This window comes from Stenella coeruleoalba (genome assembly GCF_951394435.1).
Source record: "Stenella coeruleoalba genome assembly, chromosome: 12".
NCBI classification, from domain to species: Eukaryota; Metazoa; Chordata; class Mammalia; order Artiodactyla; family Delphinidae; genus Stenella; species Stenella coeruleoalba.
This window is the reverse complement of record NC_137158.1, coordinates 54085779-54229957: the sequence shown is the minus strand read 5'-3', so window position 1 is coordinate 54229957 and position 144179 is coordinate 54085779. Positions and strand designations below refer to the sequence as shown.

The window sequence follows — 144179 nt, the reverse complement described above, 5'->3', positions numbered from 1 at the left end:
GGTGGAGGTGGTGGTGGAGGTGGTGGAGGTGGAGGTGGTGGTGGAGGTGGTGGAGGTGGTGGAGGTGGAGGTGATGCAGGTGGAGGTGGTGGAGGTGGAGGTGGAGGTGGTGGAGGTGGTGGAGGTGGAGGTGGAGGTGGTGCAGGTGGAGGTGGTAGAAGTGGAGGTAGTGGAGGTGGAGGTGGAGGTGGTGCAGGTGGAGGTGATGGAGGTGGTGGTGGAGGTGGAGGTGGAGGTGGAGATGGTGGAGGTGGTGCAGGTGGAAGTGATGGAGGTGGTGGTGGAGGTGGAGGTTGAGATGGTGCAGGTGGAGGTGGTGAAGGTGGAGGTGGAGGTGGTGGAGAGTGAGGTGGTGGAGGAGGTGGTCGTTGTGGAAGCAGCGGTGGTGTTGGTGTTAGAAAGTTTGGCGTCATGCCAGCTATTCACAAGGACAATCGGGAGAAGTGCAGACAAGTTTTGATATTAGTCTTATTGTTAATTTGTGGCCAGATTTGGAAATGCCTTGAATGCCATGCAGAAGTGGGGGTCTTTATCCTTTAATCAGTGGCAGGTATTGATCATTTTTCAGCAAGCAATTTATAAGCTGAAAGTCATATTTAAAAAATGATAATAATAAACTGGGCTGGAAAGTTGATGAAAGAACTAAATGAAGGCAGAAAATCTATTTGCAGACTTTGGGGGAGGGAGGAATACCTGAATTTAAAAGAGATGACTTTGAGCCAGGAGCCAGAATCCTCAAATACTTTTATTTTTTTACTTTTTGGCCACGCCCTGAGGCATGTGGGATCTTAATTCCCCAACCAGGAACCGAACCTGCAGCCCCTGTATTGGAAGCGCAGAGTCTTAACCACTCGACCGCCAAGGAAATTCCTCAAATACTATTCTTGACCACAATGCTGAGCAGTTCCTGAGGGAAACTGTGTACAGAGGACCAGGCCCAGCAAAAGCATTTCTTTAATACTACGGAGTCTTGACTCCTAACGAATGACATCTCTTGCTTGAAGCCAGATGGACGGATTGTGTGGAGAACTCTGTCTAATTGGAGGCAGGACTAGAACGTAGACCAAAAGATGCCAAGAAGTCTCAGAATTCTTAAGCCTCCTCAGCCTACCCTTGTCATGATGAGTGCAATGAGAGGAGTCTAAGAGGGGCAGCTCAGAGAGGTTAGAGCAAGCATCTGCAAGTGCAAGAGGGCCCAGAGTATCTCTTGAAACAGGCTTAACACATGCCCTCCTGCTACAATTTCATCCCTGGCAACCAGGTCATGCTACCCATTATGGACAGAAGTTAGGGAGAGAAGGGCTTCCAGCCGCACCTGCAATAGTCAAAGCATAGGTGATCTAAATGCTGATTATGGTGGTGGATATGGGAGCAGAAAAGGACTTGATAAGAGATCACACTGACTGAAAGAATGGAACCATCAAAAATAACAGTTTTGAGCCAAAATAATGTGCCAAGAGAACTATGGGGACCAGAAAGAGATGCTTGCTCTGAGTAGACAATTATTCCTCCCTTTTTTTTATGCATCACAGTATAGCAAAGCTCACCAAACTTAAATGAAATTTCAAATTCCTGCTGCACCATCTTGAAGTCTTCAACAAAGGCTAGTAATTCAATATGCAAGTTTCTCTACAGGTTTATGTCTTTTTTAATTTGGAGAGATTTTTTAAAGGGAGTGTACATATAAGATACTCATACTTCTTATTATGAGGTAGGACAGAAAATGATTTCTTAATAAAAAATAATAGTTTCTATTTCTTGAGTACTGATTTTGTTCCAAGCATTATGCTAAGTGCTTTATACACACTAGGGCAATAATGCTCACAATAGCACTGCAAAGGCTATTGTTCTCATTTTGCTGATGAGGAAATTTAGGCACTGAGAAGTTAAAAATGTTAAGAAATTCGTCCCAAGACACGTGGCTAGGAAATGGCCAATTCATGCTGCAAACCTGGATCTGACTTCAACATGTCTTATCTAGAGTTACAAAATGGTGTTCACATTGCCTCTGATTTCATTTTTCTAGTATCTATCAAACCTACAAGTTTTGCCTAGGTGGTCACTACAAAATTAAAAGGTGTTCTTTTAACTAGCTCGCAACTCACTGGTTATTTAACTAAATTACTAATCAGTCAGTTTAGTCAATACTCTTAATTCTTTATTTATTAAAGCATGAAATCGACCATGTGCCAAGCTTATCAATCTGCTGGAGAAACTGAAAATAGAGACTTTCCTTCCATGTCCTCTGTTTATCATTCATGGAGAGACACACTTTGAGAAATAAGGTACAGCATTCCAGAACGATGCAGAACATCACTACACAGCATACCAATTAGACCCTTATTATAGTATAGAATTCTAGTCTGGAGTCACCAATTTGAGTCCAGTTTGGAGAAAGGCTACGCCTAGTATGCAAAATGACAGCAATGATTGGGATGATAATCTAATGTAAACCCTACCACTAATTCTTGCGAAGAGACTAAGGCAGTAACTTTTTTTCTCATCTATATTTAAAATTTGTTTCTTTTTACCTTTTGACCCCCTTCATCCATTTCTCTCATCCTCCACCCCCCAACCTCTTGACAACCACCAATCCGTTTTTTGTATCTATGAGTAATAACTTTTTTAAAAAATTAAAACTATAGTAAGTCAACAATACTTCAATTAAAAAAATAAATAAACGTTTTAAAGGATGAGTAAAAGAATACATGTAACAAATTAAACTTCAATTGATACAAACCAAAGACAATAACTGAAATAATTTTTCAGAATCAACCCAACAGAATAGCTATTTTTCATTGCATTATTCAGGTACTTCCTTTCCCAAATAGTTATTTGGTCCTGAAAAACCCAAGTAATTAATTATCTCCTTTGCTTTAGCAGCAAAGATCTAGAATGATAAAAATATTTCAGACTGAAATTTTAGAAAGTAAAGTTAGAAGGGAAAAGTCACACACCTGAGTTACCTCAGCCTGCACGGGAACATTAATTCAGTAAATCCTCAAGTACAGGAGAGGTTGCTGACCGCCTTCTCCACTGACGCGAGCACAGAGGGGCAAGGCAGCACCGTGCCTGGCATTGTAGCAGCTGCACAAACAATTCATAACAACAAGGTCCCTTCCAAACAGGAACAATGCAGGAAAAGGTAACCCTCTTGGTAAGAGTTGTCTCTTGCACAAAGTCGTTAAAAACCAAGTATAGTTTAGATCTAGGGATGACATTTCTTGGAATATTCCTCAAAGGGAGCCGGTTGTGCTCCCAGACACGCTTTGGGCCCAAAGCTACTATTTCCTCATGAAAATTTGCCACTTTTATCTGGTCGCTGCCACCCACGCCATGCTCTATGATCTCAAGAAATGAAACTCACTTCCCTAAATCAATCACCAAAAGGGATTTTAGACCTAAGTGATGCTAAACTTAGAGAAAGGGAGAGAAAAAGGATAGTGACTTCTTAACAACCTTCAATATTTTTCTCTCCAGTTTTATCTTAAAATCACATCTTTTCGATATTGGAGATGAATGTAGAACCCTTGGTAAGCCGTTTCATGAACGCTCAGGCTTCTGGCATTGAAAACAGAGTTAAAGTGATGAGGTAAAGGCCTTGCTTGGGAATGCAATGACTTAGAGGTAAGCTCAACAGCTCACATCTGCTGAATCTCAACCCAAATAATACTTTAAAATTTTGTCTCATCTTAAGTCACCAGGAGAATGTTTCCTGTGATATTGCTCCATTTAATAGGGGATCTATCATTATTCAGAAGCATCAGGGACTTAAGCTCACATCTCACTGTAGTAAGTTCCAATGCAGCCCTCAAATTAGTCACACAGAGAAATACACTGTGTATTGAAATACAACCATTTTCTGCATGTTCAGTAGAACACAGAAGCTATTTTGTTTCACAAGTATAACATGATGATTTTTATGGGGGAAGTGAAGAATAATTTATCCAGTGGGGGAGGAATGTAATTAGTTTGAATAGAGAGTATTGGAATTGGGCCAGAACAATAGCCAAGTTACTGAAAAAAGTATCCCAGTTTGGACACCAAAAATTAAACCGGTGTCCCCCTGTAGAAGCTTGCATTCTCATGGTTATATTATCTCTCTCTCAAAGTAGAAAATACGTAATAAGGTACTAAAGGACTACATCAGAAATAACATTTGCAGGGGATCCACTGCACGCTAGACACGGTGCTAAACGTTCTTAGTCTTCATGATTCCCCTGTGCCAGTCTGCACAGGCAAGCTCCCTCCACCCCCAAAAATGCCTGTCCCTTGGCCCCCTCTTCAGCCTACAAGTGACCCCCAGTGGCCCAATGCTCTTTCAGAAAAACAGACCTGGAAAGAAAGAGGCCTGAGCAGATTGGAAATAGGCTGCAGCTGTGAAGCTGGAAATTCCAAGGTCCCTGGCACCCGGATGATGGCTTAATAGGCAGCATGGGTGCATAGAACACAAGCTCCAGGTGCCCCTTGAACTGCACACTCCGCAATGTGATGCCCAGAAGCAAGAACAGGGATTTCCAAAATGTGGAACCTGGTGCGGATCCCCACGTCCCTTTCCACCTCCTGCCTTGGTCTAAGGCTAGTGCTACCAACCTGGGTCTAACTCAAAGCTTATGCTCTGAACCACTAGGCAAACAGTTTCATAGAACACAACTGGGTTCAAAAATGGCTACGTGAAGGAGTGATTGCATGAGACCGGGGACCTGTCCTCTTGAAGTTTAGTAGAAAAAGACTTGTATTTTATCTATGGAACAAAATTGAAAAGATGTTGGGCTAAAGGAGCAAAAGAGCTCTGATCATCACCAGTTTTCATTCCTGTGACATTTGGTTAGACTTGCCTTGAGGTGCCCCGATGGCTTAGCTGTCAGGAAAGTCACTGGTTTCCCAGAGCATGGGCTCCAGCCTGGGGCCTCGCCACCACAGCTCAGGACTCAACGTTCTACCCGTCTCAAACAGCCCAGAGGCAGTACTGGGTTATGTTGCTTAACCTGTTGTCTACTTTTCGGGGTGGATCAAGAAGAAAATAAAGGAACTGAAAGTCTGTCTAATCAGCATCAAAAACTATCTCAGCAGGGCCTCCTGGTAACAGGTTAAGGTGTTGTTCATTTGTATTGTGTTCAAATAAAATAACCCCTAAGTGTAAGGGAAGTAGAAATTTAGATTCTTTATTAGCCTTTCTACAACACAAGAAAAGGGATTTTTTCTTTTTTTGTTGAAGTATAGTTGATGTACAATGTTGTATTAGTTTCAGGTGTACAGCAAAGTGATTCAAATATATACATATATATATGTATGTGTGTATATATATATATATATATATATATATATATATATATATGTATGTATTCTTTTTCAGATTCCTTTCCCATACAGGTTATTACAAAATATTGAGGACAGTTCCCTGTGCCATACAGTAGGTCCCTGTTGTTTACCTATTTTATATATAGTAGTGTGTATATGTTACTCCCAAATTCCTAATTTATCCCTCCCCCACACTGAAAAAAGAATTTTAAAAAAATAATGTTTTCTTTTATGATTACAAAAAAATGACATGCTCTTGGGGAATAGTTTTTAAAAATGTGGAAATGTACAATGAAAAGTCAATCATAATCCCACCAACCAAGACAATGACCATTAGTATTTTATTGCACTTTCACATTCTAAAATCATTACCAGTTACTTAATTACAGCTTATCTTTTCATCTAACATTTAAATAAGCATTCTCCCATATTACTACGAGTCTTTGGATACATTAGTTTATTAGCTATGTTGTATCTCATTGTGTAGATTTACTGAGGGTTAACAGTTTACTTAATTAACTCATTGTTCCCATGTTGTTTTAGGGCTTTGTTTTTCCTGTTGTTTGTTTTTGCTCTTATTTTCATTTTGATGAATAATATTGTATTTATTTCCTTATTTTGCCTTTAATATAATATTATGTGTGAATCTATAGAATATATAAATACATAAAATATATTTGAGGAAGTAGAATAACTGGGTCAAAGGGGCAGACTATTATTAAGGTTCTGCTAAATTGCTTTCTAAAACCAGGGATCCAGTTTAAACACCAGATTCTTATTCCACCTCTCCCATCAGCATGGAGCACAACAATTTCTTTGAATATCTGACGACTGATAAGTAAGCATGGCATCTCATTATTGTAATCTGTATTTATAAGGAAAACAATTTAAATGAATGGAATTATGCCACTCTTACCATTAAAATGTATTAAAAGATCATTTTATCTGATTGTCAAAAATATTTCCTGACTTCCAATCAATGATAAAGTCATGAAAAATATCTCTGAATTTACTTTGTTCTTAAACATTTTATTTTATTTATTGCTATTCTTAAAATCAGAGTTGTAAATGTCCTTGGCCTGGTCTACAGAAAGGGCAGACTTTGGGGTGCATGTCTAAAAACTTAAATGAGTTAATATTTCATTTTATTCCTGAAAACTCTAGTCTATTCCCCCCAAATTCAACTTCTTAAGAATCATAGTGGCCTCTAGCACTAGCTGGAATTATTGCTTCTTATCTTTGAAGCTTATTATGAACTTGCATTTTTATTATACTTCCCATTCTCCAAAGTACTGCATGCCATGTGATTATTTTTCAAAACTCAAACATAAGTTTTTGGTGGCGTCGATGAGGATTATGCCTTACCATTCAAGCTAACTGTATTTAAAAACAAGCACACAAAAAAGCACAAGGAAACAGGTATGAGGATTACCAGCTTGAAGGGAGACTCACTTGCTAGAAAAGCATCCACACACTAACTTCAGCAGGATGTGGGACTTTTGCCACTGACTTTTTTCTATTCATGGTCTCACTTGTGAAGAGCAGAAGCGAACGGAGCTGGTTGGTGGTCTGCACTTGTCCAGTCAATGCTGGGAAACTGTCAGGATTACAATGCTCCTTTGTTGGCTGGCTTGGCAGCGATGCCAAGAGCTGAATGGGCCACAGAGACTGAACTAGTTATGACGACTGCTGGGTCCTCCCAAATGACCAGAGGGCCTCCCCACCTCATTGCCCAGCCACCCTGGGATGACCGCATGGACGCGGAGATGCCCCAATTCCTCCTACCAATATGCTGCACCAAGTTGGCCAGTGGAGAATGCTGACTTCCTGATGACCAATCTAATTCGGTAGGGGTACCAAGCTCACTGGAAACTCGCAAAAAGAACGCAGATAAACGAGATAGAAAGTAAATCCTGAAACTGCTATGCTGTACTGATGTGCTAATCTCTCCCACTGAAATTCACAGGGATTTTTGGAGATGAAGAGTAAAGGATTAAAAAATAAACTCAGAAGAAAACAGAAAAAGAAGCTCCCCTATGATGATATTCATGGGAAAAATCTGATCTGACCAATTTAGGTCATAAGGATTTTTATGTTTGTTTTTGACAAATCACATGTCCCAGAGCCCCAGTTTTCAGATTTAGATGCAGCCCCCAATAACAGAGAGAAGGAAACTGAAGATTATGAAGCAGGTAGGACAAAAAGATTACTAAACAAAAGATGAGTTGTTTTCTAACAGCTTTCTGCTAACCCAGACCCCCTGGTTTTGTTTAAGAAGTCCACTGCCTTTGAAAATACACAGGGTCTTTTCAATAGCAAAAGATCAAATGATGGGGGCTTCCCTGGTGGCACAGTGGTTGAGAGTCCGCCTGCCGATGCAGGGGACATGGGTTCGTGCCCCGGTCCGGCAAGATTCCACATGCCACAGAGCGGCTGGGCCTGTGAGCCATGGCCGCTGAGCCTGCGCGTCCGGAGCCTGTGCTCTGCAATGGGAGAGGCCACAACAGTGAGAGGCCCGCGTACCGCAAAAAAAAAAAAAAGATCAAAAGATGTTAATCAGGCAGTGAGTCCTAACCCTTTAAGGCAGCTGTTGTCTCTTTACATTATAAACATCCCGGCTATACAAGCTGGAACAATTTTTATCTTAGCCTGTCTTTTCTTCTTCTTCCTCTCTCTTTAAATTTTAGGTTTCGCCAATCTTTCTTCTATCTCCTTTCTAACCCCCATTAAGGAACAATCTGTTGTGCCTTAGGGCGAAGGAAGACAAGACGATGGGGCAGTGAGTACACCCATCTCCCCGTTTTCAACTCCATGTCCTCCACACGTCTGAGCTGGTCATTGTAGACTACGTTCTAGTAGAAAAGCCACATCCACAGGGCACTGCATATAGCTCAGGGTTCTCCCTGCTCAACATCTCTGCTTCTGTTCAGCTATTGGTTTGGCCTGATGGGTTCACTTCCACTTACCACAGTTATGGATACATTTACAGATATGATCAGCAGCTTTTTTTTTTTTTGGATACAATCTTTGCTTCAGAAAGATAATAATCATATTTTGAATTCTGTAGCATGTTTAGCTGAAAGAAGAATTGATTGGGGTAGAGAGAAGGATGTATGACAGTTGTCTTCAGATATTTGACCTACCACCCTGTTGACATAGGATTGGACTTCTTTAGGAATACAGAACCATCACAGCAGTGATTCTTCAGGGGGAGTGGTGGTGGTGAGTAGAGACAGTTAAGGTCGTCTTCAGTTTACATCTCTGCTGAGATGCTAATGCGTCTGCAGTAGAATGCCATTGTTATCCTGAGAGTTGGACCTATTTCTTAGGAGGGTTAGGATGGAAAAAATTGAGATGGATCAACCTGGACTACAAATTTTGCCAAATCAGTTGAACTATACGTAATTCTCTTATCTTTTTACTCCTAAAGCCCAACAGGGCCTGACATGTGGCAGATGCTCAAAAATGCTTTTCAAAGTATTATTTTGTGGATGAATTAAAACAAAACTTCAGGGAAGCAAATTTCACCTTAATATAAGTGGAATGATCTAATAAGAAGCACTGTCCAAGGTGGGCTATGACAGACAGTGAGCTCTCCATCTTTGGAGGAGTTCAAACATAAACTGTGGATACTGTTATGTAAGCTGGGGGGTTGACCCGGTTTATGAGGCGAAAACAGTGGCAGCCCATTAGCCCCTGGCCAAGGAAAAGCTCCAACACTTTCTACTTCATGACCATGAACAGATTCATTTTTGGAAGGGTATTAAAAGATGCATCCTGTAATATCATCAGTTTAAGCCAGGAACCAAATCCTTGTGCTCTGCTTTCTGGGAGTTTTGTTCAGTTTGAGCCACAGTTTATTAAACCCTAGGTTTTTAATTTCTATTCATGATACTAAAGTTTTTTTTTTTTTTACTAAGAATAATACTTGTACCTTTGAAACTCTCCGTGGACATGGTCTTCTCCACTAGAGCACCATTTGAATGCTGATACATATTAGTCTAGAGCTGTGGTTGATAGGTCCTAAAAACCCAGTTCCTTCTTCCTACAGAACCAAAGGCTTCTAAACCCATCTCTTTGTCACACTAATTTGGAACCCAAATTTCCAAATTAACTTAAGAATGGCCCACAAGAGAATTTCAACGCTTCTTGAAACATTGGAAGTCTTTTAAGATTTTCCCTTCCCTTCTCCTATTCTTCCTTTTCCTCCTCCTTCCTCTTCTTTTTCTTCTCCTCCTTCTTCTTTTAATTCTGAATGAAGTTTATCATCTCAGGAAATGTGGTACCTTGATAATCGCTTTGATATCCATGCATCCCACATTGATTTACACTGAACAACTGTGGTCCATTAAAAAGACTTAATAAAGTGGAAGCCTCGTGCCCAACCATAAGATTTGCTGTGATGATCTTTTGGTGAAGAGCGCCACCTCTCAAGAGCAAACCAAGGTGGCCTTTCTGTGGGCCAGAGTCGGAGGAACCGTCCGCCAGAAGAGTGAATCAGGGATCGCTCGCATTTTCTCCTTGCACAGCATTCAATTACCTTTTGGACCAACAATGGTAAAGTACCTGAGATTGTACCTCATGACTGTTTTAGCGAGAGTGTCTCTGGGCTCTAAAATTATTATTCACCGTCTATGAATTCACTTTTAAAAGACAGTAATTCTTAATCTATTTCTCAGTCTGCACCATTCTTTAAAATCTTGGATTTTCTACTGAATAAAACAAGTCTCCAGACTTTATCCAGATTAAGAATTCTTTCTTAGCATTTTAGGTATCTCACAGGTCTTCTAGCCTCCTCTTGTTACAGGTGCAGAAGGTGAGGTCTGGAGTAGACCAGTGATGGCATACACCTCCCCTGTTGACCCCGCACCTGTTGACTACTACCCTCAGGCCCTCCCCTTTGGGCCACATTCCCCTGTCTTGGGTTCCCAGAATTTTGCAGTTTAGAGGGTAACTGGAAAGACTGGGACTGTATCGAAACTAATTGTGATATCTTAGGTCATATGCATTTTATCTTTATAACTTTATCATGTTCTGTTTGTGCTGATAAAGTACAAATCTCTCTATTCACAACACATAAAAAACCACAGATGTTGATTCTAAATTGAATTATATTAATCACTGCCTATGCCTCTAAAATCATTCATGTAAAATTTTTGAAAAAAGCATTTTAGGTTCTTCTTCCTTTCTCAGGAGTTTTAAGGGATTTAAAATATATACCTGCATGTATTATTTGATGTTAATACAGCTTTTCCTAAATAGCATGCTTGACGTTTAACAGAGATTTGGAGCTAGCGTATTCTGAGTGCCAATGGAGGGAAATTTACCTTATAATATATGATTTACTATAAAGGGGTGTTGCTACTGCAGAAGAAAGGCAAGGAGCAAAGGATGAGAACTTTGGTTTCAAGTCCAGTGTCTGACACTTAGCAGCTCTGTGAATTAACCCCAAAAAAACTCTCCTGGTGGAGGCATGTGTGTTGCTCGCAGGGACAGGGGGGTGGAGGGGAAGGAGTGGTAAGAAAATCTATGCTGCCTTTCTCATTGAATTGTTGTTAGCATCAAGGTCAATAATATAGTTGAACGTTCTTTGAAACTTATAAATCAAAGTTAAGTTAGGGGCTTCCCTGGTGGCGCAGTGGTTGAGAGTCTGCCTGCCGACGCAGGGGACACGGGTTCGTGCCCCGGTCCGGGAAGATCCCACATGCCGCGGAGCGGCTGGGCCCGTGAGCCATGGCCGCTGAGCCTGCGCGTCCGGAGCCTGTGCTCCGCAACGGGAGAGGCCACAACAGTGAGAGTCCCGCGTACCGCAAAAAAAAAAAAAAAAAAAAAGTTAAGTTAGTACTATAACGGCCAGAGCATTTGCTTGCTGCCATGTAGCATGTGAAGTGGAAGTCATATGTTTAAAGGTTAAAATCTGGGCTCTTTGATCTGCCAATTTGGATGGAACCCTAACTTCACTACTTCCTAGCTGTGTGCCCTCTGGTGAGTTACTAAACCTGCCTAAGCCCGACATCCTGAGGGAATGTAAATTGGTGCTGCCACTATGGAGAACAGTATGGAGGTTCCTTAAAAAACTAAACATAGAGCTACCATGTGATCCTGCAATCCCACTCCTAGGCATATTATCTGGAGAAAATTTTAATTCGAAAAGGTAGGGAATTCCCCCGCAGTCCCGTGGTTAGGACCAGGCACTTTCACTGCGGAGGGCCCAGGTTCAATCCCTGAAAAGATACATGCACCTTAATGTTCATAGCAGCACTACTTACAACAGCCAAGACATTGAAGCAACCTAGATGTCCATGGACAGAGGAATGGATAAAGAAGATGCGAGATATATATATAATGGAATATTACTCAGCCATAAAAAAGAACGAAATAATGCCATTTGCAGCAACATGGATGGACCTAGAGATTACCATACTAAGTGAAGTAAGTCAGAAAGAGAAAGACAAATATTATATGATATCATTTATATGTGAAATATAAAATATGACACAAAGGAACTTATTTACAAAACAGAAACAGACTCAGACATAGAAAACAAACTTATGGTTACCAAAGGGGAAAGGGGGTGGGGGAGGGATAAGTTAGGAGTTTGGGATTAGCAGATACACACACTATATATAAAATAGATAAACAACAAGGTCCTACTGTATAGCACAGGGAACTACATTCAATATCCTGTAATAAACCATAATGGAAAAGAATATGAAAAAGAATATATATATATGTATATATATATATATATATATATATATATATATATATATATATATATATAACTGAATCACTTGCTGTACGCCTGAAACTAACACAACACTGTATTGTAAATCAACTACACTTCAATAAAAAATAAATAAAAGATAGAGTACAGTGATGCGTGCGAGGCACCACGTGGGATGTCCAGCCCACAGCAAATAAACGTTAGTTTGTTTTAGCACTATGAGATTCCTGGCTTTTTCTGTTCATACAGTTCTGTGGGATAAATAATCTGGGAGAGTTGAGCCTTTTAGCCCTTGAAATATTTTACTTAGGTCTCCCTCCCCTATGACTAGAGCTCTAGCTGAGACATCGCCTCAAAGGACACAGAGCAAATGAAAGTGTCATGAAACAAAATTATGAACAGAAGGATTCATGAGTTTGAGGGATAAATCCAAGAATATCTGCTTTTTATCCTGCCCCCCCTACTCTCGTCTTCAGAACTATGTCCCTTACAAAAAATTTCAACTCCAAGAGAAGAGTCGATTTCAGTATGTCTTCTTGACTCTGTTCCTAGTAAGCATCCCCAGTAATCTTAGACCCTTTATAAACCTTATGAACTTATAAATAAGTCATTATTTTTAAAAATTATGTTATAAATAACTTGGTTCATTTACCCTATTTCTTCTTTTAGGTTATGAACTTCGTGAAGCCTAGCCTCTTCCTGTTTTTCTCACTGTACCCGATGTTTAAGTTCCATGAATGGTCCAAAGATCATTAGTGCCTTAACGTTACAAGCACTTGGACTCACGTTGTGCTTCTATCACCTGCTTGTTGGGTATCCTTGGGAAAGTTGCTTTAATTCTCTGAACCTTGGTTTCTTTGCTCATAAAATGAAGGCAACCTTGCAGAGTCCTCATGAATCTTGGTAGTAATAGCTGGAAAGCCCTTAACACATAATAAGACTTCAATAAAAGGTCACAATCAGTGTTTCTCTCCTTTAAGTTGTCTAATATGATTATTATCACCATGGTGGCCACCATTTCTATGCCTATCATTGGCCCAGATTCCCAAGAACTAAAGGAAAACAGAAGAAAGGATATAGAAAAAGCCAGAGAAGCATGATGAGAGCAGAAAGAGTTTGCTAAAACCAAATCAGCAAACACAGGGCAATAAATGTATTCCACCATCCAAAGGTGACGGTGGCTTCATCATGCTGATAAAAGAGAACACTGGTGAGACAGTGCCACTTAGTGGTGGTCTCTTAATATTACATGCAGCGACTTCGTAAGCGGTGGGGAAATATTAATAATTGCCAAAGGGGCCTCCCGTTTATTCCTCTTGTCTCTTTTGAGAAGGTGGGGATGTACCGCTTGTGCATTCCTCTTTCTCACCCGTCCTGAGTTGGGCTGTGCACAGCGCTGTGCTCACAGACCTGCTCAGCAGCACTTTGTTGTTCGCTTGTTACTTCTCCATTAATAGTTAGAGCCTCTCTGGGCTTATAAATTAGCTCATTAGCAACAAGTCAACATATTAATCAATCGCAAAGGAACAAAGGATGATGAGATTCTTGACATTTGCAAGTTAAGCTGTGGTCTTGATCACCATTTCCCCATCTGCAAGGAAGGAAGAAAATACTTTTTTTTAAATAAGTTTATCAAAATTAAGTTCATAAAATTATGAACGTTTAAGGAAGAATGTTTTCTCTATCATGATAGTGCGTCCTGCAGTTACTTACTCAAAATTATAATCTTTTAAACACAATGATGTTAAGTGAGGAGTTTTACAGTGCTCTACAGACATTCAGTCCCGAGTCCCTGGGAAAGAGAAAATAAGCAGATTCGATTAACTTTATATTATTTATTCACTTGTTCATAGTAGGATCTATGAAGACAAACTAACTCCACCGATAAAAGAAAAATCCAATAGCCCTAGTATAAAGCAGCATACCCTTAAACTGTAAGGAAATCTTTTTTAAAGTTTAGAATTTTAGAATTAGAAGGCACTTTAAAAATTAGAAGGTTCAGCTCCTTCTTTTACAGATGACTCTGTTTATCTAACTCACATATTTTGTGATTTTGTCTTTTACCCTTGACTGCTGTGTTAGGATTTGTCACAGAGCAGTCTGGTTCTATTAACAAGTCAGGCTGTAAAACACCTTCTACAATGTGTCATTTATTTGGAGAGAGCGGGCCTGGGAGAGAATTAGAAACAGCTGAAGGCATATACACGCCCATTGCTGCTCCGGTTTTAAAGGCAGTTTAAAAGCTCAGATGAAGAGAGAATAGGCAGAAACAGAAAGTTAGAGCAGGACAGATGTTGCTGCTGCTGTCTCTCTGGCCCTAGACGGGCCCTGGCCTCAGAGACAGGAAGGACCATCCCGGCAGTTTGATATGCCTCCTCCCCCAACACCCTGCCGCCCAGCCTCACGTGGGCATGGAAGAAGAGGGGAACACATGTGTCCCAATCCTGAATGCCCTTGCTTTATAGAAATGCCATGGCTTTTGGACCAATGGCATCTCTTCTGGTAGAAGTTGGAAGACATCTCCCAGATAGACTGATTTTGTTCATTAAATTAACATTTTTGAGCTCCTGACTTGGGCTATTCTACAAATCTCACAACGATTTTCAGGGCTTCGGGCAAGGTGATTCCATCCCTGAAGGGCATCTCCTTTTTACACCTCCACCACCACCATCACCATCTTCTTGTCACCACATCTAGGGGAATGTCACGCTAGGTTCTGAGGATAAAAGATGGATCAGACAGAGTGTCTACCCCCAGGAGCCTTTCTGTCTAGTCTCACCATCATGACAAAACTGCCTGGGAAATATTCCCTGAGCTCAGAAATGTACTTCCAAAAAGTTAAAGCATTCTTCTGTGGCTTCATGGTTTGCCATTTGATTTTCGCACCTTCTGAGGTCAAGTCCTACTTCGAAATGGCAGGGGCAACCACCAGAAAAGAAACCTGACCTAATTTGTAAGCTCAAAAATTACCATTTCAATTAAGTTGAACCAAAGACACATGGAGAACCTGATTTGTCCCTAGAGAAAGCTTGAGATGCACTTTACCTAGAAGAACCTTTCTGTTCCGTATCCCCTTCCAAGCTCTGAAATACGATTCCTTGGCAATATAGCCACTTCAGTATTTACATAATGATGGCATATTCTGACACGGCCTCTCTCTCTGTGTGTGAAATGATCTCCCCACACAGGAGAACTCAATGGCTGCCAGGATTCCCACACTGCCATTCTAGAAAGTCCTAGGAGGCGGTATGGATACTAGAAAATACATGAGCCGTGGTGCTATAAAGTTTTAGTCCTGACACAGCAACTTAATAGGTGTACGATCTTGGGCAAATTATTTAACCTTTCTGAGCCTGTTTCCTCACCTACAGAAAGCAGATAACGATACTCTGAAGGATGGTACAAATTTGAATAATACGGCAGAACTCCTAGTGAAGTGTCTGGCACAAATGAGGTGCTCTTTAAAGAAAGGTATTACCACTGCCATCCAAATACTCCTTGTACTCACTTCCTGATACCCTCTCACAACGCCATGCAACACCACCTGACTGTCCTGTGCTGTTAGTGAGGCCAAACCCTTCAGTTTTAGTATCTGTCCTTGTATCTAATTGCTTTCCTAGAGTCAATGTTCGTTGCCACCACTTGTAATATTCGCCACTTGCTGCCTTTGTTGTTTGCTGTCCCCTCGCTTGTTTTCTTCCCTCTTCCATCAGACTTCCTCTCTACTTCCTGGCCTGAGTGTTGCTGTGGTTTGCCTTTTATGACTCTTAAAAGGCACTGAAGTATCTCTATTCTTTCTGAACATTAAACCAAGAGACCATTAAGTGCCATCCTGGACCCAAGCCAATCAGGTTTCGCTTCAGTGGCTTAAAGCTGGACGCCCTGGTTGTTTTTCTTCTTTTTCCCGTTAGACACACTTTAAAAATTCCCCGCGCCCCCCCTTTAATCCTCTGGGTTCCATGCCACTCCAGATGTATAAGATTACTAGAATTTTGGCTTCTGGGATAACTGAGGTGTTGCTACAAAACATATAGGTTTACTCTTTAACAGTTAGGAATGTGCTAGAACAATAGCATTTCTTTTAGTTAGAAGTTAAAAAAAAATTTCCAAATTGTTGAAAGCTGCATATTATCAGAATTGCTTTTCTGGCTTTCTTTTAATATAATTTATTCTCTATATTACTTAACTTGGCTGCTGTTTTATAGGAGTAACTATTTTTCTTTATTTAACAGGAAAATGCTACTGCTGAGTACGTACGATAGTATCATTTCTTTTTCTGTGTGCGGAGAAGGATTCTGCTACCTGGTCTAAGACACCTGAAAGGTCACCGTGTAACAGCTCCCAAAACAGTGGCTGGCATCAGGGACCGCTGTGAAATTCACCTGGAACCCTGCCCTATTCCTGATGACGCATGCTGATGGACAGGGGCAAACTGTAACTTCAGTCACTCTAGAGGGATAATAGTTCCAGTCTGTTCCATCTGATAAGGATGGAGTGATAGAGCAGCTGAATATTCTTGTACAATTATGAAAACACTTTAGTCACTGAAGGTGCGCATCAGTGGAGAAGAGTTGGGAGCTTGCCAGAAAACTGGTGTAAGGGATTATTAACTCAGATAATAATTTAAAACAAAACAGTAATGTTGTCTTTCTACATGCAGAACGCCTCCACTCTGTAATCCAGATGTGTCCAGGGGTGACTCTAACACACCCATTAGTGGCAATTATCTTGGCGCCAAACCGTTCTTGCTCAGCTTAAGGTTAACTGTTAAGAAGGCACATCTTTCTCGGCAATGTCCCTGCCACCACCCTCAGCCACCACAGACAGGGTGCACTCTACAGCGGCTCATCTGAGCAGAAAGCCCTCCCTTACCTCTGTCGTTCATGGCTGGTTTTATAGGGGACTGGTGCCCACTCTGACTTTTTTGCTGCACTGCAATACTGCACCACCGGCAAGAAAAGTGGCAAAAGAGAACAAAACCTAATCTCTTTCCCTTGAGCAAATATTCCTTTTGTAATATTCCCCCACTCCTAGACTTACTATCCTACATTTTTCTTCAGGGAGCTGAATTGCTCTGCTTAACCTAGTAACATAACCGATCAAAGCCTTCCTCGAATTCCCCTCATCTTTCCAGAGTCTCTGTGGCCAACCTCCAGAGCCTTTCTACACTACTTTAAAAAGGGGTTACATGTGAAAATTGTGTTTATTTTATTTCCTCACTCATTTTAATATAAATGTAACATCCATTTTCACCAATTATAATTCATCAACAATACGAGGAGTTTAATTTTAAGCATTTTCATTTTGGACCTATAGACTACAGCTTCTTAACTGCAACATTAGTGACATTTGTGCCGGATGATTCTTTGTTGTGGCAGGTTGTTGTGTGCTTTGTGGGAATTTTATTAGCAGCCCTGACATCTGCCTTTTAGATGCACACTCCCCTGCTTTGTGACAACCAGACATGTCTCCAAACATTGCCACATGTTCCTCTGGGGCAAAGTCACCCCGAGATTGAGAGTCGCTGATATAAACCAACTATTAACCTTTTTGTCAATGAAGATATAGCAGGCAGAAGCATCATTTCTTCCTTGGGTGTCTAAAGGAAAAAAAGAAAAGAAAGTAGGTTTTGGTCAGACATGGTCTCTGTTCTTTCATCAGTTCCTAAAAGCATTTTTATAAATGTTTTCTGGGCAAATTTTCTCAGATCAATCCATTGCTATCTGTTCTCTTGCCCAATGCTTCACCTAAATGACAGTATACGAAATCTATTTTATACACAGGATCTCATTTAATTTCCACAGTGATAAGATGTGGTACTCACAGCCAGTTAGCTGGGAAGCAGCAGGGTGTCATGGAAAGGAAGATTTGGAGGAAGACAGGCCAGAGCTTCAATTCTGGCGGCCCTGTTCACTGGCTATGAAAACTTAGAATAGATACATGAATTATGTGTAACTGAATCACTTTGCTGTACACCTGAAACTATCACAACATTGTTAATCAACTATACTCCAATATAAAATAAAAAGTTAAAAAAAAAGAAAGAAAGAAAAGTCAGGCCAGTTCTTCAGCTTCTGTGCCACTCAGTTTTCTCTTGGAAATGTCCGATTACTATCTTGGAGAAATGTTGGGTGAATTAAAATGAGGAGAGATGTGTGACAATATATCTCACTTAGTGGAGGCTTAAGCAGTGATGGCTTTTTGTATTAGAACACCAAGACCAGAGCTTTGTGGACTACCCCACAGCTGCATACTGAAGCAGCTTTCTCAATAGCAGCAGATTTTGCCCCCATTCTGGTCACAGGCCTCTTTAGGGATCTGATAAATAGAAAAGCCCTCAAATGCAACACAATTTCAGGAGATTTCCATATTCCCCAGAAGTGTATATTAAACCCAAGGGATGAATCCCTCTAATGAGAGCCTTCTGATTTCACCTTTTCTTCTAGTTGACTCAGTAAGTGATACAAATTGTTTTCCTTGCCCATTGCTTTAAACTGGCACCCCCTTCTAGGGAAACAAATGGGTTCCAAGTCCCCTGATGTTAGTGGTTGGCCAACAAGGCTTTGAAATAAGCCATTGGTCTGGTAGAGTGCAAACAGGCTTGCTAATTTCCCAGCAATAGACATTTAGCATCAGAGAGAAGTAAACTTTGACGTGTTAAACCCCTCCGATACAGAGGTTGCGTATTACTACAACATAACCCAGTCTAGACTTCACTTCCTATTTCAGTGAGAAAATAGAGGCAGTCAGAAGAGAGCTCCACAATCTCCCACGACCACAACTGCCGTTAATTAGTCACCATATATTCTCCCTTCCTCATGTTTTATGGATGAATGCTCCATATTCCTAAGACCAATCTTTCATCTTGTACCCTAGATTGTATCCTCTTCTATCTACTCAAGGCCGTCATTCCAGTATTTCTCTCCTTTGTCTCCTACAGTACATCATTAATTTTCCCTCTCTACTAGATCACCTCCATCAGTAAACAAAAATACTGTAACATCTCCTGTCTTAAAAAGAAATCTTTCCTCCAGTAGCCCCACTCATTTTAAATGAGTTGCATTTCTCACTCCTGTTCTCTCTGGAACCATCTCCAGGTAGGGTTCTGCTTGCCCCAGCAGACCAAAGCTGCTCTTGTCAAGGTCAGTAGTGACAATGAATTTGCTAAATCCAGTAGTCAAATCTGTCTTTATCTGATATAATGTTGACTTAATTGATCACATTCCTTCCTTCTTGAAGTATTTTCTTCATCTGGCCTCCAGGACACAACCACCTCTTAATCCTCTACTGGCCACTTCTTTCTGGTCTCCCAAACTCTAAACTTTGGTTTGCGTGAGACCTGAGGCTTCAGACATCTTTTCTTCATCCACACTTTTCCACCAGGTGGTCTCATCCAGTTGCTTGGTTTTACAAACCATCTTATGTGCTGATGACACAAAGTTGTCACCTTTCCCCTGACCTCCCGATTTATCTCTCTACTAGGATCTCTAATAGGTATCTCAACATGTCCTAAACTAAACTTCTGATTCCTACCCTTCCCCACAACCTACTCTTCTTGCAGTTTTCTCTGGCTCAATACATAGCAACTCCATTCTTTCAGTTGGTCAGGCCAAGATTCGTGGAGTCATCCTTGACTCCTCTCTTTCTCTCATACCCCATGTCCAATCTGTCACAAATCCTGTTAGTCCTACCTTTAAATTGTACCCCAAATTTAACATCTCACCACCTCCACTACTCGAATCCTGGATTAAACCAAAATCATCTCCCCAAAGAATTACTTCAATAGACTCCTAACTGGTCTTCCAACTTCCTTCCTCCCTATACAGTCTATTCTCCATGTTACCCTCTCTCATTGAGTCCTTCAGTACGCATGTCACTAAGTGCCTTTAAAAACCGGTACCATCGGTTTTTGATAGAATTAGGACAGATAGTTGAGACAGGCCCTGACCAACTTTTGGGGGTTCTTCAGCACTTGAGGTGTCAGGGGGTTGTGATTTCAACATGGAATTGTATTCACTCCCTAGCCATTTATACTAACCTCTAAAGTTCTCTAGCTATGGCTAGCCTCCAATCCTTCCAGTACTTTTGTCACTCCTAACTAATGTCTCCCTTCCAAAGCATCTTCCTTGTGCCTCTGTTAAAATGTTTATAGACTGCTCGCCTTGAAGTAGAGTTCCTTATCTCTCCCTCTAGTCAGAGGTTGAATTGCTAAAAGGCAAGATTTTGGTGCATTAAGGCATAACCTTCCTCCACCTCCACGGCACCCCAACCCCTCTGTCCCTCCCCAAGGAACTGCAATCCCTTTAAAAGTTTGATGGAGTTCAGCTGAGCGGAGTTTAGCAAACAAGTAATGCATACCTAGATGCTCCAAGTACAGTGCCTCTGCCTTGGATGGTGCAATGCCCAACTGCAGCCACTACGGCCAGGAAGGTGGAAGACTGGACAGAACAGTCGGAGAAAACCGGGGTGGGGAAATGGAGGAGGAGTAAGGAGAGGAGGAGAGGGAAGGAGGGGTAGGGAGGAAGAATGGGAGGAGCTTCAGTGGGAGGGGCTTCGGGGGGAGGAGCTTCGAGCGGCGGTCGCGCTGCTGGCTCAGACGTGTCGCGATCGGTGGCCGCATGGCTGCGCCCATCTCGGGCCGCGGGGCCCGGGACCTGCTGCAGTTCCTGCGGCTGGTGGGGCAGCTCAAGGTGAGCGGGCGCCGGGAGGGCCGCCTGGGGCCCGGGTCGCGGCTGCGCGGGGAGAGGCCGGGGCCGGCCGCGGGGCGACGAGGCTCCTGCTCCCCACCTGGCCCGAGGCCAGCCCCCTTCCTCAGTTCTCCCGGCCTCTTGGGGTCGACAGAGGAAACCCCTCCGGATGGATGCGGTCGTGCGTCCGGACCGTGGTCGGAGGAAGCAAGTGGCGGAGACTGCGTGGCCGGGCTGCTAGGGCCGACCCCAGGCCGAGAGGAGTCCGAGACGCGCTGTTTCCTGTGTCGGCCTGGCGCTCCGATGGGGCCGGCCCAGGCGGCCTTTCGAGAGGTTTCTGGAGGGGATCCGGCGCGGTGATGTGCTGGTCCCTCTGCCCGCGTCTGCCCCGAGTACTTTTGAGGCTCACGACCCCACAACCGGCCAAGTGGGAAGATCAGAACCCATTGGTCCTGCAGGGTTTAAGTGGAGTGCTTAAAATTTGTCTCACAATTACTTATAGAAATAACAAGACTTTTTTTTTTTTTTAACGGAGGATTTTATGTAGCACACACTGGAGTTACATCCCAGGGGTCCTCCTCCTGCCGGTCCACCCCTGGCCACACGTTTTGCAGAATTTCTCCAAGTTCAAAGCAGATTATCTGTTTCATGCCATTGTTTCTACAGTTCATAAAATTCTTTAGAAATGTGAACTCCCGAGTCTCACAGGATCACATCATGATCTGAGTGAAAGGAAGAGTCATGACTGGTGGGTAGCATGAAGCAGTTAGAAATGCCTTATCCTTTCTGCTTCAGAATTTGGAAGTCTGTTGCTTGTTCACGACGCTTTCACCACAGTGTTTTCTACTTGTGTCTAATGAGTTGTTTGAAGTAAAACTTAACAACTGTTATAGTTAGGAAAGATAAGATACTTTACAGTTTTGTTCTTATGTTTTAAGGACTTGTACATGATCTGTACATCAGTAAATCGGTAACACGGAGTAACTTGGGTTTTGGACTTATGTATACTTGTGAATTATTCCTCCCTCCCTCTCTCTTTCTCATTCTCTGCCCTCACTGGTTTATTTGATTCCAGCAGTTGATCATTTAGGTTAGTTAAGCGTTTTTTAATATGTACTGAAACCATGACCCAGCTTCTGTGCCCTATTCCCTGGACTTCTCTTGAAGAGCACCGTAGATAGTTAAAATACTTATTTTTATCAATTGTTTTCTGTTCATTTTTATCAGAGAGTCCCACGTACTGGCTGGGTATACAGAAATGTCCAGAAGCCAGAGAGCGTATCAGATCACATGTATAGGATGGCAGTTATGGCTCTGGTGACCAAAGATGAACATCTTAACAAAGACCGGTAAGCTGTGAACTTTGGTGCCGGTTAGGGTCTGTGGGTATGCATGACTCTTCATGACTGAGGCCTGTGTCAGATTCTTGTAGCTTAGTGTATATGTCAAGAAAAATTACTTGAGGCAAACCATACAGATTCAGGATGTGGGAAGGGGCACTATATGCTGATCACTTCAGTTGTTGTAAACTGTACTCTGGGTTTTCTCCTGGCAAGTGAAAGAGCCTACCTTGGTCTCAAGGAAACTTAAGTGTGATGTGAGGGTTTCCAGGGCCTTGAAGGTAAAGTGTCTTTTGTCTAAAATTGTATCCATACACTGTGTGTACCTTTATTTCACCCCTTTTCTGAATAGTAGCACTTATTTGTGAAGTGACTTTTTGAAATTGTATGTGCAGGAAAGAGCTGAGAAAGATATCCTCTCTCCCTTCAGTCAACCAACAAGTGTTTAAAATGCTTTTTGAGGGACTTCCCTGGTAGTCCAGTGGGTAAGACTCCACGCCCAATGCAAGGGCCCTGAGTTTGATCCCTGGGTGGGGAACTAGATCCGTCTTGAATGCCGCAACTAAGATCTGGCTCAGCCAAAATAAATAAATAAAATAAAAAATAAAATGCTTTTTGAGCACAGGACAAACTTTCCTAGCAATACAGTATAAGATAGTAAATAAAACCCAGATGAATTACACAGGCCCAGAGTGGCTTCCATACAGAGCACAAAATAAATTAAGTTAGAAAATTTAACCGAAGAGATCACCTGTTCTTGGGCGGTGTTAATGGAGGAGACAGAATCGGAGTTGACCTCTATGGTGCTGATTAGGTGGAGAAGTAGAAGACAGCACATAAAGAGAGGGCAGAGAAACCAAATCTCTGATGGTAGGAAAGTAAAGATATATTTTGGAATTGATAAGTAAATCAAATTGATTGAAACAAAGGTCCATTAGGGAGTCTCCGGAGGCCTGTTACTCTGTAGATGGCGTAGAATTTAGGAGGTTTTTGGCAGATGGTACGAGATGAGCACGGTGTCAGATGGAGAGGCTCGTAAGGACAGTCTGAGATTTGAACTAGATGAGAGAGCAGCTGCAGGCAGGGACACCTGTGAGGAGGCTGGGAGGCCTTCTTCTGCCTCGGTGATGGTGGGAACATAAAACAGACTGGCCCTCTGGGGCATTTATCTCATAAACTGCCTTTATTATTTTGATGCTGATTATCCTAATCACTCATCATTATCACTTATATCATTATCATTATAATAATTATAATAATTATAATCATTTGTTGAATAATCAACATGTTTCAGGAACATAAATTATCAAATTTAGTTTTCATACCAAAGTTAGGAAGTATTATTACCCCTTTTTACGGATGTTAAAAATGAAGGCTGCAAAACTCAGCATTTAAAGAAATTAAGTACCTTGGCAAAGGCCACACAGCTATTAGATGTTGATTGCCAGATGCAAACTCAGATCTGTCCAACTCTACCCATTTCTCTAGAAAGGGCATCATTTTGACATCTGACTAGTACATTGGGGAAATGATAGTTTTTGAATTTTGTATCAGTAAGTAAATGCTCTAACTAGATCACCTCCTGGCTTTTTAATCTAAAGTTATCAACCTTTTAAAGTGACATTTGAGAAACCAGCTATTTTTTTTTAATTCATGCTAACAATTTCCCCTGTATTCTCATGTATTGTGCTGAATATTAACTAGCAGTTTTGATTCAGAACTGTTGCAGGCTGGCAGAATATAATTACTTTAGAAAATACTGCATTAAAATAAAATACTCTGTGAGGCTGGAGAAAGAAAACTATATTATGTAACTTCAAAGTAGTACAGAGAAGGAATCTGTAGTGAATATAATTCTGTGTAATTATTCACCATTTCTTGCCTGGTCAGATGTGTACGCCTAGCCCTGGTTCATGACATGGCAGAATGCATCGTTGGGGACATAGCACCAGCAGATAACATCCCCAAAGAAGAAAAACATAGGCGAGAAGAGGTCAGTGTTGACTGTTGACTCCACAAAAGACCCCCAGAAAAACCCACTGCTGAAACAAAGCTAAGTTTATTAGACCTATTGCAGTAAGGGAGAGTACCCCTTGATGGAGTTTTAGTAGTGTCTCAGAAAGGAGGGTGAAGGGAGGGTATTTATAGAGTTTTAGGGCCTGGGCTGGAGGATGTTTGGATGCATCTTACAAGAGGAGCTACTATCTTACAAGATGGGATTGCATAGAGTTTAGGACATAATAACTTTGGGGTGGTAGGGCTGGTGAGCCAAGGTCTTAACAAGCGTCTTGAAGGGCAAGCTGTTAGTGCTTACTCTATTTTGGGTGGTTTACAATCTTACCTTCCAGAAGTAAGGATTTCTTGGAATAAGCAGTGAATTGGTTTTGCTTATTCTAAGCCTTGTTTAACACAGAGACAGGACATTTTGTTGGTTTCAGTTCTCATGGAGGGGCATAGAGGGGACCTGAACACAGAGTACAGATAGTACGGCTTTCATTAGAACAATGGAAATAGCTGGAACTTGAAGGAATTCTCCATGCTAGTTTAAGCTCTTTGGAGAGAAGTTCTATAAAGCCCAAGAATAATCATTATTATAATTAGTATTTAGTAAATTTTAAATTAGTCCTTTGATTTAGTGGTTAAAAGTACAGAAAAAAATTTTGTATTAGTAAAAAATGAATAACATCAATAAAACATTGTCTGCTGATTTGGACTCTAAAGCAGAGTCCAGGGACAAAGAGGAAGACACATTTGACACAGAGACTGGAAAATCCAGGAAGGTTTTTTTTAAAAATGCTGAATGGCTGGTTCCCAATTCAGGGATTATTGCAAGCTGCTTTTATTGTAGGCCAGAGAGATTGATCCTAAATGTCTAAGTCAACAGATCCTTCATCAAGGTGGTTTAACAGGGAAGGTGGGCTTAAATAGCTGTTCTCGGAGCTGGCGGAGGCTAGAGCTCAGTAGCCAACAGCATTTTTGCCCCTCTAGAGGCAAGAAGATCTATAAGGAATCTCAGTTTAGGAGTTCCAACACACCCTAAATTATGGTAGTAAGGGGAATAGTGTAAGGAATGTGTTCTTAGTGTAAATACAGGTCCAGAACACATGATCATCGTGACAGTCTGTGAAAAGGGAGGAGCTAAGGAAATGTTTCTCTGTAGGAGTCTAGACTGTCCTGAATAAAGAACTCCTAGGTTGACTGGCAGGATTAACACAAAAAGAAAACAATTAGCTCAAGATGCTGAGTTGCGGAGAAGAGTTAGCCCCAAACCAGAGGATGCTGGGTATTGACATATGACATAGAGAAAAAGGAGGAGGAAAAGACTCCTCAATTATATAGCACGTTTCAGGATGTACGATGGTTTCATTCAAGGGTAAATGTATACCTTGTGGAGGAGAAATCACATACTGAAGTACCAGAGGGTGACCAGAGACCTTAAAGTGACGCAAAGGAAGAAGAGAGTGTTCCCGTATCGGCACACAAGGAATGTGAGGTTCATTCCACAGAGGAGCGAGTCAGAACCTTCTGAAGAAAAAACATTCAGTAGGAAGGATCTCCAACCACTGGAGACAGAGAAAACCTACCTGTGTCCTGACAGAAGCTGAGTCCTGGCTAGTGACACCCCCCGGAGCGGGGCATAGAGGGGACTTGACACTCAGTGCTGCTTCTTCCTGGACGCCGTATGCAGGCAATGATGAAAAGCCTGCCCAGCCTCATTAAACCTCCTGGCTGCTGCCCACTGCATCTGATTTACAGGAGAATAAATATCATCAGAAGGGACAGGGGAAACATCTTAAAGAACCCCGAGTTCTTGGACAGGAAACCAAAGGCTTGGGGAGTGCTGATACTCCATTGCCTCTTCCTCTGCTAGTTAGGATTTGGGACAGAGAAAAAGATCTGGGAGGTGAACAGTTCTTTATGCAGATGGTGTTTATGAATAAGATGTGGATGTCTGAGCCATAACTTAAGATAATTAAATGAGGGTTTCTTGGCTCCTTGAGGTGGAATGCACATACTGAAAACCAGGAAGTATCATTTGCCCAGAGGCTAGCCAACGGCATCAGAAAGGCTTTAAACCAAAGTAGGAATGGGAGGAAAAATACCTGATAAAATTGGAAGGCTGATTGCCTTGGAGGAGAGTAGGTATTAAGATGAAAGGGAGAATGAAGGTGTAGAAGAGAAAATTCAGGGGGGCCAAAAGTAATACTTGTAGTCTGACTCCCCTCCTAAACAGGATAAAATAAACTTTGTATTATAACCCTAGTTGGTAAATGATGCCTGGTAGGGAACATTAAGAAGTAGTGGGATGAAGCTTGACTCTGGAATATAGCAATAGCAGGTTATATTCCTTGGCAAAGGGAAAACTTATTAAAACAGAAGGCAGAGTTATGATATATATGTACCTGAGAGTTAAAGTTGCTGAAGAACTAGAGGTTAAAAGGGGAAGAACCAAACTTTATTATGGGAGTAAACATGGCAAGATGGAGAAAGTGAAAAATACAGTGAACATTTTACAGAGTGCTTTTCCTGTGCCAGATAATGAGCACTTTATATATATATATTAACTATTTAATCCTCACAGCAATCCTTTCAGGTAGGTACCACTATTAACCCCATTTTACAGATGAGAAACCTGAAGGACAAAGAAGTAACTTGCGCAGGGTTCCACAGCTAGTAAATGGCAAGCAGGCTTTCAAACCCCATCTGAATCTACAGATTGTCATTAACTGGTGCACTCTTCAGCCTCACCAAAGGTGTGTGAGTGATGAATACTGCTTTCTGGGTGCTTGTCACAAAACTGACAGACATTTGCTGAAAGCTTCACTCAGCTCAGAACTGTAGGCAGATTCTTTTTTTTTTTTTTTTTTTTTTTTTTTTTTTGTGGTACACGGGCTTCTCACTGTTGTGGCCTCTCCCGTTGCGGAGCACAGGTTCCGGACGCGCAGGCTCAGCGGCCATGGCTCACGGGCCCAGCCGCTCCGCGGCATGTGGGATCTTCCCGGACCGGGGCATGAACCCGTGTCCCCTGCATCGTCAGGCAGACTCTCAACCACTGCGCCACCAGGGAAGCCCTGTAGGCAGATTCTTGACATGCTTTGCTAACAGGAAGAAGCTAGGGAGATTATCACTCTAAATCTGTGTGAACAAGACAAAACTCAGTTTAGAAGTGGGAGTGGCAGGGCTCACCATCAGGCAGGGCAAGTCTGACATCTGCAGCCATTTGTCCTGGACTTCAATGAAGTCGATTTCAGTGGCTCATTTGAAAAGGTAGGCATGATTCTGTGGCATATGAGGCTAAACAAGGAATAACAACTAAGAGGTCTCAAAATGCAATTCTGATTGTATAATAACAAATGATATCAATGAGTTTAGGTCCAGAAAATCATTGCTTAATTTCAGGAAGAGAACAAAAACGTATCTGTTTGCTATGGTTTGTTTTTTAAAAGACATGGTGATTTTAGTCACCAGGAAGCTTATTAATAAGTCAGTAATCATATGTGATTTCCAAAAAGCCAACTCAGCCTTGGGCTGCATTTATAGAAATAGAGCATTTGGCACGATGGAAGCTTTGGTTCCATTGTGTTTCGGGGTCAGACCACATATCAATCACTGTATTCAGTGCTGGGTGCATCGCTCTGAAGGAAATAAAGTCATCCCTTGTCACAGCAGGACTTCTGTGTTTATATTCTAAAAGTTTAATTTTGATATGTCTCTATTCCTATATGTTATTCAGTTCATTCTTTTCAAACAAAAGCAATGGGCAAACTTATGTTTCTAGAATAGTGTAGAGAAAAGTGATCTATTTATAAAGACACTATTAATTTTTGAAAGTGCAAAGTATTTTCTCAAGTATTTTGCTGAGGTTTATGAAAAAGAAACAAGGGAGAATGCAGGTGCAAAATACCCTAAATTCATACCACTAAGGCTGCTATAATGGTGCAAACCATTCAAGATGGTGATGTTAGTTACAAGAGCAGATCGTTGACACTGGCCAATATGGTTTGCTCTGGAAGTGGTTGTATTCTATAACATTTTTTTCTCCCGATAATAAATAATTATATATACAAATATTCATTTTTATTTTTATTGCTTTTTCCCATCTCACCATTTGATTTTATGTGAGACCTTTGCCACTTTTATATACCCACTTTGCCAAAAGTGGTTCTTACAACCATATTCTTTTCAAAGAGCCTAAGCTCTAGTTAGAAGAACTGGACCAGATTAAGAGGCATAGGATGAGGATAGTGAAGGAATTGGAAGCCATTTGAGAGTAGATTGCAGACCTCATGCCCCCAAAATGTGATATTTTAGAATTTTGGAGCAACATAGAAATGAAGGAAGAGATGGGAACGAGAGGGGCTCCTGGAACTTGGAGACTAAATATACATACTGAACACCCTCCATGCTCTCACTCTCTCATCTCTGCTTTTCTGTGGGTTTTGGCTCTCCAGGCTCTACTCGGGGCTTCTGTCTCCCAGCCTCTGCTGGACAACTCATACAGATGGTCCCTGAGTGGCTGGTTTGAGTTACATGGCCATCCCTTGGACCAATCACTGGTCGCAGAGATTCTGGCCCAGCTGGGCCACTGCCCACCTGTTTGACATTGTGTTTTTATGAGGGAGGAAGGCAGAAGAGCTGGGGCTATAGGCATAGTGGAAGGACTACAGGGACAATTTTCAGCTTGATGTAAGAAAGTACTTTCTACCAATGCTGCCTAAAGCCCATTTGGGTAACCTCTTGAGGTGCTAGGTTCCCACCACTGGACATGTTTGTGGAGGGAGGATAAGAAGTGCCCAGTGATGCTGCTGGATGGTTGGGCTCATTACCCTTTAACATCTCTTTTCAGTCTGTGAGTCTGTGAGCCTACGAAATGCTGCTTGTAATTTCCTTTATGTTAATAACAATATCTGCCCATTTGTGTAGTGCTTTACATTTTGCAATAAAAACATTTTAACGATAAAAAATGAACATAATGGTATACAAAAAATTTCTTTGAGGTTTGTAATTCACTGATACTTTCCTATTCTCCCCACACTCAGGTTTGTTTTGAACTCTAGTGTGCTTATGGGTGAAATTCATGCGGGCATCTTGCAGTTCATCCACAAGATGTAAAATCCATAAAACTCTTAGAGGAAAACATAGGCAGGACACTCTATGAAATAAATCACAGCAAGATCCTTTTTGACCCACCTCCTAGAGTAATGGAAATAAAAACAAAAATAAGCAAATGGGACCTAATGAAACTTAAAAGCTTTTGCACAGCAAAGGAAACCATAAACAAGACAAAAAGACAACCCTCCGAATGGGAGAAACTGTTTGCAAATGAAGCAACTGACAAAGGATTAATCTCCAAAATATACAAGCGGCTCATGCAGCTCCATATCAAAAAAAAAAAAACAACCCAATCCAAAAATGGGCATAAGACCTAAATAGACATTTCTCCAAAGAAGACATACAGATTGCCAACAGACACATGAAAGAATGCTCAACATCATTAATCATTAGAGAAATGCAAATCAAAACTACAATGAGATATCATCTCACACCAGTCAGAATGGCCATCATCAAAAAATCTACAAACAATAAATGCTGGAGAGATTGTGGAGAAAAGGGAACCCTCTTGCACTGTTGATGGGAATGTAAATTGATACAGCCACTAGGGAGAACAGTATGGAGATTCCTTAAAAAACTAAAAACAGAACTACCATATGACCCAGCAATCCCACTACTGGGCATATACCATGAGAAAACCATAATTCAAAAGGAGTCATGTATCACAATGTTCATTACAGCACTATTTACAATAGCCAGGACATGGAAGCAACCTAAGTGTCCATCGACAGATAAATGGATAAAGAAGACGTGGTACATATATACAATGGAATATTACTCAGCCATAAAAAGAAACGAATTTGAGTTATTTGTAGTAAGGTGGATGGACCTAGAGTCTGTCATACAGAGTAAAGTAAGTCAGAAAGAGAAAAACAAATACCATATGGTAACACATATATATGGAATCTAAAAAACAAAAAAAGGTTCTGATGAACTTAGGAGCAGGACAGGAATAAAGATGCAGATGTAGAGAATGGACTTGAGGACACAGGGAGGGGGAAGGGTAAGCTGGGACGAAGTGAGAGAGTGGCATGGACATATATACACTACCAAATGTAAAATAGATAGCTAGTGGGAAGCAGCCGCATAGCACAGGGAGATCAGCTCGGTGCTTTGTGACCACCTAGAGAGGTGGGATAGGGAGGGTGGGAGGGAGATGCCAGAGGGAGGGTATATGGGGATATATGTATGCGTATAGCTGATTCACTTTGTTATACAGCAGAAACTAACACAACATTGTAAAGCAATTATACTCCAATAAAGATGTAAAAAAAAAAAAGATATAAACTCCTTGGCCTCGCTTCTGATACTTCTGTAATCATTTCACACCTTCCTCATTGTCCTTATTTGTGTCTGGTGTGCTGTAGGCCACAAAATAAGTGCTCGTGAATAAATACATATGAACAAGTACATTTATTTAATGTACACAGCTGCCCTCCTTGTAAGCCTAAATATTGTCCAATATTCTGCTGCCCCTTTGGGAGTTATTTGTAAGAGTTTGAGTCCATTATTTGGCATTTGTAGATGAGTTGTTAAATGAATGTGAATATGATTAAAGTAATGATTTGATATTTCAGGAAGCTATGAAGCAGCTAACCCAGCTCCTCCCAGAGGATCTCAGAAAAGAGCTCTATGAACTTTGGGAAGTAAGTATATCTGATGGGTTGCTTTTTATTGTAACTGAATTTATATGGCTCATCAGTGTTTTATTTGACTTAGACTATCTCAGTAAGCTGTCTCCAACTTGTTGCTTTTTTGGTCGTGTCACTTTCTCACCTCCCAGCTGCTGCAGGAACTTCTCAGGACTAACAGTAATTTTTCTTCTCATTTCCCTTGTCACCATAAAGCCTGGTACGATACTGACTCACAGCCCCTGGATTTCCTGATGCATGGCTCTCATCCTCCACCCTGTCAACCTCACATTCCCCCACCCCCGTCTCTGGTCCTTGAAAGGAATGTAGGCTTTGGGGTAGTTCAGAACTGGGTTCCCACCTCACTCACCACTTCCTGGCTCAGTGACCTTGGGCTCCTTCCCCTCCCTGAGTCAGTTGTCCATCTCTGAAACCATTAAGGGGTGCTAGGACTGAGTGAGGTCAAGGCCAGCTGCTGCCATGGAGCCCAGCGCAGAACGTGGGCTCTGTGGGTGCTCAGTCCCTCCCTGGTGCTGTTTTCCAGCAGTGAAGAGAAAACGACAAACAAACCCTGCCTACTGCAGTTTCTCACTCCCCTCCAGCCCCACTGACCCTCCCTTGCCTGAGCCTCTAGCCCCACCCCTTACGCTTGGGTAGCCCTGCCTCTCACTCTCACTTTTCACGTTTCCTTCAAAGCCCTGCTCCCTCCTCCTGTCTTCTGAACCTGACCTTCCACCTTTTCTTTCACCCCCTAAAACTTATATGTACCTCCAAATAAGACCTTATTTGGAACTAGGATTCTTACAGAGGTAATCAAGTTAAAATGAGGTCATTTGTGTGGGGTGCTTTTCCAATATGACTGGTGTCCTTATAAAAAGGGGAGTTTGGATGTAGAGACACACATATTGGAAGAATACCATGTGAGCATGAAGAAGGCCATCTGTAAGCCAAGGACAGAGGCCTGGAGCAGTTCCTTCCCTCACAGCCCTCAGAAGGAACCAACCCTGCAAATACCTTGATTTCCAATTCCCAGCCTCCAGAACTGGGAGATAATAAATTTCTGTTGCTTAAGCCACCCGGTTTGTGGTACTTTTTACAGCAGCCTTAGAAAACTAATTTTCTCTCTCTTTCTTCCTCTTTCCCTGATTCTGTGCAGTGGCTACTTTATTATATTCTTCGTTATTTTTTAATTATCTCTATATTCTCTCTGTTTGGCTCTTTACTGTATCTGTTAGAGTTTTGTACAGTTATAGCTGAAAGAAAGCCTGTTTCCAGCTCCCTTATTTTATAGATAAGAAGACTGGAGACTAAAGAGTTTTGCCTTCCCCAAGGTCTCTTAGCCAGCTGGTGACAAAGCAAGGCCACAAGCCTGCCTCCTAACTCAGCGTTTTCTTTATGTCGTTACGCTGTATGTTAATTAATTGAACAAGCATTTATAGTTCTTATGTATTCATGATACTATGTCAGTTACTTACTATTAATTGTAAGAGACCCTGGGTTTCCAGGGGCTGCTGTAACAAATTACCACGAACTCGGATGGCTTAAAACAACAATGTATTGTCTCACAGTTTTGGAGGCCAGAAGTCCAAATCAAGGTGCTGGCAGGGCCATGCTCCCTGAAGGCTCTGGGAGAGGATCCTTCCTTCCCTCTCCCTAGCTTCCTGTGAATGCGTCTTCCAGCTTTGACATCCTTGCCTTCTGAATACATTGTTCAAGTCTCTGCCTCCTTAGTCAGGTGATGTTCTTCCTGTGTCTGTATCTGTGCCCAGATTTCCCTCTCGTAAGGATGTCGGTCATTGGGTTGAGGTCCATGCTAATCCATTATGACTTTATCTTAATTTGATTACATCTGCAAAGACTCTATTTCCAAATAAGGTTACATTCGCGCATTACAGGTAGACATGATTTTGTGGGAACGCCATTCAACAGAGAACACAGACTCTCATATTAACTTATGCATGTTTTAGATTCATGTACATTGGCTTCAATACCAGATTTCCAAGGTTCAAATTACTGGCTCCTCTGTTTACTAGCTATGTGATCTTGGGCGACTTACTGAACCTCTCTGTCTCAATTTCCTCATCTATAAAATGCTACTAATAGTAGTATACCTATTTTATAGGGTTGCGTGGCAATCAAATGAATATATGTAAAGCAGTTAGAATATTGCCTGACACATAGTACACTCTGTTTTTCTGTCTCCAGTCCATATGTTCTGATTTTGATTTAAGAAAATAGGGTCACTCTGTACGCAGGGAACTGAGTACTGGTTACATAGAAAATGGCAGTTGATCGATTTCTGAAACGTTAATCACTGCTATTCACAACTGTAAATAGCTGTCAGCCCACAGGGTCACATCTAGTTAAAGCAATTAGATATCCTCGATTATAATTTATCTTTTACCATAGAAGTGTGAAGTCAAATTTTAGTAAGTCAAGGGAAAACATTTTCATTTTTTTCCTCGAAGTATCACAGAAAGATATCCGCCCTACCACCTGCATTTTGCTTTAAAGAAATAACCCTTGGAATCCCGAGGCAAAGCAAGAGGTGCTCCCTGCCATATGCTGAATGCCTGGCACACTCACCTGCCCTTGGATTGTTTCCCAACATACAGCTGAAGATACTGTTGGGTTAACAAGTACCCCTTAAAAAAGCCTCTCTCTGTTCTATCCTTTGAAGCACAAGTGCAGTATTTTGGTGGGGAGTTTGATATACAGCAACATGAGGGTCCTGGGTCCCAGAGGGAGAGTCACTAGGAGGTAGGAAAGTGGAACACATAAAAGACAACTTTATATAGTCAATACTTCATGTAGGGCCAATCTTTCCCCAAGGGAGAGGGAGGTAACCTTTGATCTTCCTCTCCTTTCCTCTCTTTCTCTTTCCTTTGGTCCTCCATGTTGAGAACCTGGAACTTGTATCTCTTTCCTGCTTGAAATCCTCATCCTTCTGTTGTTCTGAAAACCCCAGTCAGAGCTGCATCTAATAAAAACCAAGAAATCTTCAGTGATTCACATCACATCACCCTGCTGAGAAAGCATGACAGGTTCATTATCTGAACACATCTAGGGTGGAATTACAAATGAGAACTTGGCAGGGAAATCAGTTGGGAATACTTTGGTCTTAATAGAAGAATGGTTCTGTATAGTATTAATTGGGACTGGTGGTTTTGTGACATGTGTCATGCACTATGAAGCAGACTGCCTCTTATTTCTGGTCTGCACTGAGGAGGGAGGGAACAAAGGGAAGAGGAAAGGTAAAAAAGCCACACCCCGTCCACTACCTTCACCGCCTCCCTGCCACCAACACATGCACATACCCATGGCATGAAGAGTTCTCAGACCCTGGCTGTATCCTCAAGAGTCATAACCCGGAGGGACTTGATTAACTCCTCCCTATTTGGAAAGCAGGGACAGAGATTTTCATTGTAGAGTGGTAACCGAAATTAAATGAGAAAGCTAGAAATTCACTTCAAAAGGAAAAGGAAACGCGACATTAAATGGAGAGGGAAATAATTTGAGAAGCATACGATGAAATATTAGCTTGAAGTTGAAAAGACCTGCTCTACTCAGGTGGATTAAAGAATAATGATCTTGAAGATAAGTTACTAAACAGGAAGGAAAATGCTTGGAAGTGTCCATGTGAACACATGAGGCCTCGCAGGCATCGGGTGGAATAGATGGAGCTGTGAGCACCGCCTTCCCACATACAGCGCCGCCGTTAAGCTGTGGAGTTGCAGGTGACTAGTCTCTGTGATGGGTTTGTATGCAGTGGAGAAATGTGGCCAGTGCAGAATGTGCTTTTAGCTGTGACTCTGATTTCAGGTACCAGAATGAGAGTTTTCCTGGAATAACCTATCATGCAGCCCTAATCATGTGGCTTTAATTGTCCCTTTACTTAGGAATATGAGACCCAATCTAGTGCAGAAGCTAAATTTGTGAAGCAGCTGGACCAATGTGAAATGATTCTTCAGGCATCTGAATATGAAGACCTTGAGAACAAACCTGGGAGACTGCAGGACTTCTACAATTCCACAGCAGGTACGCAATGCTGCTTTCAATAAGCATCACTTTAGTTTGGCTTAATTTACTCCTAGTGTATAAATGGTAGTCATAACATTATATTATATGTCCACTGTTGTTACCCTCCTCTGACACTTTCGTATGGAGCATCTAAGAAGCAAATGGTGGGGTTTATGGTATGAGGTGACCTAGTGCACAAGAGCATTGCCGCCCTGGAGTCTGAGCACCAGGTTCACATCACACATACTAGCTGTGTGCTTCCAGGCAGTCTCCTGACCTCTCTGAAAAATGGAAATCATAATACCCTACTTAAGACATAGGCTGGTTTTGAAATTCAAGAGAGATAATGTATGTCAAATGCATTATAATATGTAAGTGCTTTATAGATGTCAGGTCATGTTAAGGTGGAGGTAGAAATAGAGACTCAAAAAGAGAAAACTCCAAACAGCTGAAGTCACCGTCGTCATTATAGCTCTTCAGAGCACAGGCCTAAAGTCAGACTGCATGGGTTTGAATCCTGGTTCTGCCACATACAATTTACGTAACTTCCAGTAAATTAATACTTAACCTAGCTCTGGGCCTTCGTTTCCTTATTTTTAACTTGAGGATAATTACAAAATCTACTTTATAGGGTTATTTGAGGATATATATGTGAAGTGCTTAGAATAATGGCTGGCAATAAGCCTTAGCTATCTTCTTTTTTTTTTTTTTTTTTTGCGGTACGCAGGCCTCTCACTGTTGTGGCCTCTCCCGTTGCGGAGCACAGGCTCTGGATGCACAGGCTCAGCGGCCATGGCTCACGGGCCCAGCCGCTCCGCGGCATGTGTAGATCTTCCCGGGCCGGGGCACGAACCTGCGTCCCCTGCGTTGGCAGGCGGACTCCCAACCACTGCGCCACCAGGGAAGCCCGCTATCTTCATTTTGATTCAGCTTCTAGAGTGAGGCACCAGGTGCACTGACCGCCGGTGTTCATGTTGCTCCCTGGAGTAGAACTCCATCTCTCTTCCCTGGGAGTTCTTCAGGCTCAGCTCAGCCTCCATCTCCCCTGAGAATACTGTTAGCGATGATTTTGGGGGGACCTCTCTGGACCCTTTTGTGACCTCATCAAGTAGAGGAAAGTCCCAGCTCCAAAATATGCTCCAAACTATGATTTGCATTGTAATGAAGTTGATGTGATTTTCCTTCTTTCTTTTCCAGCCCCACTACCTCTGCCCTAGACAAGGCCCTCATTATTTCTGTATTGAACTGTTGTTATAACCACCTAATTTAATCTGCGAGGCTCATGAGTTCATCCTGCATGTCTCAGTGCTTTCCTCCTTTGTAGATATAGGTATCATCACCTCTTGTTTTTTAAACGTTTGCGGCTTTCCTCTTCCTTAAAAATAAAATCTTGACAATTTTTAAGTCATCTGAACAGCTCTGCAGGCTAAGGCCACTCAGCTGTCTGGTTTCCTCTCCTAATCTTCCCTGTCACAGCTGAGCGTTCCCTTCTTTTTGCTCAATCTGCCTTCGGTCTGCAGCTTGCCTTAGCGTTGTCACAGTCTGACTTGCATTCTCCGTAATGATGTTCCTCGTTGGGTTTCTTTCCAAAACGCCACTTGCCCACCCCACCCTATCGTAAGCTGTTTGAGGGCTGAGACCAACCAGCTTTGTCTTATCTGTCCTCGATATAGGTGATGCTCAAAATGTTTGACTTTGGTTCAGTGGAATAATGTTGTAAACCAGGGGTCAGCCAACTATAGCCCGTGGGCCTAACTGGCTGCTGCTTGTTTCTATCAATAAAGCTTTACTGAAACAGCCATGCTCTTTCTTTCTCTGTTGTCTATACTGTTTTCATGCTACAGCAGCAGAGCTCAGTAGTTGGCAGCAAAGACCAAATAGTTCACAAAACCTAAAATATTTACTATCTGACTCTTCACACGAAAAAAGGTTTGACCAATGATTGGGTTACTAGATAGCATATTTCCCCAATGAGGTAATAAAGTATGTCATGTTTATGTTGTTCTTTGCATTTTAATACTATTATCTTCTATTTTGGTACATTTCACAATGAAAAACAGAAAATGAAACATGAGAATACTAGTACAATCAAAAACTATGGGAGCTGGAAGGTCATCTGGTTTAAACTCCACATTTTATTGCGGAAGAAACTTGAGCCTGGAAAGAGGGTGATGTGCGCACAGCTGATGAGATTAAAATTCACTGCACTTTCCACTGTGGTGCACTATTTCTAGTAAAAAATTAGTAAACTTAAACAGTGTAAATGATGTAAGAAATGGTTTCTTCCTATTTCTTGCCCTGGTTTGGACCAGGGTAGTAATGGTAGAAAAAGTAAGAAGTCAGATTCTGGATATATTTTGAGTATAGAGTCGACAGGATTTGTGTATGGGGTGTTTATAAGAGGAGTCTGAGGATTTTGGACTTTCCACTAGACAGGAAAGATGGGGGGAAGAATAGGTTTGGAGGAAGAAAATCAGGGGTCCCAGAAGCCAAGGGAAGAAAGTGTTTCAAGAGGGCAGGAGTAGCTGTCGGATTTAGCAACATGGAGCTGATCGGTGTCCTTGGTAAAAGCAGTTTTGGTGGAATGACGTTAAGTCTGACAGCACGACTCTTACACCGTGGGGCAGAGGATGGCCTGGAAGCAACGAGGAGTGTGGAGGACAAGCCCTGGCCTGGTGGTAGGAGCTGCATGAGACAGAAGACAGCCACGGGTGGAGGGGCTGCAGAGAAAGCTGTATCCTCAGGACGAGTAGGTGTCAGTTAGGGCAAGAAAGTGAAGGGGACGTTCAGAGAAGAGATTGAGCACAGCGAATCAATGGAATAGAGTTAACTGTGGAATGAAGCGCAAGCAACAAAAGACACTGGCAAGAGAAGACAGTCAGGGAAGAAGGGACGGTGGGTTTAACCATCCCCCGCCCACCACGTGCTAGCCACCACCCACCTAAGATAGCTCGGAGCTTGGTTGCTGCCCAGGGCAGAAGCCCAGAGGGGCCAAGGAGCCAGGAAGACAGCACAGACTAGCTGGTTTCATTGTAGATGTTTGCACTCTTGTTTGCATCCTGGGACAGCCCAGACCCCCTGGTCTTCCTATCAGTCTTTTTATATGTAGGTGCATTGTTCCCCACAACTAACTGCAGATTCAGAATGGACAGCGATTGTTCTCAGTTCTCTGGACTCCATCCTCCCTGAGTTTCCCTGGAGTTCCTGGTAGGAGTACTCAGAGGCTGCCTGGTGAGGTTTTCCCCAGGTCTGCCTGAGCTGTAGTTCTTTGCCTGATTCTCATGCTTACGCTTGATAGCATCTGGGGTGACTAGCGTAAGCTCCGAGTGGTTGCGTTTGGCCTCTCTCCAGGACCTGGAATCTTACTCTGCGTTGGAGTGAAGTATGGGTCAGATCACAGAATCGGGCTCCTGACAAGCCCTAGGATCCAGCTGGAGAAACTGATGTATTCACTTGTCATTATCTTTTTCCCTATCTTCTTGCATTGCAGGAAAATTCAGTCACCCTGAGATAGCCCAGCTTGTTTCTGAACTTGAGGCACAAAGAAACGCTAACATAGCTGCCGCCGCCAGTGAGCCACACTCGTGAGATGCACTCCTGTAACAAACATTTTATTTTTCTGTTTCATGGTATTGTGTTTTGCCACTGTTGGTCTGTTGATTCCCCAGATGCGAGTCTGTTTATTTTCAATTGCCTGGACTCCAGCAAGAAACGTGATAAAATTTGGACAGTAAAAGAAGGTACAGAACAGGGTGTGGTCCTGAAAAGGCCATGGATGAAGACTTGGAGGGTGGGGGGCTTTTTATGAACTGAGTAAATAAATTTTTAAAACCTTAAACTTTGGAATATTTATTACTGATTTTAAGTCATCTTATTCTGAGGTAATAACCTACCTCCCTGAAGGCCAGATTCGTTGAACAAGAGAAAATTTAATTATGATTGCTCTTAAGAAGATTCTTCAGCTGGCTTAGTGATAAGGATCCAGGAAAGACAAAAGTATCATAATGCATTCTCCCATCAGATGAGATGCTGCTTTATTCAGATGCTGCAGCCAGATTTTTAATTCACTATGATCTGCTTTAGGCCCCTGATCATAGACTTGTAAACCTGGTAACTGGTTCTGCCCCTGCCCCCGTCAGTCCTTTCTGTCATTTGGGGATATAAATCTGGGCATGCGATCTCAAATGGCATTTCTCCTCCTCTGTTTTCTCCTGGCTGATTTATATTCTTCAGACCGACCTTGATTATAAGATATTTATCACCAGAGAAATATATGCGTTATTACTGGGTCACGGGACCTTATGGAGAGGACACATCAGACCCGACTTCTTCCCCTCATCTCCCTAGCATAGGGTAAGTAATCTGCCCGCTTGCCTTTACATGTTGCACAGCCACTGAATGGTGAGGAAGGGAAGGCTATCCATGCAGACCTGCTCAGTAGTTTGGTGGGAGCATGATGCCTGTCCCTTTAATTCAAATGTCAGTTTCCATTTGAAGAAGGCCTAAAAAGGCTGGCATGGTGAGAATCCTAGGCACCGTTTCTTTGGAAACTTTGCAGTATCCATGGATACCCAATCTGCCGGAAGCAAGGTGCATGATCTCTTTAGGAGCAACACAAACGTGTACATAGAGCTGATCTGCATTGAAAAGAGCAGTGCTGCTCTGCACTGAGATGCTGTTGCGTCACAGCAACAGTATGTAAAAAGCAGTAAATAGTTGAAAGTCAGCAAAGTCTGGTTATTCACTGGAGATACGGTTTAGAAGAAACCAACTATATCTATCAGTGTTTTGGAGTTTTTTCTCCTGGCATGAAAACATACACACAAAATAACCCTTGATAAAGTTCAAATATTTGTAACCAGAAGATCTCTGTGGCCCTGGAGTTTTATTTGGGTTGTTTGCCTGTTGTAATTTTCATAAATCCACACAGAGACTCTCGAAGTCTTTACTGGGTCAGACTTAATACTGGTCACAATCATTATCTCAGTTTTCCATTTACCTACCAAATGAGGGTTCACACTTAGTCCTAAACCTTCCTTATTGGGCTAATATATTTAAAAACAGAAAATGTAATGGTGTTATAAATAAAATATCCTTTAATAAGGACAAAATGAAGATCAGTAAAAGAAGATAGCTATTGCATTCACCAGCCGATGTCTACAAATAGTTAAGCATTATCAATCTAATGTTTTTTTCTTCTTAGATACCTGTGCTACTTGTCTGGAATTGGTCTTCTGAATAACAAACCCTAGAACTATGTTGCCGAGTAAATAATTATTCTTGGGTTGAACTGTTGGTTCGCAGACCGGCTCCCCTACGCGGAGGGCAAGGCGAGACTGCAGAAGAGGCAGCCACTCCAGCTTAGTAGGTGGCCAGTTCATAAGCAAGGCAACTTACATATGCAGCTTGTCAGGGGCGGCCTCAAGACAAGATCTCTGCACTCGTCTGTCAGACTCTTGAGTTTATATAGAAGCTTTAACTGGCTTCAGTCAGTCATGTGTACCGTCCAGATGGTCTCAACCATTGCCGTCACAAGGCAGCTTCCTGAAACAGCTCCTAGTGTGGGAATGGTAGGTGGAACACACATTACACGCACAGCGATGGGGGTGAGTAGCCTCCAATTGCCTGGGCCCGGCTCTCTGGTCAGCTGGTGGTCACATCCTCCTGATGACCTCCAACATGAACTCAACAAAAACAATTCCTTGTTACCTCTTGGTAATGAGGAAGAGACTACCCCGCACTCAAAAAGAGGAGCAGCTGGAAGGGTTGGTCTGCAGGGGGCACCTCAGGCTAGTTCTCCCTGCCTGGTCCCTGGGGCTGATCCGGGTCGGGTGGAGGTGGGGGTGGTTCTATCTCCAAAACAGTTCCTTCTTTTCCCATTGTCTGTGGGCTACCATTTCCCTAGCTCTTACGTAATTCTCAATGCCCTTATATCTGACAAATACTAATTCTAACAGAATGGCCAACCTGTTCGTCTTAAAATCTTGTAACGTATGCTCTGGGATAAATGACTAACGAAGTGCCTTGGGAAGAGCATCCTCTGTACCCAGCATTTTTATTTAAGTAACTTGCCAGTCTTTATTAGACAAAGTGAGATTGGGGATGATTTCTATGGGAGACTTAGGATTATGTTACTTGTGGTTTGCCTTGATATATATATTCTTTATGGTAGAAACTGAAAGTCAAGTAGAAATGCAGAATAAAGAATTTTACCATTCTTAAATAAAGATTATCAAAAGTAACCGTAAGACTTTGCCAAATATAGTTTGAAATTATATTTGAACGCCAGGTTTGAAGAAGTTGCTTTACATGTCATATTTAAATCACTTTTTAACCTTATCACCACCTTCCTTTATTGTACCCATCCACACTCCAATTTAATAAAAAGGGAGAGGAGAGGCTTGGGGTTAAAGTTCACAACCTTATGCACCATTTTACAGTGAAGTTCAACAACTTTCAAGCTGATGGGTAAGTTTGGAACAATGCACTGTGGCAGAAGAGCCGCTTAGATTCCCAGAGTTCTCTTCACGTTGACCACTGTACGTGGCATGGCTTATCAGGACAGTTTGTTCTGTTGTCTATGGTTCAAGAGCAGATTTATAAGAAAATGTGTAATTTAGGGAAAGATACAGATTGCTTTGCTGACATGACCTACCAATAGTCATAGTCTATGAGATTTGAGTTTAAGATAAATTTGCAGTGTAAATTTCTGAATATTTTCCATCAAAGCAACAGGATTTTAAAAGTAATGAATGGTTAAATTACAGAATGGCTTACTTAAAAACAGTTTATTTTGTAATCACAATTCACATTGGAGTTTTCAATTATTGAGATGCATTTTTGGTATCATACATGTTGTGGCATTTCGTATACTTGGCTGGCCTGACCTGAAGTCGTTTTGATTTGTTAGAAAAAGGCTATGTTCATTGCGTGCAAATACTGTTCAGTACTTGTGGAACACTTTAAACTACTGCATGTGAACTAAGCCCAGCTGGACAAAATAGGGCAACTCAGCGGCCAGTCAAGTTGGGACATACTTGCCTATGCAAAGTCAGGGAGACACGAGCAGCTCCTGAGTGAGTAAGCAGTGAGAAGATGAGACCTACCAACCAAAAACTGATTTAATTATTCTACTCACACATCCGATGACAAAATGAAAAAAGAGATGTCATGGCCATTATGTCGCTCCCAGATGAGAGGGAATAATTTTAATTAAAAACAAACTTTTCAATTAATAGAGGTGATGTGAATATAGTTTCTAAAAAACTGATGAAATTAGACTTTTTGAAGAATGGTTTAAAATAAACAGCTAGGGACTTTCCTGGTGGTCTAGTGGTTAAGACTCCATGCTCCCAATGCAGGGGACCCGGGTTCGATCCCTGGTCAGGGAACTAGATTCTGCATGCTGCAACTAAGACATGGTGCAGTCAAAAAAATTAAATAAATAAAACAAACAGATAAAATTTATTTTATTTTATTTTAGCTTTGAGGCATTAACACTAATTTTCTTGATTATTTTTCTACCTAATTTTAATACTGTGTTTTCAGATTGTAGGGTTGAGACTATCGTGTGCAGAAATGGGTTGGTGAATGAAAATACGTTTATAGCAACATACCTGCATTTTCTAATACAATGCAGGGTGCTGAATGCAATCAGAACAATGGCAGTGAGTTTACAAAAGGTGACCAGGCAACTGCAGATTGGTCACAGAGAGACCGAGGCCACGCTGTAGCAGGGGGTGAGCAACACAGTCACAAGCCAGTTTGGCTTCAACCAGCAGGCTGGAAGGATAAATTAGGGAGAATGCCAACGCTCCTACTGGCAGGGCTCCTTTGTCCACTCTGCTTCAAGCTTATAGCCCCACACCTATTGCACCTGAGATTTCAGGCCTCAGAGATTACGTGGCCCTGAACCAGTTCGATTTTCAGTTAGGTGTATGGATTGTCCTGCTGCATTAACTTCAATGGAAGTTTTTAGGTTGGTCTTACTTCACTATTTACATATATCCACTTCTATTTAATAATAAGTTAAAAAATGAACAATGGGGCTTCCCTGGTGGCGCAGTGGTTGAGAGTCCGCCTGCCGATGCAGGGGACGCGGGTTCGTGCCCCGGTCCAGGAAGATCTCACGTGCCGCGGAGCGGCTGGGCCCGTGAGCCACGGCCGCTGAGCCTGCGCATCCGGAGCCTGTGCTCCACAACGGGAGAGGCCACAGTAGTGAGAGGCCCGCGCACCGCAAAACAAAACAAAAAACAATGAACATACTATCTCTCTATATCATGTATATTATATGTATTATATATTATTTATATATAATAGTTATATATATTGCTTATTTAAATTGTGAATTTTTAGTTGGTAGGTCTATTCTACATTCTACAGTGTACATTTAAAAAATGTAGCTATAGGAAGCTACTAACAACAAATGCTACCTAGTAACAAATGTATGTTCCCATTTAGAAGAAAAAAGCAGCATATGATGTGGAAGGTAAACAGTACTGCAGAAATCTGATTGTACTGATTGATGCTTTTTTCATTCTTGTGAGCAATTTGCAAACTGGAAACCGTTGCAGAGCCCTGCTTCTCCCATTTTCTAGCAGTTCCCTTTTCAGCTATCTCTTGCCTACTTAACTCAGTAGTCACCAAGTTAACTACTACTCTAGGTAGATTAGAGAGAATTTTAGAATTGTAGATTGTTTCAGCATCCTAAGGTAGTTGAGGTTATAATTACTTACATATCCTCTCTCATATTTTCCAAATTAGCAGAAGTTGGTTTAAAATAGCATCTGCAGAATTATACCTACCACCTTTCAAGGTCATCAGCAGAACTGAAACGTAAAGAAATTAAGAATTCAAAGTCATTAAAATCAATTATTTTAATTGCTTAAATAAACATAAGGAATTAAAGTAGGCGAGGGAGATCGGAAGCAGTTTGATGAAATTCTCAGTGTCATCCCATTCACTGCTAGAGACGGTCAGAAAGAGCCCCATCCTGTGGACAGAACTGAAAGGGGGCACTGAGCCTTCAAAGACATGCACTTCGTACAGGAGTCCAAGCAAAAATCGAAGCAAATAATTAATAGCTACATGTTTGGAAAATATGTTGAATTACACAAAAAACAAGGGTCGTGACCAACTGTGTACCTGCTGGAGCCGACATTTTAAAAGATGACAATCTATGAATACTAAAGTGTGATGGTCACGTGGTCCATCATCAACACAAATTCAAGTGGAAATCATTTAATTAAACTTTCAGGAGAAGCCATTTGAAGAACAAGGTCAAGGCCTGGGTCTTCCAGTGGGATTCTGGTCTTCATATCCGGATGCGCGCGGGCAGGGCAGGGTCCCTGGAGGCGGCTGCGGGCGTGGGCGGGGCCCTAGCACTGCAGCTCCTCCCCCTCGGCCCGCCGGGGGCCACCGGCGGAGCTCTGCGCGCTGGCTTGGGCCGTGGAGCTCAGCACCTCCTCGAAGCTGCCTCCGCCTTGGTTCGTCCCGCCTACTTTCGTCTGAAACGGATTGAGACGCACACATGCAGTTATTTCGTTATTTCTGTAATTTTAAAAATAAGATTGATTGCTTTCAAGTTCACAAATATACTTGTCTTCTTGAAAGGGGATGCAAAGGATGTAGAGAAGTTAGTTTCCTTTAGCAGGGGGCTAGGATATCATTCATATTTGGGTTCTGCGACTGGACTCGAAACTTTAATTTGTACAGATTTAGTGACTCTCTGTCTCTTCTACATCAAAATTCTCAGTCCCTTCAGGGGCATATGCAGATCTGTGGATTTGCACCATCTACTCACTCACCCAGAGAACCGATTTAATCAAATGGAATGGGATATTAGATAAATTCCCCCAATTTCACAAATGTGTGAATGCCTTTTAGTGACTCCAGCTTGAGTTTTCCATTTGGGATTTAGCAAGGCAATCTGGATTTCCGAAAAATGTCTCTTGAAAAGCAGAGTGGCTCAATGGAACATGATTTCTGGTTTCTAATACTTTGAGAGTTGGAGATGAATCATGGCTTAAGCACTGCTCCTCTCACATCTTTCCAGGCAGTTGTCTTTATAGGAGGAATATACCTTAAAATGCAAAGTTATGTTTTACGAAGCTCTCTTTTTGTGTACTTGTTATTGGCTAATAAGAATATAGTCAGGGGCTTCCCTGGTGGCGCAGTGGTTGAGAATCTGCCTGCCAATGCAGGGGACACGGGTTCGAGCCCTGGTCTGGGAAGATCCCACATGCCGCGGAGCAACTGGGCCCGTGAGCCACAGTTATTGAGCCTGCGCGTCTGGAGCCTGTGCTCCGCAGAGAACAAGAGAGGCAGCGATAGTGAGAGGCCCACGCACCGCGATGAAGAGTGGCCCCCGCTTGCCACAACTAGAGAAAGCCCTCGCACAGAAACGAAGACCCAACACAGCCATAAATAAATAAATAAATTTTAAAAAAATTAAAAAAAAAAAAAAAGAATACAGTCAGGAAGAAATCAATTTATAATTAAGAAATATGGTTAAGTATTTTGAAAAATTCCGTATTATAAGTTCTCTCAAAAGAATATTTAATGGTCCAAAATGCTTAATGCAAGTCTTGTTAATGGCCACATCGGCCTTCCTTTAACCGTTAACAATATGGAAAAATATTTTGAGGAAAAGAAAGGTATAGAAGATGTTGCTCTTCCCAAAATGCTGTCTACACCTCACTGTCACCTATGATCACTCACAAGGACATAAACCACACTGGGCAATGTACCTGCCAATTGCCTGGCCTGCCCTTTTAAAACCTTAACCAGGATTTAAAAGCAGTTCAGTCATCGCAAATCACACACGAACTTTTCTCCCATTGTCACTAAAATCCCTCTCTGCCTCTGTAAATTCAGTTACTAAGTTGAATTTTTCCACTCTGCTTGGGATTGGAAAACTCATTCTGGAAAGTGACAGATTATAAATATTTTAGGCTTAGGAACCACATCATCTCTGTCACAAATACTCAAATCAGCCATTGTAGAAAGCAGCCAAGACAATACATAAGTGAATGAGCATGGCTGTGTTCCATACAGGCTGTATGAATGGACAGTGAAATGTGAATTTCATGTAATTTAATTTTCAAATCACAAAATATTGTTCTTCCTTTGATTTTTTTTAACCATTAAAAAAAAGTGAAAACCATTCTTAGCACACAGACCGCTCAAAAATAGGCAACCAGCTGAATCTGGCCCATAAACCTTAGTTTGCAGACCTCAGGGACAGAGCACTGATTCCTCCTCCACTCTGTGCTATCTTAGCACTGGAAAGAAGCAGGGGGTTGGTTTCAACTATCTGATTGTTCACTATGGTTATTTCTTTTCCGAGAGAGGCAAGGTTAATTCAATGTAATTAACTCTATTAATAGTTCCCATCTTCCTCTTTAGTCGCATTCTCTTTAGCAATAGAAGTCACACACACTGTTGAAATCAGGTGAATACCAATTACTGATGTTTTCTTCTGGGCTTTGTTTTGTTCTTCTCTTCTAGTTCCTGATTTCTCAAATCAAAATAGAAAAATAAAGAGGGAGGAAACCACTTGGAAATAAAGCAGTTTGGCCAAGAAAGGAGTGGACTAAAGGGGTTTCCTAACCATGCGGGTTTAATAACTACACACGACAATACTTTAGCCAAGGACCTCCTTAAGCAGAGATGTGAACAATAAGCTTCTCCCGGACCCTTCCCTTCAAAATGGTTTTTCATCCAAGAAGTTGTCACTGTGTCCCCAACACTATAACTGCTCTTTGCAAAAAAATGTTATTTGAATTACTGAACTGGGCTTCCTGATCTTTCTTAATAAAAGTATCCGGTTGAAAGGACACAAAGAAACAGTAAGTATATCTTACCTTTTTTTATGGTTTTAATTCAGGCCATACAATGTGCTCACCAAAAAGTAGGGGCACTAAAAATATGTTCTGCTTGACATGGGTGCAGAACGGTCAGAGGGGATGTAGTTGCTCATGATTCACTGGAACATAGTAAAACATTCCAAATATGGTTTCACAGGAGCTGATTCTGTTTTCTGTTTGCTTGTTTTAGATGAAATAGAAATTGTGCTTATTGAGTGTACAGGTGACACCAGCCAAGATGTCAAGTAATACACTGATGTATTACAAGGATGTAGGCAGAAAGGACTAAATTTTATATGATTTTGATGAACTGGCAAGTTTTTCATGGGAAATCAAACTATCTACACAATTGGGTATAAAATAAGAACTATCCATTGGGTGCAAATGCCAGATGGTGTGACAGATTGTGTGCAAAGATGGCAGGAACGGACCTCGCTTCACAGCAGAACATTACTTCTAATAGAACGCAAATATGAACACGATTCCCTCTAAGTGGTGTTTGAAAAATCAAGCTTAAAGCAGGATGTGTGAGTGGAAATACAGCATATAGACCTGCAAGGAATTTCACTCATCTGTACTGATTCATGAGTCATTCCCTCAGCAGGAAATAACCTCAGGATTGAAAAGTTACAGAAGTTTTGGAGAAGATTCAGAACACAAAAGAAAACTATGCAGAAAATAAACTATACACAGAAGGGTTAAATATCTATTGTTTAGTCTGGAGGGAAAAAAAGGAATGAGAAGTTTGTAATTATTGAGGAAGTGGGAGGTCTGACACACAGCATGACTATTAGCTATTCTCTTGTTGCCTGTGTGGGCAGAGAAAGAGAAACTAGGTGGTGGGTGGGCTGTGAGTCTTGTTAAACCCATGGACAATCATGCAGACATAGAATCTGCTTTCAGGAGGTCTTGACACAGGCTAGTATCCAGTTGGCTGAGTTAGTTTTGTGCATGTCTGAGGAAGGAGGCAGGCTCTGTACCTTCCATCCAGATGCGGTGAGAAAAGTGAGAGGCTGACAGTGTGGACCAGACACTTATCTCATATATGAACTGTGAGCTAACCAGAGTTTCCTAAAAGCAAATGAAAACAGGTTGTTCTTTATTCCTCTTTTGCTTCTTCATACCTCCTTCTTCTAAAGAAAACCTAAAAAGCACAACTTCTCCTATGTCAGAAATTGACAAGAGAATCCATCCTTCTTGGATTGTCTTAAGGCTGAGAACCAAATGTTGAGAAATTAACTCCTGGGGTTTTTGGAATCTTTTGTTTTGAAACTAGATATTCTGGCATGAGAAACGTCTGTGACACTGCAGGTCTCTACCCATAAAAAGTTTTTCCTACAAACAGCGGCAATTTAATGGCTCCTCTGGGTCCCTAAATAAATGATAATGTTGACAGGCAGAGCAGTAAAACTGCACAACTAGAGACTGCTGGTAAATGAAATCAATGAAAGCACGGTAAATGTTGAGTAATAATTTCATTCTTGAGCCTTAAACACCTAATCACAGGTCTGGAAAAGAGAAGACTACGTGAAAGCCTCTTCTAAGGGGAAAGACCCTCCAGGTCAAAATCAATAAGAGCATCTAAGACCTCGACTAAGGAATAACTTATACCCTCACAGACTCTCATCAGGCAGCACATGTGAGGGTCATATGATTCAGAAGCAGCTGGGTAATCAGCACGAGCCTATATGTGCTTTTGATCTGATTAAAGATCACACATATTCTTAATTTTCCTAGTAATAGGGAAATATAGAAATGGATTGTATGTAAAATAGTGATAATGATATCAAGATGTAATTAAGTTTAGGTGGTATCTTTAAAAAATCTTAGTAGTATCAATGACTTTTCATGTTTTAAACGTTCTATACAGTTAGGACTAGACTGATTTTACTTTTGCTCTTTTATCCTCTGTACATTAACTTATCTATGCTCAAACAATAAATTCAATGATTTTTTTTTTTTTTAGCACCTACTATAGAACAGGCATACTTTCAGTTTATACCCAGGGAACAAACGCACTATTACAAAATAATGCATTTTGTGATTCAGCTTTATTTTCCCTCCATGATAACCACGCTGTGCTGTGCTCAGTACGTGAGTGGAGTAGGCGAGTGGTGTTGATGGGCGGTGGATGGCAGGACAGCGCACGGAACCAAGTTCATTTCTACTGGTCCGTGTCCAAACCAGAGGAGCTCTGAGCTGTTACTGAACTTTCACTTACACTCTGATTTCAGAGTTCACAGATCCTTTGTCCTATCCACAGTCATCTATCACATATCTGCTTCTTGGGGGATAGCATTAAGAGTTCTAACCAGTGAACAGATCAACACAAATCCCAATTCGCTTTCATGAACAGTTCACTTCTGAATGATTTATTTATATAAACAACTTGGTATGGCTACAGTAACACTATTCAATATTGGTTTTCTTTATAGATTTATATGTGAAGAAAAGTGACTCTGTGCAGTGCTGCCTTCAAATGCTGGTAGCCCCGCCTTTGAAGCCAATGGCAGCAACGCCTAAGCTGTCCTGATTCAACGAACCCAGCGACACAAAATTCACTTCATCTGTACCTTAAGGCTTGTGACAGTTGTCTCAACCCTCTCCTCAAATGATTTGAAAGTAGGAGAATTCCTAAAATAACAAAAAAAGAGAGGTCAGCTCCGAAGACCTAGCTGTCTTAGCAGTCGTGCTGTGCTGCCTGTTTTCTGCTCTTACTTGCAAACATCACCTCTGCACCAGCGTTAGTTGCTGACTTGCCACCTACACCAACCATGTTTTCAAATTTATTTCACTTCTGCTAGGTTAGATCCAGAAACCATAACCCGACATGGAATTTTTCTAAGTAAAATAGATAACTATAGAATAAATAATATAGCATTTGGCAAGGATACAACTGTAATAATTCCATGGTGCACCGTACATCATTTCCAACGAGTCAAAGGAGTGATAGCTTAATTTTTCATTTACTAATTAATTGTTTCTATCGTAACACTCCTTTTCCCAGCTCAGTTATTTTATAACCAATAGAAAGTCTATCTGAAGAACGTCACATTCGAGTTTTCCCACTTGGAATTTTAAAAGTCATTTATTTTAGTGAATGTGACACAAGACAGAAATAGCTAAAGGAAAAAAAAGGTTCAGATGTTTTCAAACTTTAAAGTTTTAAAACTAAGCATTTTCTCAACATCCAGGAAGCAGTGTTTCTGAAAGTCAGTGCGCCCATTATTTTAGGTTGAAATATACTCACTACTCGTTTAATGCTTGATCAAAATGGTGCTATTGGCACGTGTTATATTTCCTCCCAAAGAAGATACACTTACTTGTTCTTACCAGACAGAACCTTTGCTGTCTATCGACAATTTATTTGTGACTCATTCACTGTGTTAAATAATCTACATACCGTCTTGTAACTTTAAGATTTAGATCTTTATCTGGTGCTTTTTGGTTTCCTATACGGGATTTGGCCACATGACATTATGAGTTAATGACATCATCACCATTAAAAATGATATCACCAAGTCCAACTAAGGAAACAGGAACTGAATTAAAAATGTGTCCTAAATCTTGTGTTCATGTTGGCTTTCAGCAACGACTGCCATCATTTTCAGGTCAAAAAATTCAACTGAACGTTACTATACTTGATAAGCCACTTGCTATTCTCTCGAGTGCAGAAGAAATAAAATAAGAGGAATGGCCTAAAGAAACTTCATAAGGGCGGATGGTTATAAAATACGGGCTTCACTGTATGGTGTGGGCTGTAGCATGGCTCTAATACTATCAAGAGGAAACTAATGTAGAGGATATGTTTTTGAATGAATTTGGCTTCATTAGGGATTGTCTCCCAAGACTCTGATGCTCCGGATGGTCACAAATGCATTTGCATCCAGGCTGTATGAAGTAACAGTGGTGAGTGCAGAGGGCCCCAGCATGGCATCACACCTTGTATATGACTCAAACATGAGTCGAATTCCTGTGAGGAATCCTCCACCGTACCTGTCTCATGATGAAATATTAGTGAAAAGAATGATTCAGAAGTGTACACTTATTAGCACTTTACTTCCACTACATGTTTTATTTGGCCAAGCTGGTCACATGACTAACTACCTGTCATCCATCAGTTGCACAGGACCACAGTGGGCAGACAGTTCAGCCTAATGGTTCAGGGTTTATGTTAGTTGAGCAAAACCTTTTTTTTTTTTAAAGTTAATTTCAGGCAAGCTCACAAGGAATACATTTGACCCATAAGTCACTAGATGGATTCCTGGTTCACAGAGGAAAACCATATTTTTTTTTCAAGGCTTTTTTGGACACCCAGACTTAAAATTTAACAAGTAAAGAAGCTCAGAGCTGCAGGCTGCACTGCTCAATTCTGGTGCTCTTATTCTAGGGGCAGCAAGTCATTCAAATATGAACTAAGCCATCTTGAATCTATGCTCTCTACTTACCACCAAATTAGGGAAATCAAATGCTGTGGTTAAACTTCCAAAGTAACCACATAACCCCAGTGTAGAAGAGACATCATCAGATATATAAAACAGACATTCCTCTAATCAAATTACACTAGAGTGCATGCTGGGGAATACGGAGAAACTATTTATTCAGATTTAATCATGTCATATACAACTACAAACTTGTAGCACTGCAAATGACCCTGGAAAGAATTTGGCTTCAGTGGGCTCAAACCATTTAGAGTAACTGAACTCCCTCTAGAATGTATTCACACCACAGTATATGATATAAAGCAGGAAGAAGAGGCACAGTTCTGACTGAAGTGAGGGAGGGTCCCAGAGACTAGATCCCCTCCCATGGAGCCCCAACCAGGGCAGCCCAAGGAAGCACTAGGGCTCCTGGGAGCACCAAGGGAAGAGCAGTAAAGCTGGTTCTAGCCTCTTATTTTTAAACATGATGAAAATGCTGTCACTGAGGTGACCTTCCCAAGGCTGCCAAGTTCACCCCTCAGGTCACACCAATCAAGAGTGGCTGGACTTAACCCAGTGCGTCTGGTCAATAGCCCAAGCCCATGACACCTACAATACTTATACAGGGTTGTCAGCCTTTCTTCCTGAGGGCCCTCAGAAAAGAGCATAAGATAGGTCATGGCATTTCCCTTTACATAAAGAAGGAAAAAACCCACAAAGTATCAATAAAGTTAACACTTCATGCACATTATACACTGATATTATGTAAAATAATTTACACAGATTACCTCATAGCAGGCATACTTATGGAATGGCGAATGGAGTAGCTTCAGGGCAAAAGCAGATTAAAGGGAAAAAAAAAAAGAAAGAAAAAAAGATAGCACAATATAAGTACATGAGAAACTCCCTATTCACAGTTTCAAAACAGCAATTTCAACTATCTGAAGTGTTCCCTGCACACCCCACCAAGATGAGATTTGTTTTTGTTGGGTAGGATGGGCCACAGTCACTTCCAAAGGAATAAGGAGACCAGGTGGTCCATGGCTGCATATTATTTCACTTCCTGTAGGTTCCCTGTAGGCCAGGGAGGAGAGGAGGAGACTGTCTGGTTTGCCCTAGGTCAGCCCAACAGCTGGTGGACATGCTCACCTGGTCCAGCTCCCTTCTCCTGTTCAGGAAGACAGTAAGGGGCAAGGGGCAGTGCCTAGCACATACAGCCAGGCAGCTGAAAGCTCATCATTCCATTGCAGAGAAGCACTCCAGAGGACTGTGTGTAGTTAACATGAGTCAATCAAGGAAACACATGCCAGGTAAACTCAATTCACACAGTCCAACATGGTGGCAGGGCTTCTGCATCCATCCCGGGACATCCGGTACAAAGAGCAACTTTTCTGAGAACTCTTAAGATCATCAGCCTTCTCACCCTGTTGATCCTACAGCGGCTAACTCGCCTTCCCTCTGATCGACTGCCCGTTATTTCTACGTGAGTTCCACTCGGAAATCAGGCTGCAGGAAGGGAGCAAGCAAAATGGGGTCCATTTTCCTAGGCTAGCATGTCCTCATCCAATTTCCACCACAGTCCCGGCCTTCTCTTCTTCCAGGAAGCTAACAGGTAGGGGATCAGACTCATCACCTTCCCCAACAATATCCACTGAGGTCATCAGTAGGGGCGGCACTTTACTAGAACTCAGAAAGAAAAGGACAAAGAAGTGCAGGGGATACTTACGGTCTTACCCTAGACACTCCATTTAGAAATCATAGGCAAATATTTCCTCATAAGTTACATTAAAAAAAGAATTACTAAAAGAACTTCATCAGCATTATAAATTATTCATCTCTTTAAATACAGGTAGTTTTCTTAATAAAAAAAATTTTTTTAAGGCATGTAATAAGATTCTACCTAAAAGGAGGCTTAATTCAGAGACCTGGGACTGACAGTTGCACACTTGCTAACATTTGAGCTCTTCCGGTGGCCTTTCTCCTCTTCAACTTCAGAAGGTACAGAGAGTTGAAGGTAAATCATCTGCCTAAGTAACAGTTACTAGGAATTCAGAAAAACACAACAATCCAGAGGAAAAAACTCCTGTTTCTCGACTTCACTTTCTGAAAGTTTCGTAAACATACGCAACTCGCAATTGCCACTTTCCTCTTCTTTGAATCTAAGGACCTTTGCCAGTGTAAGAAGGCATGATGCAGAAGGAGATTCCTGAGGGATGGCTCAGCAAGTGAAAGTCGTGTAAATGATTCAGAAGTGAGATACACAGGGGCTGAAATAGATTCAAATGCATTAGGTGCCCTATACTCTGTAACTCTCCCTGGTTGTGAACACTCTCAGCAACAGAGACCTGGTCTTTGGCTGAAGCGCACCCACAGTGGGGCTCCGGGGAGGAAGGGAGCTGCTAGGGAGCTGGCAGGGCCCTGGGGGCAGCGCTTACCCGATGGAGTGAGACCTGCAGCCGGAGCAGCACAGGAGAGAAGAGCAGGAGCAGGGTTAGCACATCAGGATGCAAGGAACCGGCCTCACTGCCCACTGTCCCCTCTTTGAAGAGCCCCAAGGAAAAGACGAGGGGACCCCATTTGTTACTCTTTTTGAGTACACTGACTTTTTAATGTCTTCACAATTACTTTACCAACCTACCGTATGTGTGCTTCTCACTATTTTTCTCATGGACATATAGAGGTGGCTGGATTCTCTAATAAAGTCACACGCCTCCTCCAAAGATTTCCTCTCCACTAGATCACACGCAGTTTGAACAAATTCACTGAGAAGTCCCAAGAAGATGGCAACATTATTAATATAAAAGTGATTCTAATAGCTTGCATTTCTTCAGAGTACTTTCATAAATGTGACCTTATTTTAACTTCAGAGAAAACAGTCTAGTTAGGTAGCTATTAACCACGTTACCTGACAGGTGGAGAAGAAGTCAGAGCAATTCCGTGACCAGGCTCAGGGGCCTTCACTTAGTGGCCGTCAGGAGAAAATGAGAACCTTAGCTCAGGAAATCTTATTTATTTTTATAAAACATCTAAATTAAATCCTAACATAGTGCTTTTCATCCAGTTATTAAAAGGCCCAAATTCTAGGTTTTCAAAACCTGTAAGCATTAACTTTTAATTATTTTAAAGAAAAACTGAGAGGGGATTCCCTGGAGGTCCAGTGGTTAGGACTCTGAGCTCTTACTGCCAAGGGCCAGAGTTCGATCCCTGTTCGGGGAACTAGGATCCCGTAAGCCTCGCGGTGCAGCCAACAACAACAACAACAACAACAACCAAAAAAAAAACCCCACAAAACTGAGAGGTACTGTTTTTCTTCTCAGGTATCTGAATTTTTCTGTCAATCTTTTTGAAGAAGTTCAGAAATTTGTTCCCAGAATTCACAAAAGAATTTTATGGTATAACCAAAAAAATATAAAATAATATGATACTTTCAAACTGAAAAGGGGTTCAAAGTAAAATGCCTGTGATAAAATTTTAAAATTTCCCCACTATCATTTTATAAATTGGCAAATTAATTTGAACGAAAAATTTAAAACTTACTAATTGTTCTCTTTTGAGAATCATTATTATATTAAACTTAACTACTTTTCAAATATGACTTTTACATATATTACTTGTTCTAGTATAAAAGTAACAATTCTTTGTAAAACTTTTTGCTTTCACAGAGAGTTATCCTCATTTATTTCAAATGTTAAATATTATAGTTTGAGAAAAATATAGGCCTGAAAATATAGGTCTACAAACTATTACAGGCCCATATTTGAATGTGGACTACATTTCCCAATATTTTTAGCCACAGTTTGTAATGGAAGTTTTGTATCCTCTACACAGAGCAATAATTAATGAAAAGTTTGGAACTCCTGGGAAACAGGTTATCCATTGTGCTAAAACAAAGCCACATTGAAACAGGAGGAAAGGCAGTCAACACAACCTTGATATCATGCCCAGCTCTTGTAGGAACATGAGTATGTCAACATGCTGCACGTGTGAAACACAGTCCTCGTTCTCTACAACTTATGAAACACACTGCACTCCTGTTCACGGACTCTCCCAATTTCAGTCCTGTGGGGTCACCTTGTAACTGAGACAGTCACTTAGTAAAGGTAAAAACTGGCATTTATTGAGTGCTTAATACATAGCAGGCTCTCTTTTGCTACTTGTATAATAAACTGAAGACGTTGTTACTTTTATCCCCATTTATAACTGAGAACAGCCACAGATTCCCAGACGCCACCCAAGACCTACTGAGGTGCAACCTTGGAGAGAGAGGTGGAATCTGGGAATATGCATTTGTCAAGCTTCAGAGGTGTTCCTAAGGTCTGCTACCGTTAGAGAAACACTATTCTAGTCGGCAGTATTATGCCACTGAATCCCAGTGTTCAAGTGAAAGGTTTCAACTAAGTATGTGGAGAACAAACTTTATAAACGTGACAAAATATATTTTCTTGGATATAACTGGTGATAAGGTCTTTCCTGTTTTAAGGAGTTATTTAATTAGTTTAGATAAATGTTTTAATGCCACTGAAATGACTGCAAATTTTTATATAATAAAGTTAGGGTTAATTCATAATCCAGAATATCTACGTTCATCACACACTGCCTCTGAAGAATTTTAACTGCTTTTTGTTATTGCTTTATTAGCAGAAATGAAGAGAAAGCAATGTACTCAGATTCATGCACATGTACTTACTTAACTCTAGCCTCATGAATGCCAAGTTGTTAAGATGATGCATGAATTTGGGGCACAATCCAGTAATTTTTGACGTCAAAAAATAACTTAAACACAAAGATATAAATATTTGCCTCTAGGTATCAAAGCTGCAGGGTAACAAAGAAAGCAATAGTTTAAGAATCCAGTAAAATAATACACACATATTTTTAAAAAAGAAGAAATATAAAATGTACTTGAGAAGTTTTTAAAAAGTGAATTTGATTTCTAGAGAGAAAAATGATATTGATTTATACGAAAAATCTCCTAAACATATCAGCCAAATTCAAAATAAACTATGAGAGGTATTTAAACAAGCAAAAAAATGAGAGTAACAACTCTATGTAAGAGAACTTCCTAGTACATAATATGAAAAATAAAAATGGTCAATACTACATTGTTTTCCTGGTGCCTATAGTGAGGTCATTTGGTTCCCAGTTCAATATCTTGATATTCACCCTAATTTTATATAACAAATACTGAAAATAACCAAAATGAACGAAGGGACTGGTTTAAACATTTTGCTACAGCTATGCACTGGAAGATAATACAGCCATTAAAAATGAAGATGTAAGGACTTCCCTGGTGGTACACTGGTTTGGAGTCCACCTGCCAATGCAGGAGACAAGCAGGGTTCGATCCCTGCTCCGGGAGGATCCCATGTGCCGTGGAGCAACTGGGCCCATGAGCCACAACTACTGAGCCTTTGAGCCTCGAGCCCGTGCTCTGCAGCGGGAGAGGCCACCGCAATGAGAAGCCTGCACACCGCAACGAGAAGTGGCCCCTGCTCTCCGCAACTAGAGAAGGCCTGTGTGCAGTAACAAAGACCCGATGCAGACAAAAATAAGTAAATAATTTTTTTAAAAATGAAGATGCAATAAACATTTATTAACATATTCACAATATATTGCTAAAGTAAAGAAAGAATACTACCAGGAGCATACACTATATGGTACCTTTTTAGAATAAAAGAATAAACTATGCATTTAGCATAGAAAAAATACATGTACTAGTTGGATATATACAAAAATGTAACCAAGAATAGTTTATCAGAGAATATTCCCTGAAGGCATATTTTAACTTATTGTTTAAATTACAGTGATTAAAATTCAGTGTGTGCTGCATTCTTTTGAAATCTCTCCTTATTACTGGTGATTAAAGGCACCCTCTATCTTCTATTTCTACTAGGTCGGGTCCTAGTGGAAAGGGCATCTCTGGGACCAGGCCCACTAAGCTGACCTTCAGGCAGAAAATGTCCCAATATAAAAATGTATCTCAGTCACCAATACTATCAGCCACATAAAATTTTAATCCAACTTAAAAAAAAAAGGATGTGTTAGGAAGACCAGTTGATATATATATATATATATATATATATATATATATATATATATAAAATGCTCCCCTTCTCTCAGAAAGCCAAAGGCTTAGCCCCATTCCCGTGGTTCTTTCCCACAGTACCTCATGTCTCCAAACTTCTTGCTGATGGCCGTCCCAACGTTGCTGAAAGCTGCAGTTGCCTTCTGCCCTGCGTGACTCAGAGTTTCATGTGTTTTCTTGTAGCTAGAAATAAAACAAAAAATAAAACAGAGAAAGATAATATCATGATTTCCCATAAAACATTCATCGTACTTCTCTCTCCTGACTTTGAAAACTCCCTTTCCAAGCCAGATTTAGGAAGATGATCCACAGAAGTAATTGTTTCTATTCATTGTTTGGGGAGGATGGGTTGGTGGCCGCTCATCAGAGGGAAACTCAGACCATTAAATCTGAATTCAGGAAAAATATACAAATATAAGTCCAGATCTGAATGTGCAGATCTTTAATCACAAACAGTGGAACTGCTCTGAGAGTAGAGAGTTATTCTTAAAGAGATGTATTAACTCTATGAAGTGACGATGAAAGCTCTAGCCATCAGTGGTAACACGAGTTAGAAAATGTATATTTCAAAGGGAAATTTAAGCTTTTACTGCTTATGTGGGTAAAAGTAACCATAAAATGGCAAAATAGAACTAGTTACTTAATTTTCAAATACTTAGAGCTGGGAATAAGAAGGGTGCATAATCTTAATATAGTTACTTTTTTTAAAACAGTTTTAGGAATATAGTACTGCAATGATCTGTTCACAAACCTATGTCCCCACAAGGCTGACTCCCTGAGGGCAAGGAAGACATTCATCTTTGTGTCCCCAGTATGTGGCAGAGGGATACAGGGGAAACTTAATAAATATTAGAGGAATGAATCAATGATCAAAGAGGAAGCTCCTCTGTAGCTCTGAACTAGGAGTCACGACAGTAAGAACAATGCAGTGTGATGGATTATAGAGAGAGAATGGACGGACTTGACAGGAGGTTATAAGTGACAAATGGAACAAGACGAATAAATTGGTTTAAGGTTTTGAGCATGGTGACAGGAAAGGCGGTGGTGTATCCACTGGGCTAGGAAATTTTTAAGTGTTAACTAATAAAGTAGAAAACAAAAGGCACCTAACCTGAGGGAATAAAAAGAAATCAGCCGAAAGTTTTGTACACCATTTCACAGTATATGTAAGTCAAGTCATTATGCTATACAGCTTAAACTTATGCAGTGTTGTATGTATTATATTTAATTTAATATACCTCAATAAAACTGAAACAAACCAAACCAAAAAGTGTTCAACTGATTTTTAAAAAATAAACGAATTCTTTTTTTTTAACATCTTTATTGGAGTATAATTGCTTTACAATGGTTTCTGCTTTATAACAAAGAGAATCAGCTCTACACATACATATATCCCCATATCTCCTCCCTCTTGTGTCTCCTTCCCACCATCCCTATCCCACCCCTCTAGGTGGTCACAAAGCACCGAGCTGATCTCCCTGTGCTATGCGGCTGCTATGTGGCTGCTTCCCACTATAAACTAATTCTTATAATGCACATACCATCTTCTTCCCAGGTAAGTTCCCCAAAGCTCCTTGCTTAGCCTAGAACACTTGCATGCATATGGTACATCTAAGAAGTCTATGCCCTGTGACATTCATTGTGTAGGAACTTCCGTTATCCCTCCCACCCTTCCACTTCCCACAAATCATCCGGCCCTAATTATACTATCAGACTCTACACAAATGCTTTAAAACATGCTCCTTGGTCTTCCTTGGGACTGAAATCACTTTATTAACATGGTATTCTATTATTCTTTTTTTGTTAGCAGGAAGGAATGAGTCTGATATTATCAGCACCGTATGTTATTTATTTACACAATGCCTGTTTTTCAGGAAGTGTAAAAATCAAGTATTATCTAGATGATAAAACCAAACCAAATATTCATTTACTAAACAGACATTTTCTAGGGAATAGGGAAAGACTGACAGGAAAAAGGGTCAAAGCAGAATTTGGTGAACGGGAGGTAATTTGTCTCTGGGGAGAGGTATGTGATTAGGGGAGGTGGACCCCAGACGGCTCTGGGTCAAGCAGCAAATGAGAAGTGGGAAGATGAAAGAAAGGAACAGCTTTTAGAATGTTTGCTTAATTTTGTTCGCTGCCAAGTTACAAAAATATCAGTTATTCAAATTACAACTTCCTTTTTACATTTCACTATAGGATGTTAGGTTTTAATTATGGCGGGAGAATATTTCTGATCATGTGAAATCATGGAATTGCAGGCAGATTACACATAAAATAAAATATTAATCTCTAACTTCTTATTAGTGATAAGGCAGTTAATATAGCACTAAATGTGGACCAGAAATAGAAACCTCCATCATTATTACAAGAATTCAGGAGATGTGATCTTGAAATGGCACACGCTGAGAATCCTTCAGAAGAAACATGCTACTAAACAGGTTCCCAAAGCAGTGTCCTGATGCTTGGATTAACTAGGCATAGAGATAGCCTTTAAAACAAAGATTTAAAGGTAGTAGTTTTAGCCTTAAAAACAAAAGGATTTATTTACAAATAAACAAAGAAAAATGTGGAATTGCTATTCCAGTTATATTTTTAGGATGCTGACAAAGTTTACACAAAGCAGTAACCCGGCCATGAAATCAGATCTGTAGAGGGAACCCCCTGGCGGTCCAGTGGCTACGATTCTGTGCTTTCACTGCCGAGGGCGTGGGTTCGATCCCTGGTTGGGGAACTAAGATCCCACAAGCTGCACAGCATGGCCCAAAAAACCCCCAAAAATCAGATCTATGGAAAATGGGCTGTAAAACATGAAATCCATACATGATGGAAGTGCGGAAGACACTATATTATACACAGATGAAACATGGTCTTGCACTATGGACTGGAATTTAGAATTAGGCTCAGTTCTAATTAGCAAGGAAAACGTTTCCCTATGCAAAAGTTTCTCAGGCATATTGGTGAGGAAATAATCCATTAAATAACCCAAAGAGGAGACTTTGTATCTTCTCTTCCCTTCTATTCCTTTCACACTCCATAGCCAACCCGTCAAGAGACCCTGCTAGTTCAGCCCTCCAAACAGATCTCGAATCTGTCTACTGTCTCACCACCTCTACTGGTCTCTGCCTTAGCTCAATTCACCATCATCACTCACCTGGGGTCTTGGCCAAGTGAGTGTCAGAGGAACAGAGTTGGGTTCTGGGGGGAAATGGGCACAGAAGAGGGAATCAAGGAAGGCCAAGGGAAGACAGTCAATCGGGTATCCACTCAGTACTGCATCTGTAAGGCCTGAAAGGTGACTCAAGGGAAAAGTAAAAAATTACTCTGTCACACTGTGGTCTTTGCATGAGGTTGGGACTGGGTACCAGTTAGAGAATTCCTTCTTGTGTTGGTCCTGCATTTCTTTCAGGAATTTCTTGCAATTAAAGCAAATATTTAATTTACCTGTAAACTTTCCACGTAGTTTAACTTTTATATATTTGAGAATGCTTTGAATTTTGAGGTAAGAAGTGGCTTTTGAACACTTTGTGTGTGTGTGTGTGTGTGTGTGTGTGTGTGTGAGAGACATTCTAAATTTAATGGCTTCATTTAAAAATAGCTAGTCAGGGAGAAGTACAGTTAGCCCGCCGCGTCTGTGGGTTCTGCATCTGTGCATTCAACCAACCACAGATGGAAAACATTCAGGAAAAAAATTCCAGGAAGTTCTAAAAAGCAAAACTTGAATTTGCCATCAGTGGGTAACTATTTCCATAGCATTTACACTGTATTTAGAACTATTTACACTGCATTAGGTATTACAAGTAATCTAGAGATGATTTCATGTGTATGGGAGGATGCATATAGGTCATGCAAATACTACACCATTTTATATAAGGGACTCGAGCATCCACAGATTTTGGTATCTGCATGGGTCCTGGGACAAAACCCCCGCAGATACCTAGGGGTGACTCTACATATAGTAAGCAATAAGTGTTAGCACACTATGTTTTAAACACGCTTCTGTATCAAAATGTGAGACAGGTGTTTACAGGCATCTGACTACTTTAGTGAGGTATTAGGGACATTTAAGTCCTCACCATGAAAAATGCATCTCTATATCTATGTGAAATTTCAAAGTTAAAATTCAAACGTATGGAGAGCTCAATGGAGTGTTAAAGATTTTAGGGACTGGTAACTCTTTATTTCTGGGAATTATAAAATGTTAAATCTGAAAGGCACTAGAGCCCGATCCCTTAAGACTACAGATGATGAAACTGAGGCCCAGAAGAGCTGAGTGACACTTTAATGACAGAGGTAGGGTTAGAGTAGGCAGTGTGCCTGCCTTCCACCAGAGGGTCTTGTTGCCTAGGAGATGACAAGGGTGAATTAGATCAACTCCAGTGTTTGTGGAGAGAAATAATACTACTATATTTCGAGAAATTTTAAGATGCACATTTTCTACCCACACTTTTAGGCCTCTTCCCCTAGGCTAACCACTACATTTCTTGAAAACAATTAGTAGTCCTTATATACATTACTTAGAGACCAATCATTGAGGACAAGAGATTTCTAGGGGTTAGGCAATGAGAGAGGGTTATACATGGGGAAGTGAGCTCCACGAACAAAATAACTAGGGAATCCATGAGAAATAGGTCAGCAGGCTCAGAGCATTTAAAAGCTCCAAGGAGTACCACACACATTACAGCCTAAGTGAATGGTCCCTCTGGAGTTGTGCACTGCACAGACCCTGTACCTTATGGTGCATCCTAACTGGGCTTGATCTTAAAACTGAATAAGTAATATACATCCTCATCCAGAGGCTAGGAGCCTGTGTCTTGAAACAATGCTCTTCTGTCAGGCCACAGATAACCCCCAAGGAAGTCGGTGTGTTTGCATTTTACTCTCTTTATTGTGCCATGAAATTCTGTACATAGTTTGTACTACTAATACTGAAAACTGTTTTTTCAACTCTATCACATAAAATTATGTTCAACAATATTCAAATAATGAAAAACAATTTAAATACTAACATTCTGATTGACTTGACAACCTTATAATTTAAATGGAAGTGGTATTTAGCATTTTACATTACTAGCATCTCTTATTTTAAGCTAAAGATAAATTATACCATTGCTGAGTTCCATAATTGATAGAGCGGACAACTAACACATTTTCCTTAAATAAAAATCAAGTGTTAAGATATCCTCAGGGACTTCCCTGGTGGCACAGTGGTTAAGAATCTGCCTGACAATGCAGGGGACACGGGCTCGAGCCCTGGTCTGGGAAGATCCCACACGCCGCAGAGCAACTAAGCACATGTGCCACAACTACTGGGCCTGCGCCCTAGAGCCTGCAAGCCACAACTACTGAGCCTGTGTGCCACAACTACTGAAGCCCGTGCTCCGCAGCAAGAGAAGTCACTGCAATGAGAAGCCCATGCACCGCAACGAAGAGTAGACCCCACTCGCCACAACTATAGAAAGCCTGCGTGCAACGATGGAGACCCAACGCAGCCATAAATAAATACATAAATAAATAAATAAATAAATTTATTGAAAAGAAAAAAGATATCCTCAGGTTGCTGTCAATTGTGCACTGGGAGGCAAGAAAATTGGGAGTATTTGCTTCAAGGAGTCTGTGTTGGGTGCCTCTCCTCAGGGTTCCCATAATCCCCTCTGCACAGCTCTTTGCAAACATCCTCCCAATGTGCTGCAATTACGGTTTTTAAACCTCTCTCTGGGACTCGCCCGAACTTCCTGAGGGCAGAACCACGTCTTTTTCATCATCACTGTATCCCCAGTGCCTGAATCAACTACAGCAAGAGTCACGTGAGTTTCCTCTGGATTCTGGAGGCTGGGATGCCCCAGCTTCAGCTACAGGTGCAGAGTCAGGGCTTGGCAGTGCGAAGTTTCTAACTCTGGAGAAGAGCCACGGCGACCTTAAGGTGAGTGAGGGCAATTCTGCCTTGCGTGCTCTAAAGCAATCCAGCTAACAGTAGCTTTGGAGGAACCTGCACTTCCCAACAAGGCTCGAATATGGTCCAGTGTTGAACCTTTCTTTGGCAAAAGTTTAACTGTGATAAGCAAATGGCAGCTCACATTTATTAAGCACTTTGTATGCGTTAACCTATCGAAGATGCATTTTGTTTGCTTGTTTGGAGTACAAGTAATCTTCCTCTTTTCCAATGAAAGTCAACAGAAAAATAGGCTTTACTTTTCAGAGATTCAGTTTGGCTGGAATGGATAGCTTCCCCCTTCCCAGCTTTACTGAGGTATAACTGACGAAACAAAATTGTGAGATATTGGATTTGATATACATATACACTGTGAAAGGACTCTTTTCCATCTAGTAAATTAACATATCCATCACCTCACATACATATGTGTGTGTGTGTGTGTGTGTGTGTGTGTAGATGAGAACATTTAAGTTCTACTCTCTTAGCAATTTCAATTATACAATACAGTGTTACCAACTATAGTCATGATATTATACATTAGATCCTCAGACCTTATTCATCTTATAACTGAAAGTGTGTATTCTTACCAACCTCTCCCTATTTCACCCATACGCCCACCTCTAGCAACCACCCTTGAACTCTGTTTCCAAGAGTTTGATGTTTTTTTAGATTCCACATATAAGTAATATCATGCAGTAACTGTCCTTCTCTGACTTACTTCACTTAGCATAATGCCCTCAAGGTCCATCCATGTTGTCGCAAACAGCAGGATTTCTTTCTTTCTCATGGCTGAATAATATTCCATTGCACTCGTGTGTGTGTGTGTGTGTGTGTGTGTGTGTGTGTGTGTGTGTGTGTGTGCGTGCGCGCACCTTTAAGGAATGGGTAGCATTTAACTGCTACAACAGGTGAGCTGTTTGGCCAGCACATCAACAAGGGTGCTCTTCAGTAGTGTGGGGTAAGGTTCTCTGCAAGCCAAATAAAAGGCATTCTGTTGACTTTTCATGCAGATTCCTCTTCATGTCTTACAGATTTGAAAGTCAGTGTTAATAGTCAAAGGAGAAAGCGTGTCATCTTCTAACATGTTCTGACTTAAAGCATTTTTCTACATACGGATCGAAGAAAAAAATTTAAATTCAATAGTCTTTTTACAAGAAGATATCTTATAGCCCAAATCTGTTTTCTATTACGGAATTTAAAAGAGAGCATTACTTGAACGGTTGCATATGCAGCATTTCACCAAAGACACAAAAACTATTTAGGCTTCTTTTCTTCCAAAGCTTCCCTAAACACACTATCAAAACATAGATTTACCACTTGAATCTAGAAAAGCAGAACCTACTTCCTGCCTTGTGTGATAAGATGAAAGCCGAAAGGTAAGAAGAATGAACGACCATGTGAGAGATGCGCTACGTGGTCTTTTAAAATTAGGTCTTTAATCTTCACTGGCACTTCTGAACCCAATGGTGCCACAACAGGCTCCTCATAAAAAGAGATAATAATCTTTACTGACCATAATAAGCTGGAAGTCTTAGAAGCACAAAGCAAAGAGTAAATAAATCATAAATTGAACTTCAATTTTCAAGCACTGTGTTTTTTTTTTTAATGCTGAATGTTAAGAGTTTTACTCCTCTGTATATAGGATGAAGTTATTAAGTTTTCTGAAAAGATGGAATGGTTTAAATTCCATTCCACAACCTTCTCCCCTTTGTAGACCTGCCATTTGTTCTATGATACAACTCAGTGTTTATTGCTGGGCAATTTCACCGGTTAGCAAAGGCTGAACACTCACTAAAATGAAGCATATCAGTTTTAACAACCCCCCACGACATCAAGCTCACAAATTCCTTTTCCTTCTATTTCCAGAAGAGATTTAATTTCTCCTCCAGTGGTCTCCCCACCTCTTCACCCCAAAGCCGCCCACCTCCCCCATGCTTCCTTGAAGCCTAAAAACATTAAAAAGCTTCAAAGGATGAGGGTGGGGGGAATTTTTTGTGAGTGTTCTTAGATTCTCCAAAATCAAGGCAAATAAAAAACTATGACAAAAACAACAGCAACGACAAACCCAGGGACACAGATGGCCTCTCGACCTACTACTGTATGGTTATCTTTCTATAAAGGAGATACTTTTAGTCTGCGGTGTAGTTATTCCTACTCATCTGGTCCTATTCCAATTTGAATCCTACCACAGACTAAAATATGCCAAGATCTTTCATTAACATATCACAGATTTTCTTTTCATTATAAATCAAACTAAATAGGTCATGATTGCTTAATCAGTATGCAAAGTATTGCCTCTGGGATACCTGCAATACTCTGACAGCTGAAATTCTTTTTGGTGCTTTGAAATCTAATTCTATCCAATCTAACCTTACCCCAGTTCATCATTCCCCCACATCAAAATTTCATTGTATGAGGTACAGATATTGTTCTAGAATGGGTATCATGGACACTAATAGCAGGGATCTAAATATTCAGGGGAAAAATAGATTCTGCTTTTCTGTCCGCCCCCCCCCCCCCCAACATATGATTAAGACTTTTCCCTTTCCCTCAGCAGCCAAGAAAAAATGGTGGGAGAAAGATGCTCTCCTGAAATTATGTTGCTGATAGACTCATGCCTCCCTCTTAAGAAAGAGATTTATTCTTCTTTACAAAGGAAAGTTCGCATCATTCCTAAAGGTTAGTGAGTCCATGATCATCTGTATTTATTAACTAATCTCTGAGCAAATCTCATCTAGGTCTGCAGCTTTCAATGCATCAATATGTCGATGACTCTCAAATGTCCATTTCCATCCCTGACTTCTCCTCCGAGTTGCCCTCTCAATATATAAACTCGTTTATCTACTGGACATCTCAGACTGCGCACAGCCAAAGCAGAATTCTTGGGTGTCCTCACCAGGCCTGTTTCCTAGAAGAGTAAACAGGCCGACAAAGTATCAGACACTGTTCTGCGCTCATTGAATCCTCACTACCTACGATAGGCACTAATACGATCTCATCTCATGGAGGCAGGGGACCTAGATTTCAAACCAGGCAATTGGTTGGAGTCCACAGCCCACCAGCTTAACCACAATGCTAAATCCCCACTGCTGTAACCAGTCTCAGTATTCACCCAGTAGCCCAAGTCAGAGACCTAATGTCACATTTGATCCCTCTATTTCCCTCAACCCCCCACATCCAAACCACTGGGAAGTCCCACTGGGTCGACCTCCAGATCCTGTCCTCTCTCTGCTCATGACTCTCCATCACGACAACCTGGGCCACTGCAACAGTCTTATAAATGATTTTCTGGTTTCCATTCCTGCCTCTTCACAATCAATATTACACAAACCAACCAGAACGTTCTTTTTAAAAGGTGAATTAGAACAAGTCACTTCCTGCTGCAAATTCTCCAACGGCATCCAAAGCTCTTGGAATAAAATCCTCACTCCTCCCCTTGGCCTGGGAGGCCCCAGAGGCTCTGACCTCAAGCTCCTCTCACTACACTCCAGACACAGCCCTTTCCTCTGCTTCCTGAAACCTGTAAAGCTAGGTCTTGCCTCAGTGTCCTTGTGGCAATATTTTCCTCAGCCTAAAAGCTCTTCCCCAGATCCTCACAAGATCATATCTTTCTGTCATTCAGGTCTCAGCTCAAAGAAACCTCCCAGGACAGGATTTCCCCGTCAGGGACCCATCAAGGCAGCTTCCACCCTCTCCGGCAGGCAGGTCACTCTCTAGTACCTCAACCTATGCTGTCTTCATCATAGCGTCCCGACGGATCCTCATTTGTTTGCTGCTTGTTTCATGCCCTTTTCCCTTGCAACATTCATAGAGATTAGGAACTTTGTCCATCTTGTTGAATCCTGTATCCTGAGGGCTTAGATTAGCCCCTGGGTAATAATGCCTAATAGCAGACACTCACTAACACTTGTTGGGTTAACAAACTGTCAGGACCCCCCCTAACAGCTTTCTATTGCCTGTGGATAAAGAATAACTCTGTTATAAACAGATGCCACAAGCCCCGGCCCCTTCTCCCCACCATCTCAACAAGCCTAAGTAATTGGATGGATTTTCCTTAGGAGAAGGAGCCTTCTCTGCCAGCCTCAACCAGGCTGTGCCTGTGCGTCCCCCAGGACGTCCCTCCTGCCCCCCGTGGCCGGATTAAACTCCAAATCATCCTCCAGAGTTCTGCTTAAACATCTTACTCAAAAAAGCTTCCCTGAGACCCCAGGCAAGGTTCCATCCCGTTTTACATCCCCTACAATACCCTGGATTTGCCGTTACAACCCTGTCACACTTAGCTTTTAACCGGTTACTTGTAAAAACTTGTAAAATAAACAAAAACAAAACTCTGTTTTCCTGACCACGACTTTAAACTCGATAACCCCAGGGAATAACTCTGTTCTATTCATTCAACAAAAAGCTTGATACTAAGTGTACTGCCTGACTATAAAACCAATTGGTTTTTTCAAACATGGGAAAACCAGAAACTATATATTCTCCAGTGTGCAGAGGCTACAAGCCTTCCTTGAACTTGCCTGCTTTAATTCCATGTCTCAGGAGACCATGACCCATGCCCCTCACTCCCCGCCACTGCCTGCCCTGGAAGACCCAGAACAAACTGGCCACATCCTCTGCTCAGATATTCGCTGCTCCCTCCCTCCTCTCAGCAGCAGAAGAGCCAGATTGCCCTCCCTCCATTGCGTTCTCTTATCCTTGCAGTGTGGTCAGGGAGGCCAAGCAGAAAGATCCTGCCTGGTTCTGACACCCCAGAAGGAAGTTCAGATCAAGTGACAAGAAAGCCCTGGATTAAATACAGAGGCCACCAGACCCAGGGAATTAGAGATGGCTCGGCCTCACCCTATCAGGGCCATTAATTGGTGTAGGCCACCAAAGTGCAAAGACAAAAAGCAAAACTACTGACAGATAAGCTCATTTAATTTAGTGCCTAAAATCCAGCTATCCTGAATTTTCAAGAGATTGTTCATATGGTGTTGGCGATATATATATATATATATATATATAAAAATTTTTTTTTTTTTTCTTTTGTGGTACATGGGCCTCTCACTGCTGTGGTCTCTCCTGTTGTGGAGCACAGGCTCCGGACGCGCAGGCCCAGTGGCCATGGCTCACGGGCCCAGCTGCTCCGCGGCATGTGGGATCTTCCCGGACCGGGGCACGAACCCGTGTCCCCTGCATCGGCAGGCGGACTCTCAACCACTGCGCCACCAGGGAAGCCCGATATATATTTTTTAAATTGATAAACATCAGTGTGTAGTTTCTTATCTTCGTCCATAATCATCAGGTTGGGGAAGGTTGGTTAACCTCTGGAGAGACACTGATGGGCTCCCTGGCTCCACCCTGCCCTACTCTGGACTGTGTCCTTACCCTTTCTGGATGAGCCCACGGGGTGCACATGCACAGATGCAGATAGAATTGCTAGGCTCTTAGAGCTGGAGAGAATATTCCCCTTTACATGGACACTAAGGGAACCACAGTGTGGAGACGTCAGGCTCCTCTTAGATCTAACTCCTCATGCAAAGGGTATCTTCACTAAGATCTTAGATCTTAGTTCTCAGTAACCAGCAGGCAAAGTTGGCCCCCAGCCAAACTGAAATAATTGCTGTCTATCATGGGTACCTTTTCTTACTACCAGGCCCCTCTACGCCTGGGAGAAAAGTACCAGCAAAGAGAAAAGTTGTTTCCCACTTAGATACTAGCAATGTAATATCTTTACCTTCCAAGGAGGAATACTAGGGAAGAAAATGCATAACACAAAGACAAAAATTTCTTGATGGTGGAATCTGGGGTCAAGGGATAGGAAGCCTCTGTGGTTTCTCCATCGGCCCCCAGCTCCCAACACACAAAAGGAAGCACAATCGCATTATGACGCGGGCACCTTCTTCGCTTTGGCACAAGACCCCCTGGCAAGCAAAACATTTTAAATCATAAGAGAAGTACCACAATAGTTAAATATTTCACATAATTTAAAAAGTAACCCCATGAAAGCATGATTGTAGAATGCCCAAACCTATTCTGTACCTTGCCTAACATCAGACAGGAAGATAATGGCAAAGCTGAAAAACATTTCTGTTGGTCTAAGTAAGAAAAACTTGCTTCTCCTGTGTTTCTCCTTTACTCTCACATTACTAGCAGACTCACAATACTTCTGACATCAGCTATGGGGGCGTTTCCACACACCAGCTGGGCATCCTACAATTTAACTCAATTCTGACACTATCTACCTGGAGATCGAGTCAGATCCCACAGGTTAAGGGCTCAGCCCCACAAGACTGCCCCCCACTCACCTCACTCCAGATGCCAATCGCAAGTCCAGATTACCACCAGTGCTTCTGACCAGTGGGCTATAAATCAGAGGTTCCCACAACCTCCTCCTTGAGTTCAGTTAATTTGCTAGAGTGCCTCACAGAACTCAGGAAAACAGGTTTCTTACGGGGTTACCGATTTATTGTAAAAATGATATGATAAAAGATACAGATGTACAACCAGATGGAAGAGGCATGTGGGGATGGGTACCGAGCTTCCATTCTCTCTCCTGGCACGCCACCCTCCCGGCACCTCCATGTGTTCAGCAACCCTAAAGCTCTCCAAACCCCATATTTTTGAGATTTCTATGGAGGCTTCATCATGTAGGCATGATAGATCACTTCCAGCTCCTTTTCCCTCTCCAGAGAACGGGGGTGTGGGACTGACAGTTCCAAGCTTCTAATCATGGCTTGGTCTTTCTGGTGACCAGCCCTCATCCAGGAGCCCACCAAGAGTCACCTCATTAGAACCCAGGATACTGCTATCACCCAGGAAATTCCCAGGGATCTAGGAACTCTGTGTCAGGAACCAGGGTCAAAATGCAAATGCTAGAACAAAAGATGCTCCTGGTGTAGGAAATTATAAGGATTTTGGGAGCTCTGTGCCAGAAACCGGGGGCAGAAACCAATATATTCTATTATTTCATGTGGCCTTAACCCAGTTCTAACATTCCCTAGAGTAGTGGGGATAAAAGCACACCCCTAAACATGAGAGGTACAAGTTTTCTTTTCATGTAAATGGACAAAAAGTCTGTACAGTTTTTAAAGCTGTCAACCATTTTTGATAGTAACTCAAAATATGCAGTGAATGCCAAGTATTCTGAAGATTTAGAATTTTATGAGAAAACATAAGGAAAAAGTATATATTTAACAAATGTTAAAATATATATATACAATGAAGAGAAAGAACTTTAAACTGTACAACTCCATAAAAGTAGTCTAAGTGAAAACAGAGTGTTGGTGAACAAAGTTTCATTTCATGAAGCTACTTTATAGAGTCTGCATCATATTAATAATTATTCGTATTTCCTTATTTTACTTCTGGAGAAAATATTTTTCCCTAGCCACCAGTATGAAATCAGCCTCATGGGAAAAAGACCTGAAGAGGCAAGACAGCAGGCTGAGTGATTTTTTTTTAAGAAAAACGTATACTCACGCAGTAGTAGTCTGCACGTCATGCCAGCTTCTGCTGAAGTTCTGTTTTAATTCATTCATCAAGTTCATGCCGAGTTTTTGTTTTATCTCAACCAGACGCCTTTCTTTCGCTGATAAAACTTGTCGTAATGTTGTAATTTCGTCTTCTAGCTACAGGTAGGAGGGAAAATGGTGGGGAAAGAGGTCAGACCAGCTGAAACACACACGGGTGCCCTCGGTGCTCCAAAGCAGCCTCTGCGCCCTCTTGTTTACATAGCCCAGTGCATGGCCTTAGCAAACACATCCTGTAGAGAAGACCGTCTAATATTTAAAAATGAAAGTAGATTTTTTTAGCTTTAATAATTCTAAAAGAAATCACTACTCCTTGTAAAAAATTCACTCATACAGGGGCTTCCCTGGTGGCGCAGTGGTTTAGAGTCCGCCTGCCGATGCAGGGGACACGGGTTCGTGCCCCGGTCCGGGAAGATCCCACAAGCCACGGGGCGGTTGGGCCCGTGAGCCATGGCCACTGGGCCTGTGCGTCCAGAGCCTGTGCTCTGCAACAGGAGAGGCCACAACAGTGAGAAGCCCACGTACAGCAAAAAAAAAAAAATTCACTCATACAGCAAAATGTAAAGAAAATAAAAAGCCTGTGTAATCTACTAGGAAACAGCCACTGCTTAATTTTTTTGGTTTCTAATCATCCAAACGTTTTTCTAAAATTATACATAGATATAATTTTTGAACAAAAGACTGTTTTTGTAGTCTATGCCTAACAAGTTCTTTTAAGTGTTATTAGTCAGTGTTGTTTATTTTTTGCCAACCACACCTAGCATATGTTGTGGTTTGCCAAGGTGGTGCCTCAGGAGAGAATGAACAAGGGAGGAGAGGATGTATGCAAGGGAGTGATTTGTGTTATTTTTTCTTTTTAACAATCTTAACTGACATGTAATTAACATACAATAAACTGTACACACATAAAGTGTCCAATCTGTAAGTTTTGATATATGTATACTCCTTTGAAGTCATCGCCTTAATCAACATAGTAAAGAAATCATCTCCTCCAAAAGTTTTCTAGTTCTTCTTTGTAATTCCTCCCTCCCTTTTCTCTTCCCTCACCCAGGCAGTCACTGATCTTTCACTGGAGTTTAGTTTGTATTTTCTGGAATTTAATATAAATTGAACTACACAGTATAAACTCATTCTTGCCTGACTTTGTTCACTCAATATAATAATTTGAAATCATTTGATTCATCCATGTTGCTGCATCATCAATGGCTTTTCCTTTTTTCTGCAGAGTAGTACTCATTGTATGGATATACCACAGTTTGTTTTCTATTCAACTACTGAAGGATATTTGGGTTTGGCTAATGCAACTAAAGCTACTATTAACATTCATGTAGAAGTCTTTGTACTGATGTATCTCCTGTTTCCCCTGTGTTAGCAGAACAGTAAATCTCTCCAGCATCATAAAATTGCTCTTGTACACTATGGAAAACATTATGGAGATTCTTTGAAAAATTAAAAATAGAATTCTCATATGATCCAGCAATTCCACTTCTGAGGATTTATCCAAAGAAAATAAAAACACTAGCTCAGAAAAGATACATGTACCCCCCCCCCCAACATGTTCATTGCAGCATTATTAACAATAGCTAAGATATGGAAATAACCTAAGTGTCCACTGATAGATAAATGGATAAAGAAGATATTTTACATACACACACACACACACACACACACACACACATACAGAAATATTATTCAGCCATTTTAAAACAAAGGAAATCTTGCCATTTAAAACATGGATGGACCTTGAGGGCAATATGCTAAGTAAAAGAAGTCAGACAGAGAAAGACAAATACCATATGACTGTATGATCTTATATGTGGAATCTCAAAAAAACCACCAACCCCACAGATAAAGAGAATAGATTGGTGGTTGCCAGTGGCAAGGGAGGGGGGTGGATGAAATGGGTGAAGGGGATCAAAAGGTATAAACTTCCTGTTATAAAATAAATAAGTCATGAAAAAACTGCTCTTGCAAATCTAATTTCTAATAAAGGAGTTCTGTAAAATACCCAGATTTTAGAGAGCATTGCTATATTTTGTGAAAATAATTTTGAACCTCCTCAAAGTCTCTGATTCCAGGTATCATACTTTATTCCATTGTCACACTCTAACATATTGCCCTGGTAATATTGCTTAAATTTACATCTTTGTTTTCTGAAAAGTATAAATATTTGTGACTTTCTTTGTGAAGCCAGAAGAGAATCAATAGTACTCCCTTAGTATCCCACACGCACAGAGGTAAAAAAAAAAAAGTGCCTGACACTTTATGAGATTATTATTTTTTTTAATGGACATCTGGGTCTCATTTACATTCTAAGTGTCACTCTACTTCTGACCACAAGGAGCATCACTAACCCTGTCAGTCATCTTGCAAATGTGTTCCTTGGGTCACCAGAGACGTAGCTGCTAAAAAACACATCTCAACAATGACAGTTACCTTTGCAAAAATTAGTCCTTTTTATTAGAGCAAGGAAGATTTTACCGCAATGGTGAACAGACAAAAATAGCATTGTAAACCTTCGTATTCACAAAAAATCACTTAAGCAAAACAGGCAGAAATACTGAATCAAGCATCTTAAATAATCTAGTAGAAAAGAACAATATCTTGGAGCTTTTAATATCAGCAAAATGTCCTAGTAATCTAACATTATCCATTTTTTTTATGGTTATGGAACATTTCTTTTATGTTCATGGAAATCTTTCTGAAATGAATTTCACCTTCCATAAACATGTTATAATCAATAGCACCCTGTCTTTTCTTGATGAGCAAGAGTCTTCAGTATGCAGACATATGCTCATTACTGCATAAGGAGTGTACCTAGGGACCAGCAAAGGGGATCATGTTTTTAGTCTTTCCATTAAATGAGAACACACTGTCATTTATTTTATTTATTTTTGGCAGTACGCGGGCCTCTCACTGTTGTGGCCTCTCCCGTTGCGGAGCACAGGCTCCGGACGCGCAGGTCCAGCGGCCATGGCTCACGGGCCCAGCCGCTCCGCGGCATGTGGGATCTTCCCGGACCGGGACATGAACCCGTGTCCCCTGCATCGGCAGGTGGACTCTCAACCACTGCGCCACCAGGGAAGCCCAGACACTGTCATTTTAAAGTCAAACCCTTCTATCCTTTTGCTCTCATGTTATATTCCACTTTTTCATCTTTGTCAATGTGTTCTTCTGCATTTAGTTTGCTGCCTAAGATTTCTCAAGGTTGTATCTCTCTCTCTCTTACCATAGAAAATACGTGGGCTTCATTTCAGCCTTTTATTCTGTATTAGAAAGACCTTTTTGGCTTTCTTTCAGTTTGGGTGACTGAAATGACTAGGAATCTGGTTTTGTACATATATAAGGTATTACTGTAGTTTCCAACTTGTAACAAAATTAATGGGAAGTTTTTTAACTTGCAAAAAGAAATTAAAGATGTAGAGAAGAAGAAAGAGGTTTAAACATCTTGGTATTCTCAACCTTATATCTATGGAACCCCAGAAATTTATTCAAAACTATGGGGGACAGTAAGATATTCATTAGTTATTTGGGGGTGGGAGGAGTGGGTAAAGTATTCACAATTTTCTAATGAAATCCACGATCCCCAAAAGTGCTAGAAACATTGAAGTGACCAATTTACCAAACAACATCCTAAAGAAAGATAAAATTCCACACCTAATAATTTAAAAATCGAAGCATACGTTAAAAGGCATTTGTAGAGAAAAAACTTCTAATGATGGAAACATGAACTCAGTTACTCTGTTGGGTCTATTGTCAGGTTCTATAATGAAAGTCTCACCATTTCAATAAAATGTAAGGCTCACACTTCTTAAAGCTTTCATTTATTTATCAGTGATCTAAATATATGCCAAAATATCTATGAAGCAAAACCCAGAAGGTGAAAAAACAGATAATCTTAAATTACATTAACATGCCAGCCTGGAAATGGCCAATCTCATCTCTGTCAGCAGAGCAGAGAGTCCTGACACAGCAGAAGGGCCTTTAATCACAAATGGTTTAAATGACAATCCTGGTAAGATTCATTCACTTATTTGACTAATGAGAATTTTTGGCCTAGTTACACCAGTGGTTCTCAATTTCAGTTTATATAAAAGTCACTCAGAGAGCACATTTAAAATGCACATTCCAGAAGTAGGCCCCTTTTAATGCCCTAAGATTCTGATATCTCAAATTTGGTGAGGCCAGCCTACATATATTTTTTAACAAGCACCCCCAGATATTCTGATGCAGGTAGTATGCAAATTCTACATTGTAAGTACCTCTGCAGCCATATCAAATTCGTTTTGGAATGAGCTGGAGAGCAGGTAAATCATCAATTAAAGTATTTAAGATATCCTTTCCTCTTTAATTTTAAATTAATCATATCTTCACTAGAAACTGATAGTCTGGTTCTTTGGTTTCTTGACCCCTTAGAAGATCCTCTTTTTTTTTTTTTTTTTGTGGTACGCAGGCCTCTCACCGTTGTGGCCTCTCCCATTGCAGAGCACAGGCTCCGGACGCGCAGGCTCAGCGGCCATGGCTCACGGGCCCAGCCGCTCCGCGGCATGTGGGATCTTCCCGGACCAGGGCACGAACCCGCGTCCCCTGCATCGGCAGGCGGACTTCCAACCACCGCGCCACCAGGGAAGCCCAGAAGATCTTCTTATAGGATAAATATTTATGCACAAGGTTAGATATTTCAACTTGATTACTCAGATATGAATGAATAGGAATGAAAGTGTTGGTGAGGATGTGGAGAAATTGAAACCCTTGTTCATTGCTGGTGGGAATGAAAAATGGTTCAGCCACTGTGGAAAACAGTCTCTCAGTTTCTCAAAAAGTTAAACATGGAGTTACCATATGACACAGCATTCCTGCTCCTAGGCATATTCTCCAAAGAATTGAGAATAGGTACTCAAATAAATACACGTATATGCATGCTCAAAACAGCACTACTCACAATAGCCAAAAGATGAAAACAACCCAAATATTCATCAAAGGACGAATGGATAAACAAATTGCAGTATATACATAAAATGGAATATTATTCAGTGGTAAAAATGAATGAAGTACTGATATAAGCTACAACACAGGTGAACCTCAAAAACACTAGGCTAAGTGAAATAAAGCCAGCCTCAAAAGGTCACATATTGTATGATTCCATTTACATGAAATACCTAGCTAAATCCACAGAGACAGAATGCAGGCTGATGGCTGCAGAGAAGAAAGAGAAATGGGAAGCAACTGCTTACTGGGTATGGGGTTCCCTTTTGGGACGATTAAAATGTTTTGGGGCTGGACAGAGATGGTAGTTACACAACACTGTAAGTTTCTAAATGTCATTGAATGGTTCAATTTAAAATAGTTAATTTTATGTTATGCCAATTTATTTCAATGAAAAAAATTATAAATTTAGTAATGAGTTAGCTTCAATATGAAATTTATATTAGAAGATTGAAAACTTACTTTTCTACTTAATCTGCTATATTACAAAAAATATCTAACTTAAATCCAGAAAAAGAAATACTTTTATAAACTATTAAGTATCAGTATGATGTTTAGGAGTAAGAGCATGTGGTCTCTTGTACACACTGCTTCAAGTCCTGCCACTTCTCCTGGTTACTCCTGCCTTGGCTAAAAATATGGAAGAATTAAAATTAAAACGCAAATAGTATCTGGGAGGGTGTGACAGGCCATGGGGTGCCCAGACATTTGGTCAAACATTATTCTGGGTGTGTCTGTGAGGGTCAGTCTGCATGAGATTAACATTTGAATTGGCAGACTGAGTAAAGCAGATTGCTCTCCCAAAGTGGGTGGGCCTCATCTAATCAGTTGAAGACCTAGATAGAACAAAAAGGCTGATCCTCCCTTGAGTAAAAGGGAACTCTATCTGCCTGTCTGCTTTTGAGATGGGCCACTGTTTTGTCTTGTTGTTGTTGTTGTTTGTTTTTTCCTGCCTTCAGATTCAAACTGTAACATTGGCTCTTCCTAGGCCTTCAGACTGGAGCTACACAATCAGCTAAGTCCTTATAATAAGTCTATTTCTATACACATATATATATCCTATTGGTTCTGCTTCTCTGCAGAACCCTGATTAACACAGAGGGGTGTTACAATAAGACAGTATTGGTTGTGAAGATTTAGTTGTTCACTAGCTCAGTCCAGAAAAAATGAAAGTCTTGAAGGAAAAAAACTGAGAGAGGAAGGAAGAGCTTAGGGCACTTCTTTGGAAAGGCTAAGAGACGGGTGGCTTGAGGGCACTGTGTGCTTTTCTTGGGGAATGACACACTGAGCAACAGCCATTGTCTACTTGATGATGCTGTCTGGTATTTTTCCTACTATTAATGCCCATTTTTCTTGAGTCATTTTATCTAGGGGACATTGGCAGTACTTGATTGTTATATAATCATAAATTTATGGTTCTAATGCTAACACTTCATCCTTTTCAAAAGGCAAGCCACATTATAGAATACTGAGCATCAAATGCAGCTTAGCGAAATGAAAGTGGGAGTGGGATGTCAGTAGCACAGAAATATTGAGCAAGTTTATCTAAAAAGGGAGAATGGAAAAAACAACCCACAGAATAGATGCATAAAAACCTCAGGAAAGATGTTAGGAGCAGCTGGTAATAAGACTAATGAGAACAAATATCTGAAACAAAATAATATTTCTTTATATATTGACAAGATTTGTAAAAAAAAATATATTCTTCTTCCAGTATTCACAAATATAAATGTTTGTTGGTGCTATGATTCAAGTTATTTATAAATCTTAATTGCACACCTTCTGTGCACAAACTACTGCACCAGATCAGAAGTGATATTGGCCCCGCACTGAAGGAACTTTTAAAAACACACATATTGCGTGAACATAATAACAAACTCGAGACTGAACTGTGTTAACGACAGATTACTCTTTTAAGATGCAGACCTCAGCTAAGATGTAGCCCCTTGGACAATACTGGCTTATTTTATGTCTCTCCCCACAAGGACAGGTCTTCCTTCTGCCAGCACTTGGTAAGCACAGCAACGTGCTGGCTGTGTGGCTGAATGGGGTTACAGGCTCGCTTGAAGTCTAAGGGCGCCCTCATGAGAATACAGACCACAAAACAGTGCAGGGTAAAGCAGTGGGGCGGGGATCCAGCACAGTCAGCAAACAGTAGGAGAATCTGAGGACACAAGGGAGAGGAGTGTACAGAAGAGGAGAGCGGGTGCCTGGAACACCCCAAGACCCCTCTAAGCAAAGCAATCAGACGTAAGAAGTCCTCCTACACGAAGCTCTTGCTTTGGATCACGGCCACAACTGACTGCCTGAATCAAAAGCAGTCTAATAGGCTGACCTGTGAGGTGTCCTGTTACCCAAGTGGCTAACAGACCCAGTAGGATCTTCCCTCAAACAGAGAGGGGTTGCTTATGACCAGGGGCCCCAGAGGAATATCTGTGGAGAATTGAGGCGGAGAAGCTGAGCTGTCTGCACGATGTCTCAGTTCTTCATAGGGCCAGCCGTGGGACTGCTGAGATGTCCTTGATGCAATTAAACCCTAGCATTTACGGTAATCTGAATGCATGTGTGATCTGAAAGAACCTAATTTGTGGTGTGTGTGTGTGTGTGCGCGCGCGCACGTACGGTGTGAAAGGGCAGAGAAAGTGGATTTAAGAGAAGAATGAGCAGAAAGCAGAGGTGGCCTAGATGGAGGGAGAAGAAATGGAAATGTGAAGAGGAAAAATAGCAAAGATCCCCTCCTTTGCTTTTTGCTGGGCCTGAGGCAAACAGCTGTGCCCAGTGCCCCTGGAGGTTACACTGCTACCTTTGGCAAGACATGGCGCTTCTCCACCCCTGAGGAATCCAGAAGTAAGAGACAGGAAGCATGGAGGCTAATGCATCCTAAAGGATGAAAACATTAATCCTGGTAACGTGAAAAAGTAACAAGGAGTCTGGTGTTATTTTCAGAAGTCAGGCTCAAAAAGTCTTAGGAATGAGACACACTGGAGGGTCATTAATGTGGCCAAATGAGACAAGAATGTGTGAAAACACTGGGTTTTTATATTCATGGGGGCATCCATTGAGAACCAAGGCTTACTGTTTCTTGATTATAAACATAATACTTGCTCACTGTTGAAAGTTTAGAAAATACAGCATGCAGGCACACAAAAAACACAGATGTATGTACGTGTGTGTGTGTGTATATATATATATCCCAGTAATCCCAGAACTGAGAAAAATCAAGTCATTTTATAAAAGTTGGTCTGTTACAGAGGTTGTGTATGAACTTAAACTTGGACGATAACAGTGAAGGAGTTAAATTTCAGCTTAGAATCAGTTAGCTGATGACAGTCTGCAGAATATAACTTTAGTCAACACAATTGACAGGAACAAGTCATAATCCAGGATTCCAGGCCCTAAGAAAACGTGGAGCTCAGATATTCTCTGTTTAGGTTGACTTTGGTCCATGCACTCTGGCAGGTGTGGCCAATCTGAAATAAACGAGGTGGCTCTGGATCAGGGCCACAGACAGGTCCAGCTAAAGAACCAGGCTATTTGATCTGAGGCACTGTCCTTACTAACAAAATTTCTGCTGTACTAGAAGAACAAGCTTCTCCTTCATTTTATCATGAGGTTATTCTAGGGTGCGTCTTACGAAAGCACCTGAAATGTCTTTAGTATTATTATGAGCTGTCATAAACACACACTATCAGAACCTTAGAGCTTGGAGAGTCTGGGGTGGACACGGTGGGGTGAAGCTTAATTTAAAGCTGTGTCTCCAGCCTGTAGAAGAGGCCAGAGGAAGAAGACAAGCCTTGATTCCAGCTGGACCAGGAGCTTCCTACCCTCTGGGCCAGGGATTCAGATGGGGAGGAATGCTGACCCCTTCCCCTCTTGCTCTACTGCTTCTTCTACTTGAGAAGCTCCCTTCTCCTGCCCTTTCCTCCTACAATGTAAATGCTCCCTAGCAAAGTATTTAAGAGGTAGCAAAGTGTATGTAGTGGGTGCTACAAACAAATGGCTTGAACAAAGAGATGTCTTCACGACAAGCCAGGCACCCTCCTCATCTCTAGGTCCAGATGCCCACGGCAACTACACAAGCTCTAATGAAGCCTAAAGTCCTCATAGCTTCCCTCTCTACCGCCGGAGCTTTATTCTTCTGAAAAAGAGCACATCAACTTAACAAATTCAGTTGCTTCTATGAATGAAGTTTTCATTATAAACATAAATCCTTTCACAGTATTTGTTGAGCTAAGCTGCTGACCTAAAACAACAACTGCTCTTCAAAGGCAGCTTGCGACTGTACCAAGGTCTTGAAGGAATTCCATAAGGTTTGTAAGTGATTTATTGTCCCCATAGCATTGTGATACTAAGAAGAGTAAGAGGTGCATATTTACAACTAATTATTGTTGCTTAAGCAGCATAACCGTTTGTTTTCCTATGGCCACCAATGGATAATGGACAATTAGCATTACAAAAATACCTCAGAAAAATGAATCATCTTACAATATATCACTTATTAAATCTTATTAAATGAAAGACGACATAATTGTAATATGCAACTTATATCAACTAACAATAATTCTCAGGATTTGGAGATAGACATAGCAACAATAAGAAGATTACTAAACATACCTGAACTAGTTCTGCCTTTAATTCTTCTTTTTCCTCCTCAGAGAGCATGCTAGGGAAGTCAGCACTGGCTCCTGTGTCTTCATCTCTTCCTTGCAGTGGTTCAGTCTCCAACAAACCTTTAGGCAAGATTGGCAAAACATAACGCAAGTTAAAAAATGAATTTAGGGCTTCCCTGGTGGCGCAGTGGTTGAGAGTCCGCCTGCCGATGCAGGGGACGCGGGTTCGTGCCCCGGTCCGGGAAGATCCCACATGCTGCAGAGTGGCTGGGCCCGTGAGCCGTGGCTGCTGAGCCTGTGCGTCTGGAGCCTGTGCTCCGCAATGGAAGAGGCCACAACAGTTGAGAGGCCCGCGTACCGCAAAAAAAATAAAAATAAAAAAATAAGAATTTAGCCAAATTCTACTTCCATGGTCTGAAGAACTAGATACTCTGACTGACCCTCCCACTGAAAAATAACTAAAAATTCCAGAAGAAAAAAATCCTTCTAAATGTGTCCTGAGCTGTCAAGAAAGTAAAGAATACTAAGAATCCCCAAAACTAAGTGAAAGTGGGAAGTGGAGATGTAAACAAAACAAGTCTTCATTAATTCTACATTTACCACCCAGATGAATCCCAGCCTCAGTCTTTACTGTCCCATGGGATGCAGGGGGCAGAGGACAAAGCCCAGGGCCACGGAGGGAGAGAAGGTTATGGTGAGACCCTCCTGCCCACAGGGCTACACCCTGAGAGTAAGGTGACCTGGAAGTAAATACCTTCACTCCCCACAGGCATCTGCAAGGCAAATTGCCTGCCTTGCCACTCAGCATGAAATGGACAGGGCAAAAGGGCTTCCCCTGAGAATTCACAACCTCCCAGGTGGTCCAAGAGAACCTCGAGATAAGAGAGCATTAAAACTTTTTTCCACTTCGATGTGGAAATATGCAGATATGGAACCTGGAGCAGCTGCAGCCGTGAGGAAGTACTGTGGCCACACTGACTCTGTCAGAGGGAGGTGGGAAGTGCCTGGACATCGCAAATGTCCTCTGTAAACAGGCGCACATACATACGGAAGCTTTATTTATGACACGAATTATGACAGAGCTGGCATTCATACATCTCTGGAAAAAGGGAGGTCTTTTAATAAATTGTCCTGGAACAAATAGTTTTCCATATAGTAAAAATAAAACTGGACACCTTCACACCATTAACAGAGATTAAATTATAAATATTTTAGAAGACAATATGGGACTTCATATTTATGAACCTCTGGGTAGGAAGGGATTTCTTGAGACACACAAAAAGGGTAAATCATGAAAGAAAGGATGGATAAGATTGATTTATCACTTCACACCTGTCAGAATGGTTATTGTCAAAAAGACCACAAATAACAAATGCTGGTGAGGAGAAAAGGGAACACTTCTGCACTCTTGGTGGGAATGCAAATTGGTGCAGCCGTTATGGAAATAGTAAGGAGGTTCCTCAAAAAACCAAAAATAGAACTACTATATGATCCATTAATTTCATCTCTGGGTGTTTACCCAAAGAAAACAAAAACACTGACTTGAAAGATATATATACCCCAATGTTCATAGAAGCATAATTTACAATAACAAAGATCTGGAAGCAACCTAAGTGTCCATCAACAGATGAATGGATAAAGAAGACACGGCATATATATATATATATATATATATATATATACACACACACACACACACACACACACACACACACACACACACGCAATGGAACATTAGTCATATAAAAGAATGAAATTCTGCTATCTGCAAAAATGTGAAGGGACCTAGAGGGTATTATGTTTAGTGAAATAATTCAGACAGAGAAAGACAAATACTGTTTGTTATAACTTATATGTGGAACATAAAAAAATAAAACAAATAAAACAGAAACAGCTCACAGATATAGAGAACAAACTAGTCATTACCAGTGGGAACAAAGATGGAGGAGGGAAAAGATAGGGGTAGAGGATTAAAAGAGACAAACTACTATATAAAATAAATGAGATACAAGGATATATTGTACAGCACAGGGGATATAGGCAATATTTTTAGAATAACTTTAAATGCAATATAATCTATCAAAATACTGAATCACTATATCGTACATTTGAAACTAATATAATATTGTAAATCAATTCTTAATCAAAAAATAAGAATGGGTATTCCCTGGTGGTGCAGTGGTTGAGAGTCCGCCTGCCAATGCAGGGCACGTGGGTTCGTGCCCCGGTCTGGGAAGATCCCACATGCCACGGAGTGGCTGGGCCCGTGAGCCATGGCTGCTGAGCCTGCGCGTCCGGAGCCTGTGCTCCGCAACGGGAGAGGCCACAACAGTGAGAGGCCCGTGTACCACAAAAAAAAAAAAAAAAAAAAAAGGAATGTTTCTTCATCAAAAACACTAACTGTATGGAAAATAAAAAGACAAGCCACTAATGGAAGAAGATATCTCCCAGATGTAGAACTAGCAAAATTAGTTCCCAGAATAAACAGAATTCCTACCAACCCACATAAACAATGGAAATAACCCAATAGAAACATGGGCCAAAAAACCCAAACAGATTCATTACAGGGAGAAATCACAAGTGGTTAATAAATCCCGAATAACATGCTCAACCTCACTGATATTCCGGGAAATACAAATTAAAACATTTCATACCCACTGGATTAGCAAAAAGTTAAAAGTTTGATGATATTAATAAAAGTTGATGACTATGTAGAGGATGGAAACTCTGATACACTGCTTACAAAAATATAAATAGATACAAATAACTTGAAAAAAATGTATCATTATCTAGTAAAGTTGAACATTCACACACCCTACAATCCAGCATTCCACACCTATGGATATACTCAAGACACTCATACATCAGTACCTGAGGTCATTAATAAGAACTTTCATGATAGCAAAAAACTGTAAATCAGCAAAAGTCTATCAACAGGAGAACATATAAGCACACCGTGGTCATTTACACCAAGACAGCTCGACCCTAGTGAAATGAGTCAACTACAGCCATGCACGCCACATGGGTGAAACTCAGAAACAAGATGCTGAGTGAAAAACACAAGTTGCAGAAGAATAATAAAGTATAACTGCACTTATATGAAGTCTCCAAACACACAAACTAAATAAAGTACTGTTTAGGAATAAAAGTAAAAAGACAAGCAAGGCTATGGTAAAAAATTCAGGACCATGGTTTTCTCTGAGGAGTGGGGGAGACCAATTTCAATGCTAAGTATTTCTTTTTCATGAGTAATACCTGTTCGTTGTAAAAGATAATAAAATAAAATGACCCATTAGTCATTAAAATTACTATTAATCACACTACCCAGGAATAATGATCATCTTGTCCATCCTTTCTGGTCTTTCTTCTATGCATTTGTTTACATTTTCTTGTATATATTTACATGCATTTACTGTTGTGAATTTAATTTACTTTTTCAATAGGATAACATGATATCCTTCATGTCTCAAAACACATATCTACCTTTATTTATTTTTATGGTTGTACAGTATTTTGTCTCATGTATGACTGATAATCTATCCTGTTTATTGGGGAGCTGCAGTGAACATCTCCTTGCCAAGTCATTAGGCAAAATCTTGATGATTTCCTAGACACTGGGTTACAGAGGCAAAGGCCACGGACATTTTTAAACCTTCTGCCTGGTTATCCCCCAGAAAGGTGGTGCCAATTTTATGCAAACATCAGCAACCTAGGAGAGTATCTCTAGATTCTCCGTACAAGAATGTTAAGTAGGTCATTTAAAAGGTTTTAAACACTGTCATTTATTTTTGCTGGTAAATATTTATGTTTACATGTGGCCAATATATTTTTAGTCAGTGTTCTAGGATAACTGTCTAAATCAGGAATCAGCAGTAATTCCAAGCACAGTTTTAAGAGATGCGCCCAGAAGGTAAGCTGCCCACCTGCACTGGGGGCTGGGGAAGAGCCATAGGAGGAACCTGTAAGACACTCTGGTCTTCTCCCCAACTCAGCCTGGCCCAGGAACTTAGCAGATACTGCTCAAACTTAGCCAGAACCTAAATTCTCCATCTTCTCCTTTCTTGACAGTATGAGAGGACATGTACCAGGGAACAGACAACAGTTCCAGGCACTTAGACTTTTCAAGACATCAAACGTCTTTAGTATCTTCCTATATTCTAGGAAGATTCGAAATCCATTTAAATTGCTCATATGTGAATTGGGAAACTTCTAGCAAATTTAGGGAAGGACAGACCTCCCCTTATCCAGCAGGTAGCTTCTACTTTTCAGGGGGAAGGTATATACATCTCATAAAGTGAGATATTTCCTGCACTGGCTTCAGCTCTGATCTGTCACACATGCCACTCCTCAGAGACATCATGAATCTCAAAGTTTCTCTCCCAGAAAGCAGCCATTCAGGAAATCTGCCTGGAGCCCAGAAGCTGCTATTTAGGTCAGGTCTAATTAGACCAGCTACCTTCTTTACTCTTGTCTTTGAAATAAATGTCAGTTCCCTATCATTTTTTTGACTCACTGCGTTAGGGAAGCAGCAATCACTCATGAGGTCAAAGGATAATTCCAGAATCAAGGAGTAGGGGGAAAAAGGAGTTCGATTTTAAAAAGTGATTAAACAGTGAAAGGGTCAAAATCAGAAAGAAAAAAAAAGCAAATAGGAAGAGATACCAAATGACAGATGATAATGTGAGAAGGGCAGTAAAATGAGAATAAAATAACCTAGTTACTATGGAAGAAGATATTAGAGAAGATTAAAAACATATTTTTAATAAAAGCAATAATTAGTGGGCAAAACTGTTCAAGAAGCACAATTTTTAGCGGGTACCAATACATTATGAATTTTGTTCTCTTTTCCAAATGTGCAGACTACGCCGCCTTTATCTGGCATAGAAGAAAGAGCACTACAACAGGAGTTGGGACACTTGGAATTCTGCCTACCTGTGGGCTTGCCACTAACCAGCAGAGGACACTTGACCTCAATTATCTCATCTGTAAAATGGGTACCTTACAGGATTGTTGTTAAGATTAAATGATGTTAAATCAGATAAGATATGTGAAAATGTTTAAATTTCCATACAGACCTCAGCGACATATTGGTGAAATGTGGGGGTGACAGTTTTTAAAAGTATTAATGTGCTATGTTCTCTTTTGTGTTTTAGCCTCCCCAAGATATAGTATTTTCCTAGCTGGTCTAAGGCATCCATCTGTCTGAGGTAGAGAAAGGAACAAAAGAAACACAAAGATTAATATTTAGATTTTTGGCATCTGAAATTGGATTTGCCAGGAAGACAACAGTTTTGCAAAATAGGCAATATTCTTAGGAGGGGATGTTCTCCACATCTTTATTTCCCTCTTTGTACATCTGAAGCCAAGGCCAGGACATCCAGGCCAGGAAGTTCCCCTTAGGTACACAGTGCATGAGGATTTACCAAGGATGTACGTACCTCCTGCTCTGTGCCCCGGAGCAGGCGGGAAGAGGGAAGGGAGAAAGAAGGAGAGGAGCTGTGAGGTGTGTATGTCCAATCTTTCCCTTTGGGTTTTGGCCCAGAAAGATTTATAGAGGAACCTGCTGGAGGTTCTGTTTGCTTCTCCAGACCCACCCTCTATCCTCTTCCACTCTGCTCTGTGCCTGGGAGACTGGCCTAAGGATTACATCAACATGGTTCCCTCACCCTTCTGCTTCCTTTCTGCATTGGCCATCAGAGCCCCAGCGGGACCCTGTGGGACAGAAAGGGGCAGGGACTGCCTCTCTCCCTGCCAGGCTGCACTGTGCAGTTTTATTCTTCCACCACCAAAGACCACAGCTTCTGTTCAGTAGTTTTCTTCTACAGCTCAGCTCTTGTCAAGTTCCTAGAACCCTGCCCTGTCCTCCAGCCTAGGGATTGTACTGACTTCCTGCTGCTATTGCTCTGAGGAGCTTCAACATGCCCTGTTGGTTTCCCTTAATTCTTCCTATATTTCTAATAGTCCCTTCATTAAACTCTTGAATCAGGCACCCCTTTTGAGCATGTCATCCATTTACTTCTTTCCTGGTCCCTGACTGATATAGGAAGCCTGCCCCACTCTGATTTGGAGGGCAGTGGTCGCTCCAGAGAAAACTATCTTTCAGGCTGTGCTGCACCAACCTGGAGCACAGCCATATCCCTATCAACAGGTGCTGGGTGGTTGGGCATCTTGGCCCTTGGTGTTTAGTTCCCCAATTCACTCTTCTGCAGTCAGTTAACCACGCATGGGATCCAGAACTCCCCTTAGCACTTAGAGAGAAACTTGCTGCCTTGGCAAAGGGTTGGCCCCTGCAGCAGGAGCGGAGGTTACTGGCCCTGGCCAGAGGTCTGGGTGGAGCTGGTGGAGAAATCAGCCATCAAGAGCCAAAGTGAAGCTGAATCCGCTTGGAAAGGTTACTGGGCCCAGACTCAGGTAAGGAAGACAGGATCATAAGTAATATCTGCAGAAAACATCAGCGTCGGAAGACTTCATGGTCCCAGTGGCCCAGAGAGCCAGAGAAGAAGCCAAGGCACTACGTGGGCCCTTCCTGCTTCCATATACCAGACATCCCCTTAGCTGGGACACGGAAAAGGGGAGCTGAAAAAGGAGAATTCTGAGCTAGAGGGTAATTTTACTAAGGAAGTACTATTTAAAGGGGCTTTAAAAATGATTGTTTTGGAATGGACTAAAGCTATTTTTTCTTCCCCACTATCCAAAGCGCAAGGGTAGTAGAGGTACAGGTATAGGTCAGGTACGGAGCACAAGTATGTGCAGCAAGGTGTGGTGTGAATAAATCTTGCAAACCTGCTGTGGGGTATTTTGCACTTCAAGATGCCCATTTTACTTTCATTAGTACATGCAACAAAATATACAGACCTGTCTTAATAAAAGTAACAGATATTCACAGGAATGACTCTACCGCAGGAATTGTGCTTCTGCATTAGCCAGGTGACATCCTGGTCTATAAATACTCGTCAGATGCTACCGTCCGCCTGCTTTCACTATACCTACAATGACCCAGTGATGACTCATTTAAGTCCCACATATGGGACTGAATGACACAACAAACTGAACCAGATCCAACTGAGAAGTCACTGTGGGCCAGTCTCAGCCTTTGCTAATGGGGACCTTCACTCATGGGACCTGGGTTCAGAGTCTGGCTCAGCTACAAGTTGCTGTGTTCTCACTTAGGTTAGTCTGAGTCCTAAGCCTATGCCTTTACCTGGCTTACAACCATCTGAAGAATAGTAAACAAAATGCTGCTGAGTACAAGTCAAGAATGAACTTTGGATGAAAGTGCCTCCCCTCCAACCTTGAGATGAAATCACCTGTTGGCATCAACGTACTTGAATGCATCCGGCCAAGCGCTCCCCTGGGTTAGGCTGTGGCTTCATGCACATACTGAAACAGCACAGATAGCTATGAGGTAAAATGATTATGAACTGTGACTTCAGACGAGTGACCATACCCTGAACTGTTGGCAAATATATAAAAGTTCCAGAATTTCTTTTAAATAACAAAAGAATCTTGCATGTTTGTGTGCATACACCATATTCAGGAATTAAGAAATAAATCCAGCGAAGGAAGTGCATATTTTCAAAAAGAATACAAAGTTATCCTAGGACTTAATTAAAAAAAAAGATAGACCTGGATAGACCTAGAGTCTGTCATACAGAGTGAAGTAAGTCAGAAAGAGAAAGACAAATACCGTATGCTAACACACATGTATGGAATTTAAGAAAAAAAATGTCATGAAGAACCTAGGGGTAAGACAGGAATAAAGACACAGATCTACTAGAGAATGGACTTGAGGATATGGGGAGGGGGAAGGGTAAGCTGTGACAAAGCGAGAGAGAGGCATGGACATATATACACTACCAAACATAAGGTAGATAGCTAGTGGGAAGCAGCCGCATAGCACAGGAAGATCAGCTAGGTGCTTTGTGACCACCTGGAGGGGTGGGATAGGGAGGGTGGGAGGGAGGGAGACGCAAGAGGGAAGAGATATGGGAACGTATGTATATATATAACTGATTCATTTTGTTGTAAAGCAGAAACTAACACACCACTGTAAAGCAATTATACTCTAATAAAGATGTTAAAAAAATTTTAAAAAAGAATGCAATAAAATAGCATAAATGAAAATTCACCATGCTTTAAATAATAAATCTACAACTGTAATATTTATTACTTAATTATATTTTCTTCATGATGTTTGATAAAAATAGCTTCAGGCATTCTTTTAACATAAAACTTCAAAATATCTCCATTTATTCCCTAAGGGAAAAGCTATTGAGCTAATCTCACTATTGTTGGATTTATGATTATCTCTGAGTACACACACAAAAAGCTAATACATGATAATTTGAGGAGGGTAGAAATTAAAGCTATAAGACAAACTTGTTTATTAGAATCCCTTCTGCACATTTACTAAATCTTCCACACAAAAAACCAAAATATTATTTCTTATGCACCTCCCTTCTTGAACTGCTGTTCATTCATTTACCAGAAACTCGTATCTAGCCTATTGCTGAATCACATGTAGAGCAGATAGGGCTTCGAATGCTTCTCCTTGTTTTGCCCTGTAGTTTTGGCAGAGGGCTCAAATGCTAAGAACAATATAATGAGAGCTTTACACTCCCACATCCTAAAAGCAAGGCTGGAACCCTAACGTAGGACACGCCAGTGGGATAACCTATCTCCAGCCTTTGAGACAGGGGGTGACACAGAAACCCCAGCTGCCACCTGTGGCAGTCTGTAGCTTTAATATATGCAGGGTCTCCCACTGCTGAGCACCGGGAAGAGTCCACGGTGGGCTTTCATCTCCCAAACCCTCTCATATAGGAGTTGCTCAACTAATATTTGTTGAGTTAATCCCCTAGAATAGAAAATCAAGCTATCAACTCTTCTTTTTTTTTGCGGTACGCAGGCCTCTCACTGTTGTGGCCTCTCCCGTTGCGGAGCACAGGCTCCGGACGCGCAGGCTCAGCGGCCATGGCTCACGGGCCCAGCCGCTCCGCGGCATGTGGGATCTTCTCGGACCGGGACACGAAGCTGTGTCCCCTGCATCGGCAGGCGGACTCCCAACCACTGCGCCACCAGGGAAGCCCCAACTCTTCTTTTTTTTAAAAACACTGAAGTATTGTTGATTAACAATGTTGTGTAAAGTGATTCATTATACATATATATGTCTATATATTCTTTTTCATATTCTTTTCCATTATGGTTTATTATAGGATATTGAATATAGTTCCCTGTGCAATACAGTAGGATCTTGTGGTTTACCTATTTTATATATAGTAGCTTGTATCTGCTAATCTCAAACTCCTAATTTATCCCGCCCCCAATCCCTTTCCCCTTTGGTAACCACAGGCTTGTTTTCTACGTCTTACCAAGTCTTCCTGATGCCCTTTGTGTATCTTTTCATCATCTATCATATCTGTCTATCCTGAATTTTCATTGCTATGACACAGTACTGCTTGCTGTGTATACTGCTTGCTGTGATTTAGGGTTTTTGTCACTACACACTCAAAATTATTTAAATCTTAGCTAAATTTTATCTCCTTGCTTATAGTCTCTTTCTCCACCACCCAATCTACACAACACTCAAATTAATATTTTGAACACATAACCTTCATCATGTTAAAACCCAGTTGCAAAAACATTACATGGATGGAATGGAATTGCTTCTAGCCTAAATTTGAAAATTCTTACACTAGCATTCAAAACCTTCCACGGCTGGCTACAAGTGGTGATTCCAACTAGCCTGCCTATGATTCTCCCGCCAAGGCCTCAAAACCCACCAGGCTGTCATATGCAGTGCTCCTCACTCGTGTTCTATTCATTCTTATGTTTTTATGCCACTCCATCTCTCTCGAAAGCCTCTCTTCCCTTCCTCTTCAGTTTCTCTTCTAAGAATCCTACCAAGTTGCCAACAACACTAGAATAACAAGTTAACATGTCGTGTGCCTTAAATTGATCTAAAATGGCTCTTTTGCTTTCTCTGTGTATTACGACGCACATTACTCTCTATATTATGATATACATTATTCTATATATTACTACTAAATATTATATAGGGTAAAAGCTACATTACGACTTGCATTTTATAAATTGCATTAATACACATAATACTATATATTACTATAATGATAGTTAAACAAGTTTATGGGGAAAATATTTCAGGCACTGTCCTGTAAAATTTTATTATCCTTCTTAAAATATGAAGAACACATGAGTCACCACTACTAATAGCATTATTTTCTAAAGCTTTGGTGTCATTTAATAATGTAGCTAAAAAAGATCATCTCTGTAATGCTCAGCCTGAGAGTGTACTAATCAGTTGAATACGGACTTTATGCTTTTTACTAAGTATTTTATCTAAAGATGCTTCTGAGGTTGTAGACGACTAAATTAAATTCTTATACTCCATCTTTCCCCTTTTTTAAAAATATGCCGTTTAGGTAATAATCCACATAGTCATATGCTGGTTAAAATAGACTCTACTCTCTAAAGAAAAATTTGTGACTGACCAAAACCTAATGTTGGCTAAAGATGGAAGTGACATGCTATTACAGATAGAGATAAACAAATACATGGAAATATTTCCTTCCATTTCTCATTTACCCATATGTACAAGGTAACTGTCTTCTGACTGTAAGAGGAAACATACCCTTGATATAAAATTTTTAGGTGCATTGTGTATTGATGAGGTTACCAAAATTCAATAGGATACTAAAGTTAGCAGAAAGTATATGGCACGCAAGAGTTAAATAAGTACTGCACAGCCCGGAAGGGCAGGCCATCTTCAAGGAGCTCAAATCAATCAGGGATGCACATAAACTTAAATTATCATTTCTGTGACTAAGGTCTGATTAGGACTCCTACCTACTGTCAGGGATAAGAATCCCAGACAGTCTGAACTGGCCCCATTTACCCAAGGCTTCCCTGGGCTCATGCCCAACCCATGCCTTTAGGGTGCTTCTGAAGGTACTGAGAGCTGTGGAAATTTGAGGGATGGAGAGGCCCTGCTCCCCTTTGGCTACAGTGGTGCTGCCCAGGCCCATGGGAGTGGCTTGATTTGTGGTATCATTTAACTGGGCTAACTACAGAAAATGTCCTTGCATTAAGACACGGCTTCAATTATTGTGAAAGACCAGCTGGCCATTCAGGCTGGGATCCCCAGGTTGGCTGCATCTTTGAGAGATGTCATATCCTGTAGTCTGTTAAGTCCAGATATTTTATTTCACTACTTCACATTGTGGTAATCAGCCTCTTAGATGACAGTTTCCACTAACAAATCTTCTGGGAGATTGATTTGCCAAGAAGACCAAATTTCTTTCGGGAAATTCTGTGCTCTCTACTTTCTCAGAACAAAATCTACTAGAGAAACCAAATGAACAGCAAAAGATTATCTGGTAAGCATTGGGAAGAATAAAGAGTTTGATGACTTCAAGATATTTATCACTTATGCTATATTTTAACCGCACAATTCATTGTCTTTCTCCTCCTTCAGATTATGAGGTACTTTATACACTCTTAATACAAGGTTCTCCATAAATATCAATATTTGTGGACTAATTTAATTAGCTCTCATGACCTTACATATATACTATTCAAATGTCTATAAATTAAATCTGATATTCAGTCAGGGGAGCCTCTGTCTTTTTGCAGTGTTGAAGACAAAATGATCAAGACTTACAACCATTAAACTCTTAGAGGAAAACATAGGCAGAACACTCTATGACATAAATCACAGCAAGATCCTTTTTGACCCACCTCCTAGAGAAATGGAAATAAAAACAAAAATAAACAAATGGGACGTAATGAAACTTCAAAGCTTTTGCACAGCAAAGGAAACCATAAACAAGACCAAAAGACAACCCTCAGAATGGGAGAAAATATTTGCAAATGAAGCAACTGACAAAGGATTAATCTCCAAAATTTATAAGCAGTTCATGGAGCTCAATAACAAAAAAACAAATAACCCAATCCAAAGCTTGGCAGAAGACCTAAACAGACATTTCTCTAAAGAAGATATACAGACTGCCAACAAACACATGAAAGAATGCTCAACATCATTAATCATTTGAGAAATGCAAATGAAAACTACAATGAGATATCATCTCACACCAGTCAGAATGGCCATCATCAAAAAATCTAGAAACAATAAATGCTGGAGAGGGTGTGGAGAAAAGGGAACACTCTTGCACTGTTGGTGGGAATGTAAATTGATACAGCCACTGTGGAGAACAGTATGGAGTTTCCTTAAAAAACTACAAATAGAACTACCATATGACCCAGCAATCCCACTACTGGGCATATACCCTGAGAAAACCATAATTCAAAAAGAGTCATGTACCAAAATGTTCATTGCAGCACTATTTACAATAGCCCGGAGATGGAAACAACCTAAGTGTCCATCATCAGATGAATGGATAAAGATGTGGCACATATATACAATGGAATATTACTCAGCCATAAAAAGAAATGAAATTGAGCTATTTGTAATGAGGTGGATAGACCTAGAGTCTGTCATACAGAGTGAAGTAAGTCAGAAAGAGAAAGACAAATACCGTATGCTAACACATATGTATGGAATTTAAGAAAAAAATGTCATGAAGAACCTAGGGGTAAGACAGGAATAAAGACACAGACCTACTAGAGAATGGACTTGAGGATATGGGGAGGGGGGAGGGTAAGCTGTGACAAAGCGAGAGAGAGGCATGGACATATATACACTACCAAACGTAAGGTAGGTAGCTAGTGGGAAGCAGCCGCATAGCACAAGGAGATCAGCTCGGTGCTTTGTGACCGCCTGGAGGGGTGGGATAGGGAGGGTGGGAGGGAGGGAGACGCAAGAGGGAAGAGATATGGGAACATATGTATATGTATAACTGATTCACTTTGTTATAAAGCAGAAACTAACACACCATTGTAAAGCAATTATACTCCAATAAAGATGTAAGAAAAAAAAAGACTTACAACCAACGCAGTGGCCATTGACAGAAGTATTAAATAACGCAGCAGAGAAGTAACAATCAGCACACATCAATGTATCAGCTGTCCTGGCACCATCACTACATTCTTGTTACTGCATCTAGTCCCTTCAAGAACTACATTAAGCCAGAGGCTAGCTTTCATTCTATCAACGTTCTGCTTTAGTTTATACCTTTATATTCCCCAATAAAACAATTCTGTTTCTACTTCCTTGAAAAAGATACAAGTAATTAAAGGGAGAAAGTTTAAGAGGAACTAGGATCCTCAAGACATGATGGGTGTCCCTAGAATATTAACCCCATTTGGTAACAGAAAACACCTACAGCAGGATCTTACCCAACATCCCGACAAGTTGAAAATTGACATATACCTGGGACTATCTGTGGTAGAAAGGTGTCCCTTCATGTCACCCAGGACATGGTTGTGTTACACTGTCCAACTTCTGTGTTAATTTAGGTTGTTTAGAAAATATCAATAAAAGAAAACTTTAGTTAACTGTGAATACTGTAGAAAAAAATTTCTTTAAATGTTTAAAAGTGGGTCAAGGGAACAAGTATAGAAAACACTGGGTTTTCTTTAATGAAAGCCAGAAACAGAGAAGCTTAAGTTCCTTACAGTTGATGTGGTAGATGTGTTCCTCCGGGGGCTGCTTCTGAAATTCACTCATGTGAGGCCAATGTGAATCACAACCAAAGAGTGAGCCACTCAGACCTGAGTTTTTATTCCTCACCTGAGGTCACATGGCCTTATCCACACCAATGGCTTCTGTTGGTTACAAGCATTTCAAGTGACCAAACTCAAAGCCATGGGAAAAAACCACGAAGTCAATTTTCAATTAAAAGATGTGACACGAGGCAGGCCTGGATGGGGAGGCTGCAGGACGGGGAGAGGGGACAGAGCCTGGAGCCGTGCCCCATGCTCCCGGCTGGGACATCAAGGCTGTCCACGGGGCCCGGTCTGCCGTGCAGGCTGTGCAGCGGGTCCGCAGTAGGCTGCCCAGGTGGGTGCGAGGGACAGGAAAGCAACCCTGGCAGGTTTGTAGCAGCCCACCCGGACGGACCCCTTTTGAGGACAGCAGCTTAGCTTGCACTGAGGACTGTGAAAGCATTTCATTGAGTGCTTGCTATGTGCCGAGCCTGGTTCTTGGCACCAAACGGACTGTGCCAGCCATGCAGCAAGGGGAGCGGGGGAGGAAATGGACGGTTTCCTGAGCGACAGGGACCTTGATGACGGCCGCTACCTGCCCAGGCCCAGGCCGTCCGCAGGTGGAGATGGCTATCCCTTGTCCGGCAACCCACAAGGCAACAGGATAGCAAAATTCCTGTCTCCTATCGTGTGCGGGTGGTGACCCTGGTGGGGTAAACGGCCAGCTATTTCCAGTACAACAGGAGGAGGAATTGTTTCAGGACAAATGAACCAGAAAACATCTGAGGCCTTGAAGATCCACCCATTGCTTTGAGAAAAGCTCCACCCAGCAGCTGCCCTGAAGGATTTTCTCTTCTGTCTGCAATAAACGTGCTACCTAACCAAGAATTCCTAATTCCTCAGACACCTCAGTCATGATAAGGTAGACAGCGGGACCTTGGGTTGTAAAAAGATTGCTTGATCTGTTGGTTCCATCGTGAATCCGGACAGATTCCAGCTCTGGAATGAGCTCCAAAACTACCTCCTGGTGTGACCTCAGGCCATGGCCATGGTCACAAAACACAGGGGCAGCAGAATGACACTGGGGTCTTGGGCGGGAATGCCATCGGCTTCTAAAAGATGGAGACAGACTGCTGTTTGGGTTTCCAAGAAGCTGGTAAGAAGCTCGACTGATGCTGCAAGTTCCTTAGTTACGTCAGGAATCCAGACCCGCTCATCACCGCCCATGAATCGGGAATGAGTGATTTCTGACACTAACGGCAGAATTTGAACATTATTTCAGCTCACAAAAGTACTGTCATCTGCAGAGGATGAGGCTGGATTTGGGAAATTTAAGTGCAAGATTGCTGATGTGGAAACCGTCTCGGGGAAGTGATCATGGGGTGCTTTTTCCTGCGACATAGTACAGTTTCTACATTTTTTTGTAGAACGTGGGGTAGAAATAGAGATTTGCAGATGTTGAGGCTTTTCGTATTATTTTTGGTCTTTGATCCTCTGTGGGTACCAGTTCTTAAGGTGACGGCAATGCTTTCCTTGGTTTATACTTTTCTTTTTACTGGACTAGATTATCTTCTATCTTCAAACATCTAAAAAGTATACTATATTTTAGTAATACTCTAGGGGAGAGGAAAAAGGATGGTTTGGGCAGATGAGTATAGTTTGATTCAACTGAGATTAATGCTGATAGAATTTGAGAGTTTAAATATTAGAACCAAAGAGGAAACCAGTCACCAGAATCTGGATCTCATAAAGAGGACACATTAAAATCCCAAATATGCATGCTTTGTGCTCACCCTTAAGGATCGAGAGCTAGGTCTCCAAAGAGAAGTTGAAAGCAGAAAGCGTTTGAAAGAGCTTCCCCAAAATGGAAAAGAACTTAAAACTAAAGATCCTGATTAGATGTGTCAGAATTGCATGACTTCCGTCCTGGATTTACAAAGATTTGAGCCATTTGAAGACAGCCTGCATTTCCTATTTTAATATGAATGTCCTAGGCCTCTTCCCAAATCTTGTTGAGCTTCCCCAGAAGTGAGGATGCCCGCTACACATTTCCCATATATGATTTTTAGTGGAGAGTTTAACTCTTGTTAAAAAGTGCGTGTATGTACACACACAGATGTACATAAATGGAACTTAAGCATTTTTAAGGTAACTCCATCCATTTTCTGTAACTGTCATGGGCAACTTTTCGTCATTTAAAATACATGTAAGAGAATAAATAAATAAATAAATAAAATACGTGACATATTTATCATGAATCTTCTTGGCTTCTCCAATTGCCTACGTTTCAAGTATAAGATTAAGGCACTTGGAATATTCTTCCCATTCCGAACCATCATTTGCTATTCTAGAAAGGCACAGTTTGACACACACAAAACAGATGCACAGTGGATAAATCTGCAACTCAGACCAAAACAATCCAAAAGCAGAGTGATAAAAACGCAGCAGCCACAAAGTTGTGAATAAAAAACCAAACAAACAGTTATGGAAAAACAAAAAATAACTAATCTTCCTGATGGACAGACTCTAGGAACTTCCTTCTCTGAATAAACTCCTACATTGATGTGGAAAAATAAAACTATTGCAAGAATGTGCATAGACAAACCAAAAATAGGTAGATCATTTAACTTTTAAATAATCCTTTTTTTGTATCCCCATCCTCATTTCACAACCCCCAGCCCTATATATACATATTCAACTTTACCTCTCATGAAACTTGGAAAAGGAAACCAAACCTGACAAAAGATAAATCCGCGGAATTTAACACCCAGCCTTAGATTTTTGCCTTGAACAAGAAGGAAGACAGTCTCACTTATATTACAAGAAAAGCCCAAGGTAATAAACTATCCTGTTTTCAAACTCATCAACAAAAATTAACACTCATTTAAAAAAAAGAAAGAATCCCTTCTCCTTTTCTCTCTACTTCTCCCCTTTCTTCTTACACCATCAGAAATAGACTCGAGAATTAGATTTTCCATTTATTTATTTGGTGAGTCATCTTGAGATAACTGAGCTACAGTCAAGGGACCTGGGACCAGTTTCTCATTTCCTCCAACCCCTGAGGGAGTGAGACAGACACAAGCTTGCCTATGGTCAGCTTCACTGGACAGGCTACACTCCCATCCTCACTCATTCCTTGAATGCTCATGGGTCTTTGTAAAGGTCTGGGTCATTCTTCAGGGCAAGTTCAAGCAAAAAAAGTAAAACCATTACCTTTACAATAGAAGACATCTTCTAGGGACTCAAGCAGAACAAAATATAACTTCCCCCCACACCGCATATTTACAGAAAGGGGTAAATAGTAAGAAAGACCTCCATAGGACCAAGGTTCTTTTTTTTTTTAATAAGCTTTTAAAAGTTCTTTAGTCCTTATACAACATTATGGCTATGGTGAGAGCTAAAGAATAATGCCAAGATGCAGCCTATTGGTACCACAGGCAGACTTGAAGGCCTGATCATTTAAAAAGCATTGGCCAGAATTATAGGCAGCCTTCCCTTTACTGTTAACAATCAGTTCGGTAGCATTCACATTTCCCCAGTTTTGCTTATCAAATCTTTAGCATTTCAAATAGCTGCTACTGACAATGTCCAAGAGAAAATCTTTTTCTCCTGAAATCTCAGTAGGAAAATAAATGCTAAAAGAGATGGAAAGATGTGTTTCTGCATCATGAAATGTTTAGCAGAAATAAAGTATGCAAGAACTAGGAAAGTTTAAGGCAAGTCATATACAAGAAAATACAATGGCTAAATAATATATGAAAAGACAACCTTACTAGTAGAAGGAAAATGCAAATTAAAATTGCAGAGTGGTATGATTTTTCGTCTAAGAGATTAGCAAAAATTCGAGCGCTGGAGGACAGCCTGTGTTGGCAAGGTTGTAGAGAAACCGGTCCTCCACCACATCACTGGCTTCCAGACTCTGACAGCTGATTGGGAGAGCCTCTGACCCTGCCATCCCACTCTTGAGAATCAATCTTACAGAAAAAAACGAGAAGGTGTAAGAAAATAGGTATAAGTATTTACTGCAGCATTGTTGGTAGCGGCAGAAAACTAAAAAAACCTGGCTACCCGTCAGTAGGGGAACACCTGAAGGAAGTACAGGATTCCCATACTGCGTACTATTTTTCAGTTATTAAAAATAATGAACTGGATTGACATTCATGGACCAGGAGGAATGTTCACTGTATGTTGTTAAATGTGTAAAGCAACCTGCTACATCATGTTCACCCATGACCCATTTGGGGACAGCAATGAAAACTGTTGGGGAAGGCAGTCTCAAGCATGCAGTCTTTGGACCCCCATTTGGCTGAACGAGAAATGGGCCTTGTGCCTGGAACACTTCCTTACTAAGAGAGAAAGAGCCCACATAGCCTGTGCTGGGCTTATCACCTCGTGAGGGAACCTCTTTCCCTATCTCAGGCTCAGTGGTGCTCTTTTGCTCTGCTTAAGCATGTGTGTCCATGGCCTTCAAGTGCACCCCAGCTTTCAGTATTTCAGACTCCACAGGGGTGCAGTTGGGATCATTCCTCTCTATTGCTGATGGTGGTAGAAAGGAGAGGGATGAGTAAGGTCAACTGCCCCAGTCAGCTGCCGGGGGAGGGAGGGGACCTGCTAGCCATGAAGGACCTAGGCACAATACTGAAGCTGACCTTGCTTTCTCTTCTATACAAGCAAAGCATTGTTCCATCTAGAGCCTGACCACGTTGTTGTATTTTCCTTGGCAACTCCAATATCAAGATACAATGGACAGGAATGTTTAGAGTCCTCTCCTAGCATTGGTGCACAGTGCTCTGCTCCTGTGGGATTAATAACCAGCACACAGTACTCTGCCCAACAAAAATACCTTTTATATGTGGACATGAATGTCTGTGTGTTTGTAAGAACACTGAGGAAGGTGAGAAAAGATACAACCAAATCATTAATGCTGTTCACTTCAAAAGGGTGAGATTGGATACGGAAAAGATTAACTCTGTTTTACATAGCTCTGTATTACCTGGCTGGTTACAGTAACTGAATGTTTGTGGTCCCCAAATTCACATGTTGAAATCATAATACCCAATGTTATGATATTAGGAGGTGGGGGGTCTTTGAGAAGTGATTAGGTCATGAGGGTTGAGCCCTCATGAATGGGATTAGTGCCCAGAGAGATCTCTCCCCACTTCCACCATGTGAGGACATAGCAAAAGATGGCCATGTATGAACCAGGAAGTGGGCTCCCACCAGACACAGAATCTGCTGGCACCCTGATCTTGGACTTCCTAGCCTCCAGAACTGTGATAAATAAATTTCTATTGTTTAAGCCACCCAGTCTATGGTATTTTTGTTATGGCATCCCGAATGGACCAACATAGCATGTAATTGTTAAAATTTTTCAAAATTTGTAATTTCAAATTTCAAATTTATGTATAAGTAAAACTTAAAAGGATTACAAAAGTATAAATATAGATATAAGATACTACCTATCCTAGTTAATTCAGGTAAGAAAGATAATACTTAAATCTTGGCTATTAATTTTTAAAATATCCAGAAAATGGGTTCAGGAGTCCCATGGTTGCAAATATGTCTCACAATTGTTATAGTAAGGAAGTCCTTTCTAATGTCTAACTCAAATTATTCTCACTACCATCAAAGCAAATGCCTGATTTCCATTCAGGTCAACCAACATTTATTTATTTACTATTTATTATCTTTTGTCAGTGGAATTAGTGAAAAAATACACAATATCACTGATGTGGTACTTTTAACAATATTAACTGGTATGCTCAGCAAACTATCTTAAAGACAAATATCGAAGACTAACAACAAAAAGGGTGAAATATGTTAAATGCCAAAAACTGGAGGACTATTTATACACTCTGGCAAATCCATAAAAAGGAACATTTTGCATCATAAAAAAATCATTTTCCAGAAAAACAATTAATAATAACATTAAAAGTTAAAAATATCATGTTAATTTTAAAACATATAAAACCATAGTTTCAAATTTTATATCAAATATTAAAGTGCATAGGGCTTCCCTGGTGGCGCAGTGGTTGAGAGTCCGCCTGCCGATGTAGGGGACACGGGTTCGTGCCCCGGTCCGGGAAGATCCCACATGCCGCGGAGCGGCTGGGCCTGTGAGCCATGGCCGCTGAGCCTGTGCATCCAGAGCCTATGCTCCGCAACGGGAGAGGCCACAACAGTGAGAGGCCCGCGCACCGCCAAAAAAAAAAAAAAAAAAGTGCATATATTTTCTATGCATAGAAAAAGACTATATGAAGGAAATCCACAAAAATCTTAAAAATGAATATTACTGGGAAGTGGATTTACAGGTGATTTTTTTTCATTTACTTCCACTTTCCTGTATTCTTCAAATTTTCTAAAATAAATATATATTAAGAAGAAAGTACAGATCTTTCTAGTTGGGTTCCTCAGGGTCCCTACATCATTCCTATCCTGGTCTGTAACATCACAGTAGAGCCTTTGATGTCTCTTTACTGGATTCAGAATAAAATATAACCCTCGAAGCAGAGCATCGAGACTGAGTAGAGCCCCTCTATGCTGGGCCCTTCAGCCTTTCTCCATCAGGCAGCCTACTCTCCAGCTGTACCAGTTCACCAGTCATTCTCGGAGCCCTGGGCAATCTCTGCTCCCATTCCTCTACTCATGCTACTCTTTGGCAAGTCATGCCCTTCCCTACCATCTTCATGTGTCCAACACTGCTTCGTCCTCTAAGCCCAGGTCAAATGGTGCCTACACTGTGAAAGCTTTTCTCTGAATTAACTGCTTCCTCATGTATGTGTCTTATCTGTTCTCACTGGTTCCATTCCGGCACTCATCACATTGAATTTAGGGCTTATTAGTCCTTACCCATGAACTCTTCAAGAATAGAGACACTGTCATAATCATGTCTGAATCTCCAGCACTTAGCATCGTTGTGGCATATAACAGGAGAATTATTGGAACCTCCAGCCAAAAATCACCAGGAAAATAGAAAAAACAAGAAGGATCACTGGATCAAGGCGACCTTTCTGAGCAAGAGAGTCAGAGTCTTACAAATTGCAATCAAAAATCAAAATCAAGGACGATTTTTAAAAAGCCATACGTGGGAAGATAGATTTTTTACGTATGTAAGAACGAATATGTAGAACGAATAGATGAGTCTTTTCAATTGTGTCAATGTTATCATCAAAGAACAGTATATATACAGTATATGTATAAACCATTAAATAACTCATTCACTTTACAGTTTTGGTATCAGTGGGAGACAATGCACACTTCTAAATCATGAATGGTGGTTTTCATTTCAAATACAGAGTGGGCGAAGGAACATGCATGAAGAAATCCTAACTTACACAAACTGAGCGAAATGGACCCAGGCAAAGGGGGTCTGGCTTTTCGAAGGTGGCTGAGGAGACAGTGCCTTTGGAGACAGCCAGGGAGGTACAGGGAGAGCATACAGTTCCAGAGTTCCCGCCCTCCCTGTCTCTCAGACAGTGTTCACATGCCCACCGCAATCAGAAGTCTTCAGAAGCTGGTCGACTGTCCCACACTCGCAGACACACAAGCCTTTGCTCACTCTGGGGATAAATGACTATTGAGGAACATTTAAAAATTAGCTCACACTGAATTATTGAGAAACTGTGTATATCATTTGTCTCTATTTTGTGAAAACATTTCTGATATTTTCAATGCACATTTTTTCAAAGAAAATACGTATTTAAATCTGTGGCTAGTACAATTTTGTACACATGTCGTCAATTTTCAACACATTTTTAACAGATGACTAAATCTAGAACTATTTTTTTTAAAAAGATCAAAGCATTTATTAATGGAACTTATGGCATGCTAAACATAGAAGCAGGAAGAATCCTGGTCCTCTTTTAAAATCCTTCCCAGTCGGTGGCAAACAAAACTTAAAAACCAGACTTCAAGTAAGATGACTGAAAGAAGGGTTTAAATAATTATCATGGCTTTAAAATGTATGTTCTTCTAGAAAGGTGCCACCGCAGAAGTTCAACACAGCTACGAAACATGGAGTGACTGCAGGCTCACCTACGTATCCCAGGCAACGCAACCCAGGCAGGCAGTGGTAATCACCCACTAAGGAGACTTCATCTAATGATGCAACAACGTGGAAACACAAGGCAAGTCGAGCTTTACAAAGTGCCCTATGATTCTAAAGCATCCTTGTGCAGTAAGTCATTTAAAAATTTTCAGCAACATCTGGTATTTTGTGATACAAGTGCTCAATGCTAGCACATTTTCTTGTATATTAAGGCAAGCTGAACTTGATATCTTCTTCCTTTAGAGTTTCATTTGAATTGAAGTAAGTGTCTAAACACAGAATTTAACACTTGACCTTTTCTTGGTTTTGTGTGTCATGCAAACATCAGTAATTATTTAGTAAATCATACAAATCTAGCAAAACATTTTTTAGGCTGTATGATTGGTAAAAATTAAAATCAATAAAATCCAGCCTTAGATCCTTCAGTCCACAATCAAGAAACCAGCTGAACAGATAGGATTGCTTGTTTAAATTCAAACAAACAAACAAACAAAATACCTTTACTTTTGTCTTCTTTCACCACAATCAGATTTAGTTTCATAGCACTGTCTAGATTTTATAGGCAGTTTCTTTAAGTGCCAGAAGAGGTCAGTATTGTTATGTTATCATGTATGTTCTTTTTCCTAAGGATGAAGGAAAATGAGCCAACCTTGCCCTTTTTTGCTATGACTTTTCAGTCAGATGGGTTTCTCAACCCCAGCACTATTTGACATTTGGGGCCAGAGGATTCTTTGTTGTGGAAGACCGTCCTGTGCATTGTAGGATGTTCAGTCATTTACAGGGCTTCTGCCAGACAGATACCAGTAGTACCCTTCCCCCAGCTGGGACTATCAAACTCTCTCCAGACATTGTCCCGTGTTTGCAGAGCAAAACCACACCCAGTTGAGAACCATTAAGGAAGCTCTCCTGGGGCACAGAGGCAGCCCCACATCCACAATTATGGCTGCTGGGAAGGAGCTGACACTTGTGTTCTTCATGTGTCAGGCCCTAGGTCAAGGGGCTTGATGCTCATGAATTCATATGGTTAGGCATCCCTACCCCTAATTTATAGATGAGAAAATTGATGTTCACAGAGAGAAAACGGTCGAGCCAGGTTTCCCTGCTTTTTCTATATTCAGGCAACTTATCATCTCAGTGTGTCCCTAGGCCTCCCAGCTCTGGAAGCTGCTCATGTGTTTGCAAATAGATTTCCCTTACTCCATGCATCCAAACGTGTGTAGAGGGGTAGAATAGGGGCAGCCACTGCAAGTGAGTAGACATGTAAAATAAAGAAGAATTTTGTGATTTTTTTTCCATCTCCAGTGAATAACTGAAAACTCACTTAACCTGGCCACTACAGGTTTCAAACACTACACAAGATGCCTTCAAAGACAACAGACACAGAAGACTCAAATTGCCTTAAAGGGTTTAAAGTACTGTCAGAGCCTCCCAGTGGCTGAGAGCCTTTGCGGCTGCCTCTGCTGTAGTCAGGATCCACTGGAAACTAACCGCAGATATTCTGTCCCTAAAGGTGGACAGACCTTGAGTTCCTCCATTCGGGGAGCAAAGCAGAGTTCAAGATCAAATGAAGATGGGGCTGAGGGCCAGGGTCTCAGCTTGAAGCCCTGGGCACAGTCCTACTTCCTGGTAGTGCTTTGACAGTGCTGACCTTCCCAGATCCTGACCCTTACTTATTTAACTGGAGCCACGGGCTCACTCAGAGGGCCCTGGGCTGCCTGATCCCTCGGCCAGCCTCACGCTGACCCAGAGCTGCAGAGGCGCTGGCCAGCCTCACCCACGTGGACACCAGCAGTGACTGTCACTAACCACACTTGGTTGTGACATCCCCTACCTCTCTCTTTTCTTTTTTTCTGGAGACACTAGTGCCTCTACTGTCTCAGGTAAAGGACACCCAAATGCCTCTTTGAAAATTGGGTGGGGCAACCCCTCACCTCTGAGGTTCAGTGGGCTTCATTCAACTCCCTTTGGGTTCTTCCACATCACCAATTATGTACACTTTCGTTTACTTAGTTCCTGCCACCCATCTGAATCCTTAGCACTAAGATGAAAGGAAAAGTAACTTGGCAAGTTTTTAATAATCTTTTGGGGTACAGCTTAGTTAAGAGTAATCACTGGAAAAGCAATCTTGTTTCTGAAGTGTGGTCTAACTTTAAGAAAGTATTAAATTATACATTATTTTAGAAATAACTAGTTTGCACACCTGATTAGAACATTATACTTTACTTTGGGTAGAAAATAGCTTTTGCTTAAAAAAATTCGTCCAACTATTCTGCCTCTTACGGTCCTGAATCGTACACTTGACCCTCAAAAAAGTCTTTACTTCAGGGTCTCGCAGGACGAAAGAGGGAAGTGCCTCCTGATTGGGGGGACAGACATTTCACTAAAATACTCTACGGAAGAAAAGGAACTCAAAGAGACATGAAAATGAGAATGCAGGAAAATAAGAAAAGTTACATTTCCTGCATTTCTGAGCATGTGAGCTTGATTCATACCGCTCAATACTGAACTGGATCAAGGGGCAGATATGTGCTGCTTAGAACTATTTAATTAGAGATTATGAAGAGAACAGACCTACCAAGAAGAAAGAGTAAAATGGTTCAAGGATTTAGAAGCTCAAAGTGATAACATATAAACAGAGATTTTAGTCTAGAAAAGTGACATCTCTACAGACTGTTCATATAGGGAGGTGTGTTAAAAGGAAAAGGACAGCAGCTCTTCTTTTCAGCAAGCAATAAGAAAGATGAAATAAAATTTCAGCAAGCAAGATTATGAGTCTATGTTTGGAATATTTTCAGATTATAAATTAAATGTAGTTCCTCATGATCTAGAAAAGGTTGGGAAAATCCTTGCTGGAGCTCCTTAGTGGGAGATTCACCACATGAGTGTTCTGATTAAAAGCACAGACTTGTCCAGATATCTCTGAGGAACAGTTTCAAGGTTGTTGTTTTTATTTCCCTGCCTAATGATTTAGGAATATGACTACACTTTTGCTACTAAGGGGGAGGAATCCTGATGCTGGGTCTGCCACTCACTGGGTAAGTGGCTCTGGGCAGGAATCTTCCTCACTTTCACCTCTGTGCCCCATGTGTAAAATAAGGGGCACAGCATGTCATAGTCATAAATCTGTTTAGATACCATGGTGATGAGGGAGGTGGAGAGTCTAAGAATAAAGTCTGATATCAAATACACAAATATGAGGAAAAAGAAAAAGTTCTATTTCCACTGAAACTTGTTTTACAATTTTAATGGAAGCTGATAAATACCAAAGTACATATTATGGATAAAATAAACATTTATTTCAAATACATTACTCAGTGCCATGTATTTTATATAAGCTAATAAAAAATAACCATTTAACATGTAGTATATTTCTTAAAAATAATTTGGTGATTGTTGGTCTTGCATTGAGACAGAAAGCCGGATGATAATTATATTTCCTTTATTTGTAGGGCGACATACCCAAACTCGTTTCAACATTCAAACTATAATTAAGCTCTTAACATTACTGAAACGGTAATTAAAACTTTGGAACTGCCCCAGATGCTTCTTTGGCTAATGTAAGTTCATGTTTGATCTTCTTATTATCTCTCTGTGACAGTCACGAGGATTAAGGATATGAGATGAGGTCTTAAAATAAAATATAGGAAGTCTTATAAACAACCACAACTTTGGAAGCTGTGGAAAGCTTATCTTTCCTTGTTTTCCTGAGCTTTTGATGATTCATACATTTAGAGCTAAATTTAAGGGCATCACTCCAGGTCAACTGAATTGGAATCTTTGAAGTCAACTTGGCACATCTGTGTTTTTTTAAGCCCCACAGGTGACACTGGTGTGCAGCCAGTGTTGAGAACCACTGATTTTAAATAATATAATATGATGTAAGTGATGCCACTGTGAAACCGGCCCTGGTCTAGTTCTTAGATAAAGCCTCTGCTCTCATGAAGCTTAAGAGACGCTTGATGAGCAGATAAGCAACAACTCTCGTGGCTGTGGCAGTGCTCTGGTACAACAGGGCACCGTGACAGAGCAACTGGAAGCAGGGTTTCTGTCTCAACACATGACCGACAATGATTTGAGAAGTCAAAGGAAGCCTTGCTAAGATGGGTCATGTGTGCTGACCCCAAGAATGGGCTGAAGTTTAAAACTCCCAAAAGGAAAGAGAGCTCCAGGGAGAGATAACAGCTAGTTCAAAAGCCCTAAGGTTAAAATCTCTGCTTGGAACATCAAAGAATCAAAATATGCAAGTGATGATTAGAGCAACTCGAGATGACAATGCTGATTTGCCCAGTATTATCAGGGAATGTCACATCAGTTCCTTTTCCATAGATCTAAAGTTTACTTAATGTTAAAGCATTTTAAACTACTCATTTTATATAAAATCTTTCTCTCATTAAAGGGTGATACAAAAAATGCATGACATGCTTCTTACCCTCAAAGAACTGAGTAGGGAGCCTTAGTGTACTCAGCTAACTATAAATTAAGAATGTATTAAACACTTTAGCCAAGGTCTAAACAATGTATTATTAGCATAAATAAGAAATGTTTAACGCAAAAACTTATCCTGAAGGTCTTCACAGAGATAATGTTGTTTGATTTTGGTCTTACAAAATAGGAGAATTTTGACAGGTAGAGATGGGGAGGGAGATCTTGTAGGAAGAGCACTGGCAAAGTATAAGAACCAAAAAAGTTCAGGTATAGTACAAGAATGAAGAGTTGGTTAACTATCTGAAGTTAGGCTTTTAGGGGAAGGAGTTAAGGAATGTACCAAAAAGCATGTTTGGTCTAGATCACAGAGGATCCTGAATTGGAAAAAAGATGGAAAGGAGACTGGAGGCAGGAGAGGAAAAGAGAAGCACAGGTTGAGCAGAGGAGTGATAGGATGTGCTTAAGGAAGAAAACACAACTTTCCTGATGCTATGATGTGCTCATGGATGACCTCAGGGGCTGCTGAATTATGAATGGCCCTTTCATCCTTAAACAGAAAACCCAGAAATGCTGAGCTTCCAGATCTATCCCTGTTTCTTCCAGACTTTTCCCTGTTGTGAACTGCCACTTCTAATTGATTGCAAACTAGACGTTGCCAAGGGAAACAAAAAAGTCGCACTCAATATTAATCATTAATTGAGTAAATAAGCTTGAATTCCAAAGGTGGTCCTAGTCAGCTCTTAGGGACTAAAAGGCATGGAGCCTTAGTATTCGTTTTCTGGGTTTTTTGGGGGGGGGTTTAGATTTTTTTTTTTTTCACGTGGACCATCTTTAAAGCCTTTATTGAATTTGTTACAACATTGTTTCTGTTTTATGTTTTGGTTCCTTGGCCGCAGGCATGTGGGATATTAGCTCCCCGACCAGGGATCAAACCCGCACCCCCTGCGTTGGAAGGTGAAGTCTTAACCACTGGACCGCCAGGAAAGTCCCTATATTCATTTTTTAATTCTTTTACTTTTCAGAAGACTTTTCCACAGAATTCTCTGGCTGTCTAAATCTTGATGATCTAAAAGAATGGATCTATAAATAGAACTGTCAGTATTATCCTCAAGAAAAAAAGTCCTTTGGGTTGTGAGATCCTTGAAGGCCTGGGCGTGGCCTTCAACCCCACCAACTCCCCAGCTCAGTCTTGCAAGTCTCCAAGGAGAACTGCTCCGCAATGAACATATCACAGCTTTGCATCCTTACTAAGGTTGATGCTGGAATTGGGAGAGGAGGAAACACAAACCTAGAGTCCAACACATACACATCAATATCTATACCTAGGTATATAGATTCATATATAAAATATATGTGCATATCTATTTTCTCATATATGTATGTATTTTTCATGTATATGTTTTGCATATGTATGTTTTCCATGTGTATATGCACTTTATATACGTTTCCTTCTTTTGATATACATACAATTCTCATATCCAGAGAGGCTGTTTTCCAGCCTGCCTTAGCACTCTGCTGCTCTGTGCGCCCCCTGAAGCTATGCCGTCACAGCGAGAACGCCTCACACTGAAAGTCACAGAAAAATTTCTTGTGGATTTGTTAGTCTTCCTTCAGCCCACTGGTTCTCAGCTATATTCCATCACGGTGCCCCTAAGGGCTGTAGCATAGCCCTCAGAACAGTACTCAGTGTGGCAGTGAGTGGCAATGGTGAGGATAGGCACTCCCCTATTCTGTCTACCCAGGAAAGTACATCAGAATAGGAAAAAGGAGGGGAGCAGAGAGGAGTGAGGAGGGACATGGGAAGGGAGAATATAAACACAAGCAGCTTGAAAACAAATTCACTAAGTCCTTCTGCCCTACCCCACCGGGGACAGGTCGTAGCCCCAGTCTCCACCCTCTATACTGAGAATCGCAATATAACTTAAGAATGTCTCTTTTGGAATAAGAAGGGCCTGAATCTAGTCTTGGCAACACAATTATTAGCTGAGCAATCCTGGCTATCTCACTCAGCTTCTCTAAGCTTCACTTTCCTCATCTGTAAAATACAGAAAATAATAGTAACTACCTCAAAAAGCTGTCTGGAAGATTAAATGAGATTAAGTTATGTAAACTCTTGGGTACAATGTTTAACACATAAGGATAATGAATAGATGTTAGCAATGATTACAGAGCTGAACTGCTCCGTCAGTGCCCTTATAATTGAATGCTTGCCAGGGAAGACATGGATGCTAATAAAATCTTTCAAGAAATCAGGTGGGACACTTGTGACAGAACCAGCTCTCACTGGAGTGGCCACACATGGGCCTGACTTTATCAGTAAGGTATGTGTGCGGGTCCAGAGCAGAGCACGGGGGAGGCGAGCCCCACAGGGGTCAGTGCAGACTCAGGCCCACCACCAAAGCGGACCACTGTGGTAAAGCCCTTGGCTGGTGTTTGGAACCATGGCTAACATTCTCTTTTCTCTCCGAGTTCTTATTAACTCTCAGAAAAGTGGACTTAAACCTAGCTGGTAAGTTAACCAAGGGGAGAAAAATCAATGCTTACTTCCTTAGAACTGAAGATGGGCAGACAGCAGGAAGACTCCCTTACGAGGTGCTGCTGTACTAAAAAAACAAAACAAAGCAAACCCAACCCCTTCTTCCTTGCCGTGAGGTGCTAGCAGCACATCCCCTGGTGGCCAGGTGATGTCATAGCAGGTGTTTTTCCATTATGGGGACAAAGTCTGCGAAAGTCACATCTGCATGTCTATTTCTCCTCCCCTTAGTAGATTACGTTTCAAGTTACTAGCATGTACATTTTGGGATCCTGCTGAGGCACTTGCAGATAAGGAAAATAAGGATTTTCCTTTTTTCTCAAAATTTGTATTGCTATGGATTAACCCAGACGAACTTCATGATGCTGGTTCTGAAACCCTTGGCATTAAGGGCAGGTGTCAACATGGCCGGGTGATAGTCACATGCCTGGAGCTAAATGTCTGGTGTCCTGAGTGCTAGCCCAGTTCATCAGGAGAACACCAATTTCCACCTGGAGTCAAAGTCATCCTCAACCCCCCTACCCCCCACTATTCTCCTGCAACAGAGGCCCTGAGGAAATAATGATGAGAGGACAGGTTTCTCCAACAACATGATCAGGAGAGCTTGATGGCTGTGTAGTAGCTATTTCAGGTCCTTCATTCATAATTCTGTTCAAATCTTTTATGATTCTAGTTTGTGCCTTGAATAGCAAGTTCCACATGTTATTATACCGTGTGAATATTGGTTCTTTTTATTTTTCTTGAACTTACCTTTTAAAAACTAGTAATAGTTCATAATGACAAGGTATGTAGGTGTCCAGTGAGCAGAAGAAGGAGAGAGAAAAGTCAAGTATCAGAAGGCCAGTGAGGACTTCGATGTCCCACAGTTGTTCATTTCTTCCTTTGCTCTGAGCTCTCTCTCTCTCCTCAGATGTTAGGGAGAAAGACACACTCAGAGAATGTCTGGCTTTATACTTAGGATATCTGCACCCTGTTTTGCTATTTTGACAAACTACATGTAAGAATAGCCAGCCAAATGGGAAATACTGCTGTTCTTGGGCATCTACAATGCTGCACCATGATATTTGATAGTGGGTAGGTTCCTCTACACTGTTACAGTTAGAAGAAAGAATATTATTCACCCAGTTTGGAACGCATCATTAACCCTTCACCATTTCCTTCTGAAATTAAAAATAATTAAGTCCATATTTTGATGGAACCTGGAAGAGGACATTCAGTCTCTCTCTTCTTCATTTAGGAATGCTTCATTTAGGAATGGTTTGGAAATTCTTCTCTTTCCATTTGAGCATATAATTTTAAAGCCTAAGTGGAAAAGATAATCTAAGAATGTTTAGGGCAGAGGTGAAATCAACTGAGATGCCTTCTATTTACACCAAGACAACCCACATTCTTATGACAGACCCAACCGCTGGAGAAAAATCATTACCTAAGGCATCTACCACAGCAGGAAAAAAAGTATTTGCTCCCATTTTAAGCTAATTCTCTAAAAGTATCACAATGCTTTGCCTAAGACTGACGAACCTGCTTCCTGAATGTCTTCCACATAAGCTGGCCTTACTGGCATATACTCAATAAAGCAAAGCAAGCCTAGGTCTGGATTTGACCTCACTGAGTCACTGCCTTGACAGCCCAGTGGAAATCTTCTGACCGTGGAATGCCATGCACGCAGCTTGATAGGAATCTTCTAATGCAGTATTTTTTTCAAACTGTAGGTCACTACCCCATTTAGTGGATCACTAAGTCAACTTAATGGGCTGTGACTAGCATTTTTTAAATGAAATAAAACAAAGTAGCCTAGTAATATGACAGATGCATTAGTTTTATTCCTTTTATCTGTTTGGATTTCTGTTTAAAGTCCTTTGTTTTCTATATATTTCTATATTTTTCTTCTTTGTTTTTATAATTTGTTCTTTTTTAAAAATCTATTTTACTTAAATATAGTTGATTTACAATGTTGTATTAGTTTCTGCCGTACAGCAAAGTGAATCAGCTATACATATACATATATCTCCTCGTTTATGGACTTCCTTCCCATTTAGGTCACCACAGAGCACTGAGTAGAGTTCCCTGTGCTACACAGTAGGTTCCCATTAGTTATCTATTTTATACATAGTATCAATAGCGTATATATGTCAATACCAATCTCCCAATTCATCCCACCCCTCCCCCCTTGGTACCCATAAGTTTTCTCTACATCTGTCTTTATTTCAGCTTTGCAAATAAGATCATCTATACCATTGTTTTAGATTTCACATATATGCATTAATATGTGATATTTGTTTTTCTCTTTCTCACTTACTTCACTCTGTTTGACAGTCTCTAGGTTCATTCACATCTCTACAAATGACCCAATTTTGTTCCTTTTTATGGCTGACTAATATTCCGTTGTATATATGTATCACATCTTCTTTATCCATTCCCCTGTTATGGACATTTAGGTTGCTTCCGTGTCCTGGCTATTGTAAATAGTGCTGCAATGAACATTGGGGTGCATGTGTCTTTTTGAATTATGGTTTTCTCTGCATATATGCCCACTAGTGGAATTGCTGGGTAATATGGTAGTTCTATTATTTTTTTTTTTTTTTGAGGAAACTCCATACTGTTCTCCATAGTGGTTTGTATCAATTTACATTCCCACCAACAGTGCAAAAGGGTTCCCTTTTCTCCACACCCTCTCCAGCATTTATTGTTTGTAGATTTTGTGATGATGGCCATTCTGACCGGTGTGAGGTGACACCTCATTGTAGTTTTGATTTACATTTCTCTAATAATTAGTGATGTTGAGCATCTTTTCATGTGCCTCTTGGCCATCTGTTTGTCTTCTTTGGAGAAAAGTCTATTTAGGTCTTCCACCCATTTTTTGATCGGTTTGGTTTTTTGATATTGAGCTGCATGAGCTGTTTGTATATTTTGGAGATTAATCCTTTGTCAGTTGCTTTGTTTGCAAATATTTTCTCCTGTCTGTCATGTTAGTAAATAAAATGGGATAAATTTTCCTCAAGAGAAATTTCTCCAAAGAGATCATAAAGCACAACCCAACTACACCTGCATAAAACTATCTAAAAACTATGTGAGTTGGAGGAGGTCAAAGATAAAAGTATGTGAAATGGTATACCAGATGGAGGTAAATAGTGAAAACAAACAAAAAGAAAATAAAAATAGACAGCTGAAAATAATAATAATAGAAGGCAAGATTATAGTCAAGGTAAAAACCAGTCATGAGATAAAGAGGAGCATTTCATAAAGAAAACCATCACAGGTGGATGCCTAACCAAATCACCCCAAGATCACATACTAAACATGAACAGTAGAGGTAATACCAGCATTTGCAGGGGGTGGATCCAGGCCATTTCCTGGGGCTACTGGTTGTGACATCATGGAGCGTATAGTCCCCCACTGTCCCCTTCCAGGAAATCTGTTGACACCCTATACCCAAGGCTCTTGTTGGAATATTTCAGTTGCCTTATATTTTCTGGCTGCTGTAGTGAAAGTGTGAGAAGAAATCACTTCACAGTGCCTTGGTTTCCAGGCTCTTGCTGTGAGGACCTGTGACATCTGAGATGGCCTAGATATTACTGACAAACAACCATTGGCCTTCCTTGAGCAGAATATTTTGGACTTTCTTCCTTATGATTTTCCCATATTATTTCCTTTCTTTTCGAATGAATTGCTGTGTTTAATTCCAGTTTTTCCTCTATTACATTGAGAGCTATGTCCTCTAGTTTTGTTTTATTATTGATTACTAGAGAATTTTGACACTCATACTTAAAAATATATACTTAAAAGTCCAAAGTTTAACAATATTTCTACACTCTCCTTAAAAATTATAAAATGCTGAACATAATCCCTCTTCCTTTTACATATTTATAAAAGCTCAAATTTTTAGTTCTGTCTTTTTAAACCTAAATGTTCCATTTTTCTAAACAGTCAATTTTCATTTGGATTTCCTTACCTATACTGATTTATTTTTCAGAATTATTTCTTGTATCTTCTTCTCCTCCTCCTTCTTCCTCTTCTTCTTCTCCTTCTTATACTTCCTTTAGAAGTAACTTTAATGATGGCTTATTGGCACTAAAATCATTTTTTTCCACTAAAATATTGGCTATGGGTACATTTCTGGTTTTCAATATTCTCTGCCGCATTCTGGCCTCCGATGCTTATAAGATGCCCGCCATCCAGTGGTTAAGAACCTGCCTGCCAATGCAGGGGACACGGGTTTGAGCCCTGGTCCAGGAAGATCCCACATGACACAGAGCAACTAAGCCCGCGCGCCACAACTACTGAAGCTCACGCGCCTAGAGCCCATGCTCTGCAACGAGAGAAGCCACCACAATGAGAAGACTGCGCACCGCAATGAAGAGTAGCCCCCGCTCGCCACAACTAGAGAAAGCCCGCGCACAACAATTTAGACCCAATGCAGACCCAAAAACTAAATAAATAATTAAATAAATTTTAAAAAATTAAAAAAAAAAAGATGCCCGCCATCAATTTTTTTCTTTGTAGTTAATCTGTGTTCTCTTTATGGATACTTTTAAGATGTTTGCTTTACCTTTATTGTTCTCTGCGGTATACCTCGGAGAATTGTGGTTTAGTTCCAGACCACCTAAGTAAGGCGAGTGTCACAATAAAGTGAGTAATAAAAATTTTTTGGTTTCCCAGGGCATATAAAAGTTATGTTTATACTATAGTATAGTCTATTAAGTGTGCAATAATAGCATTATGTCTAAAAATATCACACTTACTACAGGAAGAAGATCCACTGAAGGATAAAAATTTGTCCTTCCACTTAGATAACAAGTTGACAGAGGAGAGAGTCACTGTAAAGTTTCCACTGGAGTCACTAGTGTTCTCTGCTATGGTAACTTGTCTGAAACCTACCCAGCTGTGAAGGCTTTGGCAGAATGTACAATACGCTTGGATAACTATGGGATATCTTATTCAGCAGGTGATGCCATAAAACCTGGCCACCTTCTCAACAGAAACTTCCCAAACAAGATCTCTATTAGTTATTCTTAAAGGTGAAATGCTCCCTTACTCCTCCTTCCGAATCCCAGGTAAAAACCTTTATGCCTTAACACCATAAAAATCCTCGGTAGGGCTTCCCTGGTGGCACAGTGGTTGAGAGTCCACCTGCCGATGCAGGGGACACGGGTTCGTGTCCTGGTCCGGGAAGATCCCACATGCGGCGGAGTCATGGTCACTGGGCCTGCATGTCCGGAGCCTGTGCTCCGCAACGGGAGAGTCCACAACAGTGAGAGGCCCGCGTACCTCAAAAAAAAAAAAAAAAAAAAAAAAAAAAATCCTCGGTAAATGAGGAGGTATAAAAATAAAAATTCATCTGACAGTTTCTGGATTTGAGATAACACAAGACTTTGTTTATTCTCTGGCAATGTGTGTATGTATGTGTGTGTGTACATGTACAAATATCTAATTACACATACACATGCACTTTTTTTTGCCACTGTTTGAGAAAAATAGCATCATATTTATATACTCCTCTGTCTCTCGCTATTCTTATTTAACAATTCACCATGAATATACATGCTAAATGGTATAGCTATAGCTAATTGTTTTAAGGGACTGGTGACTATTCCATGATAAGCAAATGCTATATGTATTCAAGCATTGCCCCTTCGATGGACACTTATTTACTTCACTTTTTTCTGGATGGGGAAGGGCCTACTATAATCAGTGTGGCAATGAGTATCAGTGCGTGTATTATTACACAAGGTAGTTTTAGTTCCAAAAAATTTCAAGAGAAGAATTTAAATTTTAATAGATGTTGCCCGATTGTTTTCCAAAAAGACTGAAGCAATTCACATTTCAACCAGCAGCATATGAAAGTATTCCTTTCCTCCATCCTTCTCAGTTACTGGAGTTATCACACTTTTAACTTTTTACCTATCCAAAGTATATAACACAATATCATATCATTACTCAAATCTGCATTTGTATAATTAATTTAAGCATCTTTTCATATGCTGTCAGCCAACTGCATTTGCTTTTCTGTAAACTGTCCATTCAAATAATTTGCCTATTTTCTACTGATATATCAAAGTATTAGATTTTTTTATACTTTATTGATATTAATCCATTAACTGCTATATGTGATGAAATTTTTTCTCCCACCTATTATTTGCTGATGGAATTTGATAATACTTTTTGTGATGTAAATACTTTAAAATTTTATGTAGGATAAAATGTTTATTATTTTTCTTTTCTGTGTTTCCTTTCTTAGTAAAAACAGTCTCCCCAGTCATTACATGGTACGTAGCCATGTCACTTTTCTTTGAATATTTGCATTTTTTTACAGTAAAGATTTTAATCTATGTACAATTAATTTTTTAAGGCATAGAATAAGAGTCTGACTTTATTTTTTTCAAATAGTCAATTGTACTAGGACTTTGTTATTAAATATTTTCCATTAAATTCCAGAATATTCTAAGATCCATTCTGGACTCCATTTTGTGGTACTTATCTATGTTGGCATTACCATGCTGTTTAGAGTGACTTTAGGGTATATATTAATAGTACATAAGGTGAGACTTCCCTGGTGGTGCAGTGGTTAAGAATCCACCTGCCAATGCAGGGGACACAGGTTCAATCCCTGGTAGGGGAAGATCCCACATGCCGCGGAGCAACTAAGCCTGTGCACCACAGCTACTAAGCCTGCACTCTAGATCCCGCAAGCCACAACTACTGAGCCCACATGCCACAACTACCGAAACCTTCACGCCTAGAGCCCATGCTCCACAACAAGAGAAGCCACCGCAATGACAGTGTGCACCGTAACAAAGAGTAGCCCCAGCTCGCCGCAACGAGAGAAAGCCCGTGTGCAGCAAAGACCCAACACAGTCAAAAGAAAAAAAATAAATAAATAAAAATAAAATAAAGTAGTAATATTTTAAAAAAGAAAAAGTCCATAAGGCAACTCCCTCCCACACTTAGCTGTCGTTATCATAATGCCTTGTCTAATCTCACATATTTTTTCTTTATAGCGACTCTTAAGAGCATTTGTCCAATTCCAAAATATCTTATCTATACTGGAACTTTAAATGGACTTATATGAAATACAGTTATTAATTAATCTATTAAAGTTTTCAATTCTCCTTGGATTAATTTTGGTAGTTTATATTTTGCTATACTTCCTCTGGTTCAGGGGTCAGCAAACTATGGCTTGCAGGCCAAATCTGGCCCATTGTCCATTTTTGTAAATAAAGTTGTATTGGATCATAGCCATGCCCATTTGTTTTTATAATGTTTGTAGCTCCTTTTGTGCTACTGTGACAGAATAGTTGTGACAGAGACCATATGACCTACAAAACCTAAAATATTTACTGTATGTCCCTTTATAGAAAAAGTTCACAGGCAAAAACCAAAATAAATGAACAAACCAAAACAAACATGTAGATACAGAGTAGTGATTACCAGAAGGGAAGAGGGAGGGAGATGGTGAAATGGGTAAACGGGGTCAACTGTATGGTGATGGATAGAAACTAAATTTTTGTGGTGAGCACACTGTAGTGTATACAGAAGTAGAAATACAATGTTGTACACGTGAAACTTATATAATATTGTAAACCAAGGTAACCTCAATAAAAGAAAAGGAAGAAAAAAAAAGTTTGCAGATCCCTGCTCTAGGTTTAAAATTTAGTTTCCAAAAAGTTATATGTGGTATTCTTCAGCTTCTAAAATTTCTTCAATATTTTAGTTTTGTTTCTTTTTTTACTTCTAACTTTGCTCTCTTTTTCTCTGGAAATAGGCTCTCAAGGGGTGTGTATCTTTCCAAATATTAACTTTTGATTTACCCTTTCTACTATTTTTGTTGTTGCTGTTTTCATTCATTTCTGTTTCCATCTTTTAAAATTCTCTCTTCTTTTAGTGTGTTTTTTCTAATTTCTTAAGTATTAACTTTTATTATTTGTGGTTACTTTGTATCTCATAGATTTTGGAGTGTTTTCCTTTTCATTGTTTTCTAGACAGTTCAGAATTCATTTTGATTTTTTTCTCTGGCCCAAGTATGTTTATTTCCAAATTTCTAAAAATTTGGGGTTATATTTTGATATTTATTTCTAATTTCGTTGGACAATAAAAAATGTGGTCTGTCATACACTAACAACAAAATGTCAGAAAGAGAAATTAAGGAAACAATCCCATTTACCATCGCATCAAAAAGAATAAAATACCTAGGAATAAACCTACCTAAAGAGGCAAAAGACCTGTACTCTGAAAACTGTAAGCTGCTGATGAAAGAAACTGAATATGATACAAACAGATAGAAAGATATACCGTGTTCTTGGATTGGAAGAATCAATATTGGTAAAATGACCATACTACCCAAGGCAATCTGCAGATTCAATGCAATCCCTAACAAAGTACCAATGGCATTTTTTACAGAGCTAGAACAAAAACACTTTAAATCTGTATGGAAACACAAAAGACCCTGAATAGCCAAAACAATCTTGAGAAAGAAGAATGGAGCTGGAGGGATCATACTCCCTGACTTCACACTATACTACAAAGCTGCAGTAATCAAAACAGTATGGGGCTTCCCTGGTGGCGCAGTGGTTGGGAGTCCGCCTGCCGATGCAGGGTACGCAGATTCGTGCCCCGGTCCAGGAGGATCCCACATGCTGCGGAGCGGCTGGGCCCGTGAGCCATGGCCACTGAGCCTGCACTTCTGGAGCCTGTGCTCTGCAGCGGGAGAGGCCACGGCAGTGAGAGGCCCGCGTACCGCAAAAAAAAAAAAAAAAAAAAAAAAAAAACAGTATGGTACTGGCATAAAAACAGACATATAGATCAATGGAACAGGATAGAAAGCCCCAAATAAACCAATGAACCTATGGTCAATTAATCTATGACAAAGGGGGAAAGAGTATTCAGTGGAGAAAACACAGTCTCTTCAATAAGTGGTGCTGGGAAAACTGAACAGCTACATGTAAAAGAATGAAATCAGAACATTCTCTAACACCATATACAAAAATAAACTCAAAATGGATTAGAGACCTAAATGTAAGACCATATACTATAAAACTCTTAGAGGAAAACATAGGCAGAACACCCTTTGACATAAGTCGCAGCAATGTTTTACTGGATCCGCCTCCTAGAGTAATGAAAATAAAAACATAAACAAACAAATGGGACCTAATTAAACTTAAAAGCTTTTGCACAGCAAAGGAAACCATAAACAAAAAGACAACCTTTGGAAAGGGAGAAAATATCTGCAAATGATGCTACAGACAAGGGATTAAGTTCCAAAATAAACAAACAGCTCATACGGCTTAATTTCAAAAAAACACAAACAACCCAATAAAAAATGGACAGAAGACCTAAATAGCCATTTCTCCAAAGAAGACATACAGATGACCAACAGGCACATGAAAAGATGCTCAATACCACTAATTATTAGAGAAATGCAAATCAAAACTAAAATGAGGTATCACCTCACACCTGTCAGAATGGCCATCATTAAAAAGTCTACAAATAATAAATTCTGGAGAGGGTGTGGAGAAAAAGGAACCCTCCTACACTGTTGTGGAAATGTAAACTGGTGCAGCCACTATGGAGAACAGTATGGAGGTTCCTTAAAAAACTAAAAATAGAGTTACCATATGATCCTGCAATCCCAGTTCCTGGGTGTGTATCCACAGAAAACTCTAATTTGAAAAGATATATGCACCCCAATGTCCACAGCATTATTTACAATAGCCAAGACATGGAAGCAACCTAAATGTCCATCGACAGATGAATGGATAAAGAAGATGTAGTGTGTATATATACAGTGGAATATTACTCAGCCATCAAAAAGAATGAAATAATGTCATTTGCAGGAATATGGATGGACCTAGAAATTATAGTGAGTGAAGTAAGTCAGCCAAATATCATATGATATCACTTACATGTGGAATCTAAAAAAATGACATAAATGAACTTATTTACAAAACAGAAACAGACTCACAGACAGAAAATAAACTTATGGTTATGAAGGAGGATGGGGGGATAAAATAGGAGTTTGGGATTAACATATACACATAATGATATATAAAATAGATAAACAACAAGCACAGGGAACTATATTCAATATTTTATAATAATCTATAATGGAAAAGAATCTGAAAAAGAATATATAACTGAATCACTTTGCTGTACACCTTAAACTAACACAACATTGTTAACTAAACTTCAAAAAAGTAAAAAAAAAAAAAAATCCCATTCCACATAAGCTAAAAAGATAATGTTACTGTCAGAGCATGTAATAAATTCCTCATTTTCAACGTAAAAAAAGTATGTGGTCTGTAAAAGCTGTTCTGAAATTTTTAAGCTCTTTTTTGGGCCAAGTACTTCACTAACCTTCCCCATGTTTCATGGCACCAAGAGAGTTAGGGAAAGAACATGAAGTTCTATAGAAAGTTCCATAATATATCCTATCAAGTCAACTTAATGGAATCACCCAAGGCCCTTTTGTCTTTACCTATTATCTACTATCTCCTCATTAAAATACATCACTATAAAACTGAATTATTAAACAGTTATCCATGCAATTGTGATAGCTTTTGATTATGCATTTCTAGTTGCTATGCCATTTGGGCATAGAAGATTATGACATCACAAAGTGTGACTCTTTTATTGTTTTGTGCTTTCCTTCCAATACAAATAGTGTTCCTCATGCTTTTATTTTGTTTGCTCTTTGCCTTGTATATTTTTGCCTATCCCCTTCTTCCCTCAACCTTACAAAACATTGCTTAAGTATATTTCTTGTAGCAACTTTTCTCCATGCTTTTATTTTTATCGCAACAGTCTCTTTATTTAGATCTTTTACACTGTAATGTAACAATGGTATACTTGATTTTTTTAATTTTATAGTTACGATTTAGTTTGTTTTCTCCTCTTTTTTTCTTTGGTATTTTGCTGGCTTGGTAGACTTTCTGTTCATTCCTTTTTCTCTTGTTAATTTGAAATTTCTACTACTCTTCTCAATTCTATAAGTTGTTGTCTTTCCTTCACAAATAGTGGTACTAAAATCTTCTGAAAACAAAGTGCCTAATACTAGTAATCAGACAAAATCGAATGTTGGCGATCTTATACAAAGCCAACTATTGCTTCCTTCCAGATCCATTAATCCTACATCACTTTCTCCTTTGTCCCTGTAAGGCGAGAGCTTGCATTCTTCTCTCTGTGGATATGCCCGCCTCTACTGCAAAGTCCCAGAAGCTGGCCTCCTTGGATGACGCCGGAGGGCCTCATGTGACTTTGGTTTGGTCAGCCAGAGGTTTTCCCAGGAGATCTGTGAGAGCAGAGGTAGAAGACTCACTTCAGCCGTTTCTGCTCTTCCTGCAGCCAAGCACAGTCTTGGAGGCATCGGCTTCCTGTGGCTGAGGTCCCAGTGTTTGCCCCCCACCAGCTTCACGATGTGAGCCATCCATTTTGCCGGTGCAGACAGGAGCAGGTGTAGCTCAGTTCTGAAGCCAATGGCAGGAATGGCAGCTTGGTGGCAGCAGGTCCCGATGGCAGTGGCTTCCTGATTCCAAATGCTTCTTAATAGTAGCTGTGGCAGCAGCAATACGGGGCCCCAGTTCTGGGAGTAGCTTTAAGAGTTTTTCCTGAAAGCTGAGTCTGGAGTCTACTCCTTTGGCCACTATGATTCTGTGGCCTTTTAACAGGGCTCTGTAACAAATTCCTTCCTGTTTAAAATGGATGGGTGCATTCTGTCCTCTGCCGTTGGACTCTAAATGACATGCCCCCTTCCTCCCCAAAGGACTCCCAGATTTTACTGAGATAGTAATTAAGTACATTTGGTTTAAGACAGTTTCCCTTTCAGTATGTCTCTTCTACGTCAAGACTCCTTATTTAGCTCATATTACACATTCCCAATCACTATCATGATTTATTTACATTTAATCAACATCTGAGTGTCAACCAAGTTGCCAGGGATTAGGCTCTGCAGGAAAAACAACTGCTAAAACTTGATCCCTGGCTCATATAGTCACCTTCACAAGTTTCACAGGTTTTATAAATATTTTCCAGTTTCATTCTCATACAATCCAGTGATGCTTTGTTCATTGCTTTCATTAAACGTCCTTCCCTTACGATCTTCCAGTGGAGTCATACAAAGAAATAACAACAACATCAACCCTTCTTCTGTTCAAGGCCCTTCAGTAGGCACTCTTCATCCATCTATGCTTCTTTCAAATACTTATATCCTATCACTCCTAAATACAAAACCTAGCTCCAAGCTCACCCCTCCAAGAAGTTCTCCTATATAGTTCTGATCCAGGCTGGCCACCTTGAACCTTCTGGATGCTTCAGTGTTGCATATGCACCTTCATGCTGCTTTCATTCCCATTTTTCATTCCCATTTTCTTTTCATTTTTGTTTACTGTATAAGGATTGGCTCTATTGGAAATTCCTCAAAGAAGGGGAAGTTGTCTCTTTGGCTGTCCTCAGAGTTTATAACACAGTGACTGGCATGAAGTACTCAAAATAACATGCCTTGCATGCTTAATCCCCACCGTGTGTGTGTGTGTGTGTGTGTGTGTGTGTGTGTATTCCAACGTGGTATATAAACACACACACACAGAGTAATTGTTTGAGTACTTGGTGTGCAAATTACTTAAACTCTCCAGGCCTCCATTTATTAATCTGCAAAATGAAGATGCTGTCACCTACTGCTTAGCTATATTTTGATGAACATGAAATGGGATCTTATATGGCAATGCTCTGAGCAGTGGTCCAGGGTCCAGAGGTGAGGAAATGGTAGGGATGATGATGTCTGACAGCCAAGCCAGTGCTCATAACATCCTGACTCCCTCAGCTGTTCTCAGCCAAATTAATTTAATGTCTTCTTCTTTCCATGGACTCCAAAAGCAACAGCTCCTTTAAGAAGCTGCATCCAGAGCCTGGAATGTCATCATCCATCCAAATGGCAGGTTCCCTCCCTTTCTACCTTCAACCACCTCTCAGAACCACCCCCTCGGCAGGCAATCCTCTCCTGACTGCCTATACAGAGGCAGCCACTGCTCTCCACCTCACAGATCTAAAAGCGTAACTCCTACACTTTGCTCACGACCTCAGCTCATGAATCCTGAAAAACAACTTGTGCTTAGATAGCTAATGGGAAGCAGCCACATAGCACAGGGAGATCAGCTCGGTGCTTTGTGACCACCTAGAGGGGTGGGATAGGGAGGGTGGGAGGGAGACGCAAGAGGGAGGAGATATGGGGATATATGTATAGCTGATTCACTTTGCTATAAGGCAGAAACTAACACACCAGTGTAAAGCAATTATACTCCAATAAAGACGTTAAAAAAAATAAAACTAGAAAAAAAATGCCACAGCGCTGTGCGTTTGTTCAGGGTTTCCATACTTCCCCTGTGCCTGTGTGCTTTGCACATCTGCCTTAGATGCTGTTTAAACTGCTTTGTATGAGGTCCAGCCAAGTAACACACATTTACAGCTACTGGCTTAATAAAGTCCTCCCAGCATTGACTCAGCACCTATGCCTATCTGCCTTCCTAGGGACTCTTGGTCATTATATGCTTAACTGGTTTCTAGAAAGTACAGCTGCAGAGGAGCATAGCAGTGCCTCCGTAAAGTCAGAAGTATCCTAGAGTTAGCCTTGCCCATAAGAACCGCCCCGAAGGGGTGATCTAGGCAAGAGCCACCAGGAGAGCGGCAGTCCAAACTCAACATTCCGAATGAAAGCCAACTGCCCCAGAATCTCTGTAATGTCCTAGAGACTCCTCAGACCCTGAAATCAGCGCACCACCTAATAACAACTCACTCCAGCTCTCCTTTGACAAACTGAGAGAAGAGAGAAATTGTCCAGAGATCTATGGCTCATACCACGTCAACGGAAACAGATCAAGCCTGGAGGCTCACAGTTATCTGTGCTGACACATTTTAGCATCCCTCCTAGTTCATCACTGTATCCCAGAATCTATACATTACTCAGCGCCCAGAAGATGCTCAGGAAATGCTTGTCAGTAAACAAATGTTATCATATGCCTCTATCTAGTTCTGTCCTCAGTGCTAGTGGAAAACACCCAAATCCTATAACTATTCTTAGTCTGATATTTAAATCCCATGATGTGGTTAAATCTCAGTTTGGTTTCCTCTCTCTTTTTTTTCTCTAGAAAATAGCATGTACATAATCAGGTAAAATAGCTGGTCTGCCTCGACACTATCGCTGAAGTCCCCAATGGTTAGCTCTTTTGGTACTGTGGCCGATATGTTTCTTGAGTCTCTTAGGTCTGTTATGTAGTTCTCTTGTTTATTCCTAAGTCCTCCTGAAGGTCTTATATTACAGACTCTTAGTCTTCCTGAATTTTGGTCTTGGCATTGCTACTTATGCTAATCATTTAGATCACATATTATCAGGTTTGTTACCTCATTGCTACAAATTAATCACTCCAGTATATAAATCAATCAATTAATTTGACATCATATTCACTGCTTGGTTCACTGCCATCAGATTCTTTACTCTTTCTAAATCTTAAAGAGAAAAACAAACAGTGGGCTTGAACCCAACTTCTAAGATTACTTTAAGCCATCATTGTTTCCCCTCTTCTGGTTCTACCTTTGTAACCTGCACAAGAGCAACACCAGGCAGCCTCCTTCGCACTACCAGAAAGTACTGTGAATAGTCACAATTAGATGTACTGAATAGCATTCAGCAAGTATAAAGGGCTATGGTAATAGCAAGTCATTTGGCTGCCATTCTGTGGGCCACCAGAGCTGGAAACTGGTGGGATTCTGTTTCTTTATTTAAAAGAACTCTGAGCAAGTAAATAGAAAACATTTTTGATACCTGAATGTATCATTAGAAAAAACAGGAAACAGTGTTTTATATAGATGTTAAACAGTCCCACTCATGTTTTCAATTATAAGTTGAATTCTACAGAATAGGGTAATTCACACTCTCCTTTATATTCTCTGATAAAGAAAAGCTGAATACATAACACATACATATGCTGAATTTATTTATTTACTTAAAAATTATGTATCACATTTAATTTGAAAATTCCAATTTGTTGGTAATGTCACGACCTTCAAAGTTAAAGTGAAATTTTGCTCAATTTAGAGAAGTTCTAAACCATGCTTGGCACTAACTGGTCGATTAACCATAGCAGATGGTAGGGAACTCTGGGAAAAGACTCACTTTCAAATGTCTAGCTTTGAAATCTTAATAATACAAGCCTGCTTTTCTTTTCCTTCCTTCCCTCCCTTTCACCTTCACTCCATAACAGAGTCGAAATGGCTTACGACATCATATATGATGAAATAATAATTACACAAAAATAAAACAGGGCTTGTGCAGCAGTTATGAAAAGACAGAGAAGAAATTGAGACATCTGATGATTCACCAAGACTCTGAGCAGAATAATTATTCACATGATAGAGCGTCAACAGAAGAACAGTAATAACCAGAGCTATGGATTAGAGGTGATGAAAAGGTAGGATCAGGATGGTATCGGAGTTCTGCCTGGTGGTGGATTCAAGTGCATTCAGACACCAGTAGAAAGTGACTTTCCTTGTTGAAATGGCTATCAAACACTCTCCCTTAACCAGATTGCCTCTAAGAAGCTGCTCCCCAGAGCAACACAGCCCTCTTAAAAACCATTTCCGAATTTTTCTTAGAATGCTCAAACAATGCTATCATGCACGAGAGCAGAAAAGACTCACGTCAAATAAGAGCTGCCTTCTCAGCATTTCTGTCCAAAAAAAGATCGCTGGCATTCAGAGTAAGTAAATTGAAGGACTAGAAAAAAGAAGTTAGTACCACTGAAAAGAAAGAAATGAAAGATCATTCTGCTACATTGAAGCTATCCTGTGGAAAAAAACTTGTGCCTTCAATATATACCAGATACAATAAAATTATCAGCATTGTGAAAACAAAACAATAGTACAACTTGCATTATCCTAAGCCTAAATAGAAAGGGAAAAAGACGATCTGCTTGTGAAGTGCTTTGAGGGATTTACAGAATAAACATTCAACCACGAATACCACGGAAAATTAGCATTCCTGTAGTGGTTCTTAGTTAACAAAGGTCTTTGAGGCATGTGGGGATTATTATAATTCTTATTCACACTTCAGGGAGTCCAGCCGCTGAGCAATTGCCTTTAACCTGGAGGCTGAGTGGGACTACCCTGTCTTTCTTTGAGCAGCTCTATACTTGCTGCCTTTAGCAACAGGGTCTACTTGGGTAATCCACTGTCTTCTAAGGGTCTACTTGGGTAATCCTCTGTGTTCTACAGAACACAGTGATAAACGAGAAACGGAAGAGATCTAAGGCACAGCGTTTTTCCTCTTGAAGTTCACTGTTGCCTGGAGAGTTAAAGTTGATCAGGCAAGCGACTGGGGAAGTTGTGTCCAAACTGCAGGAGAGAACCATGAAGGATGGCTGGAATGCAGTCAGGTACGTCTGTTAAGATTGAGCGGTCTGAAGAATAGGAAGGATTTCAGAGGGACATCAAAGGTCTTTAAGGTTGGGTGAAAAGAATGTTTATATTTTGTAAGAGGCAAAGAAAGAATGAAATCCAATCAAGTGATGTGGGGCTACAGGTTGCCCTTTAGAAGTCACGGAGTTGTGGACAGAGCAATTATAAGTTCAGAATATTCACCAGGGTCACCAGTGGGAATGCAGGCAGCGTCCCAACCCAAATCTCTTCTCCTTGTGCAACTTCAAGTGTACTCAGAAAGCCACGTCTCTCTTCTGGAAAGTAAGCTCAGTTAAAGGCTCTGTGCAGAGTATCAATCCCAGAGAGAGGCAGAATCATCTACAACCATCACTCCACCCACCACCTTCAGCACTTTACTGTTTTCTTTAGCACTGACCAACAACTAGTATACTACATCTTCAATTAATTTAAGTTGTTTACTATTTGCCTCTTCCCTAGAATATGAACTTCCTGAGGGCAGAAATTGTCATTTTGTTTGCTTGTGTTTTTCTGGAGTCTAGAACAATGTCTTGGCACATAGATATTTTATTTATTTATTCACTTATTTTTTAGATTTCTTTTTTTTATTGAGGTAAAATGGTTTATAATATTATATTAGTTTCAGGTGTAAATATTTTAGATAATTATTGCACAAAGAAATGAATGAATGAAAAAATGAATAAAACCAAAGCCACAGAACTGGGGTACTTGTGGGAAGACATCTGAGTATTTGGTATTTTATATTATGTTTGAGAGAATTTCGTCTATTGAGAGACAATCAGGTTTATAATTACAATTTTAAGTGTTTAATTAGGAAATTGATTTAAATGTGATTTTTAAGTGGAAATCTTACTAAGTTTGTAAGTAATATTAGAACATTTAAGAGAATTTTAGATTTACTATATTTACATATTTAATTTTTAGATTTACAAGATTTAAGTAATTGGGAAGGATGTCAACTAGAAAATTGAAGTACTCAAATATGAAATTGACTATATGAGCTAAATTTGTATGTCGTACTATTTGACTGTCATACTATTCAAAGTTCCTTTAAGAGTAATTATGAGCATTTGCTAATTTTATAAATAGAATAAGATTTGCAAGCTGAACTTTAGAGTGTAAGTTTTCTGAATCTGTCATGAATAAAATGTTTGAATGAAAAAATAAACCTCCACATAGTCTTTTCAACAAGACACAGGAACGAATCACCACAATGTGCTGCAGAAGGTGGAAGGCTGCACGTGACAGGATCACAGGGCTGCGAGGCAGGAAGGAAACCCGCGTTCTGTTCTAGTGTCTCCACTTATAAGAAACTAGCCTGGGGCAACGCCCCCATCCCCCCTCCAGATCTCTTGGAGTGTTTTCAGCCACAAAATGAGGAGACTGTATGAGATCATTTATTAGTCCCTCCCAACTCTAAATTATGATGCTGTTCCTTAAGGACATAAAACAGATTCCAAATGCCATGGAAGTTGACAGAAGAGGGGGATTACCTCCAGGGAGAAGATCAGAAGTTCATTAGTAGCGGGATGGGATCTGACAAGTTGAAATGAGAGGAACCAGCATTCCAGGCGGACAAAACCACCTGATGGAAGGGTCTAACATGGGGAAGTAGAAAGTGGGCTTGGAAAACGAAGGGACAGGAAAACGTCCAATGATGAGCAAGCCATCCAGTGCGGCCAAGAGAGCACTTCACCAGTGTGTTGATGAATACATCGCATAGCTCAAAAAGCTAGTGTGTTAGTAGCAGCCTTTACTGTATCTGCTAGGACGCCAGAGATATTTTCATAGCACAACGGTAGTATTTACACAGGACCTAAACAAACACTTGATTATCAAAATTATGACATCTACTTGTATTAAGATTAGATTTGGGGCTTCCCTGGTGGCGCAGTGGTTGAGAGTCCGCCTGCCGATGCAGGGGACACGGGTTCGTGCCCCGGTCCGGGAAGATCCCACATGCTGCGGAGCGGCTGGGCCCGTGAGCCATGGCCGCTGAGCCTGCGCGTCCGGAGCCTGTGCTCCACAACGGGAGAGGCCACAGCAGTGAGAGGCCCGCGTACCACAAAAAAAAAAAAAAAAAAGATTAGATTTGGGAAGAAAGATATGCTTTTACATTACACAGTTATTTCTTGGGAGCCTATTTTAAAATGACCTTATACTCTACTACTTTATTAGTATAAAAGGCTAATCATGATTCAAGTATTCATTTTACAGAATTCATCTTGAGTTCTATGAAACAGAAAGAATACCCACATCATCTGATATTTCTGTAAGAGGTTTCCTCTTCTCTAAATTCTCAGCAAAGCTAAAAATACTCTCCAGTGAAAGGTCAGTGAAAATGGGAGAAAAATGGACTCACATTCATCAATATTTCAAACCCTCACAGGTTATCAGCAAAGACTTGGGGGAGGTGGCACATTCAGGGAAGGAAATAAGTGTTTTTCAAGTTCAGTAACTTCTTGCAACATGCAGAATAGTGGACATAAGAATATGGACAGGGCTTCCCTGGTGGCGCAGTGGTTGAGAGTCCGCCTGCCGATGCAGGGGACATGGGTTCGTGCCCCGGTCCGGGAGGATCCCACATGCCGCGGAGCGGCTGGGCCCGTGAGCCATGGCCGCTGAGCCTGCACGTCCAGAGCCTGTGCTCCGCAACGGGGAGAGTCCACAACAGTGAGAGGCCCGCGTACCACAAAAAAAAAAAAAGAATATGGACATATTTTCTCATAAATCTCTACAAAATAGAAAGCAGAGCAGGTCACATGCACATTACAGAAGAAAATGCTACCAAATTATTGTAGCTTTTATTTCTATAAATGAGACTTTCATTTGTCCAGTTAAAATAGTTTGAACAGGTTTGCTGATCCAAGGTTTTCGACTGCACTGAAAATCAGCTGCTCAGGTAAAGCATCCCCAAGGGACTGGGCTGCAGTCTCTCCTTCTCGTCCCTCCTCTGCCCTGTTGGACCCTCCGCCCCAGGACAGTCAGAAAAACCTGGGCACCCAAAGCACACGGTTCATTTGCACATCTCATACTGAAGACTATTAAGTATTTGCTCAATATTTGCTTAATGGAGATTGGGAGAAACTGAATATCTATTTCTTTGTTTGCAAAATATACATCAGGTGTCCAATGACCTCTTCTCTTTTGAGCTGTCTCACGAACAAAACTCTATGAAAAAAATGTGAAATTCTATATTGAATAAAGATATCACAGGGGAAACTAAGAGGTGATGATAGCATTTCCTGGGAAAGCACCATTAGAAGCATCTCTTGTCCTAAGTTTCTCTCCTCAGCCTCCAGGCATCTCTTCTTCTCTCCTGCTGTATTTCTTTTTCTCCTGCTAAGGCTCACTCTTTGTGGGTCCTTCCCTCCCTGCTTCCCATATTTCTCCCTTACCCTCTCCCCCGCCCTCTCACTCTCGTTTTCTTAAAAGGAGCAACTTAGTTCTACCCCAGCTTCTATTTTTATGTTGACTCCCCAACACCTAAGTTTAATATCTTCTTCAACATTTCAATCTTGGAAACATTCTGTGACAATGAAAGAATACTGAGAATTCTTACTATCACTCTAGCACTTCTTTAATCTGGAGAGCTTTTATGAGAAGTTATAATAAAAAATTTAAAAAATTATTCATTTCTTATAAAAGTTGAAATGTTCATCCCCTATTACACCCTGCTGGGGTTACATAAGACATTATCCACTCAGTTCTATTCATTCATTCATTCATCGTTTCCTCCATAAATATTTACAGAGTGCTTTCCATGGGCCAGACATTGTTCTGGACACTGGGGATATGGTAATAAAGGAGACAAAGCCCCTGCCCTCAAGGAGCTTAAATGATAGTTGGGAGAAAATGAAGACAAATAGTTATGCATAATATAACATGCCATAGTGCTATGAAGAAAAAGAAGGTAGAGTAAAGGGAATAGATTGTGATGGGGTCTTATATATTTATATTTATACATAAATAGTTTTCATTTGTGCATTATTTATTTTTTGAAACATCTGAAATAGCAAGAGCAGAAATCTGCATTTGTCATTAGGAGCTTTACAGAATATTCAGAAATCTCAAGCATGCTGCTAAGCAACAGAAACCGGGATCTTCAAAGGCCCGCCATCCAGAATACACACCTTGCTCCACAGGCTCTGCATTCCTTCAGCAAGGTTGCACTGTAATAATCAACATCCAAGCCACGAGAGATCAGAAATAAGATCAGCTAACTGAAAAGATAAGCACTGCCAGCACTCCCCACCACCCCGATGATTTATTAAATTATTATGAGAGAAGCAATGGAAAGGAAAGCAAAAAATTTAACCTGTTCATCCTCAAAACATGTCCAAACGATGAACATTGCTTTGTTATACCTGCATATCTCTAAGCTTTTACCCAAGTAAAGAAAGAAGGAGCCAAAGAGCAATCATTTAAAATATCCTCTTGGGACTTCCCTGGGGGCGCAGTGGTTAAGTGTCCGCCTGCCAATACGGGGGACACGGGTTCGAGCCCTGGTCCGGGAAGATCCCACATGCTGCGGAGCAACTAAGCCCATGAGCCACAACTACTGAGCCCGTGAGCCACAACTGCTGAGCCCATGTGCCACAACTACTGAAGCCCGCGCTCCACAACAAGAGAAGCCACCATGAGAAGCCCGCGCACCACAATGAAGAGTAGCCCCGGCTCACCGCAACTAGAGAAAGCCCGCACCAGCAACGAAGACCCAATGCAGCCAAAAATAAATAAATAAATAAATAAATTTATAAAAATAAAAATTAAATAAAATATCCTCTTGTTAGCAAAACTGCAGTGTGCTTTGGTAGGTAAAATTTATACTTCAGAAAAGAACTTTGCATGCTGGCCAGATGTCCAAATTCCATCAACTTATATACTTATTTCTATCTTCAACCTACTCATCTTTCCTTAGCTCCAGAGAGCTATATTTAATCGTGTGGTAGGTGGTGTACCAAATCCAAAGAATTTTCTGATAAAAGAATGCATTAAACATAGTAACTTGACACCTAACTGCTTCAATAAAAATAGGGTGGTAAGCTCACAAAGAAATGCCATTTGTTTAATAAATACATCTCACCTTTCCTTTTAATTACTGTAATAGTACCCAAGCACCATCCCAAGGGCTTCACGGGCATCATCTCCCTCAGTCATCACCAAACCCACTGGGTGGCCACAACTCTCACCGTTTTGCAGATGACCAAACTGAGACTTGGTTAAGTTAAAGGTCACACAACCAAAAAATGACTGAACTGGGACACGAATCCAAATCTCTGTGACAACATCTGTGCTCTCCACCACTAGGCTAGAGTTCCTTTATCTGACAGAACCTTTATCTTTCTTCTATTTCTTCCTCCTGACTTCTCCCCACATGACCGCACTCATCTTCTCAGCCTGGAGAAACAGCTTATGTGGGTGTACAGTCAATCTCTAAATGAGAAGTACCAGTATCCAGACTAAAATATTAGGAATTACGTTAGGAAATGAAGATACCTAACTTGATTGCAAACTTTCCATATAGAAATGCAAGAAAGCATAGTTCCATCATGGTTGTTTTATACATATAGGAACAGCAGCTCTCTATATATAAACATACACACATTTATACGTGTGCATAGATACATACACAACTTTTTTATTTTTAGAAAGCAACACGGATAAAAGAACTTGAATGAGCCTTTCAAGAACAAGCTAGTCAGTACCTCAAAGGACATCCGATCCAACCCCTCATGTAAGAGGTGAGCAAACAGACCTGAGAGGTGAGTCATGATGATCTCAAAGCCGAGACCAGACACAAGTCTCCGGGCTCCCAGGCCAGTGCCCTCTCTCTACATCAGATTGCCTCCCAAAAGGGTTTGATCAAGAGACAGATGACAGAAACAACAGAAAGCATCTACCCAGGGAAAAATGTGGATTTATACTGAGGAAAGCAGCCAGGGCTCTCTATAGATATCCTTTGGACCATGTGCCTGACTCGAAGTGGAGAGTCCTTTGGGGCAAATGACTGAGCTGGCAAAGCCTGGTAGTTAGGGGAAGGGAGAGAGGAAAATGGGGCACAGACCAGTGGGGAAGCTGGACTCTCTCTGCCTCCTGGATTCCTTCTGTGAGCACGTGATCACATCTACAAACTGACCGCACAGTCGCCAGTCTGCCACAGTAAAAGAAGAGGCCTGCTGATAGAAAGTAAGGGTTACCTTTCATGGTGATACTGGTAGATGGACTCTGGTCTTGCAAGAATGGCAAACCCTGGGTCAGTCTGTTCTTTTTATGGTGGAAGTCGCAGGGAATGGAACACATTTTTTCATTTATTTAACTACTATGCTTCAAACTATTTTCTTCACATTTATTTTTTACCATTCATGCAATTATCCAATACTGAACTGAGTCAGTAGAAAGAGCCAGTTGATTTCAGTGGAGCACTAACAAGGAACCAGTAGACTCTCACAAAGATTAGCTTGCTTCATTCATTTAATAAATATTGATTGAACCCCTATTATGTGTAAGCTCCAGGTACTGGAGATTGAGCACTGACGAACATAGTAAAATATTTTGGCCTCAGTGAACTTACTTTTAGGAGGGGTAGGAAAAGCCAAGGAAAAAAAAATACATTAGGTAAAATATACAGTATGTGAGAGGGGAATAGCAGCTAAAAAGAGAAATGGAAAGCAGGTTAGGGAAATATCAATAGTAAGTGTCTCTGTGCGCGAGTGGTGAGGGTGTAGGGTGAAGTGTCATGTAAAGAGGCCACGACGACATGATCATCACTAACCTTTGCAGGGCCCACGGCAAGAGCGCAAAGCAGGCACACAGCCTGTCCTCTCTTCCCGCAGACACCCTGCACCATGTTAGCTACCAACTGCCACATGGCATGTTACCATGAAGTTAGCTGCTTCAAATGACATGCTTCTATTATCTCTGAGCTTCTGTGGGTCAGAAACCTGGGCACAGCTTGGCTGGGTCCTCTTTCAGGGTCTCACAGGGCAGTAAGCTGTAACCCAGGTGTCAGTCACAGTACACTCTCTTTTTTCCTTTTTTTTTTTTTTAATTTATTTATTTATTTTTGGTTGCTGCATGTGGGCTTTCTCTAGTTGCAGCGAGCGGGGGCTACTCTTCGTTGTGGTGCACAGGCTTCTCATTGCGGTGGCCTCTCTTGTTGCGGAGCACAGGCTCTAGGTGCGCGGGCTTCAGTAGTTGTGGCGCGCGGGCTCAGTAGTTGTGCCTCGTGGGCTCTAGAGCACAGGCTCAGTAGTTGTGGTGCAAGGGCCTAGTTGTTCCACGGCATGTGGGATCTTCCCGGACCAGGGCTCAAACCCGTGTCCCCTGCACTGGCAGGCGGATTCTTAACCACTGTGCCACCAGGGAAGCCCAGCGCTCTCATCTAGAAGTTTGACTGGGGAGAATCCACTTCAAGTCTCACTCAGGTTGTTGGCAGAATAATTTCCTGGCATCTACAGAGCAGAAGGCCTTAGGTTTTTGCTGCCTTCCTCAAGTCCTAGAAAACACCCTCAGTTTCTAGAAGCTGCCCAAAGTTCCTGGTCACGTGAGCTTGTCTAACACAGCTGCTTCCTTCATCAACCCACCAGGAGAGTCTCAACTCCAGTCTGCTAAGACACAGTATTATTAAAGTAACATAATCAAAGGATAACATCCCATCCTGTCTGTCACATGCTGTTAGAAGCGAGTCACAGGTCCTGTCTGAAATCTCAGTGGAAGGACCATACAGGGGTATGAAAACTGGAAATCATTCATCACCTGGGGTCACCTAGAGGTCTGTCCATCACAAGCACAAACAGGGGCTCCTGTGCACGTGCATGGGGAAACCTAGCCCAGTGAGTTTATATCGGAACTCTCAAACAGAATGTGCGTCAGAATCATTGGGAGGGCATTTTAAAACACAGATGGCTCGCCTCCAAAGTCTCTGATTCAGTAGGTCGAGAGCGGGGCTTAAGAATTTGCACTTCTAACAAGTTCCCAGGTGAAGCCCATGATGCTGTCAAGGGATCACACTGACAACCAGTACCCTAGCCTGTATGTCCAAGCGACTCCCACTGCCAACTCCAAGAGCAGCCTGCCCGTCATCTCTCAGGATGAAGAATGTTCACGCTGGCAGCATGGTCTACTCTTGGAAGGCACAGGCAAGCCTGGTAACACACTGAGGGCTGTTTGGGCAGAGAATTCTGGAGTCCCGGGTACCCAGAGCTCGGTCTAGAAGAAGAGGCATACGTTCTAGGTGGGTCTATAGACTACTCATTCCAGACAAGGCTCACACAGAAGGCTAAAATGGGGTCCTCTAAAGTTAACGGCTCAGGAAAGGTGTCAAGAATTGTGAAGTGTTGGATTTTGCCCCACTTGCAAGCAAACAAATTAGCCTGCCAGTTTCATAGATGTTGGCAGGAGATACAAGACTCCTGGGTCACAGAAAAAAGAAAATGTATTACTCACAACAATAGCAGTAGCCATGGCAACATCATTGCACCAGTTCCCTAAGCCCTAATTCCACAAGGGTGACGTGCTGAGGGCCAGTGGTGCCTGATTACACAGTGGGATGTGTTTCCGCGAGTAGCACCGAGATTAGGATGCTCCGATTTTATACAGGGGCTGCTAGCAAATCTGCACGACATGGGGTCCAGAGGGAGTCCTGATCTTTATTATCTCGGACGGTAAATCTACCTGCCCCTAAGGGAGACAGTCTCTGTCTTCCAAGGCTGCCTGCTATGCAAAACCTCCTTGAAAAGAGCGTCAAGGGAAAATTAGCTGTGAATGCCTGTGCTCACAAGACCAGTTGCGCAGAAACTTGAGAGACCGACAGAGAACTGTCTCCTGACAACAGGGGCCCAGTTGCCAGGACTAAGGGTAACACTGAAGGTACTGTGGGAGAGTTAGGGAAGGTAGCTGAGGGAGAGTTTCTGAGGCAGAAGGCTCAGAAGGCTCAGCTGAAAGGTTCTGAAGAGGCAGCAAAGGGAACTCCAAAGGAAAGCATTAGGAGATAAGGTCGGGGAAACGAGGAGGAAGGGGAATCACGTAGCACCCTTGTGGCCACAGAAAGGACCCTCCTCTCTATTCTTAGTGAAAGGAGGAGTTCCTGCAGACTTCTGAAGCGAGGCATGGCATGACACTACCTGTTTTGAGACGATCACTCTCGTTACTATGCTGGGAATAGACTGAAGACAGGCCAGGGCCCAAGCAGGGAGACCAGCTAGGAAACTCCTGCAGGAACTCAGGTGAGAAATAATGGTGGCCTGGACTAAGGCACGGTCAGCAGAGAGGGTGGGAAGCTGTTCCACTCTCAATATATTGTGAAAATAGAGCTGGCATGACAGACTGGAAACGGGATATGGATATGATGCGGGGGGAACCCCAAAACAAAAACCTTTCCTGGCATAGGTTTTGGGCTTCCATGTTTGAAATGGAGTTGCCATTAGCTGAGATGGCAATAACTTTGGGAGATACTGGGAGACTAGGGTTATTTCAGAGGAAGAAGATCAGAAATTCAATGTTAGACATGTTAAGTTCAAGATTTTAGACATTCATGCAGACGTAGTAAGTGAGTAGCTGAAAGTGAGGGCCAGGTCCAGGCTGGGAAAATAAATTTGGGAGTTGCTGGTTTGTTGGCGTATGGATGGAACTTAAAAGCACAAGTCACGAGGAGCTCACCAAGAGAGCGAGTGCATATAGAAGGCAAAGGAAACTGAGGGGGGGCTTGCGAAGAAGGAGGGGGGGAAAGTGCTTGGCATCCTGGAAACCAAGAGAACAAAGTGCTCCAGGGAGGAGGGAATGAGCAACAGCGCCAAGAGATGCTGGTATGTCAACTAAGATGGGGACTGGATTTTTTTTTTTTAAAGAGAAAGAGCTAATTTTCTCTTTCCTCAAAGAGAACCCAAATTCAAAGCAATTACATGGGACCATTATAACTCCACCATATATAACAGGTCCCATTACATTAATCCAAAATATCTATTTTCCCTCAGCCTTGAGGAAGGAATAAGAAGAAAGGACAAAAATCTGAGGAAGACAACTCTGCAGAGGCAGGCACAGGGCGTCACGGGGAAGAGAGGGCCAAGCAAAACACTGGCATCAAGTTCTTTTTTTCCTGAGGTCAGATCTCCACAGGAGGTAGTCTTTGTACTTACATGTTGTGAATTCCTGGGTCATTGCAAACAAGCATATTTAACTGTAAGTACACAACATGTGGGATGACACTAAATATAAGTGGGTTTTTTCTCTACAGTAGCAAAAGTCATAAAAAGTTATATTTGTATCTAATTGTAAGATTTGGGATAGTAGATTATAAAATGTTAGTGCTAATACCACAATTATTTGTCCAGTTCTCTTAATGAGGGAAGTCAGCAACCCCATAACATACCTAATCAAAGAACTTAAGTCAATGTGGTGTGGGCAATATTGTGATTCCAATTCTTTTCAAATGTATACCTGAATCTCTTTTCAGATGTGTGTTTTACCGCTGTTTTTTTACTGTTACTCAACCGACCTCCCTTTTTCTTCCAATACGAGATTTGCTTTTCAAATGTATTGGATTTTTTATTTGTAAGTACAAGGGCCTTTCTCCCTTGTGGAGGCCAAAACCCTTGCTCGAAAGGAGGGGCCTGGGTCTCAGGCCTTCTCCTGCATGCAAGAGAATCTGTAAAGCATATGCGTTGAGCACTGCCATGAAGTGACCACCTGCCTTCTGGCTGGTGGATACACTCCCCTTACGTCTTCACGTGTAGATTTTATCAAAATAGCAAGATCATATTTCAAAAAATTTTTGCATGTGTGTTCTTGTCTCTATACATTGTATCTATGCATCTTATCTCATCTGTATACATTCTCTGTCACAGGGAAAAAAACGCAAAGTCCTAATCCTCCTTCTTTCAGGGACAGTGTCATTGAGAGTGGACTATGGGAATCTGATGGAACATCTCATAATGACTGCAACCATGCCTGGCACACAGTAGGCCCACAATAGGTATTTTCCTTGTCAGTAATGTCCTTCATGGAATGAGGAAAATAGAAATAGGTGAGTGCTTATAAGAACCTTCCAATCACCTGAAATAAACTTTGCAGGAAGAATGAATATCTTGAAATTTCCAGATGGAGACCTGGGGTATCAAAAGAGGAATAACAAGGCCAAAGACTTCAATTTCCTCCTGGCCTAACTCTTGTCCTAACTCTTAAGTAAGGGAACCATCTTTCCATGATGTCTTCATGTAGAAATGAATCCATTTTGAAATCCCGAATGTTGGAAATACTTATAAACAATTTTCTTTTCTGCTCTCATTATTGCTACTCTCAGCTCATTCATGTGCAGGGGGGAACATCGGTGAAAAACAAACAAACAAATATCCAACAGCCAGAGACTCTGAAACTGAGAAATCTGAAGAGATCCCTTCTCACCGTCCCCAATCCCTAGTTATCTTTTTCTTTTGAATGAATCAGTTCTGTTTCCAGGATACTTGACAAGGTGCTCTTGTTATTGATTGACAAAAGAGGTGTCTAATTATAAGAAAATTGCATTTTGCAATTTCCAAGGGCTTGGAGGATTCTATGTTTTAGATACACAGCAGGGAAAATGTAATTTGCGTAAGGTGCAAATAACCATGGATAAGTCTGGAGATGAGGTGTAACATATACACACATTTTCAGTGTGTGGTACATCATTTGGCTATAGCACAAATAGTCAAGTGTCAGATTTCTGTCTTTTGAGAAAGAAGCAATATGGTGGTGAAGAAGGGGTACTCTTGGAGATTTGTGGTTTTATTCTGGGAATTTCACACCCTCTGCATCAAAATGTAACACTTATAAACGACTCACACTGTGAGAAACTATTTAAAATTCATCTTTCCTTGAGGACCCAAAGCTTTCATTTAGCCAACTCAAATTCATTAAAATGTCCTACTGCCTTCCCTGGTACATTAATAGTGATTCTTAATTTAATGTATAGATTTTAAATAAATTACACTTCATTTCTAAAATATTCAGTGAAAAGCAGAATGACAGGCTGGAAAATCCACAGATTGGGGTCATCCTTTACGTGTTCTTAACTGCATCCTAACTCCATAAGTTTAAAAGGTGGCTTCAAAGTGTTGCTGGGGACCTTCCAAAATTGCAGTCATGATGAATGTCCACATACATGGAGAGCAAGCCAGGTTGATGGCTCGGACTGCCACCCTCTTTTCTTCAATTGCCATTTTAAAAAATTAATTTTTATTGGAGTATAGTTGATTTACAATGTTGTGTCAGTTTCTGCTGTACAGCAAAGTGAATCAGTTATACATATACATATATCCACTCTTTTTTAGATTCATTTCCTATATAGGTCATTACAGAGTATTAAGAAGAGTTTCCTGTGCTATACAATAGGTCCTTATCAGTTATCTATCTTATATATAGCAGTGTGTATATGTCAATCCCAATCTCCCAGTTTATCCTTTCCCCCTCTTTCCCCCTTGGTAGCCATAAGTTTGTTTCAATTGCCATTTTAGACCACAGAAGTTTAACACAGAGATTGCTACAGTAGCTTAAGGACAAACCCTCTGACCATTCAATTTTTTCCACTAGGTACCTTCTTAAAGTAGGTATTGTGCTAACATGCTGGGAGACGGTTAAATTAAAACATACCGGGGTAAACAAGTAATTATAATACTCATGAGACTATAAAAATCTTTCTTTTTTGGGTATTCCTTGAGATGAGTCTTTTTAGCGGGCATCTAGAGTGTACAGACCCTACTTTGTGGAGACAAGCAGGTAGATCCTATGCCTTTTATTTATTTTAAAGTCCTGAGATTACGAGATATAGGTGAACACGAAGTGGAATGACATATTTGAACCATTCCACCTTTGAAATGGCTTTTCCTTGCAGCTGCTGATAAAATTCCGCACTGGTTCTAAGCATCATATGGCCTGTGATTTTACAGAATTTCCCATCTTGAAAACAGAACTAAAACAGCCAGCGGTTGCTACATAAGCACCCCTACCCCAACTTGCCATAATACAGGGCTTATTCTTGCAGACCTCAGCTAATCTGGGTCATATGCCCAGACCTAGACGCTGCCCATATATGCAATCGACAGTATGGTTAAATTCTGCCCTTTTAAAACCCCCTTGACCATACAGAATGTCAAGAAAAATCTATTATTTTTAACTTTGCACACTGACCACTTATACACACCAACTTAAGGAGATGGTATAGAATATTAATAAAATCTCAAAGTGTGCAGCCAAACTCTCTGATTCCAAATCTGGGCTCCAACACATCCAAGATCTATGAATTAAAGGAAGTTGTGCAACTACTCTGTCATTTAGTTTCTTCATCTGTAAAACGAAAATAGCATTACCTTCCTCTTGACTTTGTTGTATTTAGTAATAACATGATTTTTTTTAAGTGCATAATAGCATGGCATCTGGCACTTTAAAAAAATACAGTATTATTGTTTTTATCACCCTCATTGTGAATTAGTTCTAATTAGTACTTTAATACTCAAAAAGTCCCAATGAGATGGAAATATATCATCTAGTTAGTTCTATGTGCCATTACCCATAGGAATGACTCTTCTTGGTTGCCCTTCCTGGAAAGATGACCCATGCCAATCAAACACATCTTTGCTTCCCGTTGGCATATACTGCCCATCACATACTGAGAAATGGTGTAGGATAGTGGTGGAGCTCACACTCTGGACTCAGATGGACTTGCAATTGAATTCTGCCTGCCTCACTGAATTTTTCTGACCTTCAGTTTTCCCTGTCTATAAAATGAGTTAAAAGTAATAGTATCTATCCCATGGTGTCATTAAAAGATTCAATAAGATAATGCATGTAAAGTTCTTTGCTACTAAAAACATCAGCAAATGTTTACAGAGTACTTACAAAGTGTCAGGTACCGTTTTAAGCACTTTGCATATATTAACTCGTTAAATCCTCATTACAATCCTGTGAGATAGCTGTTATTGTTTTCCACACTTTATGTATGGGGAAACCAAGGCCCAGAGAGATCAAATACATTTTTCAGGGTCATGTTAATGATAAGTGACCACGGTAGGATCAAAATACAAGCAGTTTGACTTGATTCTGGAATCTTAACCACTATCCCCTGCTACCTCTCAATAGTAAGTGCTTATTGAATATTTGCTATTACTATAGTAATCAATAAATATTTGTTGAAATATTTATTTGACAAATCATTATTTGTCAAAGTATCAATACTTATTTATTATTTACTTAGCTCCCTAAGTACCAAATCTTAAGACTGGCCAGAAAAATGGACTCTTTTGCTTATAAGTTTTTTGAAGCAACTTCTCAGATTCTGTCTAGCAAGAGTATCAAGAAAACAAGGTGTATATTAGGGAATGCAATTCAAAATAGGTTCCAATATACTATAATATCTATGATTTGTTATGACTCCATTTCATAAGAAGTTTAATTGCAACAATAGTACATGATTTGTTGCAAATGATTGACTTTATCTTATATAAACATCACTAATTACTTTAAAACTTTTATTTAGAGGGAAAATAAAACAATAGAAGGTAGCTCTGAAGACACTAAGAATGCTCTTCATAATATTTTCAAAAGTCATTAATCAAAATGTGTAATACCTAGCTTCCACAGTTTGAGGTTTATGATTATATGGCCTGAAATGTGGAAAACAGATTTTTTTCCTTGGGTATCTGATCCCTACAATATAAGAGACTTGACCTGTTGCTATTTATGAGAGAAGGGATTATTTTACTGCTTTGTAAAAAAAAAAAAATGCCTTGTTTACAAAGCAAGAATTTGTTTTCATGGAATATTAATAAAATGGTTGTAACTGTATTCATTTTTCTAGAGCTCATTCCTTGCTTCATTTTCTGTTCTTATCCTGGCTTGTTGTCTTTCATCTGTTTCTAATTTACATTACCTTGCTGTAATGTAATTTACATTACCTTGTTTCATGTATCTGTATAAACTGCCCTGAGTTCTTCCTGGAACAAGATGAGTGCAAATAAATGTCCTTTGAGCAAAGTAGAAAGTAAGGTAAATATGACCTTTTCACTTTAATGGAATCTGCAAACAGGATTAATCTGATGTTTATTACTTTATGTCATTCATGGACTTATGAGAATCCTCCTGAGCAGAATGTCTGAATATAAAAAATAGTTACTGGAATTTGGCTGAATAATGGCACCCAAAGATATCAGGTCCCAATCACCGGAACCTCTGAATGTTACCTTATATGGGCAAAGGGTCTCTGCAGATGTGATGAAGTTAAGGATCTTGGGATGGGGAGATTATCTTGGATTACCCAGGGGAGCTCTAAATGAAATCACAAGCATTCTTAAAAGAGAGACAGAGGGAGAAGGCAATATGACCACAAAGGCAGAGACTGGAAAGATGCAGCCAAAGAATACCAACAGCCACCAGTATCTGGAAGAGGTAAGGAAAAATTATTCCTTAGAGCATCCAGAGGGATCGAAGCCTTGCTGACATCTTAATTTTGGTCCAGTGATAGTGACTTTGGACTTCTAGCCTCCTAACTGTGAGAGAAAACATTTCTGTTGTTTTAAGCCACTAAGTTTGCAGTAATTTGTTACAGCAATTATGGGACACTAATACAATTATTAATCTGAATACATACAAGTGTGAAGTGAAATTTTGCCTTTTAACATTAAAGACAATGGGAAAGACAGAAAGTTATTTCCTAGAGTAACGAAATATTGAAAGGTAGTTCAAAAAGATCAGGAACTTTTTACTTTAAAGGACTGCCATATGTTTCAGGAAAATGCTACATTCCTAAATAAATTCTCTGTCTAATATATCATTTTTATGAAAGCAAATTCTCTACTACCAGGAAAACAACTGGCGACGTTGGCCTCCTGTGGGCCTCTCACTGCATACTGTTCTCCAGGCCCTCTTCGTGGAATGGCTCTGCTCCTAACCCCACTTCTGTGTTTTACCTTCTACCGAAGTCAAAGAATATATCTGCAGCATTTCACTTAGGGAAACGTTTCTAGGACCCGCTGCTGCATTTATGGAGCGATGTGTGCAAATCATGTCCATAGCATTTGTGTGGGGGGGTGGTCCCCTGCAAAGTACATGGGGATATCTTATCAGCAGCTGACCACTTAACCTCACTCAGTTTTGCTTTTCTCTAGATCAAGAGGCAGAAAGAGAAGCCATCCCCACTCTAGATAATTCTAAAATAAACGGTGTTGAGGATAGAAACTTGCATTTAGGAAATCACAGGACTCTCTTAGAATCTAAGAGGCAATTCATTTAGCCAGAGTAACGTGTGAAGGGGCAAGAAGATCTCGAACTTGATGTTACAAGAAATTTACATCTTTGACCTGTTTCCTTTCTGGAGAACGGGAAGGACAACACTACCTAGCTCATGAGACTGCTGTGAAGAAGAAATGAGTCAACACATGTAAAGCACAAAGAGCAGAAACAGGGACACAGTGAACAAACTCTGCTGGTTTGATTATCACCTACTAGGCCGGGAGATTTTTCAGGCTCTTGCTACACTCTGGCCCTCTTCTTATCGTTAAGATGCTTGCAATTTTACATTTTACTTATCAAATAACTATCAAATTAATGTCCATCTCTTCCTCTACTGTAAATTTCATGAAGCAGAGATCAAGGCCGGGTTTGTTCCTTCCAGCACAGTGCTTGGCCAAGGAAAGCACTGGAATATTTGTTAAGTATATTTCTCACATAAAGCAAACGAATAACACTAGTGGGTCCAATCTGTAGTTTCAGTAACCTGATGAATGTTTCCTATCTGCTGTGCCAGAGTAACAGATTCTGTTACTCACTCACTGCGTGAGTAACCTCACTGAGTAACAGATTCACCTGGGAAGATTTCAAATATACCCATGCCCAGGGCCCAGAGATTCCAATTTGATTGATCTGGAATCTGCCAGGGCCTGTATTTAAGACTGCAAATAATTCTAATCTGCAAAGCAGGTTGGAAAGCTCCAGCCTTGTTTCCACCTGCTTCAGCTTAGGAGTGAAGGCCTCCAACCTGACCTCTGCGTTTGAATTTGACCAACAACCGTTGGTTGAATTCTCCTTTCCTATTTAGAGAGTGCGGGAAAAAATACTGGAACTGGCAGCTTTATGCACAGGATCTTGGCTGATGGTAAGAACGAGGATGGTTTGTACTGTTCAGACCATCGTAATCCTGGCAGCGAACCTGCTGGGTGGCTCCAGGCCCCAGTATCTGCCAAGTCGCTCACATACAAGACGCTTGGCCTCTAAAGGGCGAGCACATAGGGTCATGAACCTCTTCTTCCTTTTTTTTTTTAAACGGGTTTTTTATTTATTTTAAAAAGCCTTCACAGAATTTCCCGCAGTGTGTTAGAAAGGTGGTGGTGATTGTTTTAAAGGCTGAACTCTGCCCCCGATCCCTTCTTGGCGTTGCTCCCAAGATAGACCCCAGAGTCAGTGTTCTTCCTACCAGTCTCCTGTTCCACCTCCGCCCACCTCTGTTTCTTTCCACCGACCATTTACTTCCACTCTTGTACGATTCCTTCAGGATTCCCTAACCCTCGTCCGCGTGTGACCCCAAGACACCAGGCTGCCCTTGGTGAAGCGGTCTCGGGCTCCTCGAGCGGGCGACCGCAGGAGCTGGGAGCGTGGCGGCCAGACCGTGGCCGGCGGCCCTGCGCGCCTGGGGAGGCAGAAGTCGCTCCCGACCGTGGGAAACAGGGACACCCGTGTCGAGCTGCTGAAGATCAGCGGGCGGTAACGCTCTCCCGGCCTCGGAAGGCAGGTCCCGGCCCTGCAAACCCCTCGCGTAGCCGGGAGAGCCGGGTCCCCGCGGAACCAGCGCCGCGGCGCGCGCCGCTCTCAGCCCGGGACTTGGGAGCTGCGGAACGCTAGCCCTCCGCTCAGGGCAGGAGGCGTAGCGCTCCCCACTACTCCCCGCGGGGAGAAGGGAACGAAACACGGACTCCGGTCCCTGCCCAACAGGTTCTTTGGGCGCCCACGAGGCTCGGGAAGCGTGTGGGCGACGGGCTGGGAAAGGAGTAAGGCATTCCGCTGGCGCATTCCCTGCGGAGGGTCCTCTGCACTTAATGCGTCCTTCACTGGTCCCCAGCCCCACAGCAAGTCCTGAGTTTGGGGAGCAGGAATTGCCCCGCAAGCGCGGGTAGGAGCGGAGTTGTGGGCATGTGGTGCGGTCACCCATCAGCTCGGTCCGGGAGCAAAGTTAGGTGATGCAGGGAAAGGGCCTTTACGTTCCCCAGGGCCTGACCCTCAGGGCGGTCGGCGACCACTCACCTCGTGCCTGCGCCTCCATGGTGGCCGACTTCGGACTGAGCGCGGCGGGGGCGCCCGGCGCTTGGAGGAGAAGCAGCAGCGGTGCCCGAGCTCGGAACGCAGCTGACACAGCCGCTCGCGTCCTCTTCCTGCACGCTTGTAGCGAGCGCAGCGCTGAAAGGGCGGGGACCGCGGAGCGGCCTCAGCTGCCCGCTTCTGGTTACCTCCGCCCCTTCCAGTCCACCTGGCCCAGGCCTCGCGGGAAGGGAGCCTACCGCTGGGCGCCACCTGCCGGCCGCTCCGCGCATCGGGCGGACGGCGCCCGCTCCGGGCTGTGGGCGCGTGCTCCGCCCTACGAAGGCTTGAGGTCGGCTGTACCTTCACTGTTTTGTGTATTTGGGTTTTTTTTAGTGAATACATTTATTGATACCCATTTTATATAGTTCAATGAAATAATCCACAAATTTAAAAGCATTTTTCTTTTGGATATCACCATGGTCCATGTAAATACTTAACCGTCAGAATCGTCTGCAAGTAGCACTCCAAGTCACGTGTTTAAGTTTACAGACCTGAATATACATATTTCATTAAACAGTGGCACTTATGTACTCAAGTGATCCAGTGGCTCTGGAATCTATGA

The 144179-nt window shown here is 41.1% G+C and overlaps 2 protein-coding genes across 6 annotated transcripts; one reads left to right on the top strand and one right to left on the bottom strand.

Annotated features, from left to right (window-relative positions):
* The first annotated feature begins 20598 nt into the window (after positions 1-20598).
* Positions 20599-41457, top strand: HDDC2 (HD domain containing 2). 2 transcript variants are annotated; one of them, XM_079939735.1, is made up of 8 exons: positions 20599-20718; positions 21943-22064; positions 23946-24048; positions 30746-30814; positions 34699-34837; positions 38310-38403; positions 39053-39172; positions 40023-41457. In XM_079939735.1, the coding sequence occupies exons 1-8, from the start codon at positions 20647-20649 to the stop codon at positions 40069-40071; spliced, it is 768 nt and encodes a 255-aa protein (XP_079795861.1). In that variant the 5' UTR covers positions 20599-20646; the 3' UTR covers positions 40072-41457. The 2 variants fall into 2 exon arrangements, with proteins under 2 accessions (XP_079795861.1, XP_079795862.1); XM_079939736.1 differs by lacking the exon at positions 40023-41457 and adding an exon at positions 38488-38559.
* A 2237-nt stretch (positions 41458-43694) lies between these two features.
* Positions 43695-143759, bottom strand: TPD52L1 (TPD52 like 1). 4 transcript variants are annotated; one of them, XM_079939573.1, is made up of 7 exons: positions 143561-143759; positions 80239-80354; positions 70589-70737; positions 57274-57375; positions 51896-51934; positions 49260-49320; positions 43695-44325 (listed from the first exon to the last, which is right to left on the bottom strand). In XM_079939573.1, exons 1-7 carry the CDS (start codon positions 143577-143579, stop codon positions 44197-44199), a joined length of 615 nt encoding a protein of 204 aa, XP_079795699.1. In that variant the 5' UTR covers positions 143580-143759; the 3' UTR covers positions 43695-44196. The 4 variants fall into 4 exon arrangements, with proteins under 4 accessions (XP_079795699.1, XP_079795700.1, XP_079795702.1 ...); XM_079939574.1 differs by lacking the exon at positions 51896-51934; XM_079939576.1 differs by lacking the exons at positions 49260-49320; positions 51896-51934.
* Positions 143760-144179: the final 420 nt, after the last annotated feature.

What these genes read in the sequence shown, in the direction of transcription:
- HDDC2 (XM_079939735.1), top strand. Translation starts at nt 20,647, where the DNA reads ATGGCTGCGCCCATCTCGGGCCGCGGGGCCCGGGACCTGCTGCAGTTC. An exon ending in AAAAACATAGGCGAGAAGAG is followed by an intron (nt 24,049 to 30,745) that starts GTCAGTGTTGAC and finishes TTGATATTTCAG; the next exon opens with GAAGCTATGAAGCAGCTAAC. An exon ending in CCTCATCTCCCTAGCATAGG is followed by an intron (nt 39,173 to 40,022) that starts GTAAGTAATCTG and finishes TTTTCTTCTTAG; the next exon opens with ATACCTGTGCTACTTGTCTG.
- TPD52L1 (XM_079939573.1), bottom strand. An exon ending in ATAAGTATGCCTGCTATGAG is followed by an intron (nt 49,321 to 51,895) that starts GTAATCTGTGTA and finishes TTGTTATTTTAG; the next exon opens with GAATTCTCCTACTTTCAAAT. An exon ending in CAACTGTCACAAGCCTTAAG is followed by an intron (nt 44,326 to 49,259) that starts GTACAGATGAAG and finishes AATCCGTTTCAG; the next exon opens with ACGAAAGTAGGCGGGACGAA.